The sequence below is a fragment of the Sciurus vulgaris genome (assembly GCF_902686455.1).
Source record: "Sciurus vulgaris genome assembly, chromosome: 8".
Taxonomy (NCBI): Eukaryota; Metazoa; Chordata; class Mammalia; order Rodentia; family Sciuridae; genus Sciurus; species Sciurus vulgaris.
The window spans coordinates 6,928,335-7,067,545 of NC_136468.1; the positions used below are offsets into that span (position 1 = coordinate 6,928,335).

The following is a 139,211-nucleotide window of genomic DNA, read 5'->3' on the forward strand; positions in this document are numbered from 1 at the left end:
GAGCAGCCACCTTCTGCAAGGTGCACTCCGTGTCAGAGGGGTCTGTGTTAACAAGGAAGAAGAGTGGGACTGACACAAGTGAAGGGGAGCAGGAGGCAGACAGTGAGGGACTCTGGGTTCCAAGTGGCCTTGCAGTCTCCAGCTCCCAAGTCAGCTACATCCCCACCTTGGAGAGCTCCATTTCTGCCCATGAGCTGTTCTTGTATCTTTATTTAAAAAGTCTCCTTTTGGGATCACAACATTTGGGAATAAGGCAGTTGAGACGGCTAGGGTAGATAAATAATTCAACAAAAATTTCCATGAAAGTTTTCCATCTTTTCAAAAAAGTAGGGCAATATCTAGAGGGAAATGTGGGGTTAAAACAGGAAGTCTAAGATGTGAGACAAGATCACGTCCTGTGTTGACAGGAAGAAACTAGATGATTTAACAAAGATGGGATGATGCCAGGACCTGAGGAAGAAGAAAAGGGCTGGGGACAGAGCACACAGGGTCCTCTCTAGGCTGGGGATGTAATCAAATTCGGGTTCTTGGGTCCAACATTGTAGAAATGCGCACTGGACACAGCAAGAACCTCAGCACAGGAAGGTTTTATTTAGGAAATTCTGCTTGAGCCACAGGAAGTAACAGCACTGACAGTGAGTGTCAGCCTAGCTCAAGCAAAGAATGAGGTGGAGTAGCTTTTACAGCATCCCTGGGTGGGCAGGAATGGGTATTTGGAAGTCATCACACGTAGAGGAGAGACTTCAGTTGCGCCTGTGCTCTGCCTCATCATGTGTCTTCCTGTGTGTTAAGTGTGCATTCTATTATGCTAATAAGGCAAAGGTAGCTGTGGGTGGCTTCAGTGACAATGTGCACATGCACACCTGGAATTACCCTAATCATCTGGGAAAGTCTCCAATTTTATTATTTTCCAAATAGTGCAGACTCGACTTTGTCTGGCTTCCACTGACCACATAATCTTAGCAGAGCTGATTTCCCAGCCTCCCATCTCCTCCCACAACCTGGAAGATGGGCTCACCTTTTAACTCTTGATTTACTGGTATGACTGTTAACCCTCTAAAACTGAGAGCCTTAGAGCCTTAGACAGACAAATTGGCTGACTTCTTTCCCCTAAAGGTATTCATCCCTGAGTGCTAAAGGGTCCTGTTTTTCATGAGGGTCCCTGACTGGGTCAGGAACACTTGTAGATTATGTGAGAGGGAAGAAGGAGAAGATGGAGTAAATGTAGCTATGCTTGTAGATTCCTTGAGAAAATTCTCAGCTGATGACATCTCTTTGAGACAAGGTCATCTCATGAAAATGGAGCAAGGGAAGAAGAGAGGTATCACAGTCATCTTGGAGACTTGGAAATAGAGCTTAGTGGGGAAATATAGTAGGATGGCCAAGTTCCATTACAGGCCGAGTTGAGATTTATAGTCACAAATTTAAGATAGAAACAACCTAGCTGCAAAATTCTGTTTTGCAGCAGAAACAGGGGCAGATGTTTGAGTTCATCCTGGATTGGAATATTGCAGGGGGTTGTAAATGAGGGGAGAGAAAAGCAAGGGAATTAATGTTATTTGCATCAGTTTGATGATAATGATAGAAAAGTGGTTCTCAACTGCAGCTGCACATTTGAAGCACTCAAAATCCTCATTTAATAGGTCTAAGATGGGTTCCAGGCCATTGGTATTTTTTAAACTCCTCAAGTACTTCTAGTGTTGAGAATCACTATGTAGACCACGAATCCAAGCTGAGTCATGAGAGAAGAGAGGAAGAAACAAATGAAAAGTAAACATTACAGAGTCAATGAATTTGAAATAACAAAAAACTGCAAAAATTATAGCAGTAAGCCACTAGAGCAAGTAAACCGGAATGATAGGAAGTCATGATTGCTAAGTAAATACCTGGAAGTTTTTGAAGATGAGGTCTAGGTGTGGGAGTGGATTCCCAGAGTGGAGCCAAGGAGAAGGACATTGTCGGTGAGGAGGCAAAGAGTATAAGGTCAGGTGTTTTTGTTTTTGTTTTTTGAGACAGGTTCTCTCCAAGTTGCCCAGGTGACCTCAGGCTTGCAGTACTTTGACCTGAGCCTCCCGAGTAACTGGAATTCCAGGCAAGCACCACTCTTCCCAGCGAGATCAGAATTTTGAAGGGATTATCCGCGTGTTCACCCAAACACTGTGCACAGACGGAAGGGACCACTGATCCATGAGCCGAATCCTTCTATGGATGGTACAGAGTGCCCAGAGAGACAGCGGGGAGCAGTGGAGAGTGCTGTAGCCACAGAGTGACACAGGCAACACAGGAAGAAGGCTCTTTGCCGGAAGAAGAGAGGGAACTGGCCCAGCCCAGCAAACATGAACATCACAGAAGTCAAGTGTCTCTCTTCCTGGCTCTGAGGTGGGATGTGGGAGAAATATCAGTGTCCGGGTGAGGTGGGGACCTCAAGGAATAGGATCCTAATGTGAGTCATGAAAGGGTGGTGGAAGAAATTTCCAGAGAGGTTGACAATGGGGCAGCATCTGCCAGAGACTAGCCTGGAGTGCCAGAGGGCACAGTGGGGTCTGGGAGGGAGGGTGCGGGGACACTGGTTCAGCAAGCGGGTCGTGAGCTGCAATGTTGCTAGACAAGCAGGGAAAGCCGTCAATGGGGACATGGAACATGGTGGATCTGATCTCTTGGAGCATTGATTGTGGTCCCCAATGTTTCTCGGTAGAGTGGGCTTCCGACCAGCTGCTTTCTTTGGGTCTATAGAGTGGGGTGGGACTTTGGGGTGGATAAAACAAGGGGAGCAGTTGGGTGGAGTGGTGGGGCGGTGAGGAATGCAGTCTGGGGCATGATGATCTTGGTGCCTAAGTGATAACCAGGTGGATGATCCAGTGGAGAGTCCGATACATGAATACACATTTAGCGTCACCTGTCCATGAGGACAGATGTCATATGGATAATTGAAGTATAAAAGCTGCTCAACTCAGGGATGTCAGTTCTCTGGCACATTTTCTTCCCACATTTCCTGATGGTCCTTCCCATAGAAAGTTTTAATGTGATCAAGAATCAGTAATTATCGTTGGTTAGCTATTGCCACCAGGTGGGAAGTAGGGCCTTTGAGGCCAAACTGGGACTGTTGACTGCTATGCAAAACTGCTGTAGCAGAAGACCTTCTCAAATGGCTCTCAAAGAACCCCACCTGATCTCCAGGACCTGGATCTGATGAGATCATGCCCATGCTTGTTAGATGGCAATTGACCTTAGAATGGGGGATAATTCTGGGTTATGTAGGTGGACCTACTGCAATCATAAGAACCCCCATGAAAGTAGATTTTTCTCCATTTGGGAGAAAAAAGGGAGTCAGAGAGATCTGAGGCCTGAGGGAGATGCAAGGTGCTCTTGCTGGCTTCCAGACGGGGAGACCACATGGAGGGAATACTGGGAGATGGCAGCCAGTGGGGAGTGGCACCCTCAGTCCCACGGCTGCCAGGAACTGAATTCAACAACCTGAGTGAGTTTGGAAATAGCCTTTTCCCCAGAGTCTTCAAAAGAGCCTAGTGTGCTCCAAAATTTGATTTTGGGCTTGTGAGTCTTAAGCAGAGAATCTGGCTCAGCTATGTGGGACTCCTGTTCTACAAACCTATGAGATAATTAATGGGACTATTTTACATTTGTGGGGACTTGTTACACAGCAACAGTTAACTGGAACAACCACAGAAACAGTGCTTTTGTGGGGATACCCATGCACATTGCTTTCTTATGTTCAGGATCTGTCACCATTTCTGCCATAGTTGATTCTGGGGCACCCAGATATGTGGGAGGATCACCACTGGCTTTGCTATGGCTGACTGGAGGTGGATGATGCCAGTTCACTGCATTAACCGGTTATCGGAGAGACACTGGAGCTATAGGAGAGATATTGGCTGAGGCCTTGGATTTTCTAGGGATTGTGAGAAGGATATAAGCTATGAAGGAATTGAAGATGGTCATCCATGCTGGTCAAGAAAGAAAGAGGAACCAGGCACGGAGGTGCATGCCTATAATCCCAGTGGCTCAGGAGGCTGAGGCAGAAGAATTGCAAGTTCAGAGCCAGCTTTAGAAACTTAGTGAAGCACTAAGCAACTCAGTGAGACCCTGTCGCAAAATAAATACAAAAGAAGAACTGGGGATGTGGCTCAGTGGTTAAGTGTCCCTGAGTAGAATCCCTGGTACAAAAAAAAAAAAAAAATGCAGGCAAGAAAGCAGGGACTGATAGATTTAGGAAAATGATAGGACCCAGATGCTGGAGGACCATGATGGACGATAAACATGAAGGGTGTAGGTGGCCAGGTAGGAGCTGAATGTGTAGGGAAAAAATCAGAGGGAAAAAGGATTTGCAGGAATTAATGATTTTTAGGAAATACATGGAAATGGAATATGCCTAGCGGTAGCCCCTTTCAGGAATCCCACTGACTCGCATGACAGATCTCCAGGTAGGGCCTTGCCTACAATGCAAGTCCCAGTGCTAACTCACCCAAGAGTCTCCCTTCTGTGTCCCACTACTATTAACTAGAGACACTCTTACTTTCCATCTCTTGTAGGTCCTCTCTCCTTTGCCAATAGCTTTAACTGGATGGGACTTTGGCCTATAGGGTGTCTGAGGAATATGATTCAGAGGGACTAACATGTAGCATCACCAAGTACCACAGCAGAAGTGACTGACCTGGCTCCTGCCTCTTCCATCCTAAAAGTGGAGCCTGAGACAAGAATTGGGTCCTGGAAGGGGATCCACCTGGCAGGGCTGTGGACTTGGGAGAGGAAGCAGGGAAAAGGAAGAACTGAGACAAAGGTGCATTTTAGAGATTACTGCTGTGATGTCTGAGAGTGTGATTCAGAGGCAGAGCGCTTACCGAGCATGTGCAAGTGTGTGGGTTCAATCCCCAGTACCAACCCTGCCGAGAGAGAGAGAGAGAGAGAGAGAGAGAGAGAGAGAGAGAGAGAGAGAGAGAGAGATAGAGATCAGTGGTACAAGCATTGGGGGCTTGATTGCACCTCTCAGAATCCCACCAGATGCTCCCCATGCCTCTCTGTCTGAGGAATGGGAGGGGGTGCATTTATCCCAGCACTCATCTTAAGTGGTTGAGGGTTGACCCAGAGACATGAACTACATCTCATCCCTGCACTCGTACTTCCTTCCTGGCTACTCTTGTGCAAGCCATATGTCAGAAAAGTCCAGGGCAGAAAGAAAAAGGTTGAAAAGAGGATATGCCAAGGAAAACTCATGGGAAAAAAAGAAAAGCTCAACATCCTCAGTCATTTAGGGAATGTGAATCAAAACCTCAGTGTGCACTGGCATGGTGGTGCATGCCTCTAATCCCAGGACTCTGAGGCTGAGGCAGGGAAATCAAAAGTTCAAAGCTAGCCTCAGCAACTTAGTGAGGCCCTAAGTGATTTAGTAAGATCCTGTCTCAAAATAAAAAATAAAAAGGGCTGGGAATGTGGCTCTGTTGTTAAGCACCCCTGGGTTCAATCCCTGTTATCAAACAAAGAACAAAACAAACAAACAAAAATGAGAGAGAGAGAGAGAGAGAGAGGAAAAGGAAGAGGAGAAGCAGACTCCAGCCAGAGCTTCCATGGAATTCTCTAATGTGCTGCAGCTGAAGTCACACTGGGTGGAAGGATAAGACCTGACACTCAAGACTTCTAAAAGGAGAGGTCTTCCGACTCTGTATTCAGCCCTGTCCTGCTATAGACACCAAGGCCCAGTTATGGAAAGTGTCTTGCCCAGGTTCACCAGTCACCACGAATGCCATGGTGAATCGATGACAGATCCACAGAGGTCCTCAGAAGACCAAGTGTTTGTGTAGGGCTGGGCAGGGCTCAGACACACCCTTCCTCCCCTTTCCCACCAGTCCCTAGATGGAGACTCTACACATGGACTTGCTGCCAGTATGATTTTATTTGGGTCCTCCACTAGGGGTGGGCGGATGGTCATGGGAGGAGATGATCAGTGCCTCTGAGCCCAGATGTCACAAGAGGGACAGCAGTGGACGCATCCGGCGCAGCCTGTCAGTGCTTAGAGAAATCACCTCCTGGGGGATAAGAGAAGGAGAGATGAGCTAGCAAGAGAGGGAAGGGTGGAAAGCAGGGCAGCAGAAGAGTAAGAGCAAAGGCCAGCTCCTCCATGGTGTGCAACCCCTTCCATCCGCGTCTCATCCGCCACACTACGACCTCAGTCGTACACCAGATACTTCACAGGCATGCTCTCATCAAGTCGGTTTGAAAGATGAGGTCGTTGGGGCTCAACAGAGACAGATGAGCTGGGATTTGAACCAGGTATGATTTACTCCAAACACCCAGCTTATGTACAACTGGAGGAATAAACAGGATCCTGAGCAGGGGACGGGAACGCACTGTAAGAACTTAAGGAAGATGAAGTGGAGAGGAGATTAAGTGTCCCGGGCCGCCTCTCAGGGACCCCAACCGCAACTGGCCCCGCCCCCGAGTCCCGCCCCGCCCAGTCCCCACCCCTCCCCGCAGCCTGGCGGGTCGGGTGCCCGCCCATACACACCCTGGCAGGCGCTGCACTGGCAGCTGTGGATGACCGGCAGCAACCACTGCTCCGCGCGGCCATCTGGACAGCGCAGGTTCAGGATCCTTACAGGGCTGTCGGGGTCCAGGCGGTAACTACAGCAGTCGCACTGGCTCTGCAGGTAGGGCTCCTGGGCGAGACAAGTGGCTGAATTGGGGAGGGCCCAGACTGCTCCCTGGTCTTTCCCATGCGCGGTGGGAGGGCCAGATCCCAGTCCTCTTGGACAAGCAGGGTAGCTGGGCCGCGGGAGGGAAGTGTCACCAGCAAGTCTCACTTCCCCAAAAGCCGGTCTTTTTCAGTCCAGCCCCTGCCGGTCTGGACGTTCGACAACCCGCAGGTTAAATGAACGCAGCAGGGGAAAGACACAGCTTCCACCGCAAGGGACTTTCAGTCTGGTTGGATAGGCGGGCTAATGGTATTTGATAGTGGAAATGATTAAATGCTAACTGCAACTCCGATTCAGTGTAACGTGAGCTCTCTTTCCAGAACAGGCCTCTTCTTGCCCTTCAATTTTATAGGGATCCTCTTACAAGTCACACTGAGCACTTGATTTAATTTGATTTACAATCATTGTTATAATTCCACTTTTTGTGTGTGTATGTGTGTTGTTCTGGGGCTCAAACCCAGGGCCTTGCACATGCTAGACCAGTGTTCTACCACTGTGTTATATTCCCAGCCTTATACTTCTACTCTGAGACAGGTAATTCATTTACATAATACCATGTTACAAAACTACAAATATTATTTGGTTATATCTCCTAATTACTTAATTCATCATGTTTTTAAAATTCCAAAAGAGATTTGGGAAAGCATCTCTAGGAGGGGCAGAAGTGGTTGAGGGTTGAGGGGCAGCATCTTTGGGGACCAGGTAGGAAAGTGCCTTTGTCTTTCAGGTGGGCAGAGGCATGAGGGTCCCAGAGTAAAAGTGACATGAGTTGGGGCTGTGGTTTGGGAGGGGGGCTCCACAGCTCTCCCGACTCAGGCCTTGGGGAGATAGGAGGTTGGGCACAGGACCTGAGAAGATTCTAACAAGGAGTAGGGCTTGTATCCTGGGTCCACAGAGCACAAACTTGGAAAGTAGGCCTCTGGCCTGCTCAGGTGTACACCTTGCAGGGAAATGTCAGAGGGCCTGTTTATAAAAGCACATCTCAGGTGCCATCTTGCTCTCTGTGTAGTGGGCCCTGGCTTCAGAGTTGGCATCCCTCCTGTATTCCTTTCTTTGTTGGTGTCCTGGCTCATTTGTCCACAGTGGTGAGGGGCATGCTGGGGAAATGTGCAGAGCCACCTTGGTAAAAGGCTCTGACCATCCATAGCCTCAACTCAACTGTTAGCTCAGGAGAATGGACTGTATCCCTTGTCCTCTGGACTTTGCCCAGGTCCCAGGCTGGTGACAGGACCTCAGGGGCACACTGTCTGGCCTGACTCCTGGCTTGTAAGCACCCTCTGGCTCACCTCAAGCATGACGTTGGTGCTGGACAGGCAGTGCCCACTGCAGTAGCTCACTTCTACCTGGTCCAGGTGGCAGGGACCCTTGGTGAGGTTGCGAAGCTCGGTGAGGAGCTGGCAGGAGGCTGACTGCACCTCTGTGTGGGAGGGTCAGGTAAGAGTGGCAAGAGGTGGGAACAGGCAGAGGGGAAGGCTGTGACTAAGGGAACCCTGGGGAGAGGGCCTGAGGGGGACAGAGCCTGGGTTGGGTGTGGCGAGCTGCTATGATGCGTCTCTGGGGGTCTTCACCCCTCTAATCCCTATGTGGGCAGACCTGGGGGAGAGGGGCACATGCCAGGCTGAAAATGCTGGGTGTGGGAGCAGTGGGGAGAAAGTTCCAGGCCAGGGACAGGCAGTGGGGACCCAGGTCCCTACGTACCCAGGGAATCTCTGCGGCAAGTGGGACAACAGCTTCCTGGCTCCTGCACAATCACCTCGCCCTGCAGATGGAGTGGCCCTTGATGGACTCAGATAGATGGTCCCATCACCTGCACCCCATACTGCCTGTGCAGAACCCTAAGACCAGTCACAGAGGAGGACCCCCGAAGAGCCCAGGAGCCACCTGAAGAGTCGCAAGGCCCCGGGGGCGGGGGTACCTGAGCACAGTTGAGGAGGGGGCAGTGCTGGCTGCAGACGCGCCTCCCGCGGAGGCACTGGCAGCTCTCACAGTCCTCCCGCCATTCGGATCCGAGCTGGGGGTGGGGGTGGGGAAAAGTCACCTCTCGGTCTCTCCCAGTTTTCCACAGTAACATCCTGGTCCTGAACCCAGCCTGGGAGCACCTAGCCAGGACAATGGTCTGGGACTGGAGTCAGGCGATGAGCCTCAGGAAGGTGGCAAAGCCTAGGAGCCAGAGCAGGGGTCCCACACAGAGTCCATCCCTTGAGAGGACCAAGCCCTGCTCACTGCTGTAGGGCCTGGGAGTAAGGCCAGGGAAGTTGCAGGTACTCAGCAGGTGGGGAAGCTTGGGCTCTGGACGGGGCTACGTGGCTGTAGAGGGTCGCAGTCTTACCAGGTGGAGGTGCCCGTGGTGCCAGCACTCACACTGGTCTGCGGGGACGCAGGGGCCCGCGTGGCTACGGAAGTACCCTTGCTGGCACATGCATCCTGGGGTCTGGACAGCACTGCAGTTGCCCTGAGCCTCTGTGGCATCGGTCTCCTGGCACGTCCACTCACAGGGACCCCGCTCTTCAGGGCCCACGTGCTGCCACGTTTCCCCAGGGGGGCACTCTGTAGAGAAGACCATCACCCACTCTCTGGTCAGCCCTGGGTTCGGCCTCAATGCCCTGCCTGGATGGCAGCCCTCAGACCCTCTTCTTCCCGGCTTCTCAGCTCCAGCCACCTGCGGCCACCCTTCACTCTTACCCACCCATCCAAATAGCTGTGCCCAGGCTCGGTCTCATCCCCTGGCCATCCTGTCTACCTTGACCTCTGTATTCTGGCACCAATGTCACATGCTGTGGACATTGCTTGCTTGACAGTGCCCCAGAGGCAACCTCCTGTCTCTTCCTGTTCTGGTGGTGGCCCACTCCTGCCAGCCAGAGTGCCGGGGGGCTGGCCATGTCTTCCGACTGAATTCGCAGAGATCTGCCAGGCCAGCTTGTTTCACTTACCTCCCTGGGCCTCAGTTTCCTCATCGGCAGGAGAGAAACTTCCACAGAGAGTCTGGCCTCACCTGTGCCCTGGCTCAGTGTGCACATAGTGCACTTGGTGAACACCCCACAGATGGAGCCGTGGGCCAGTGCCTGGGAGTCCCGGGTGGGGAGGCTGGGCCTCAGGGCAGGGAGAGGGCAGTGTGGACAGAGAGGGAAGGGCTTCCTGAAGGAGGGAGCTTAGCCTCGCTTGTGGGCAGGGCCCTCCTCCCCTGCTCAGGCCAGCCAGCCCTTGCCATGGAGGGGCATAGGCAGCCACATCTCACCCTGACAGTCGGCGAGGGAGCAGCTGAAGGCTCCATCTTGGCAGGTACTGGAAAGACAAGTACTGCTCAGAGCCCTCTGCCCTCTCCTTCCCTCTGCCCTTCCCAGCAGCCCATCCTCCCAGGCTCCCCACTCCCAGTCCCTGGGCTCACCAGCGGGTGCAGTTTCTGGTGAGCACAGTCCCTGGGGGCAGTTCCTGGACCTGCTCTTCAAGGGTCAGGGCGGGGCCCCAGGGCAGAGAGAGCTGAGTGCAGGGGCAGGCAGCAGGGGGCACGCACGTGCCGTTGTGCAGCAGCTGAGGAGGGCAGGCTCACTTGAGTGTGGACACTGCCTCTTACCTGCCCATGGGCCCACTTCCCCAGGCAAGAGTCAGGACCCAGCCACTGTACCCACCTGTCCCCGGGGGCAGCCACAGCCGGGTTGGCAGGGTTCCTGCATACAGATGGTGCCAGGCTGCAGGTGTGAGCAGAGGCTCGGGCATGATGCAGCACAGGCACTGAACACCTGGCCAGAGGAGCACTCTGTGGGGAGCGCACAGCGGGTGAAGAGGGAAGAGGCCGACTCGATTCCCCAGCCTCCGCCTCCACACAGCTGGGTCAGGGCCTGGATCCAGGGACAGAGGGACGGGCAGTTCCCTGGGCCCAGGGTGCTCACCAGGGCAGGGCTGCAGGTTACACTCCTGCTGTTGCTCCATGTCCTGGGCCTGGCATAGTGCCCCCCCCAGCATGCTCCTTGCAGCTCCGATGGCGGCCCATGGTGCCCCCCCCACAGGCAACTGAGCACTTGCTCCAGGCTGACCAAGGTCCCAAGGTTGGACACTCAAGGCGTGGGCACACTAGGGAACCATTGGTGCAGGTGCTGTGGACAAGGGACAAGACAGGGAACCAAAGCTCACTCCCTGGCAAGGCCCACAGCCTGACCTGCCCCACAGCCCCCACTCCCTGGCCTCAGCTCAGCTCACGGCAGCTCAGCTCACCAGTTGTGGCAGTCCAGTTGCACCACCTGGGCTGGGGCCAGCTCCCATGAGGCATTGGCACTAGGGAGGCCACAGCGGCAAGAGGAGATGGGCACACAGTGTCCATCCTGCACCAGCTGGCCAGGAGGACAGCGGCAGCCTAAGAGTAGAGGTGGGAGGACGGACAAGATGGGGTGCTCAGGCAAGGTTGCAGGGTGGGTCCTCCAGCAGCCTCGCCTGGTGCAAAGGCGGGTCTTCACAGTCTCTCCCAATGCTGTGTAGAGACACACTCCCACCTGCCCTGTGTGGTCACCACCCTGTAACCCTCACAGCACCCACGAGCATCCTCCTGAACAGCAGGGTTTGACAAGCCTTGCTTTATGCAGGACTCAGCTGATTATTGCAAGGAAGGACCCACTTCTGTACTCCATGATGATCTGGCAGTCGGATCCTACCCCCACCTCAGCCCACCCCAGCCCTGTGCCAGGGCTCACACTTTCTGGAAGTGAAAAGGAACCAGGGATCCCCAGAATCCTCGGGCCAGGCTGGGTATGGCTGGCTACCTGGACTACAGGGTCCCTGCAGACACTGTACGCGGTCCCAGAGGTCCATGCAGCTTCGAGGGCATTGATTGGCACAGTCAAGGGTGGGCACGGTGTCCTCAGCCTTGCAGCTCTCTCCTGGGGCCCAGACAGTAGGAGTCTGTGTTGGGCACACTTGGCATCCAGGGCAGTGCACCTCCTCCACTGTGCAACTCCAAGACAGAGGCACCAACTCCCTGCAGATGCCATTGCTGACGTCCAGTCCTGGCAACCCTCTGGATGCTGGGATGGCACTTACCTGGGCAGGATCCCATGTTACAGCTCTGGGTCTGAGCCCATGGCCCAAGGCAGACTCCTCCAGGGAGGCTGCCTGCTTCTCTCCAGCGTATCTGGAAGCCTCCACTGCAGGGCACCTGGCAGGGGCTCCAGGGTCCCCAGGGATTCCACTGGCATGAGTCTGGGAAAGATAAAGTGTCGGTCAGTGTGCAGGCCCCACCTCCCTCCCTGCCTGAGATGGTGGACCTGAACCCTGTGAACATGTCCTGAGACCCCACTAGGCTCCCTTCTTTCCAGCTGCCACTTGGACCTTATCCCAGTTTCAAATCCAGCAGGCCCCAGAGGCAAGCAGAAGGGCTAGCAGGTTGGCTAACTCCTGTCCACCGGAATGAACTTGTGGCCCAGCCCACCCGGCCTTCTGCCGTTCTAGGCCTGCTCCTTCCTGTTGATTTTCGCCCCTCCTCACTACCTTGACAGGCCCCAGGGTCAGGGCAGAGGCGTTGTTGGCTAAGGGGCGCTGTGCAGAGCTGAGGGTCTCCAGCCCAGGGCCTCCCTGTCTCAGGGTCCAAACAGAGGCGGTGGCGGTGCTGCTGGGAAACCAGCAGGGACGTGGAGGGTGGCCGGAGGCCCGTTGTGTTCGGGGACCAGAGCTCCTCCAGGGTAGTCCTGGAGGCGGGCGTCAGGGCACTTCGGGGCAGGCAGGGCCCACAGGGTGACCACTCGGACCAGCTGCTCAGAGGCAGAAGACCTAGAAGGGCAGGGTGTTTGTGCACCTCCCAGGGACCTCTTAACCCAGAGACCCCAGGGGGCAGGGAGGGGGCTCAGGGTTATGATCCAGAGGGACAGGAAATAGGAAGGACTGAGGGAGCTTGGGGCAGGGAGGTCCCCTTTGTGTGGGATTGTCCCAGTTTTAGCACAGAGAGTTCCATGTTCTGGAAACCCCCACCCTGGGCAAATGGGGACGGCATCTCCCCAGGCCCGGTTACCTTTGCAGCCCCAGCTGGTGCACTGCAGCTCTCCGTGCCAGCATTCACTGTGGGAAGGGTGTCAGGGTGGGCTCTGGCAGGCAGGACCCAGCCCAGAACTGTGTGTGTTGGGGGCTCATCTTGGGGCAGTCTGAGCTCTGGGTGCATTTGGGGCAAGAGGAGGGAGCTGTAAGGTCTGCATCTTGTGGCCACCTGCCCACAGGCTGGGTTGGACCTGAGGGGCTTAGCTCGGCCTTCTCTGCTAGGTCAGGATGCCTCTTGGGGGGACCCCATGCTACTCCCTGGCCTCAGCCTTCTGCCTGTCCTCACCCCACTCACCATTCCTTGCACCCCAGTTGTAGGTGGTCCCCAGGGGCCAGTGTCACCTCAGCTCCCTCTTCTGAGATGTGCCAGCAGTTACATTGCTCGGGGGGAATGCAGGCCCCAGCCTGCTCCAGCAGCCCCTGTGCGGAAGGAGAGACATGCTGGGCTAGGTGGTGACCACTGTGTCGCCCAAATGCCCAGCACCATGCTGGCCTGCAGCAGGTGCACATGCATGTTGCACATGCATGTTGAGCAAATGGACATAGGAAAGAACACCAGCTGGGGAGAGGTTTTTAGGGTTTTGAAGAGGTAGGGGTCACCAAGGGCATCAGGAAGAGAGGACACTCTTCTTCTTGGAGTGTCCCCAGCTCCCAGCCCTCACCTTGGGGCAGTAGCAGCCAGGCTGGCAGGGCGGCAGGTCTTGGCAGAGCTGTTGGCTCAGGTGTGTGGCACAGAGCCTGGCGCAGGGGGAGCCACAGGCCTGGAACTCAAAGGGAGGTGTGCAGCTGTCCTCTGGGAGGGAGGGAGGCTGGTGGGTAGTAGCTCAGAGACAGCCCACTGCCCACAGCACATGCTGCCCGATCCCAGAGAGGCTCCTGTGGCCACCGGGTGGGAGTGTAAGACTGCCCCCTTGGTGTGTCCCCCCACCTGGTCCAGGGAAGGATCAGTATGGTTTGGGTCTCAGTCAGGGAACTGTACAGAGGAGGGAGCTGAGGAGTTAGGGGCCTGGCTGGTGCTCCAGGGATCAGCAAGGGGTGAGATGGAGGGCAGCCTCAATGGAAGCGGAAAGACACATTGTCACTGGCACAGCTACATGGGGCAAAGCCACACAAGGCCAGCAGCTACGAAGTGGAAAAATCTTGGTGTGTGACTGTGGGGAAAGGGTAGCTGGCAGGGACAGTAAACAGGCACTGGGGCAGGGGTCAGTGCAGGCACAGAAAACTGTCCTGGGGCCCAGGGAGCCCTGGGTCTGTGACATGAGCTGCTGCTGCTCTTGCTCAACAACCTGGCTTCCCCCTCCTGGGCCTCACCTGTGCAGCTGCCAGTGGGGCATGGCCGGAAGTGGCCATCCAGGCGTGTGCAGGGGGCACCCTCTGCAGTGCGGCCGGGCGCTGGGCCCTGGTGCCGATAACGCTGCTGCACCAGCACCTGGCACGAGCAGCGTGTCCAGCTGCTCCAGCCACTCCACACGCACTCCTCTAGGGACGGGCGGAGACATTGGCAGGCACCTCTCTGGCTCCCCCAGCCTCTGCCCTGCACCCTCCCCTCTCATCCCTGCCCTGGCTGGGACCCTGCAGAGGACACGGGCAAAAGGGAACCAGGGGTTCAGAAAGGCCCCACTGCCTGGACTCCATCTCCCTGGGGAGGAGGTCAGGTGGCAAAGGGTTTGAAGGGAAGAGGAAAGAAACCAGTAGAATGTTGGGGGGATGGACACAGGTATACAGCAGGGATGCTCTGGGGGTGGGGCCAACACTATTCCCTGAATTTCCGCAGGTGGCAGAAGTGAGGACGGGGCTCCACTTCCTTGCCATACTCACCCAGGCAGGGCCCTGCATAGCAGGCCTGGGTGTCTTGGTGTGGGAAAGTGCCATTGCACATGGGGTCTGCCTCGGCCAGCAGGCAGGGGCAGGACCCAGTGCGGGAGGCCAGGCCTGAGCCACAGCTGCGGGAACAGGGTCCCCACGGGCCCCAGGAGCAGGTCTCCAGCAGCTGCTGACAGGGCTGCTGCCCACAGGGCTGGGTCTGGGTGCCAGGGCCCTGGCAGAGTGGTTCCCCGCGGTGAGGGGCTGGCATCGTGCAGGCCCGCGTGCGAACCTGGCTTCCACCTCCACAAGAGACAGGGCAGTCGGACCAGTGGGACCACAGTGTCCAGCTGCCGGTTGCTGTGGGAGGGCACAGGTGGTTAGAGGGGTGGGATGGGAGCAAAGACCAGAGGGTGGTCAGACCTTCATGGCACCAGGGGTAACAGCTGGGGGGCGGTGGCGGGGAATACAGGACACGGAGACATGAGGCCAGCAGGAAGGGCTGGGGTGGGGGTCGGATGAAGCCCAGACCTGTGCACTCGGTGTCTTCACAGATAATGCCCTCTGGGGTACAGGAGCTGGGGAAGGAGCCCAGACTTAGGGTGCTGCTCCTCAGCAGGACAGTAGGGTCACCCTTCCCTGCCTTGAACTTACCACTGCTGACACTCTCCCTGTAGCCAGCTATCCCCCAGGATGTGGGGACGGTCCCCATGCAGGCACAGGGGTGGGCACGGAGGCTGAGGGCAGGGTTGGCTCTGAGACTGCTCTTCTCGGCACTCGGGAGCCCAGGAGCCGGATGTGGACGATCTGGTGGGGCCCAGGGTGGAGGAGATGAGAAACGGCTCTGGCCCTTCATTTCCCCTCTGGGTCTTGGGGCAATGCCCCAGGGGAAACTTCAGGGTGGGTATGAGGGAAGCTAAAGAAAGGACTGGGCAACCAGGACGGAGTTGGACCAGGACATGGGTTGGGAACAGGACCCAGAAATGCTCTGCTAGAGAGGGGCCCAGGCAGAGGGAGACCCGAGCGGGAGAGGAACCTCTAGTTTCGCCTGGCCCTATACCGAAAGCGGCTCTGCAGTCCTCTTGGCCCACATGAGTGGCTGCAGGGACTCCAGGCTGACCAGCGGCTCCAGGCACAGTGGGCGGGAGGTGGGCAGGGCTCAGCTGTGCAGGAGAGCTGCCCGGCCTGGCAGGAACAGTTGTTGCAGGCATCCTGGTGGTGGCTTCCTGGGGCCCAGCTGTGGCCCTGGGCATCAGTACACTCACAGTGCCCAACTGGCACACAGCTGCTGTCCTGTTCTAGGAACCCTGTGGGGAGACTGTCCTTGAGGGCTGGTGCTGGTCCCCTGGGGCCCCACCTGCCTCCCCTGAGCCACCTTGATGTACCCTCAGCACAGCGGCAGCCCCACTGACAGGCCTGCTCCTCCTGGCACCGGATTCCCTCCTGCAGGTCTGAGCAGCGGCGGGGACAGCGGTTGGCACAGCTGACCAGCTCCATGCCTGCTGGGCAGCCCTCCTCTGAGTGGAGGGGGAGGCCCAGTGTCAAGAGGACCCTGAGGATCAGGGCTCAGAATCCCTTCCCTTGCCCTGTCCAGGACCCCTCTGTCTCCAGAGGCCCAGGGCCCATCCTTTCTTTGATGTTGGTGTCCATAGAAACGTGGGGAACTTGGGAAAGTGAGCCCCCCTTACCTACGGGGCTCTTAGCACCTAGCTGGGCAGGTGATATTCACTGAGGGCGACTGAGTTTATGCATCTCAGAGCTAGCTCCAGGCTCTGCTGGGCTTGTTCCCAGGGGCCTGGTGTGTGCAGGGTGGGCTGGGGGTTTCCTAATAGAGGAGGAAGGACCAAAGTAGCCAAGGCCTATTGGGGTGATGAGCTGGGGAGGAACAATGAAAGGAAGAACGGGTTGGGGCAGGTTGTGGGACAGGGTCTATAGCCACTGGCTCCATCTACACCCCAGGAGGACCAAGCATGCTTCCTACTGGGTCACCCTCAAATCCTCTGAAAATCTTGACTGGGCTTGGGGGTACCCCAGGAGCAGGAGGGTGGGGAAAGCTGGGAGTGAGTTCTACCCCAGGGTGGGTGGGGTGGTCAGGGTGTGTCCTGGTGGCTCCATGTGGGCATGCTGTACCCAGGCACACACAGGGAGTTCCTGCCCCGTGCGCAGATCCGGCCACCCAGTCTCTCTGGGAGTTTTAGTTTTCTTAACTGGCCAGTGAGGTAACAGCCTGCCCCCTCTATCCCAAGGATCTTGTGGGTGTTGTGGGGATGACATTAGGAGTGGGCGTGGAGCATGCTCTGCAGACTGATGCCCAGTAGGGATGAGAAGTAACTGTCACCACTGCCATACCACAGGGCATGGGGTTGCAGAGCCGGGCCTGGTGCTTCTCCCCCACACAGGGGGCACCCCCATTCTTGGGTGGGGGGCTTGAGCAGCTGCGGCTCCTCAGGGATCGGCCCCCACCGCAGCTCCGGTCACACCAGGACCAGGGGCTCCAGCGTGACCAGCCCCCAGGCACTGTGTGGGAAAGAGCTCCATCAGAGGTTGGCTCAGGCAGGGTCCCCACACATTCCATGAGCCCAAGCTTGCGTCAGGCATGGAGATGGGTGTGGCGCACTCGGGCAAGCTGGGTGCCTAGGAGGGAGCAAGATGGCAGGCCTCCCGCGGGCAGGTCTGGGGAGGGGTGTGGGGCCGGTGTGCTCTGGTCCTGTCGAGCTAGCTCACCCGGGCAAGCACGCAGGTTGCAGAAGCGACGCTCCTGGTAAGCAGTAAGGATGTCTGGGCACCAGTGTCCGCCCGGCCCCGGGGGACGGTATGCTCGTAGGCGGCGCTGTTGGCCCACCCCACAGCTGCGCGAGCATGGTTCCCATGGGGCCCAGGAGGTCCAGGTACAGTTCCCCGGCTCACAGCCAGGGCTGGAGCACAGGGGCGGCGACTCTGCAGAGCAAAGTAAAGCTGGAGCCAGCAGAGCCTGCGCCCTCCTCTCCTCCCTGGCCCCAGCTCAAGTGTGGACTTCCTCCAGTGGAGCCATCTGGGACCTCATCCAGATCACTGGGCTTCTGTTCTGGATCTGGTACTCATGGTCGTGTGGCTTCAGCAACCGAGCCGTGGTGACCCTTTTCTCATAGGGACAGTAATCCCCCACTCACAGGGCAGCTGAGGGCTTGGGGCATGGTCTTGTGGAGAGTGCTCAGCATGTACATGTGTGAGCACCCGGAGGACAGTGGGGCTCCGGGAGAGGACCAGTGGCCCTGATTCAGGTGCCAATGCGGCATCAGACATCAGTGTCAGGAGCTGGTGTTGCCTGAGTGGTATCAGATATTGGGGATCGGGGGATGGATTCTGGCTGTGGTTAGGAGTGGGCAGCTTAGGGTCTGAGGCTGAGGCTGAGCCTGGAAGGCGTACCTGCGCATGAGGGCAGGTTGCAGGGACGCTCCTGGGAGGGGCCCCCCACAGTGCAGTTAGTCAAGCAGAGGCGGGTCCGACTGCGCCATGCAGGGTGGGTGGGGTCCGTGCAGCTTCGGGAACATGGGGACCATGGGGACCAGGGGCCCCAGCCACCTGTGGGGAGATAACCTCCTGCTAAGTCAGTCCTGGGCTCCGCCTTTCCAGAAGTAGGGTTGGGGAGGGAGGAGGCCCTGGCAGGCCCAAAGGGAGGCCACGAGGGAGAGCACAGGGAGTCTGGGGTACCTGGAAGGCCTGTCACTGGCTCTGCCGTGGACCCTTCAGCTCCTGTTTCAAAGAAGATCCTGCTCAGAAATGTTTCCGAGCCTGAATGTACCAGGCCCGAGCCGGAGGATGGTGCTCAGCGCCCGAGGCCTGGTTCAGCTTTCCCTTGTCGTGATTGATGTCCTGTGGATACTCCAGCTCCTGAGCTCAGCGCTTTCTCCTGGACTCAAGGCCTTTGTTCAAGCCGCTCTTCTACCTGAAATTCCTTCTCTTCCAATGCTCATCAGAATACTTTTTATCCCTCAAAACTCTTCAGATGTGGTCCCCTCCCGAGGCCCTCCTGGGCTGTTCCTTTAGGAGAATTTCCTCCCTCCCAGCGCCCAGCGCCTTCCTGCTTCCCTTACCGGGGCAGTCTGGGCTGAGGCAGTACTCGAGGTCCTGGAGGGGTCCTCGGCAGCCCTGGCCACCAGTAGCAGTTGTGGGGCGCACACACTGGCGGCTGCGTGTGCGGGTGCCCAGTCCGCCACAGGAGCGGGAGCAGGGGCCCCACAGGCTCCATGGGCTGAAGCTGTGGGCCTCAGAGCAGGCCTCCAAGGAGCAAGACAGCTTCCCATGCGCACAGGAGCTGGGGAAAGGGAAGCCACGTAAGGGACAGGGCCGGGTGGACTGGGAGAAGCGTGGGTCAGTCTTGAAGACACAGCCAGGTGGGGGCAACAGGCAGACAGGCTCTCCGGTCCTCTCATCCTTCTTTGACCCCAAATTTCCCCACACACCCGGCACAGTCCCCACCCCCAGCATCCCCCTCACCAGTTGCTGCAGCCCAGTTGAAACGTCCGGCCTGGGCTCAGCTCATCTCCAGGCCTGAGGGGCTGACCCTCCTCTCCCAGAGGGGCTGGGTGCCTCCCAGGATCAGTGCTGGTGGCTCCCAGCTCTTGAATCAGCAAGACTGTCAGCGTGCAGGGGCACTCCTGGGTGGGCGGGACAGAGGGGAGCAAAATCACCCAGGACATTGCCCACTGGGCGCCTTAAGGGAAACTTCTTAAGGGAGGAGGAGGAATAGAGGTGGGCACGTCAGGACCTGGAGGGCTCTGGGCCCCAGGAGGACACTCCTGGATGCGAGAGGGACAGGGACCTGTGTCAGGGGCATAAACACACCAATAGAAGCACACAGGCCATGGGTTTGGCCTGAGGGGTCGGCCACCTTCTGCATAGGGTACTTAGCAGGACACAAGCAGGCCCTTCAAGGACAGGGCATGGCGTGGGCAGAAGGAGCCTTAGACAGGAAGCGGAGGGATCAGGGTGACTGGGTGAGTGCATGACCTTTGAGTGACCTTTGTGTGTCCCTTTCCCTCTCTGGGCTCAGTGACCTCATCTTTGTCAATGAGATGGGATGAGGCAACTGTCCAGTCCCTTCTGGCCATGGTATCCTGGAGCTGACTGTAGGAGGCCACTGAGATTAGGAAAGGGACCTCTGTGGCCCTGGTGGGCTCGGCAGAGCGGTGGGGAGGCCTCCGGGGCAGGGAGCAAAGGGGAGGGGTGCTTCCGCCCAAGGGTGTGCCAGTGAAGCAGGGGCAGTGAGACCTAGGTCCCCCGTGGTGGAAGACACGGGGGATGAGACTGGGCAGCAGGTGTGGATGGATGGTGTGGGGAAGCCACGGGGCCCTTTGGTGCCAGGAGGGCTGGGTGTCGCAGCTAAAGGGACACATTGCAACACCTGACTGTGTGGCATTAGAGTCCTGTGGGTGGCTGAGCCGGAGCTAGGGGATGGGAGAAGTGCTGGTGAGGAGCACAGGCCCAGGCACTGTCCATGGGCCCCAGGTGGTCCCTGGAACAAGAGATACCCTGGACACTGCATAGGCTCCACCAGCAAAGGCCCCAGAAGCCCTATAGTCTAGTGTGCTGCTTGGGGCCAGATGAAGAAGGGGTCCTCTGTCCAGAGGCCACAGAGTCTGCTGAGGTGGTGAGCGGCCAGGTGCGGGGGAGGGGAGGGCAGCCAGTGCTCCTGCCAGCTGAGTTCTGACCTGGACACAGGCCGCACCGTGCTGGAAGGTACCCTCAGGACAGTGGCATCCCTCCTCACAGCCATCAGAGAAGCAGGCCACCTGCCCTGTGATGTGGGCGCAGGAGAAAGGGCATCCTTCCCTGGGCAGGCATTCGCGGTACAGACGTCCGGCCGGGCATCCTGCCTCTGAGGAAAGCTCCTGTCAGTGGGCAGCTCTGCCTCCTGCTCTGGCTGCTTCCCTCTGCACCACACTTCCTGTGGCCTGCTTTACACCCGGGACCCCCATCCCCACAGGACCCCCTCCCCTAGGCTCCCCCACGGCCTCACTGCCTCCTCCTCCTCCTCCACTTGCCCATCAATGGCCAGGGAAGAGACAGGTGGAGCCATAGGGAGCGAGGGGTCAAAGGCACCCATGAGTCAGGGTCAAGGGCCACGATGGAACTCAAAGCTCAGTGGGAGCATCCAGGGCGGAGACCAGCTGGGGCTCACCTCTGCAGACCTGGGTGTGGCAGGTGCGGCTCTGGCGGGCCAGGCCGGGGCAGGGAGGTCGGGCACAGTGTCGGGAGCGCAGCTGCTCCCCTCCTCCACAGGAAACACTGCAGTCTTCCCAGGGGCCCCAGGGGCCCCACACACCAACCCCCGGGCAGCTGGGCACCTCTGAGCACTGCAGGATGCCTGCCACACAGGTGCTGGGGATAAGGGAAAGGGCTTCAGGGACGGGCCTTGTCCACTCCCCTGTGGGCATTGCTGCTTTGGGCCACAGCCCCTCTGCTTACCAGTTGTCACATGGCCCCGTTACCACCTCTCCAGGTTCCAGACTCTCCCAGGAGCTGAGGCCAGAGCCTGCTGACCGGCTATGATTCTCAGGGATTCCTGAGGGCACAAGAGTGAGTGTGGGGCCTCCAGGCCACTCAGTGCTCCCCATCAATCCCCAACCACACCCCTACCTTCCAGTACCCCACCCCACAGTGCCCACATCTTGCAGCAAGGAGACAGTACAGCCTGGGATGTGGGACTTTCCCCTTCCCATCCTGCAGCCTCTGGTGGGCCCCATTGGCAGAGGCCCAGGCACCAGGCAGGGGACACTGCTCAATGGGCTGCCTGGTGGGGAAGGGAGGCACTGACCTAAGGCTCCAGGCTGGTACTGGCAACGACAGTGGACTGGGAGCACACAGAGCCCATCCTGGGAGAGCTGGCCTGGGGGACATCCGCAGCTGGGCTGGCAGCCTGCTGGGCCCGGCTGGCACACACTGCCAGGGGACAGGTCCTGGCAGGAGCGGGGGCAGGGCTGCCCACAGGGCAGCAGACTCTGGCCACCCCCACAGTCTAGGACAGGAGGGAAGCAGAGAGGGTGGGTGCTGAGGGACCATTCTGGGTGACAAGAGCCCTCCTGCCATGTGCATGCTCGAACTGGCCACACTGGCCAGGACCATGGGCTAGTGCCTGGAGGCCCTCCCTCCTAGAGCGCTGTGTGGGGAGTCGGGATCTGTGTGTGATAGGGCTGCCCCAGCCCACTGGAGCCCTCACCTGTGCATTGCCTGGAAGTGTCCCCACAGGGGCGGCTCTGCTCGTGCATGCCAGGACAGGGTCTGCCTCCCTCAGAGGTGGGGGGCTGGCTGCACTCCCTGTTCCGACGGGATTGTCCTAGGCATGTGTCACAGGGAGACCATGGTCCCCATGAGCTCCAGGCTCCATCCACTGTACCAGAAAGAAACAATTGCCTGGCTTAGGAGGCCCAGGAGGCCCCAGGTTATCTAGGTGGTGGGGCCTCCGGGGGGGAGACACAGGCCACATGGGGCATCACACCTGGGCACGTGGTGGGTCTGGGACAGGTCTCCCTCTGATGCTGGGCTCCTGTCTCTCCAGGGCACGGGGCGCCCCCATGCTGAGGAGCAGGGCAGGCACAGGACCTGGAGCGGGTCCTTGTTCGGTCCCAGCAGGGCTGGAAGCACGCTGTCCACTCTGACCATGGGCACCAGCCTCCAGGCACTGGGAGGAGAAGGGTAGGCACTGGGTGTAGTTGATCCTTCCCCAGCCCCAGGCCCCTCTGTGACTCTGGGGCCACCGTCACCTCCCTCCAGGTGGGGTACATACCTGGGCAGGGCCATTCTGTGCAGTTGAGCCTCCCCTCCAAGCAGGTGCTGGGCAGGGGTGCAGACACGGGGGGTGGGCGAGAGGCAGCAGCTTAGTGCCACCCCAGGCCCTCGTTTAGCCTCCCGGGCTTCCTCCCTGCTATGCCCCCTCCCCCTATTCCTCCTGTTTATGTCCCATCTCCCCACTCTCTAGTATCCCCAGAGCCTTCTCCCTGTGCCACTCAGGTGGCCTCCTGGGGATGTCACAACTGATGTGTTCTCCTGGGGAGTGGCTGCTGGTTACAGATTATGGGCTGCAGATGGAGCCAGAGAGCAGAACAAATGAGCAGTACCCTCCTCCCTGGGAGCTGGCCCAGCCACACGCACAGAGCTGGCGACCTCACTTTCCCCACCTATCAGAGGGGGGCCATGGTGCTCGCCGTTTCTCAGGGACAGTGGGGGTCTAATGTGCCCATTGGCTGAGATTCTGGAGCTCAGGTGTTCAGACACCAGGTGGGCGCTCCTGCAGGCATCCCTGCCTCCTGCCGCCGAGGTGCAGCTGCTCACCAGTGGTTGCAGCCATCGGGCCTGGCCAGCCGAGCACCTGGACCGTGCCGCTCCCCAGTCAGCAGGTCCAGGCAGCTGCAGTGTCTGGGCTGCACGCAGATGGTCCCATCAGCACTCAGAACCTGGCCCGGGGGACAGTAGCATCCAGGCTGGCAGTGCCACACACAGTGCTGGGGGGACAGCAAGGGAGGACTTTGGCCAGCAGAAAACGGGGCCTGAGGGGTGGGGGGAATCAGTGGCGGGGCCACAGGCAGGAGGCAGGAGGGAGAGGAGGGTGACCGTGGCTGAGAGGGTCCTGTTGCTAACAGTGGGTGCCCTGAAGCTCTGTTAAGAACGGCAGGAAGGGGAGTGAGCCAGCCTTTGAGCTTCAGTCCCTGAGAAAGGATGAGGAGAACCTGGCGGCTTCCCAGGGGATGGGCCTGGAACCTGGTGCCCTACCAACGACAAAGCCCATGTCTCGGGATGGTGGGTTCAGTGGTGACCTGGATCAATGACCTGGGAACCAAGGCATCCTCAGACCTCCCTAGAACTTAGGGAGCAGGGACCCTAGAAAGCTGGATGAGCCAGGGAGGCTACTTGGGGGATAGCCGTATCCTCTGGGGAGGCTGTAGCCAGCCCTGCCGGCTGCAGCGACAATGTTCTCTGTAAGTGCCCATCCCTCACTACATCTGGAACCTGCCCGGCCTCCCCCACAGCTCCCCAAGTCAGGCCTCAAAGACCATCCTAATGGTCGGAGCGTTTATCATGGGGTCAAGTCTTGAGTGTGTCTCTCTTCTTCCTATTCCCAGAATGTGGGGTCATGCGGACAGGGACCCCATGGATGTTGGCCTCCATCCATGTCCATGGTGCCTGCTGGGTGCTCAGTAAGTATTCACACAAGAGATGAGGTCTGTGCACCAGAATGCTTGTGGCATCTAAGACGATACATGGGGGATTCCCCTCCCCATGTGTCTGTGCTTTGTTGTGATACAAGCTTTACTTTGGGGAACATTTGTACTGCAGCCAAGGGCTTCTGGGTACAGCTGGCACAAGGGGAGCCAGCCTGGCGTGCTTGTCAACCCAGGACCTCACCCGTCTCTGTCAGAGCTGGCTGCACAGCACCAAGCAAGAAGAGGCCATAAGCCCAAGGCAACACTCTGCCTCTCCACCTCTCCTGAGGTGACCCTCAGGTCAGAGGTCAGCTGGGAGTTGAGGGAGTTCAAACTCACCACTAGGTCGTCACAGGAGCGGGGGCAGGGAGGGCCGCAAGGGCTGTACTGGGCCCCCTCAATGGCAGCGCAGTCAGTCACTGGGAGGGAGATAGAATGGCTGAGACTGTGTGTGGGCCTCCCACCCACCGGGTAGTGCTGCGTCCTCCGGCTTCTCCTCTTTTGCTCCCCGATACCACCCATCCCTGGCTGGTACCTGGGCATGGCTGAGCCTGGCAGGCTTCTCCCTGGGCCTGAGGCCCCTCACAGAAATCCCCCAGGCCTTGAGGTGGCGGTTGGTCACAGGCTCGGGTCCGGCTCCGCAGGCCTCCCCCACAGCTCCGGCTACAGCTGGACCAGGGCCCCCAAGGCCCCCAGCCTCCTGCCCCTAAGGGAACGTCAGAGGAAGGAATCTGGAAGGGCTTGGTGGAACCAAGAGCAGAACCAGAGCAGTTGGTGCACGGTGCGTGGGAAGTGTCCCCAGGGATGCGGCACCCTGGGCTGCAGGAGAGGGGTCAGCTACAGGGCCAGGCAGGCACTCACGGTCACACCCTGGCAGGAGGCATGGCTCCTCCTCAGCCTCCGGGCCTGGGCAGAGGGGTGTGGGTGTGGTTGGTGAGGGTCCCAGAGGCAGGGAGGATGGCGCCATGCTAGAGGGCCTGTCACAGAAGCGGTGCCGGTGGCGTCGGGCAGGCCCACAGGAGGCTGAGCACACACTCCAGGGGGTCCAGGGTGACCATGTGGGCTGGCCTTGGGGAACACAGGAGGGGGCGGGAGAAGGTGAGCAGTGCATGCTGGGGGAGCAGGGTGATAGGATGGATGTGCGGCACCCGCTCCCGAGGGCCCCACAGCCCCTGCTGACTCAGACCAGGCCTCTGCTGCCCAGGGAGGGGTGAGGACCCTTTCTCACCCTCCTCACAAGGCCAGGAGGTGCAGTTGGTGATGAGCCCAGAGATACAGGAGCTGCCAGGGAACAGCAGAGGGTCAGCGGCCTGTGAGCTGCCTGCTGTTCCCCCATCCCATGTTCAAGCCCAGCCCGCAGCACCTGTGAATGTGGACTTGCTTGGGGACGGGCTTTTTCCAGAGGTGACCAAGTAAAAGTGAGGTCCCTGATTCAATGTGACTCACATCCTTATAGAAGCGGAGATTTGGACACAGACATGCACAGAGAGAAGAGACACAGGCAGAGGACAGCCATCTGCAAGCTGAGAAAAGCCAGATTGCCAGCAGACTACCAGAAGAGAGCAGGAACAGACTGGCTCACCGCATAAGAAGGCGCCATGCCACGGACGCTCCAGCACTGTGAGACCACCAGTGTTGTTCCCTATCTGTGTGTGTGTGTGTGTGAGTGTGTGTGTGTGCATGCTTATTCGTGTGCTACTTTGTTACAGTGACCACAGAATCTAACACATGGGACGAGAGAAGACAGGTGGGGTGGGTTCAGGCAGGTTCAGCCCCAGAGGGCTGGAGGCTGTGCTAGTGTAGTGGGAGAGTGTCTCTGGCCCACGGAGCCAACCTCCCCAGCTGCCAAGGAGGGACAGCTGTACAGCTGGGTGCTTAGGTGACAGAAAGCCACTGCAGGACTGGGGCCTCACCAGTTCTCACATGGACGAAGCACGGCACCGCCCGGGGGATGGAGGCGTCCCTCGTGGGCACAGGGACAGTCCTGGGCAGGCACACACACGCTGTTCTGGAATGGAACGCCCTCTGTCATCTCTGGTTCCAGCCTGCCCCTCCTGAGTCAAAGCCAGCACCCAACTCCTCAGCCCCCCTCGAATGCCACCCACGCTCCTGCAAAGAGCCCGCCCCATCCCCTCCTGTCCGGCAGATGCAGACCCTCAGGGGCTGCCGGGGATGGGGGCAAGAACCCCTTTCCCAACTCCTGGAAGAAAAGGACTGTCACAGGGCATGACCAAACTGTCAAGCGCCCTTCAAATTGGCAATGAAAATATAAAATGTGTGATATGTACGGCAATGGTGTGAAAAAAACCCAGATTTTATCAACAAAATAAAAACAGAAAAATAATGGATACAGAGAGTTTGGACAGAAGTGGCTCAAATTTAACAGAAACATGCATCGGGTATGCAGGATTCCAAGCCCAGTGTGGGGCGTGCACGGGCCTGGCCCTCCGCCGTGCTGACTCTGGTCACTAGGAATATCTTTGCCCCAAATTTACCAAGGAGGACGCTGAGGCCTGAGAATACTCTGCTTGTGTGCACAGAGCTGCTGGCAGAAGAAGCCGATTCCAACCCAGAGCCAGACGGATCCTGTCCCTCACCCTGCCCCACAGTTCAGCAGCGACGGGGAACCCTTGGGTCAAACCCTCCATACCCAGTGGCACTTTCCAGCTCTGGTTCCCTGCCCTCTGGTCTGACTGGATGGTGCCTTCTGCTCTCCATCCTCCAATCTTGGACCTCCCCCAGGATCCCTCCTCCAGGAAGCCCTCCACGACTGACCCACTGACTCTATAACATTTGAAGCTCATTTCCTTTTCTCTGATGCTTCTGTCTTCACTCGGGGGCTCCAGGCCTGGTTTCTCCTGACTGGAAGCTTCTTAAAGTCAGAGCCGATGTTCCCCCATGGTATAGCCCAGCCCGTGACTGAGCATACATATAATAAACAGTCGGTGGTAACATAGGAAGACAGAGCACTTGAGTGGGGACATTCATAAAGCCTTTCCAGACCTATCAACCACTTTGCAAATGAGAACAGAGGCCCAGGGAGAGGGGAATGACACTCACCCAGGGCCACCTGCTGATTCCCACCAGAGCTAAGTCATGGACTCGGTGGTCTTTCCTCATCTCTCAATTTCCCTTTCTCCAGTCCCAGACCCTTGGCCCTGCCTCTGCCTGGGTTGTGACTGTCCCTTGTTTGCCACCCCAGAGTCCCAGGCCCTGAGGTGGTCCCAGCTGTGACAGGCAGAGGGGGACACCCACCAGCAGGTACATCCCATATGGGCAGTAGCAGCCAGGGTGGCAGGTCTGGTTGGTCTCTCTCGGAGCACTGAGTTCTGCACAGGAGGCAGGGCCCTGGGCACAATCCAGCCACTGCTGACCCCTGCGACACACACCAGGCACTGGCCCTGGAGACACAGAAATCAACAGCTCAGCCCCAAGCACTCGACTCTCCCCTGGGCTCCCAACTTGGAGAGGCACTGGCTCTTGGTATGGCTGGGTTGTCATGGAGGCTGCACAGGACCAAGGGACAGGGCTGCAGTCGGGGGTCGGGGGGATTGACAGCGACAAGAATTGGAGGGTCCCCAGGGCAGCCCCTCACCTGCACAGGGCTGCAGGCTGCAGGTGGAGAACTCCATGAGACCGCGTGGGCCACTTCCTCGGGTGCGATTTCTGTAGCCACCGCCACAGGGCACAGAGCACGAAGACCAGGGACCCCACTCCCTGCCAGGACCTGGGGGTGACACCCAGGTCACCGCAGGCCCTGCCTCCCATGCATAGCGCACCTTCTCCTCCCACCCAAGGTCGCCCCTCCCTCCTCAACCCTGCAGCACTTCACCAGACTCAGAAAGCCCATGCCTTCTGGGGACGGAGTGGCTAAGTCCAGGGAGGGTCTCTCCTTAATGGCGTCCCTTGGGGAAATCGCCTGCATCTCGCAGGAGGCCTTCCTTTCCGGAAGTTTATTTAAGGAGGTCTCAGGACCTCCTTAAGTTTCTGTTCTTACTTGGACACAGCCGCAGGCTGCAGAATTCAGCTTCCATGTTGGGGCCCTCGCACTCAACACCCCCAAAGGCAGCTGGGGGTGCAGTGCCCGCCCGGAAGCGCCGTCGTATGCCCACATCGCAGCTGCGGCTGCAGACACTCCACGGGGTCCAAGGGCTCCAGCCACAAGCCACTGTCAGGGTGAGGGAGGGTGTATGTGTGAAACCAGGCCAAGTCATCCTGTGCCCGAACATCCCGAGGCACCACCAATTCTCCTAGGAGTTTATCCCCGGAGGGACCCAAATACCCAGTGACCCCTGAGTACCCATCATTGCACGGGGGTACCTGGGCAGAGCTCTGAGGTGCATGCCATCTCTCCAGAGATACAGGTGCTGCAGAGAGAGGGGCCACTGAGACCCAGCCTTACCTGTTCTGGCCATAATCAGCCCCTGCCCTTGGAGCACTGTGCACCTGCCCCAGGAGGCAGCTGGGCCACCATGTCCCCCATGAGAAGTACGTGACATGACTCCAGGTTCTCATGCAGGGGTCCCCCATTCAAATCCAGCCTCAGTGGACTCTAGGATGCCCCAGGCACTGTGCTGTCCCTTTGTCACATCATTTCATCAGAAGACATTTTTTGTACTTTTTATTCCATTTACATTACTAAATACCATTTGGAAATGATCTCGAGTGATGGGTGAGGTAGGACCAACTTAGAAAGAGTTAGAGTTCTCCTAGAATGGAGAACTGGGTAGTTTTCTTCACTGCTAGTTTTCTCTAAAGCATTTTTTTTTTTTTTTTCCCAAATTAGGTACTGGGTATCGAACCCAGGTGTGCTTTACCATACCACTGAGCTGTATCCCCAAACTTTTTTATATTTTTATTTTGAGACAGGGTCTCACTAAATTGTCGAGGCTATCCTCAAACTCGTGATCCTCTGCCTCAGTCTCCCTGGTTACTGGGATTATAGGTGCGTGTCACTACGTCTGACTCAAAAGCTTGATTTAGTCTATTTGTCAAATACTGGAAATTCCAGAAAAATAATCTAAAAAAGAAAGAGAGAAGGTAGTGAGAAAGGGGAACAACAAAGGAAGGAATTGAAAGAGGGGCCAGGGGATAGAAGGGGAAAAGGGAGGAGAAAATGAAGAATGGAGAAAATGAAATGAGAAAGGAAAAGCAGTGGGAAGGGAAATGGGTCAGAGCGCCATCTGCTGGCAGAATCTGGTTTAGTTTTGAGTGCTGGGCACCTCAACATTCTGAGCAGAAATCCAGCGGATCCCAGAAAGGGAATGTCTTCAGCTGCATCCTACATGCTGCACCTGAGATCCAGTCTTCCCAGATGTCGAATGGGGAAGACCACTCCCGGCAGATGCAGTGCATCGCTAGGCAGTATCTCAACACTGTAGTCTTCAGAGGGCCTGTGCCAGGTGCCTGCGGTTGTGACGTTTGGGAACTGGAGGCATGATGAACTCGTGTGTGCGTGTGTGTGTGCACGCGTGCAAGTGTGTGTATGTGTGAGAATCCATTCCCACCTATCTCCCTGCTGCACCTCAGTACCCCCATCCCTCCCCCATCCCGACTGCACCCCCACCCCCGAGGCCCACCAGGTGTTGCAGGAGTCCAGGCGAGCCACTGCTCCTGGCGCATAGAGCTGGCCGTGCAGCTGGCAGGGGCACTGGCTGCGGGGCAGGCAGCTAGCGTTGTGCAGGAAGAGGCCAGGGGGGCAGGTGCAACTGGGGGTGCAGAAGCCCGTGCACTCTACCCCAGAGTCCTGTGCCAGGCACAGCCGAGGACATGGACCCCCATCCTGGTGACACTGCTCTGCTGAGCGGAACACCATGTCCCCTGGGCACTGGGCTGTACAAAAAGACAGAGCAGGTCTGGGCAGAGGCACGAGGGAAGGCCAGGGAAACCAATGGAGAGGGGAACCCACAGGCAGTGACTGGCAGCTGGTAGGCAGGACTGAGCTGGGGAACCCCTTCCTCCCCTGCCCTCACTGGCTTGCTCCAGTGCCTGGAATGTCACCAGCACAGTCACGGCTTTGCTCCACTTTATACAAATATTCTTGAGAGTAGAACATGAGGACAATGGTGTCAGGAAGAGGGCTCAAAGGACCAGGGAGAGTGAGGAAGTGGGTCTGGGAGTCCAGGGGCTAGCCTTGCTCCCTGCAATCTGCCCCAGAGAGGCACAGGTCTCACGTCCTGGAGGAGCCCACCCTCCTAGGCCACTTCCAGGGAAGGAGCCCTGTCCCTAGCAGGGAGGAGCAAGGAGCCTGCAGCCAGGAACCTGGACCCCAGCAGTGGGGGTTGGGGGAACAGTGGACATCCTGTAGTTTCCCTGGCTCAAGGCATCCCCATTCCGGAGCCCGAGGTCAGTGAAATGCGAAGGTGAGGGTGGGAAGAAGCTCTGAACCCCCAGGAGTGCGGCCAGCTGGAGGATGGGGAGGGAATCTACCTGTGCAGGGCTGTGTGTTGCAGTCCCTGGTCTGGCTGTGGGGTCCCTGACATGTGTGGCTTCCAGGAGCCGAGCTAGAGCAGCTGCGCCCACGAATCTGAATGCCTCCATTGCAGGGGGCTGAGCAGGCAGACCAGGAAGCCCATGCACCCCAGCCACTTGGCACTGTCCAGGGCCGAGTCCACAGTCACAGACGTGGCAAAGACGGGGGTAGGGGAGGGGTTGAGAGAGGTCAGTGTGCTGGGGCATGCAGCCCCCTCTTGTAGGACAGTCCCAAACGCTGTTAATTACATGCTGCCCCATGGGGGTAGGGATGGGGCAGGGAGAACAACAGCCAGGGTTGCTCCATACCCTCTGCTCCCCCCTCTCCCTAAGGTTTGGAACCTGCTCAAAGGGTAATTACTTCCTGATCCTCATCCACCCCAGTGGCTGGGGCAGTGGGGCTGTACCTGGGCATACAGGGGGGCTGCAAGGCTCCTCCTGGGTGGCCCCTCCTGGGCAGGATGCATCCTTGTGGCTGGGGCAGAGTCGGGAGCGATGTCGCTGACCAGGGGCTCCTCCAGGGACAAGGCAGCTCTGGGAGCAGGAGGACCAGGAGGTCCAGGGTGTCCAACCCAGCACCTCTACAGAGGGACACAGGACAGGCCTATTACACAGAGGACCTGGTTGGGCTGGAAGAGTTAATGAGCCCAGGTCTGAGAGGCCAGAAGGCCAGGGCAGTGTCCGTGAGCATGAGGAATTCTGCTCTGGGCTCAGGGCATGGCCTCGGCCCCCTCCCAGCTGGCTCGGACCTCCATTCTGAGCCCCACGTCTCACACTTGGGAGCCAGGAGCAAAGCCCCCCACTGAACCTGGCCTCAGCTCCATGCCCACCCCTACATACCCAGAGTCCACCAGCCTTGGACATGACATCGCTCATGCTCATAGTTCTCCTAGATCAATTCCTCCAGACTTTTCTATGTGGGAAAACTGAGTCTCTGAACGCCTACCTCTCTTCCTCCTTCTGCAAGACTGTGGCCCAGAACCCCTGGCCCATGCTTCAGCCGCCCTAGAACCCCTGGCCCATGCTTCAGCCGCCCTCTCCTCCTCCCCTTCAGTTGCTGCTCCCCTTCCTCCTCGGGCTGCCTGGCTCTGCTTCTCCCATGTGCTCCTTCTCCCCTTTCCAGCTGGATACCAGTGAGGGCCAGCCTGCTCTCTAGAGGTCTCACTAGCGCTGGCACAGTCCAGGGCACCTCATCTGTGGAAAGTGGGAACAGTTTGCCCCTCTCTGTCTCCTAGTGCTCCCGCGTACCACCTCCAGCCAGTCTCCAGAGCCTCCCTCCTCCCGGCTCTGTTGACGTGTGCTCCACCCGGCCAGCTTCTGCTTGGGAGCCCTTGACTCTCCCCCTCCAAAGCCCACCCACCAAGGCCAGTTCAGCAACAGCCTCTTGCACTGGGGAGGCTTCGCCGATCCCATCTAGTGTCAGGGCGTCCCATCCTCTGGGTTCACAAGGAGGAGGAAGGTGGACTCCTGTCGAACCTGTCCCACAATCCGCGTGGCACACCTGCAGTTCCTGCCTGTCACCTTCACAGGGGGCACCTCCAAAAGCCGCAGGAGGGTTGGAGGGAGACCTGGGAGAGAGGGAGCCCTGAGTGCCTGCCTCCCACCCCTGCCTTCCTGTCCTTCCTCCCACCACCCTCCCTACCCAGGCTGGCCTGGCTCTGAACCTTCCTCCCCTCCCTTCCCCATTTCCTTCCCCATCACGCACCTGAACCTGGCCCTCACTCCAGAGCCACAGGAGCGGTCGCAGGGAGTCCAGGAGGACCAGGCTGACCAGCCGCAGGACTGGGGGCAGGCCCCTGGTTGGCACACCAGTGCCCCCTTCTCACACATGCTGCAGGGTGGGAGAGGCGAGGCGGTGGTCGGCACTGGAGGCCCTGCACGGGGCCCTCCCTCGGCCCGGCACCCTCACCATTGGCTGCAGTTGCCCAGGAGGAAGGACAACCCTGGCTGCTTCAGCTCTTCACCCACGAGGCAGGGGCACTCGGAGAGGGGCAGGCAGAGAGAGTCATGGAGGAGGAGTCCGGGGGGGGCAGCGGCATCCTGGAGGTGAGGAAGAGGAGGACTCTCAGCTCCATGGGGACAGCAGGGAGGGAGACTGAAGGCTGGTGGGCCTGGGGGGTACCCCTCGGCGCCTGCAGGCTGGGTCGACCTTACCCTCCACACACAGCTCGTCGCAGCTTCTGTTGGTCTCAGGATCCAGGCAGGAAGGTGGGCATGGGGGCACCAGCCCCTTCTGGCACAGCGTGGCATTCACATGCACACGGCCCAGCCCGCAATCTGGGGGATGTGAGCCTCAGGTAGGGTGAGCAGAGAGGCCCAGAGACCTGCCCATGGGCTCCATTGCAGGACACCCCTCCCAGACCAGGTCCCCCTTACCCGTGTCACCAGTGCAGGGCTGCAAGCCACAGGGTGCCCTCTCCTGGGAGGCCCCAGGACAGGGTGCACCGCCGTTCTTCGGTGGTGGGTCTGTGCAGTTCCTCTGGCGACTCTGATGGCCACCTCCACAGGAGACACTGCAAGGTCCCCAGGTCTCCCACTCTGCCCATGCCCCAGCCACTGTGGGGAAGGAAGAATGGAGAGTCCCAAGGAGACAAAGACTGTATCAGAGAGAGGGGCAGGCAGGGCCTGGGAGCCCGCCCTCCAGCTTGGTGGTGCTCTGGGAGGTCTGCAGCTTCCTCTTCCGCCCCAGGAACAGCCCCCTTGATGAGCGAACTAGGCTCCTCCCAGAATAATAGTTGGGGTCCCTGAGAAGGCCCGGATGGCTAGAATCCTGGAGTGGGGCACTGCCTCGTGGCAGCAGGAAGCCAACCAAAGCAAAGGTTGGGAGTCAGGGGTAGGGCTTAGGAGACCCCTATGTGGGAATCCCTCCTCTGGAGTAAGTATAAGAGCCGGGGCAGGGGCTCAGATCCCTCAGATCCCTGGAATGAAACACGACCTTCCATGGGGGGGTCCAGGGGTGAGCGGCATAGCCAGCTGAGAGCTGAGGTCCAGGCCAAACCCTGCCACACTGGCCTCTCTGTCCCCACAGTACCTCCTGAGGCAGGAAGGCTTCGGGTGAAGGGACTCACTTGGGCCACTCGGAGGGCAAGTGGGGGAAGGGCCAGGAAGCAGGTTTCCTGGCAAGCCCTTTGGGGGTTAAAGGCTATGACATCAGAGGGACATCACCCTCTTAGAGTCCCAAATATGGGGGGCTGGACGCTAGGGTCCCAAGGAGAGCAGGGGCATGTCCCTGGTAAGGGTCTCAGGTGGGAACCAACTCAGGCTTCTACCTCACCGGGTCCTGGGGCCAATCCCCACATCCCCCTCTGCTCCTGCCTACCTGGGCAGGCCTGCACAAAGCAGGGCTGACTGCGGAGCTGGTCCAGTGGGCAGCTGCCCCCAGGCAGGGGAGGCCGCAGTAGCTCCCGGCGCTGGAAGGCGAGGCCCAGGCCACAGCTGCGGCTGCAGCCACCCCAGCCAGACCATGGTGCCAGCACACAGTCCACTGCAGGGGACAGAGGCCTAGGGGTCAGAGGGGGCTCCCGCAGGAGTGGGCCTCAGGGTTGTGCCTTGTCCAGCTCGCTCCTACCACAGCCGTCCTCGTCCGAGCCGTCCTGGCAGTCGGGCCGCAGGTCGCAGCGCCGCTCAGCGGACAGGCACTCCCCGCTGCCACAGCTCAGCTGGCTCTGGGAGCAGAGAGTCCTGGAGGCTGGCAGTCCAGGCAGGGCCGAGGTGGGCACCGTGAAGGGCACAGGACTCACTGCCCATGAAGCACAGGGAGAGGAGAAGAGAGCCACATAAGTGGTTCTAGGCCAGATAAACTGAGCCGCTTCAGCCTCAAGAGCAGGATAGAACTTGCTGGCCAGGGCCCTGGCCTCCCTTTCCCCTGGGGCGGCTTCCTTCTACCACGTGTGGGCGAGGTCTACACGGGGCCTTTGGTCTACACAGGCCTCACCTACTTTACTTTTCAAGGGCTCTTGTAGTGTCCAGAAAGAGGTCACTCCCTCTTATATTGTCCCTAAAGGCTCATGTGTTGAAGGCTTGGTCAGAGGTAGAGCCTTTGGAAGGTGATTGGATCATGAGGGTTCTGACCTCCTCAGTGGATTAATCCATTGGTGGGGTCATGACTGATGGCACTAGTGGGAGGTGGGAGGTGGTGGAAAATTAAGGAGGTGGGCCCCAGCAGGGGGACTGGCCATTAGGGGTGTGCCCTGGAAAGGTACACTTTGTCTCCAGCCTCTCCCCTCCTCTCTCTGCTTCATGGCTGCCATGATGTTTCTGCCTTGGACTGAAATCCCTGAAACCTTGAGCCAAAAGAAATCTCTCCTCCTTTGTTTTTTTTTTTTGAACAGCTGACTAACAGGTACCTATTCCAGAATGGTGACTCCCAGGGGTGGCCCTTCCTGTGATCGATTAGCACTTGATTTTTCCTCTCCCGATTGGAAGAGCAGGCGTTGATCACAGTGATTATTTTGATGGCTGGCTGGGGGTGGGAGGGTGATGGATGGGTGGGTGCACAGATGGAAGGATATGTGGATGGATGGGGAGATGGGTCTCCTTAAAGGTCTGACAGGTTTCATAGAACAGGGTCGACTGGAGCTCTATCCTATTTCCTCTCTGCCATTTCTAAAGACATCCACCTTCTTGGTTTTTCAGTTCCTCCCCATTCCATGCTGCCCCATCCTTCCCACAGGAGCTGGAAACCGGTGCAGCGTCTCCTCTGGCTCAAAACCCCCTTGCCATCCCCTGCATATGACATAGGCCCTTGGCTCACCGCAGGGCTGCTCGTCAGAGCCGTCCAGACAGTCCTCCTTCCCGTCACACAGCTGCTCCTGTTCCACGCAGCCCAGCACGGCACAGGGCTGCTGCCCAGGGAGGCATCGCACGGGTGGGAAAGGGCTGGGGGCAACTCTCTGACCTGCGGGTGCCACCACAGCTGTCTGAGTGAGGGATCTGGTGGCACTGTCCTTCCTCCCTGGCTGCCTCTTGGCAGTCCTCAACCTCCCTCCTCTTGGCATCTGGGGTGCCCCACTTTCCGCCTCTCTTGGCGTAACAGAAAGGGAGTGAGCTGGGTCAGGAAACTTGGGTTGTAGGCCTGATTCTACCAAAATGACCATGAGTCATGTGACTTTGAGCAAAGCCACCGACCTCTGAGGGCTTCCGTCCCTTCTTGGAGAAGTCAGGCTCACACAGGCTTTGCAGACAGGTAGGAGGGCTCCGAGGCTTACCAGCGGGGGTCACTGGAGTGGTCCGATGTGTGGGGAGCATCGTCATGGCTGCCATTTCTGGGTGCAGGCTCTGAGACCCAGCATGGAATGTGGGAGGGGTGCTCCCCATCTGCACAGATTCCCCAGAGCTCGGGTGAGGAGCCTCGGAGTCTGGGGCAGGGCTCACTGGCCTCTTCTCTGTGGGTGGAGGAGAGAAGGAGTGAGGGATGCCCAATTTCCCTTCCTGTGAGAGGAAGTGATATGGACCCAGGAGGGTGTCAGGCTTCTGGGTGCTGCAGGGTAGTCATAGGGCCACAAACCACACCCACCTTCAAAGGGGCCTCGGATTAAAAGAAAAAGAAAGAAAAGTGGCACTTGGTAGTCCAAAGAGCATGAGAAGCGTTTTAAGTGAAAACAGAAGAAAACTTAATTTTGATCTGAGGTTTGTACTCTAGTCACAGAAGACACTTATGGTGCCAGGTGAGGTGGCATGTGCCTGTAATCCCAGTGGTTGGGAGGCTGAGGCAGGAGGATGTTGAGTTCAAAGCCAGCCTCAGCAACTTAGCAAGGCCCTGAGCAACTCAGTGAGACCCTGTCTCTAAATAAAATACAAAAAAGGGCTGGGGGTGTGACTCAGCAGTCAAGTGCCCCTGGGTTCAATCTTTGATCCAAAAAAAAAAGACACTAATGGCAACTTTCAAGTTCAAACTCATTATAAAATAAGACATTTAGGGGAAAGAACTGAGGTTATTCAAACACAGCAGCAGAACAGGAGAATACTAGCAAGACTCAAGATGAGCCCATTCCTACTGCTGGACAGAAGCCAAACACACCAACAAACTGGTTTTGACTTTGAGGCAGCTACAGCGAAAAGAGTGTTGAGAGATTCATTTTCTTGGCAAGAGATTCATCTTCAAAGACGGCCTTTTTTCTGGAATCAGACTTAGAATGGGACTAGAATTCTTCCCACGGGTACATGTGGATCTGAGGGGTGGTGTAAGTTACTTCATCTGCTTTTAACAAAAGACAGCAACATGGGCCAGCTGGCCTGCTGAGCGACTGTCAGCAAAACGCCCTGCGAGGGTCTCTGGGGTTGTCCATAAGACCTGCCAGTCTGACAGGTGAGGAAGCCGAGGTTCAGGCAGGCAGTATGGTGTGTCCAAGGTCTGCCGGGAGCAGGAGAGAGCCAGGATATGCTTGCTGCTCTGGTGGCCGAGCCATCCCCTCCTCCCTACAGAGAAGGCCCTTGGGATCTCAGTGCTGGTGAGCGATTAGTAGCCTTGGGGAGGTTGGAACATGACCAGGCGGGGAGCCCCCTCCTTGTCTGTTTAGGAACATGCTAACCTGGTGACCCTGCCCACTCAGGAAGATCTGCTGTCAACAAACACTTTAGAGAAGTGCCTGGCTATACAAGTGGGTGGGTAGAGGCTGTCCAGGCCAGGCCAGGTGGCATCCTACCCCCACAGGGGAGACCTGTCTTGGCCAGGAGTCTGAGGGAGGTGGCCCCACTACAGGCCAGAACCTCCCCTGGAATCCAGGAGAGTGAGCAGGTCAGGAGCTGGCTATGACCAACGTGCCCAGTGTCTCCCTGGACCAAACCTGCAGCTCTCTCAGTTTGGGGGAAGTTGGGGGTCAGGACGCTTGCACCTCTGAGACATCACTGCCCCTAGCTCTGGAAGGGCAGGTGCAGCTGGTGACAGGGCGTGGGAGGAGAATGGAGTTGGTGGGGGAACATACCTGTGAGGGACATGGACGAACCCTGCTTGAGATGCCAGCCATCAGTCTCTGCCAGATCCTAAGAAGGAGAGGGCTCAGTCCAGGCCCCGAGGCGGCTCCATGACCTGCTCAGGTTCAGCCCCTCATTCCCACTGAGGATGCAACTCCATCCCATGGTCCCGCTGCCATTCTCGGATTCCATCTGCCTTCCCCACCGGCCGCCCCGGGGGCACTGTCCTCATTGACCTACCAGGGCACCCCACAGCTCTTGTCCCCGAACCCCCACCTCCCCACAGTGCACAGTGCCCTGGGGTCCTGACAGGCTGTTCCCCAGCGGGAAAGGGCCCTCTTTTCGAGCCATCTCCCTTGCTTCAAGCCTTGTCCGGGACGCCTTTGGGGACTGCTTGGCACAGTGCTCCTCCAGACTCCCAGAGAAGATGATCTGGCACTGTCCCTGAGCACAGGGACAAACTCCTCCAGGCCAGAGCCCTGCCCTTTCCCTGTCGCTCTGGTCCCCAGCTCCCCACCTAGCCCTGCCCCTAGAATGCTCCTGGCTGAAAGCCTGACAGAGTAGCACCAAGGAAGACAAGCAGAGGAAATGCTGAACCAAAGGAGAGAGAGGCAGAGGCAGGTGCAGGAGCAGGGCAGGTGAGGCAGAGAGGCCGGAGACCCAGCCCCTGCCCCCCATCTGCTGAGTCTGTAGTTTCCCACTCACCTCATGAGGCTGGGGAGGCACCTGTCCTGGCTGGGTGGAGAAGGTTGGGGTCCTGGAGGTGGAAAGGACTCTGAGAAGAAAAATCACCAAGGGGGCTCCTCCCCCAGCCTGAGCGCCCCCCATATCCAGGAGGAGTCAGGGGTCTCTGGGCTAGGTTTGGGCATTCAGGAAGGACGCTGTCTGCTGAGACTAGACAAAGGCAGGTTCTACGCCATGGCTCTCAGCTTGCTGTGTGTCTGGGTCAGCAGGAGGACCTGTAAAGCACACGTTGCTGGGTCCACCCCTGAGAATCCGCCTGTCCAACAAGTTCCAGGTGCGGCCGGCCCAAGGGCCATATTTTGAGAACCACTGAGCACCAGACCAGGAGAGGCACAGGATCTGAGAGACCCGTGGGGGAAGGGCCCCAGGGCGCCCAGATGCGGCGCCTGGCACGCAGGGTCCGTGGGCCTCTGGGGGCAAAGGCAGCGCAGGGCCGGCCCCCTAAGCCAGGCCAAACGGCATCCTACCTGCCGGCGCCCGCAGGCAGGGGCCCACAGCCCTCCTCATCAGAGCCGTCCTCACAGTCGCCACTGGCACAGCGGTGCCTGGCCTCCGGGCATGGGCGCACTGGTGGGGGCGCTGTGGGCGGGGGCATGGTGAGGGCTCTGCCATCGCCTGCTCAGCTGGGGCCTCCTGCTCCCCGCCCGGCCTGTACCTGGCTCGCAGCCCAGGAGCTCCACCCACAGGAAGGTGCTGGGCTGCACAGCGCTGTGGTGGACACCATGTGGCCACACTCTGATGTACCTCGCCTGCACCATCTGGCTGAAGGTCCATGCCCTGCGGGCCACATCATCCCAGTCCCTGGGGAAAGACTGAAGCAGAAGGTGCCTGCTGCCCGAGTCCTGCCTCTTACTCAGGCAGGACCCTGCTGGGTGCCCCTCCTCTCTGCTCAGTCTTCACAAGAATCCTGCCTCTGCCAGAGCCCATGTCCTCCTGGCTGTAGCCACTTAGTCCCTCAAGGCTGCAGGGGGTCTGGTCCTGGCCTGAGTTCCTCCCCCTGAGGTGGCAGTTCTCCTACGGCAGGGGCCAGGTCCTACTCAGAGCAGGTGCTCCTTAAATAGGTAAGACAAACACCTGTGCGGACTAACGCTGCTCACGGGCCTGTCTCCACGGGCGGAGCACACCCACGCAGAGGGCGCTCAGGCCGCTCCACCCGGACACGGGGGTCTGGGTCTCCAAGGCCCTCTGTGAATTTGATGTCTCCCACCCCCTCTCCTTCCCAGGCAGCTATAGAGCTTTGCAGACCTGGACATATACTTGACAGTGATACTCAGCCCCTCTGCTCCACAGAATAGTCCCTGTTACTTACCAATTATTCCACAGGCACGTAATGCAGGGACTGTCCCTTGGGGAGACTGAAAGACCCTTGGGTAGAGGGGCTGTGGAATCCACAAAGGGGCATGCTGGCCTCAGAGACCTGGGGCATTTAGTACCTTGGGTGGGGACAAGATGCCAGGCAGGATGTCACGGTAGTCCTGCCAGTGTAGACCATCACTGCCAAACTGGAGTGAGAAGCTGGTGACATACGGGTCGGAGGAGCTGGCTCCCTGCAGGATGATGCCTAGGAGGAGCCAGGGCCCGGGCAGGAGGAGTTGGTGTGAAGGCACCACCTTCCGCCCCCCCACATCACCATCCCTCCTCCTCCTCACTGACCAGTGAGGTTCCGGGGCTGGAGCAGGTCCAGCTGCAGGTAGGGTGGCCCCGTGTGCCACTCAGCATCGGCAGGCCCTTTGGTGGGAGCCCCCAGGAGGGCAGCCCAGGTGGGATGCTCCAGCCGCCTTGATGATGTCCACAAATCTCCCTCCGTCAGTCGAGCCAGGCCCAGGGGAGAATAGCAGGCATCTGGGTGCAGGAGGAGAGGATGGAATTGGGCAAGAAGGGGTGGCAGGGGCACGGTTAGAAAGCCACAAGGGATCTGGGGAGTGAAAGGGGCCCACGCCGCTGACCCTGACCCAGGACAGGGGGCAGGGAGGGCAGGGTTGGAGATGGGATGACTTCCAAGCCTCGGGACAACTTCCTCCGGCAGTCCCGATGATCTGCTTCCCGCCCAGGGCACCAAGACCCTCTCAGCTGTGTCCTTACCTCCTGGGAGAGGCAGAACATAGGTGACCAGAGGGGGACTGGTCTGGGGACTGGGCGCTGGAGCAGGAGCAGGAGTGGCCGTTGGAGGCACTGTCTGATTCTCTCCTGTGTAGAGGGACCCAAGGATTGGGAGGAAGAGACCCAGAGGCCCATGCCAGCCCCTCCCTCAGCACTCAGGTCCTCCTCTCTTCTTGGAATACTTTCTCTCCCTTGACTTCCCAGAAATCCCAGGAGTACACCCTCCCCACCAGCTGGGAAGGGCACCTCTTTCCCCTTGTATGACTTAAAGGTTTTATATTTCCACTGAACGTTCAGAGCACACAGAATAAACTGCCAGTGTAGTTTAGGACTAGGACAAGCAGGTGCAGTTCCTCACCCAGGGCTGCTGCCTCTGGATGGAAGCAGCCCTGCGGGCTGGAGTTCAGTTCCCACTACCAGCAAAACTTGTACAGTGAACAACCTGTACACCTGTGTGTGCTGGCTCAGTCCCACCCTCATCAGCCTTTAGGTACACTTTTAGGATAAGGAAGCTGGACCACCCCCAGCTCCCTCCTAGGTCCTGGCCAGATCCTCCTCCCCTTGGCCTCTTCTGTTAGTACCCAGACCCACTTACCAGGCAGGGCACAGTGGCAACACGATTCTCCCACTCCCTCCACCAGGACCCAACCCTGTGGGCATAGAAATTAGGCCACTTGCCCACCTCTAACCCACTCCACCCTGGCTCGTACCACCCCTCCATGCTCCCAGGCACCTCACCTGGGGGCAGCTGCCCAGTGGGCAGTAGGAGGAACAGTGCACCATGCCTGGGTGCAGACACTGGCACACCCTGCAGGGACCCCCACGCCAGCGCTCCCCAACCTGGTGCATGTGGCCCTGCTGCTCACAGCCCTCACAAGGCTGCGTCTGGCACCTGGGGAGGAAGGTGGCCTCAGCCCGGAGAGTGCTCACCTCTGTGGTCAACCCTCCTGGTTTGCCTGGATGGAGGGCATTTCGGGACTGGTGACTTCAAGGGATAAGACTGGGAAAATCCTGGGTTAATGTCTGGTCATCCCCTTCAACCCCATCCTGCCCCTGAATCTGAGGAATTGCAGTGGGCCCAAAATTGGGGGAGCAATTTATGTCGGCACCACCATCCAGCAGAGCTGGTCCCAGGGTGTGCAGGCATAAATGGCTGTGTTCCCCCAAAGTTTCACCCCACACACCTCCAGAGGCACAGGGCACCCATTCCTGCTCGGGGATTTATGGAGCTGCATGCGTGGGCTGTGTGCCCTGCTCTTTATCGAGAAGGCACAGTACTGAAGGAGAAGGCCGAGGACTCCAGGGGACCCCAGCATTTAGACTGGGAGGCACAGAGCGGTTTTGTAATTTGGGCTCTGTGGTGGAAACGAGGCAGGAAGATGGCGAAGGTGTGGGCAAGGCCCGGCTGGTACCTGCGAGCCTTGCGGTGGATGCCACGGCACTGGCGTCCTCTGCCAGAGAGGCGGGGATTGTTGGGGCTCCGGAAGGACCACTGGACACTCTGGCTCCCACAGGGGCCCAGGCAGTTGGCCCAGGGGGACCAGGAGGACCAGCCACAGTTTACTGAGAGAGAGCAAGAGTTAAGGCCAGGAGGCAGAGGTGGGTGCCCAGCTGGGTGGCCTGGGGAGGGGACAAGGGACCCTGAGAGAAGGGCCACAGGAAGTGGGGTCCTCACCGGCACAGTCTGGGTTGGGCCGGCAGCGCCGGGGCCGCCCATCTTGGCAGACACAGAGCTGGCAGTTGTCTTTGATACGCTGCCCAGGCCAGTAGCGGGCACCATCCACCAGGCAGGGGCACTGCCGGGGCCACATGCACTGCCCCTCACTGCCCAGCACCTGCCCTTCTGGGCACCAACAGCCTAGGGAAGGTGCAGGGTGAGGTCTCCAGGAAGACAATGCCTCCACAGACCCTGAGCCCAGAGCCCCCTCACCTGGGCTGCTGCAGGGCCTGTCAGGTGGGCACACAGCCTGGCCAGAGATGTCATTGCAGGTCAGAGGGCAGGGGGCACAGGGCCGGAACACCAGCTCCCCAGAGCAGGTGGCATTGGGGCAGCCATCCTGAGGGCAGGGCGCTGAGGGTGGGGTCAGAGAGGAGGAAGGAGGAACAGCAACAGGGACAAGTGTCCCACCAGCAGCTCCCAGCCTGCACCTGGGCCCTCCCCCTTCCAACTCACCAGTCTGACGGGTGCTGTGAGGACCCCCGGGCAGAAGGGCACAGGCTCGGCCCCCATTCTGGGGTGGGTGGCACTGACGTTGCCTTGTCATGGTGCCCCCACAAGGCTCAGAGCACAGGGACCAGGGGGACCAGGAGCTCCATCCACCATCCACTGTGAGGGCAGGGACCAGGCGGGTAGGGGTGGGAGTGTGAGGCAGAGCTGAGGGTACGGTGGCCTTTCCTTTCTCCTCCTCTCTCCAGGGTCCACTGTCCCACAGCCCCTCCCTGGTGTCCCCAGTCCCTTACCTGGGCAGGCCATGGTGAAGCAGGCCTGGGACTGATGGGCAGGGCCTGGGCAGTGCTGCAGCACCAAGAGCCTGGATGGGGAGCAGCGGCGGCGCTGGCTCTGCTCCCCAGGCCCACAGGTCTGGCTGCACGGCCCCCATGGGCTCCAGGGGCCCCAGGCCCCACAGCCCTGTTCTTCAGGGGCGGGTCCTGCCTCCCCCACCAGCTCACAGTCGGGCTGCCCATCACACACCTGGGGAAGCCACGGGCTCAGGGCTTCTGCAGCGGGGGCTTGGCTCTGCCTCTGCACCTCCCTTCCCCACCCTCACCTGCTGGAAAGCAATGCAGGTGCCACTGGGGCATGAGTACTCTGGGCAGGGAAATCCTGTCCTGATGGGACTTCCTGGCACTGGCAGTCCCTCTGGGGAGCAAGAGAGAAAACCAGTTAGCAGGGAGTTGCAGCCACCTCCTGGCAAGCGTCAGCTGCAGCCCCATGAGAAGTGTCCACACCACAGCCCAGCTCATCCTTGCCCTGGGGACAGTTGGGGATGCCATCATAGTGCTGCTCAGGGTTCAGGCACAGCCAGGGAGCCAAACCACAGGGCAAGAGATCATGGCACAGGGTGGCTAGGTGGAACCTGTGAGCACAGTAGGAAGGATCCTGCTGTGCTCCTGTTCCCTCCTATGACCTCTCTGCAGAAGGGCTGGCAAGGGAGGGTCCCCAGGCTCTGGAGGAGGAAGGCTCATAGGACACAGGGTCAGCCTGAGGCTCGCCATGGTCACAGAAACCCTTGGGAGGAGTCCAGGAGAGGCAGATTCTGGGGAGGAGTTGGCCCCTGTGGGCAGCCCTCCTCACGGGAAGTGGCCAGGACCAGAAGGACCAACGTGCCAGGGCTCACAAGGGTTCACCCAGGTGGGACAGGGAGAAAACGGGGGCAGGGGAGCCCTACAAACAGACCCACTCCCTAGGCCCGGAGAGCCAACGCCCACCCTCTTGTCCTTTCTTGCCCACAACCAAAAGCCCCTTCCCCTCTCCCCTGGGCAGGGGAAGGAGGGCAAAGCCAGATTCATTCAGAAGATCAAAGGCCGGTCACGGTGCACGCCTGTAATGCCAGCAGCTTAGAAGGCTGAGGCTGGAGGATTTTGAGTTCAAAAGCCAGGCTCAGTGACTTAGGAGACCCTAAGCAACTCAGTGAGACCCTGTCTCTACATAAAATACAAAAAAGGGCTGGGGATGGGGCTCAGTGGTTAAGTGCCCTGGGTTCAGTCCCTGGTTTAAATAAAATAAATAAATAAATAATAAATAAATAAATAAATAAATAAATAATAAATAAATAAATAAATAAATAAATAAATAAATAAATAAATAAATAAATAAATAAATAAATAAATAAATAAATAAATAAATAAATAAATAAAGGAACGTAAAAGTTTCACAGACTGATGTCTCCAGACCTAAGTCACTACCTAGCTGTGCGCCCACCCAAGGCGGGGGAAGGCGCAGGGTGCCTGGGGAGAGCAGACAGCCTCGCGAACCGGGCGACTCTCACCGCAGGCGTCTGGGCCCTCGTCAGAGCCGTCGGGACACTGCGTCACGCCGTCGCACAGTTGCGCAGGGGACACGCAGTGCGCGCCGCGGGCGCAGGGCGTGTGGTTCAGGGCACAGGGCCCACCGCAGCCCAGCTCGTCGCTGCCATCGGCGCAGTCCTCCTCCTGGTCGCAGCGCCAGCCCCGCGGGGTGCACTCGCCGCTGCCGCATGGAAACTCCAAGGGGCCGCAGGGCAGGGCTGCGGGGGCGTCGGTGCTGGACCGGCTTCCGCAGGCGGGTCCCCTCCCACCGCGGCTGCGGGCTCACCTCCTGGCTCCGGGTTCCAGCCGTCCTGCCTCTTACCTGAGCCGGCCTCCCCAACCCACCCGCTGTACCCTGTGGCCCTACTGGTTTCCCCACAGTTCTTCCTGGTCCAGGAACTTCCATTTGATTCCCCTAGCCCAGAGAAGGCCCTGGGTGCCAGGAAATGAGGTTGGACCTCAGTTCCCCTCAAATGCCCTCCACCCCTTTCTATTCTCTGCCGCCCCAAAGCGCCACCTGAATCCTTCCTCTGAGATGTTGTCCCAGCCCCATCCTCTGGGGGGCGTTAGGGCCCCCTTTCTCCCCCCATTTCCTCCAGGAGACTCACCAGGGCTGGCACTGCCCAAAGGACTTGATTCACCTTCCGGGGAGTCAGTGGAGGGGCCAGGCATTGTGACAGAGGGCGGCATGGGCAGAGAGGGCAGTGGGCAGTAACCAGGCCCCTCATCAGCTCCATCTGGGCAGTCCCAAACTCCATCGCACAGCTGAATGACCCCCACACAGCTGCCATTGACGCAGGACACTTCCCCAGGAGTGCAGTTCCCCTGCCCTGCAGTCAGAGGGAGGAGCTGGTCTCGGAACACTGCCCCCTAGTCTCACTCTTTCTGGTGCCCCCACTCACTTGCAGGTGCCCACTTCACAAGCTAGAACCTGGCAAAGGAGGGGGCAGGCGAGGTTGGGGTGGCCAGGAGCTGGGCCTGGTAGGACAGCCTGCCTAGTGGGCCCGAGTCCAGAGCAGAAACAACTAACCCAAACAGGACTCCTCATCAGCGGCGTCTGGACAGTCGGGATGCCCGTCACACAGCAGGGTGAGGGGCAGGCAGCGCCCATCAGCACAGGCCAGAGAGTCATAGGGACATGGGCAGCCCTGTTCATCTGTGCCATCTCCACAATCATCCTGTCCATCACAGAGCAGGGACAGGGACAGGCAGTGGCCAGAGCGGCATGACATCTGTCCCTCCCCACAGCCTGGGGTGGCACAACCTGGCATGGGGTAAGCAGAGAGGCTTAGGACACCGGAGTCACAGAAACCCATAACCCCAGAAGGAAATGAACACCATACCTGTCCCTCATTCCCCACAAATCATAACTCCACCCTGGGGATCCCTGCTGCAGACCCAGTGGACTCGGTCACTGTCCCTGTCGCACAGGTGACAGCGCTCACCCTCTTCATCTGAGCCATCACCACAGTCATCCTGGTTGTCACAAAGCCACTCATGTGGTACACAGTGCCCGCTTTCCTGGCATGGAGACTCTCCTTCGGCACAGTCAGGCACCAGCTCCTCACAGGGGGCACTGTCACCCCCACAATGCCATTGGCTTTCCTGGCATGTGCTGCACACAGTATCCTGGGGTCAGCCAAGGCTGGGTTTGGCCAGTCCAGGGCACAGGCTCCACCCAGCTACTCCCCACTCACCAGTTTCCACAGTCTTTCTGCAGCACAGTCCCTGGTGGGAAGAAGCTGCCACCCCACTCACAGGGACAGGCAGATGGCTTCATGCACGTTCCTCCTGAGATCACAGAGCCCAGGACTCAGAATAAAGTGGGTACTGTGCCCCTGGCCCAGCCCACCACCATGGTCTGTGGCCCTTTCCCAGCCTTAGTGCCCCTCTCCTCTGCCTTTCTGACTACACACCGTGCAGCAGAGTCCCTTTGGGACAAAAGCAGCCCTCCACGCAGGCAATGACCCGGCAGTGCCATTCAGGCTCAGCATGGCAAGTGGGAGGGCAAGTGGGGCCACAGGCTTCGTACACTTGTCCCCCTTCACACTGCAGGGCTGTGTGCAGAGGAGAGAGGCTTCACTCACACAGGTACAAGGTTACCAGGTGAGTCAGCCCAAGGGGACACCCATGGAAGGCACAGGGTGCATGTTTAGGTCTTTGCTGAGACCCTCCCGAAGTGATCTGGGATGCACGGTCCCTGGGGGACAGCCATTCTTGCACGTTTGGGTCATCTAGAAAAGTGTCTGGCACACAGTAAGCATGCAGTTCACGTTTGAACTTGTGACTACATGGCTGGCTGGCAGGGCAGGAGAAGCATCCTTCATGGGCCACGCAGGTGGCAAGTCTGAGGGTTGGGCACACTCACGGCAGAGCTCCTGGCTGCGCCAGCGCACGTGGTGCCCATGCCGGGCACACTCATCTGCGTAGGTGGCAATGGCAGAGCAGAGACACTCACAGTCGCCTCCTGAATCACAGCTGTGGGAGGGAGCAGTCAGCTCAGCAGCCCTGGTGCCACCTTGGCACAGCCACTGCCCCCGCCCGCGGGCCAGCCTTCCTCACCCGCAGGTGTCGTACACACACCACTCGTAGTGCTGCTGTGGGGGCACCGCTGCATGGCACGGGGCGAAGAGCTGCTGGAGCATCACTCCACAGCGGGCCCGGGCCCAGCCTGCACGGTGTGCGTTCACCTGCAGCACAGGGTACCATCTCCAGCACCCGGGCCGACTAGACACCCGCCCCGGCCCTCAGCTCTGCAGGCCCACCGTCCTTCCCTCTGTCTGTCCGAGCTCACAGTGCAGGGGTGCGGCAGGTCTCCCGGCTCCGGGCAAAGTGGACTGAGGCGCCAGGAGTGGGCAGCCAGCTCAGCCGTGGGCTCCAGGACTCCTTGGCGACTCCGCAGGTCATTACTGGCGTCACCGTCGAAGTTTCCACATAACCCAACCACACGACCACGGAAGTGTGGGGACAGCTGTATTAGGACCCGGGTACCTGGTGGCATCATTGTCAAATATGACCCTGTTACCCTTCAGCAGGGCTGGGGTCAGGAGAAGACCCAGGGACATAAAACTGCCCAGCACGGGTACCCCCACCCTACAGAGTGTTGGTTCCCTCCTTTTTGAGGGTGGTTTGATTGGTGGTGATAAATGAAGAGACAGACATTAGAGGGGAAGGACAAGAAGTAGGAGTCTGGTGCATAAATAAAATTAGGTTGGTGCCTGTAACCCAGAGACTGGGGAGGCTGAGCAGGAAGGTTGTAAGTTCAAGGCCAGCCTGGGCAACTTAGTGAGAACTCATTTCAAGACAAAATAAAAAGTGCTGGGGATGTGGTTTAATAGTGGAGCACCCCTGGGTTCAATCTCTAGTACCACAAGGGGGAAAAAACTGTTTGGGGCAGGGAAATTCCCCATCAGGCTGGATTCTGGATGGGAAACCAGGATGGGCGAAGGCTTTCCTGAGCAAGTCCTCAGTGGCTGGAGGCCTGGAGGCAGCCTGGTCTTACCTCCCGAGTCCCTACAGGGTTATTTTGCTTCCCTCAATTTCTCACTGAGAATTCTGTTTCTAAAACGCCAACTGCTTGTGTTTGGGTGGTGGGATGTTAGATCTATTTTCATTTCTTCTTCCCCAAACTTGGTATTTTCTAAATGTTTCTTGGGTGAGGCAGCATTGCTTTCATAATGAAGGAAAACAGAAGGATGAAAACATAATTTGGAAACTCTGACCACTTGTTTGGGCTGTGAGGTGGGGGTGGTGCTAGGGTTGGGGTGCCCAATGGAGGCCAGCAGGGCCCAGCAGGCCAGAGAGCCTGGTCTGACTGTCACACTGGATGTCTGCCTGGGGCAGGGGCTTGTTGGGGGCTCAACCCTGACCTCAGAGCTGGGAAGGCTTCAGGAGGGAGGATGCCTCCTGGACACTATGGAGTCCAGCCCCATAGTGTTAAGGCTGGGTTTGGGTCAGGGGCATGAGGGTGGGGGCCTAACCTCCGTCCCAGAGCAGGGTGAGGCCCAGGCGTGTCGTCAGCAGCAGGAAGAGGCCTGCATGGTGCAGACTCAGCCCTGGGCCCGTGTAGACCTTGGGGGGTGTTACACTCACCCCATTCACCGTCACTGCCCGGCCTGGGAGGAGGAAATGTGTTCAGGGCCGGCCTGGAGTGAAGAGCCTCCCTCGTCCCATGAGGCCCTCCTGGCTTCCCTTCAAACCTTCTTTTACCTCTCTACCTCTGGGCTGGGGATATAGCTCAGTTGGTAGAGTGCTTGCCTCGTAAGCACAAGGCCCTGGGTTCGATCCCCAGCACCACAAAAAAAAAAAAAAAAAAAAGAAAAAAAAAAAGTTCCTAATCACCTCTCTACCTCTGTGACCTTAGGAAAGTCATTAGACTTCTCTGGACCTTGATTTATTGAGTAATTATGATACCAACCAGAAGGAGAGCCACCCGTCCCACCACACTGAGGACAATTAAGCCCAGTGAGGACTTGACTTGAAGACCCTGGACCCTGACCACCCTGGTGTGTGGCCGTGAGACTACGTAGGAGTGCCCCCCCCCCCATCAAGGTCATCCTTTCAATGTCACAGCCACCTCTGAGCATGTGCACAATAGTGCTCTCCAGACGCACAGCCAGCGCCTTGGTGCAGGTGAGGCCACTGGCCCCGCAGGGCAGGTTCTGGGCAGAGATGCTGAAGCGGCCGCTGGCCTCTCGAACAAGCAGGTACTCGCAGGCTCCAGGGAAGGTGAGTGCCAGCCCATCGAATGTCACATAGTGGGGGGCACCTGATGCCTGGCACCATCCACTGCACAGCTGGCCTGTGCAGTGCCACTGCTGGCCCTGGCACACACTGTGGGCAAGGGGCAGGGACAGAGTCACTGAGGAAGGGACCTGGGAGCTATATGCAGGGCAGGCAGCTGGTCCAGATTCCTGCAACCCCAGATCGGGCCTCAGTGTGGAAGATCCTCCAGGGTCCCCAGTGCCCAGACCACCTACCACCCCAACCCATTCCAGTGGAGGGAAGCATGGTGGAGAGCCAGGGGTCCCGAGGCCAGAGGGTTGTAGGTCATGGGGGTTGGGCATACCAAATGTTGCAGTCCTCCTGGATGGTGGCATTAGGGGGGTACCACTGCCCACTGTGACGGCAGGGACAGAGATCAGGAGGCACACAGCGCTCATCCTGGGCAGAGGGTGGGGGACACTGTTTTGGGCAGCTAGGTGAGCAGCACAGTGCCCTGGGGCTGGGAAGGCCACCCTCCTGGCCCGTCCTACACCCTCCCAGCCTCACCAGCAGCACGGTGCCTGGGGGACAGACACAGCCATCAGTGCTGCCCGTGGGGCAGGAGCGGTTGGTGCTGGGGCTGTCACAGGTGAGGAGGCAGGCTCCAGGAGCATAGATGAGCTCCCCCAGGCAGAAGGCCCGCTGCGGGGGGCAGTGGTGAGCCGTGCAATTCCAGAGGCCCCTCTCCTGGCAGATGCTGCGGGAGGGCGGGCGGGAGTAAGAGCCAGGCCTGGTGATTGTCTCAGGACCCAGACACTGGGGACCCAGGCACACTGAGCGGAAACCGGCTCTGAAGCTGGAGACCTGAGCGGCTCACCTCCCAGCACCCCGCCAGCTGCAGAGAAATTGGGGCTGTTCCAGCTGACTGTGTACCTGGGAGAGACACCGCACCCTTCCTGCCCCCCTCCGGGGGGACCACTGTCGGGGCCCAGGCGCAGGGCAGAGGTATTGAACAACCCACCCCCAGCCCAGGTAGGAGAGGGATTTTACTGAGGCCCTGTCCTCACCCACCAAAACCTGGATCCTGGCCCTGCCTCCTCAGGTCCAGAACCTGCCTTTTCTCCTTCATAACAAGCTGTCCAGCCTAGCTGAGCCTCGGTTTCCTTATCTGCAAAGTGGGAACAAATCTTCCACTTCCGACTTCACTCGTTATTGTTGGAAAGTAAAACCCAATGTGGGTGAGTCCCGGGAAGTGCTGCAGGGACGCGAGGTGCTCCAGAGCCTCCTGCCCCGCACCATGGCCAGCCCATCCTCGTGCCCTCCCTCTTCAGCCCACTTTCTTCCCCTGCCCCCAGAGCCACCACCCTCACCAGCGGTTGCAGTCCTTCATGGTGACACTGCCAGGGGTGTAGCGATGGGCTCCGAGCTGGCAGGGGCACAAACTGGGGGGCACACACTGGCCCTCAGGGTCCCACAGCAGCCCAGGGGGGCAGTTACAACCAGCCACGCAGCTGCTCAGCTCCTCACAATCCTCTGGCTCCCCGCAATGGTGACCACACACTGGGGCACACTCCTGGTACTCCTGGCCACCAGGACACAGGACAGCTGCACCCAGGGACACACGCAAATCAGGGGCGTAGCCAACCGTCTGGACCACATGCCCCCTGTGCTTCCCCAGGAGGAAAAGCCCACAACCCACTCAGGTCAGAGCTGCCCCCCTCCAGCTTCTCCTAGAAGGGGCCAGAAGAGGGAGGTGGGAAGGAACCTGAGGTAGGGCTGGCTGGGCACGGGACTCACGGCAGAGAGTCTGGTTCCTCCAGGACAGCAGGGCGCCCTCCTGGGCACAGCGGTGTGCGTAGGCAGATAACACTGCACACAGGCAGTCCCTGCCGGGGGCACAGCCACACACGGCTGCCAAGCAGCGCAGCTGGAAGGGCTCCCTGTCCACCAGCCTGTGGCAGTCCTTGGGAAGACAGGAAATAGGTCACTCTTCCTCCCTGGGTTCCTCTTGGGTTCCCATTGCTGCCTCCCTGGGACTGGTTGGCCCCCTGGCTACCTGGAAGGGTGGGCCATGCAGGATGGCACAGACTGCTTCTGCAAAAGCAAGGTGCTGGGAGTGGACGCTGCAGGGGAAAAGCGGGACATTGTCCCCAGAGGAGCACTCTCCATTGCCTGCCACCTGGAACCTGCTAGCAAAGTCAGCAGTGCTGGCCTCCACATCCCCAGCTGGTGTCAGGAAGTCATCCTGCTGGTTCCAAGTGAAGGTGCCACACAGACCTTGCACCTGGGCCAAGGAGACCATGTGGGATGGGCCACATCCAGCTTCAGCAGAACCTCGCCCAGTCCTTCACCCGCCTCCTGGCACACCTGGTGGGCATGGTGGGGGGCCAGGGTGATGTAGGCTGCAGCGTCGGCCACTCCCCAGAGGACACGGCCCCAGGCAGCGTAGCAGCAGGAAGGTGGAGGAGGCTCTGGAGACAACTGAGGCCCGCAGTGCCAGTCCAGGGCAGTCGTGCGTCCTGCCCATCCACCAGCACCGCTCCTGGAAGAGAAGCCTGGTGATGGGGTGGCGGGGAGCAGGTGGGTGGATGGGGCTGCAAGAATGGAAGGACTTGGGGGGGGGGGCTGAAGGGCCCCTAGGAAGTCACCGGTCCCACTTGAGCTCCCCCTGTGCTAAGTCTGGGAAATGACCCATCTTTACTGGGGGGAAGGCTGGGATGGGCAGATGGTCCCTGTTTCCTCTGGGGTTGTCTTGTGTGAAGTGGCCTGTCCTGTTCCATCTGTGAAAGAGGATCATGAGGATAAATTTCTTTGGTGACCCTGAGGTGGCCAGGACAGCAGGACCTTCACCAGAGCAAAGGAGGACTCCTGTCAGTTCCCCCGTCCCTAGCACCTGTTTTTTTTGGTACTGGGAGTTGAACCCAGGGGCACTTAACCCAGAGCCACATCCCGAGCCATTTTTATATTTTATTTTGAGACAGGGTCTCACTGAGTTGCTTAAGGCCTCACTAAGTTGCTGAGGCTGGCTTTGAACTCAAGATCCTCCTGCCTCAGCCTCCTGAGCCTCTGGGATTACAGGCGTGCAACACTGTGCCTACTTCAGTGCCCATTTTTGCATGCCTTTTTCCTTTTGTGGTCAGCACAAAGAGCTGGGCAAAGAGCCAGGAACAGACCTGGGCATGGGGGCATTTGAAGGACAGTGGCTGAGAGGGGCCTGCCTGGTCTGGTCTTTCAGATTTTCATAACTGCAGGACTTGTGTTTTCCCCATAGACGGGCCTTGGGAAATGTCCTCAGGACAGTGTGTCTTCCTCAGAGATAAGAGGTGGGCAGTGGAGGCCGTGAACTCGGTTGCAGGATCTGGGGGAGAGTTGTGGGGCTCCCAGGTGTCAGGCAGTGTGGAGGGCAGGGGCTGGATGGTACCCGAGACTTCTGGGTGAGAAGAGAGGACAGCAGGTGAGGCAGTCACCCTGAGGAGGTAGAGTTGAGGCTACCTGAGTCCCTGAGCTGGACGTGGGTGCTCCCCAGGGAGACGGACAGGGCATGGAGGCAGCTCCCAGAGTCGCAGGTGCCATGCTCCAGCACGATCAGCAGCTGCCCTTTCACATAGTCCTGGGAGGGCAGGAGCACAGGGATGGGCAGACCCTCAGTTCCCCCAGGAAGGCCTCTGGGGACCTTCAGCTCCTCCAAGGCTGCTCCTACCCATGTGGGAGCCCTCCAGGCAGACAGACACTGCGAGGGACAGGGCTTGACCCTTGCCAAGGTTAGCACCCACGAAGGCCTGTGTGACTGTGTGCAGGGGGTTGCTTGAGAATGGGTGTGCGTAGGTGTGTGTGAGTACACATTTGTGTGTGCATATGGGTGCATGTCTGCATGGGGAGGGATGATTCCCGTCTTTCCTCCCTGTGGGTAAGCATGTTACTCTCTAAGTGACGTACACCTGCTAAATCTATGTGCACATGCCTGAATGTGGCATGTGCCTGCCTGCTTGTGTCTGTGTGTGTGCAAGTGTGTGTGCCTGTGTGCACACCCACCTGTCCTGTGTGCCTTGGAGAGATGGCTGCTTGGACCATGTCTCAGCTAGTCTCTACACTCCCCTGACTTCCTCACCCCATCACTGCTCATGAAAGGAGAGAGCAAATAAAGGAACACAAATGGTCAACTACTTGGATGGGGACCCTGGACACGTGGAAAAGAACGAGGTCAGCGCTGAACCTGGGAAATGACCCATCTTTATTGAGGGGAGGACTGGGTTGGGCAAAGGATTCCCGTTTCCCCTGGGATTGTGACTATGACAAGCCTGTCCTGTCCCATCTGTGAAAGAGAACTGTGAGGATGGATTTCTTTGGTGGCCCTGAGGTGGCCATGACAGCAGGACTTTCACTGGAGCCAAAGGAAGAGGTGGAAACCCATGGGAGGCTCCAGGGTCTGGGGAGCCAGTCTGCCTCCAGCATTGTTCTTTCTTGGCTCTTCCTGCAGGGCTGTAGGTTTTGCTCTGTGTGTGTGTGTGTGTGTGTGTGTGTGTGTGTGTGTGTGTGTGTGTGCACGTGCGCACGCTTTCCCACCACCCCAGGACACGTTGGGGAGGGACCCTTCTTTGGCAAGGTCCCTTTCCCAGAGTTGGTCCTCTACCCACCTGCACCAGGCTATAGCGGCAGCCTGGGCTGCCCCGGAAGGAGAAGCTCCGCCCATCAAAGGTGAGGTAATGCCCATCGCCACCTACTGCACACTCAGCAGGACACAAGGCCTGGGCACAGTGCCAGTGGCCATCCTTGCACACACTGTGGGCACATGGGGTAGGACAGGGCAGTATGACATCCATCCCACCCTGGGGTGGGGAAGCCAAGTTGGAGACAGTCCCCCCATACCTTGCTCTCTTCCCTCCCTGGCATCCTCGCCACCCCTGGAAAGGGTAGAGGTCAGCTGGCCAGGGCTTTAAGATAGGCCATCAGTCATGCCAGGAGCGATCACAGGTCACCGTGATCATGGCAGGAGAGAGCAAAGCCAGAATAGGCTGGCTATTTGGGGGAGGCAGTTTTCAGAGAAAGCATAAAGGGAGGGATAAGAGGCAGCTGCCACCCCCAGAAAGGTCTGAGGACCCACCATGGGTTACACAGCTGATGCACAGTGTCACCGGGAGCATAGCGCTGGCGCCGGTGGTAGCAGGGGCAGCTGGCGGCAGGCACGCAGAGGGCGCCGTCCCAGAAGAGGCCAGGTGGGCACTCGCAGCCACTCACACACTCTTCCCTACAGGCCCCTTCCTCTTCCTGGCCCACCGCCGAGCAGCTGGGGGGGCAGGATGAGACGCAGTCGGAGTAGAGCTGACCCCCAGGGCACAGACGCTCTGTGGGCATAGGAGTTGCCTGTGAGGGGCTGCGGTGTGCCACCAGACCCCTCTGGCTCTGAAGAGCCAGGAAGCCATGGGAGCGCGCTGGGAGGGTGCCCAGGGGTGGCAGTGCCCTCAGGAAATAGGGGCCCTTGAGGACCCTCAGTCAATTCCATGGGGCAAGCAGGTCAAGTAGTACCACAGAAGCCAGGCTTCCTCCAGAGCACGTGGATGCGCCGCCTGGCACAGTCCTGGGCGTAGTTGGCAAAGGTGGCACACACAGCCTCCTGTCGCCCCTCTCGGCCACTGTCCACAGCAGCCCCTGCACAGTAGGCAAAGAGGCAGGCCTCGTGGTACTCATCGGGGGGAACCTGCCGAGCAAGACAGACTATCAGCTGGCAAGCGCCTTCACCTTACCAGCACCCGACCTTTTGCTTCCATCTGTGAACTCTGGAAGGGACCTCAGGGAACACAGGAGCTAGCTGGATAAAACCAGAGATGAAACCCAGGACAGGAAGGGGATGTCTTGACCAATGGCCCAACAGGTCACCAGACTGGGACCTTGCAGCACCCTCCCCACCCTGCCTCTCCGGAGGGTTCCCTTCTGAAGCTGGTCACCACTCCCCACCCCCACCCATACCTGGGCATGGCACTGCCAGAATGGGTCCTCCAGCAGCTGATGGCACATGTCCTGGGCTTCAGCTCGCAGCTGGACAGGGTCCATACCCATCTCTGTGCCTTTCAGGGCTCCCTCACAGCCCTGAGCCACTTCCACAGCATCCAGACACCCAGGCTGGGGACAAATGGAGCCAGGCCAGGTAGCAGTGATGAGAGACATTAACTAGGAAAGTGACCACTGCCCTCATAGTTGCTTCAAGGTCACATTGTTCCCACCATGATGTGGGCTGTGGGGAGCAGCAGTGACAAGCCTGGGAGGGGAGGCAGAGGACCCAGGGTCACGGTCAACCGCAAGCAGGAGATGAGATGATGAACTAATGACCAAAGGTGGTGAGTGACCAGGTCAGCGAGGGTGTCCTTTGATGGTCCGGTCATAGCAGGCAGCCAGACTGTAGGCAGGACCCGACACTGAGCTTCCTGTGGGATCCGAGGCCTGCCTGTTCTCCCCCTGAGGGTCTCCCCGTGGGGGTCTGTCTGTCCCCTTCAGCCAGGAGTGAGCAGGCAGGAGGAGCCCAGGATGGCAGTCTTACCTCAGAGCTAGGGAGCCTCCAGGAATTCCCAAAGGTGGCAGCAAGTACAGCCAGGCCCCCACCTGGCTCCAAAAAGTCATCTGAGGAAGGTGAAGCAGCAGTGCTGGACGCTGGATTTGGGGTCCTGTCTCTCCTTCCTCCCTGCACCAGCTACCAAGCCACAACCTACGTACCCTCGGGCCGGCCATTGTAGAGCCCACAGAGGCCCTGCGTCTGCCCCAAGAGCTCAGGGTCCACGGAGATGGAGACCGAACTAAACCTGTCCAGTCGCACAATGACCCCCAGGCCCCCGGAGAGCACCAGCCAGTCCCCCTGCCACTGCAGGCTCAGCCCTGGGAAGGAGAAGGGGGCCATTCAGCCTCCTGTGGCCAGAGTCCCATGCTCACCACCCCAGCAGGACTAAACTGCCCAGGGAAGCAGAGGGGAGGGAAGGAATTCTGACCATTTAGAGAGCTCTGCACTTTTCCCATTGTGGACACTCTTAAGATTACACTACAGCTACACACTAAACCACACACACACATCATACACTACGCACACACTTCATACCCCCCCGTGTACACAACACACGTGTATACACAATACATAAACACAAAACCCCACATACACTCACCACATACACATATAGCACACAAATGCATACCATATACACACAATACACCACCATGCACACACTTCACACATCACACGATACAATATACACACACATTACACATGTACATGCACCCACATACACATATACTGATGCACATCCACACTTCACACCCCTCATGCTGTCCCATTCAGAATGACACTCTTTATGAGGCAGGTGGGGAAACTGAGGCTCAGGGAGGTTAAACTGAGGGACTTGGCCGGGGTCATGCTCAGAGTGGGTACGGAGTGGGGAGGCCCTAGCCCCCCATCCTCCAGGCTCTTTGTTTCCAAAGCCTCTAGACAGCAGTGTGGGACAGGCAGCAGCTTCATCCCCCACCGACCCTCTGTAGCAGATCCACAGGGTCCTTACCATGCAGCAGCCAAGACTCCCCCTCAGGTACAAGCTGCCCCTTCACAGAAACATTTCTACCTTGGATCTGCACCTCCTCTGAGCCCATCATCACCCGGACCTGAGGAGATGCACAGTGAAACAGGGTCAGCAACTTCCCCAGGCCCCATGTCCAGCCCTCTCCCTGGGGCCACCCCCATTACCCTCCTCACCAGCTGACAGTGCCCAGGTTGTGGGCAGTGGCCCCCAGGCCTGAGGTGGACGGCCCAGGTGGAATCAGCAACTCCTGCCAGCAGGTAGGTGCAGTGGCCCAGGAAGTGATAGTGGCGCCCGTCAAAAGTGCGGTAGTGGAAGCCTGACCAGGTGGCACAGGTGGCTGAGGGACGCTGGCGCTGGCTCCAGAGCTGACCCACAGCCCCTGGCAGGGGCTGCAAGAGGACTGCAGCGGAAGCATTGCCTGGACACGACACATCACACGTGAGGCTCCAAGTGCAGGGGGCAGAGGGCGGACGTGGCCCCACAGAGCAGGAAACATGAGGGGAGGGCATGGCTACTCTGGTGGGTAGGGAGTGACAGGGTCCCAGAGCTCAAGGCCTGGCATGGGGATGATGGTCAGGATGTGCCTGTCTGTAGGCTGGGGTCTGCAGACCCACCTGGAAGGTGTTGGCTGGAACAGCTGAGGCAGAGCTGAGAGGCATTGTCCCACCAGCTGTGTCCCCAAGGACTGGCACAGCACTCCTCCAGGTTTCCCATTGGAGCATTAGCTGAGCCTCCCAGAGGCTGGCACTGCCATGTGGCAAAGCACTGGCCGCCAGGGCTGGCTTCAGTGAGGGCTGTAGTGGGTGGAGGAGAGAATGGGGCACACCTGGACGGTCAGCAGAGGGCCTGGAGCTTCATCCTGGTCAATTCCTCTCCCCAGGGAGCCTGTCTCCACCCCCCCCCCCCCCCCCCGAAGATATGAGCTAACCTCCCCTGCCCAGGACCTCAGAAGGTGCAGCTCACCCGCACTGGCTTAGGAGCTTACCGTCAGCACACTGGGCGCCCCCCCAACCTGGGCAGCAAGCCCTCGCTGTCCGGTTCCATGTGGCAGGACGAGTTTCTGGGGGTCTGCACCCACCAAGCAGGGGGAAGCAGGGAGAGATGTTATTGTTCAGCCCAGCCCCATCATGGGGAAAGGCCTGGGACATCGGGACCAGTTAACGACTCTCTGAGAGGTCTTATCACATAATTTTTCTCCTCCTGGCCTTAATTTCTTCATATGCAAAGTGAGAATATTGTGGGGAGAAGACTGGGGGCAGATGGAGGGAGCAAGCATTGCAACTCTCCATCCTCCACACACCGAGGTGCCTCTCTTCCACATGCCCCAATCTTGCACTTTCTGCCGCCCTTCCCTAAGCCCACCCAGGACCCACTTCCCAAATGCCTGCTTGCGCCAGGTCCTCCCTGTCCTCTCCCACTCTCAGGATTTCCGCCAGTCACTCCTTTCCTGCCTGGCAGACAGCCCAGGCTCTGACCCTCACTCACTTGTATATGGGACAGAGCCCAGGTGCTGGAGGCCCCGAGAGCCCCTGGTGGCCGCTCCTGGGCAGGTCCAGCCGCCAGCCTAGGCGGGTATAATGGTAGAGGCTGGCACAGGGCACCAGATCCTCCCTACGGGGGGCCACTTCCTCTTCCACATGGATGGTCTCTGTCTGCTCACACCACCGCCTGTCCATAGATATGGAACTACAGCTGCTGCCACCATCCCCTTTGTCACCAGGAAGCCCTGTCCTGCGACCCCACTCCTGTAAAGAGTTAGCTTCCAGGGGAGGTCCCTGAAGTAAGGAAGGGGCTAAGGTTTTAGAGAGGAGCACTAGGGAGGTGATTCTGGTGCCCAGAGTGTCCCTGGGCTTGGGGAGGCAGATCTTAGCCAGAGGGGTCCCAGTGGACTGCTTACCCATCAGCCAATGTCCATAGCATCCCAGAGAGGAGGGCAGGGAGGAGCATGGTGCCTCACCCGTCACTGTTAGGGTGTTGTGAGGCCTGGGCTTGGGCAATGCTGCTGCAGGGGAGTAGAGAGGCCAGTGCTGGACCCCTTACCCCACACTGCTGTCTACTGTGACCTGGAGGCCAGTCTGTTCAAGGCCACAGAGAGAGCGAGGCCCTAGGCTCTTTGGACTGGGGAGGCTTTATCCCAGGCTTGTGCCCCCAGGCACCAGCTGCCCAGAACCTGGTTGGATCTGCCCCCTCCCCTCCCACAACAATCCTCTCAGTGCCAGCTCCTCCTGGAAACAGCCCCCTCCCTGCCAGTGTGCATGACGGGGATCAAGGCCAGTCACTCAAGCTTCTGCTATTCTCACATTTTCAGACGCTACCACAAATGAACATGGGCTCTGGGCAAGCTACCCTCCTTTTCTGGGCCTGTTTTCTTACCAGTGAAAACTTCAGGGACTTCCCAGGGACACACAGATGGGACTCACAGACTCTGAATCCTTTGAAACTGTATGTGTGCACAATCTTCCGAGGACAGTTTCATAATGTGTATTAGATGCTCAAGGGGCCGTGGCTCCACCGGAAGATCAAGAGTTACTGGGCTCAAGGACTTGATCATGGTGCTCCTCTTTTCCCATCTCCTCTGTCCCCTTTCCTGCCAGGCACTCGGGATTGGAGGGCCAGGGAAACTGCATGACGCACGTGCTTTCCTCTGTTGGGTCTGACTTCTTACTGAGACGATTGTGTGTGGTTGATTTGGCCATCCGGTCTCTTCTGTGAGGGTCTCCTAGGGTCCCTGGGGTTCTAGATACTAGGGTGCCTGGGCTGAGGACTGAGGGGAGCCAGGAAGGAGAGTCTGGGTGGGAAGTGGGGGTGGGGCTGTGAGCCAGCTCCCTCTGCCAGGGGCAGGGCTGAGCCGGATGGAATAATCTCAGTGTCCGGTTGGGAGAGGGCAGCAACAGGCTCCTCAGGGGAATCCTGGTTACATCCTGGTTACCAGCAGAACTCTGAGACACCCAGTCTGGAATGTGGCCTGGACCAAAGACTGGTACACCAGCTCCTAAGCCTGATGTCCCACTGAGCATCCTGAATAGTCATCCCACCTGGTGTGAACAAGAGCCAGGGTCAGCTTCCTTCTGGACATGGGACTTGTTGAGTTCATCCCAGGACTCACAGAAAGGTAGGGTTGGCATGCGAGCCTCAGTAGTCCTGGAGAAGAGCCAGGGTCTGTGGGGATTACACTGTTCTTCCAGCCTTTCTCAATGCTCACACATGATTATTCCCCCTTTTGTGACCAACACATGTGGACACTCTTGCTCCAGCCCAGCACAGGCAGAGGTTCACATCCTGCTCCAGGGTGATCTGCAGTTTAGTGAGCATCCAGCATACGCAAGAGCCTTTCTCAGTTGAATGGGAGGGACCACTTTCTCTTTCAGGTCCTGATGCCCCTGGACCTCACTCTCACTGTCCACAGACAATGTGAACACCCCTGCTGTGTGCAGTGCTACTGTGTCCTGCAAGGTCAGCCTTGGGTCACTGCCTGATTCCATGGTGTCTCCACCCTCGTGATTGGGTGCCATAGCAGGTGCGCTCGTTCAGTCCACAAGGACCATTCACCCGCCTCTCCTCAGTTCTGGATTCTAAGTGTCACGAATAGGGCATCGTTGGGACTGGGAAGAAACACAAGTCCCAGTCGCCCTTTCCCCTACAAGGGACAGTAGGGAGGAAGCCGGAACCCGGGGGAGCATGTAGAAAGATCGTAGGAAGGAGGTCGGGAATGACCAGCCCGCGTTTTAGCTCGAGGAGCCACAGCATGACCGCGGCGGGGTCCGCGGGGAGGCCCAGAGTCTCCGGATCCGTGGGCTGAGGACAGCCCTCTACACCTAACTCCAGTAGGTTCCCCGGCGGACAGGGCCCACCGTGTCCAGAGAGCCCTCCCCTTTCCGCCACCCTCTCGGCCCCGCCCACGCAGTCACCGCCCAGCCTCACCCCCTGCAGCTTCGGCGCCCGCCGCCCTCGTCCCGGGGGACCTAGCTAAAAGCCTCCTCCCCAATTTCTACTTGGAGGGGCCGGCCCTCTCTCCTTCGGCCTTTTTCCACGGCTCCCGCAGCGGGTCTCAGCTCGAGTTCTAGGGCGTCTGGGCTGGAGGGGATGGGTCTAGGTGGATCCGGGTGGAAGCCGGGTGGAGAGCGGGACCCGGCGGGAGTTTCCCAGACCCACCCCGCGACCCACAGTCGGTCAGATTGTCTCTCGCAGGATCGCGGCGCTGCCGCACACCCGACTGGTACTCGCGATTTAAAGACAGCAGCGCACACAGTCCCAGGCTCCCCTCTCCGAACACGCCCCCTCCTCTTCCCGGCAACTCCGCACCCCCTCCCGCGCTCCACCTTTCCCCGGCTCCTCCCTCCAGGCGGCGAGCACCCTCCCTCGCAGCCCGAGTGCCCTACCTCCCCTGGCTCCTCTCCCTCCTCCCTTCCCTCCTCCCTTCCCTCCCCCACCCCTCCCCCGTCCGGAGCTCCCACTTTCCATCTTCTCCTCCGGGCGTCGGGCGTCTGGACCCTCACCTGCACACCTAACCCGCGGTGCACCCTCCCTCGACCCCACTCCCTAAGACCCCCGTCCCCAACCTCCCTAGTCTGGTGCCTCGGGGCTCCGCTCCCGCTTCCTCGGTCCCTTCCCCCTTGAGGGCGCCGCTGCCCCGCTCCCGCTCCCTCTCCCTTGGCGTTTTTCCTTCCCCTCCCCGCGAAGTTTCGGGGCTGTCAGTCTGTCAGTCTTTCGGGCAGTCGGCACCCGGGCTGCAGGCAGCGGGCGCCATTGTGAGCAGAGCCGGCTAGGGCTGGAGGCCCGGGCGCCTGGGTCCCCGCAGCTGGCTGCAGCGCGGAGACCCGCCGGCCCGCCAGGTAAGGGCCGGGGAGGCTCCGGCAGCGGGCGGCTCCGCCCGCCTCCCCTTCAGCGCACTCTCGCAGGCTCTGCCCGCTGCGTGCAGGTGACAGCCCCCGGGGAAGGGGCGCCGAGAGCGGGTCGGGGTGGGGGAGGGGCGCGGGTCGGAGGCGAGAAGGATGGGACCGGCAGGGAGGGCGAGGCTCGCGGGGCGGCGGCGAGGGTCGCGGAGTGCGGGAGCGGGGCCAGGAACTGGAGAGAAGGGCGGGGGCCGGGTGGGAATCCGGTGCGAAGGGGCGGGAGGGTCCCGAGGGGGGGATAGCGAGTCTGCGGAGGGGAGAGGGAGTGTGGGAGTGGGCCGAGGGGGCGCGGAGGAAAACCAGGGCGCCGGACCCGCTCTCTGGGAGGGGCGGAGAGAAGGGCGCTGACAGGTGAGCCCCGGAGCGGGGCAGCGGCCGGGACCTGGAGTGACTCTGGAGGACAAACGGAGGAGGGGAGGTGGAGTGGGGTCTGGTCGGGAGGAAAACTTGGGGGGGTGAGAAGTCAGTGGGGAGCAGAAATAGGGACAGGACCATTGAGAGGGAGGTGCTGGGGAGAAAGGGGCTCGGAGGGGAGGCGGGGTGGGGAGGGGCAGGGCCGGTGAGCAGGTCGGGAGTGAGCTGGGTCAGTCCGGCAGCCCCAGGCTTGGGGAGCCCGGGGACGAGCGAGCGGGGGAGCGGACTGGAAGGGGGAGGGGAAGAGCGGTTCTGGGGACCGGGAGGGGAGGGAAGCGAAGCTGGAGCCTGCTGGGGAGGCAGAGGGGGAAGGGAGGCGGGGGCCGCGGAGGGGAAGGAGAGCTGCAGGAGGGAGGGAGGGAGAGAGGGAGGGCGGGCGGCGTGGGGGAGAGGGGAGGAGGGTGGGGAGGGTGGAGGGAGGGAACGAGGTGAAGAGAGGAAAGGAGAAGGAAGAGAAACCCGAGTGGGGGAGGAGAGGGGAAGGGAGGGGCCAGCAGGGTAGGGGAGACCAGCTGAGAGCTGGAGGGCGGGTGTTGGGGAGGAAGGAAAAGAGGAGGGGGAAGGAAGGGAGAGAGTGCAGCCGAGGAGGGGGATGGAGCGGGGGGGAGTCGGGCGGGCAGAGGAGGCGGCCCGGAGCCGGGCAGGGGGAGGGGCACGGAGCTGCCGAGGCTGCCCGGAGCGGAGGGTCAGGGAGGCGGCGGCTGCGTAGGGCCGACCCCGAGGGGGCCGTGAGGGGTTGGCCCCGCCGGTGCGGGCAGGGGCGGAGCCGGGGGCGGGGCAGGGGAGGAGCTCCAGGAGGCTACCCGATTTGGTGGGGAGAGAGGGCGGAAGGCAGAGGGAGCGGGGAGAGGGGAGGGACAGGGAAGGCTGCGCGAGGGAGGGGGAGGAGCCCGCAGGGGAGGGGGCGCCAGGAAGGGTGTCCTGGCCTGGGGGGTGTCCCAGCCCAGGGACGCCCCATGCGAAGGGGGATGGTTTTGAAGTAGGGGCTTTTGGAGAAGCCAAGACCATTTCCTACCTTCAACAAGGACCCTTCTCTGAGGGGGAGCCCCCACTAGTCCTAAAGTGACACCCCTCCCCCGCTGGCTGGCTCCTGTTTCACCAGCTCCTGCAGTGACAGCTGGAGGACCCAGGAAATGAAGTTTCCCACTCCCCACCCTGGTTTCCCACCCTCCACCCTCTCTCTAGAGAATCAGTGGTTCCTGCCAGTCCCCAGGCAAGGACATTGGGGTGTGCTTGGGGTGGGGCTGCCAATGAGCTGGGGCTGGCTGGAGAGATCTGCCAGGCAAGGGTGGGTAGGTGGGTGAACTGATTTCCAGTGCCAACCGGAGCTTGAGAAATGGCTTCAAGCCTTTCTTCTTGGGCCCCCATCTTCAAAAGTCTCTGCTCTTAACATCATACTCACCTGTACTTGGGGACATCACCTTTGGAGCTCCTGAGAAGAGCTTACAGGGAGAGGTTGGACAGAGCCAAGGCCCAGGTGGAAACTGGCAGGAGGAACCTGACAAGGCCCTCTTTTCTCCTTAGGGTCTGTGGCCTGATCCCCAGGAGGGGCTACTCCCTGTTGCCATGAGAGAGACTTTGGAGGCTCTCAGCTCTCTGGGTGAGAGAACTGAGGGCACTTGGGGGTGGGGAGAGGTTAGGGGGCATCTAGGAGGCACAGAGCAGAGTTCCTCCAGAGGCCACACCCCTGAGCCAGAGGCCCTGGGGTGCCGTAGGGCAGTATATCCTTTCAGGTCGCAGGGCAGGTGTGTTTGAATGTCCAGCAGGGAGGCTGTGCTGAGCTGGATGCGTATGTGGGACTTGCAGCACTAAAACTGAAGTTTATTCTCTGAATCTATTCTGTTTCTTCCTCCCATCTTTGATTCATCTCAAAGGTGCTGAGGCTGATATCTGGCCAGGTTGCTGGTGAGCCTTGGGCTATTGTCCCTTCTCACTGTTGTTGGAAAGCCCTATTCTTGAGCAGGCTGGGAAGGGGAGGGCCCCACTTTTGATCACCAGTTCTGTACTGGATGGTTTACTTGGACTCATTCTTCTGCTTGGAATAGGATTCTCTGTGGGACAGCCAGAGATGACCCCACAAAGTGAACCCAAGGACAGGTCTCATAATGCCCAGGGGCAGATGTCCTCCTCCAGTGAAGAGAGAGCACTGGGTACATGCTCAGGTAGGTAAGTGGGAACCATGTAGGATGTCTTAAGAAGGAGTTTTCCTTCCTTCCACGACATATTTATTAAGCACCTACTATCTGCTGGCCACTATTCTAGGCATTTTGGAATACCATCAGGACCAGTGATCCCTACTTTCAAGGAGCTTAATCCTAGAGTGTGCAGAATTAACCAACAATAACTGTCAAAGCAAGAGAAATGTTAAACTACCTTAGAAGATAAATGCTGTGTAGGAGAGATAAAGCATAGTGACGAGCACCTTCAGTGAAGGGCTACAGTTGGGGGTGAGGCCCTTCACTGAAGGGTGAAGAATAGGTCTCACTGGGAAGGAAAGATTGGAGCAAGATTTTGAAGAGGTGAGGGAGATGACTGAGGGGATAGCCACCCCTGGTGGTAGCAGCTAGGATGGAGTGCTAAGGTAGGAACATTCCTGTCTCGGGCATCCTGGTCCTTACCAATGATTTGCCTTGGACCTGGAGTCCCTCTGTGGTCTGGGAGGTGCAGTTCTGCTGCTCGGAACCTCAGGTAAGCCTCAGGTCAGGGACCCTTCCTTGCTCTCACTACCTCACATATACGTAGTCCAGAAATTCCTCACTTATGGCTCCTGCAACCTGCCCACCCTTAGCGGCTGCCCTGCTTGAAGGAGCCTGAGTTTTTCTTGGGGCAGCTGGGAATTCAACCTGCAGGTATGATGGGGGACAGGGTCCTGTGGGTGGGGCTGGGCTGGGGTTTCAGATGCCCAGCTTCCTAGCCGCAGTGGGGACCTTTATCCATCTGTGATGCTTCTGGAGTCCTTGAGGTTTCCTCTTCTCTCCCAGGGCACGAAGCCCCTGGCCCAGAGGAATGTGCCCAGACCGAACAAGCTGAGGCTCCCAACAGAGGAGGACGAGCATGTACCCCACAGAAGGCTGAGCCTGTGGGCTCCTGTTCTGGTGAGTCTTCCTGTTGCTCCATCCACCAAGGGCTCAGGCAAGGGCTTAGCAAGCCAGTCACGGGAGACAGTCACTTCAGCCCTAAAGGCCCTGGACCCTTTCGGCTGTACAACTCCAGCACACAAAAGGAATTTCTCTCTGTAGACAGTGGAACTGATGAGGCTGGTCACCAAAAAGAAACATACCTTGTCTCAAACCCTGCTCGAAGTCCTAGTTTCCCCTCTTCCTGTCCTGGTTGAATCCTATGCGGTTGATCACTTGAATTACATTTGTCATGAAGATAAAGGGTGTCAGTCAACTTTTCCAGTCTCTCTTCTGCATTCTCCACTGATCTCGTTGGTACCAAGTGCTCCAAGTCTGTTATCATAAACTCATCTCTCCCATACCCAGTCTACCCATCGTTTCCTCCTTCTACCACTACCTCATCACCTCTTGCCTGGGTGATTGTTTTAGTAAACTATTTTGCTGCTGTGACTAAAAGATCTGACCAGAACAATCCTAGAGAAGGAAAAGTTTATTTGGGGGCTCATGGTTTCAGAGGTCTCAATCCATAGACAGCAGGCTCCATTCCTCGGGGCTCAAGGTGAGGCAGAACATTATGGTGAAAGAGTGTAGCAGAGGGAAGTAACTCATATGATGATCAGAAAGCAGAAAGAGACTCCACTCTCCAGATACAAAATATATACCCATAGTCCCACCCGCAATGAACCACTTCCTCCAGCTACACCCCATCTGCCTCCAGTTACCACTCAGTTAATCCCATCAGGGATCAATTCAGTGATTATGTTAAGGATATAACCCAATCATTTCTCCAGATCTTCTTGCATTGTCTCACACGTGAGCTTTTAGGGGACACCACATCTAACATCCAACAAGGTGACATTTGTCCAACAAGGATTTTTCTAGTGACTGCTGTGCACTGACTGTGCTGGGTGTAGTAGGAAGAGATGGGCCCTAGAGTTACAGACCTGGTATCCATTCTTGCTCCATACTTGCCCACTGAGCACTCTTGGATGGGCTATCTCCTCTCCAGGACCTTGTGATCTGTTCATCAGTAAACAGGGATAACAATAACTTCTTGGTTGTTGTGAGGCTTGTGATGGTGTATGACTAGTGCCTCATCTATAGTTGGCCCTCCGTAAGTGGTGGCAATGCTCATTTTCATTAGACACATTAGTTATTAGACTTAAAATTAGAACACAACATATCTATCCTCCAGAAATTAAAATGTAATTCAGATGACATCAGTGTGAACCAAGATGAAGATCAATATAAGAGTCACAAATAAGTGTTAAGTGCTATAAAAGTTTAGGGTGAGAGATCTTTATTTTGACTGGATATATTGAAAATGTATCTTTGTGATGCATCTTGAGAGAGGCATCTTGAGTTTCAGCTCTGAAACTTCAGCTCTGTTTGGGATGCGGGAACGACAGTCTAGGTTGAGAAAGGACTTTGAAGCAGAGATGGTGATGTGTGTTGAAGGACAGCAGTGTGGTGGAAGTGAAGCATTCATATAGGAAAGAAGAAAGTTGGAGTAGATTTGGGCAAGCCTCAGATGGACCTAGAAACTGCTGATTCCTGGAAAAAATAAGTAGCTGTTGATGGTTCTTTAATAGAGGAGTGACACAATGAGAAGGAGAGGCATTTCACAGTATGATAAATAGACAGTTGTTTGGAACCAGTAGATTAATGGAAGAAACTGGGAGTAGATGTACTTGTAGCAATCCAGGTACAATGTAACCCAGGCTCAGGGTATGAAGGACTTAAAGGGCCAGAGAGGAACCCAGGTCATTTGGTCCAGTGGTTCTCCAGCAGGACTTACTCTGGGATCTTAAAAGAGAGATAACAGATTATGGGCCCTGCCCCTGCAGACGCATTTATGAATGTTCCCTAGGAACTCAATCCTGCCTTTTGGCTGAGACTCCCCCCAGGGCCCTCCGTGCTTCTCCAGAGGCTGACAACATTCCCCCTTCTCCAGGTCCTATAAACCCCAGCCTCCTTCACTTCAACTCAGATTCCCTGCCTTGGGGCTAAAGGGAGCAGTAGTGGGAACATTTGAGACAAAGGGACTTTTAGGGTGCCCTGGTGTTCTGTGGCCTGAGGGGAAGGTAGAGAGCAGGAGAAGCAGTAAAGGGGAGTGTCAAGGCCCAGAGGACTCCTTTTAATGTTAGTCAACCAGGGGTAGGTGTGGGAAGGTCAGGTGTTTGGTGACAAACCTGCAGAGCTGCAGCCGGTTTTCCTGCTACTCAACTGGAGATGAGACTCGGGTTCCAGAAAGGGGCTTACTGAACAGGAAGCCACCCAGAGCCTGGGAGAAAAGCCACGGGAGGGGACAGGTGTTCTTCAGTGTGGCAGGCTGCAGAGAGCAGGAAGAGAGTGAGAAGAGTTTTGGATTTGGTCATCCCAGGAACTTTCTGGGTAGAGTGAGGAGAACAGAACCTGATTGCCGGGCTCCCGGAAGGTAGTACTACTGGCGCTTGAGCTTACTAACAATTCTTGTTTTGACTATTCAGGGGACGAGTGGATGATTCGGAAGGTGAAGGTGGAGGATGAGGATCAAGAGGCAGGAGAGGTCGAATGGCCCCAGCATCTGTCGTTACTTCCCAACCCTTTCCCTGCGCCTGAACTGGGGCATCTGGCTGCTGCGTACAAACTGGAGCCAGGGGCCACGGGAACATTAGGCGGGATCGCGCTGTCCGGGTGGGCCCCGATCCCGGAGAAGCCTTATGGCTGCGGGGAGTGCGAGCGGCGCTTCCGGGACCAGCTGACGTTGCGGCTGCACCAAAGGCTGCACCGGGGTGAGGGCCCCTGCGCCTGCCCGGACTGCGGCCGCAGCTTCACTCAGCGCGCTCACATGCTGCTGCACCAGCGCAGCCACCGCGGAGAGCGGCCTTTTCCGTGTTCCGAGTGTGACAAGCGCTTCAGCAAGAAGGCCCACCTGACCCGCCACCTGCGCACGCACACGGGCGAGCGGCCCTACCCATGCGCGGAGTGCGGCAAGCGCTTCAGCCAAAAGATACACTTGGGTTCCCACCAGAAGACCCACACAGGCGAGCGGCCCTTCCCCTGCACCGAGTGCGAGAAGCGCTTTCGCAAGAAGACGCACTTGATCCGGCACCAGCGCATCCACACCGGCGAGAGGCCCTATCAGTGCACGCAGTGCGCACGCAGCTTCACGCACAAGCAGCACTTGGTGCGACACCAAAGGGTGCACGAAGCTGCTAGTCGAGCCCAGCCCTCTCCAGACACGCCCGCCTCGCCGCATTCCCCAGCCGCGTCCCCCACCCCGTCCCCTCCGGGGCCGAAACCATTCTCCTGCTCCGATTGCGGCCTGAGCTTCGGCTGGAAAAAGAACCTCGCCTTACATCAGCGCCTGCACCGCAGCGAAGGTCGCTCCTTTGGGTGCGACGATTGCGCACTGGGAGCTACCGTGGACCCTGCCGCCCCCGAACCCTTGGCCTGTGCGCCGCGTGGGCCAAGCTGCGGCCCTGAGTCCGGCACGGCGATGCCCCAGCGCACCCCCTCGGGCGAGCGGTCCTTTTTCTGTCCCGATTGCGGGCGCGGCTTCGCTCACGGACAACACCTGGCGCGACACCGGCGCGTGCACACCGGCGAAAGGCCCTTCGCCTGCGCGCAGTGTGGCCGCCGCTTCGGCTCGCGGCCCAACCTGGTCGCCCACTCCAGGGCCCACAGCGGCGCCAGGCCTTTCGCCTGTGCTCAGTGTGGTCGCCGCTTCAGCCGCAAGTCGCACCTGGGCCGTCACCAGGCGGTGCACACGGGCAGTCGCCCCCACGCCTGCGCCATCTGTGCCCGCAGCTTCAGCTCCAAAACCAACCTGGTCCGCCACCAAGCGATCCACACCGGCTCCCGCCCGTTCTCCTGCCCTCAGTGCGGCAAGAGCTTCAGCCGAAAGACCCACCTGGTGCGGCACCAGCGCATCCATGGCGAAACGGTGCACCAGGCCTCAGAGGCCGACCTCTCGGCCTCAGCCTGGCCGGCTCCCACAGAGATGGCACCGCCTCCGCTCTTCTTCTGAGCCGCGTTCTCACTAGGATCCTTCCTTTGCTCGCAGATTCCAGAGACCTGTGCGCCAGAAGACCTGGGCTGCAGCTGAAGGCCTGAGCTCCTTTGGCCACTATCCTATCTTCAGCGTCTGGGGAGACATCCGCCAAGCATACCCAGCTCTGGCGTTATGACAAAGAAAGTGCAGAGAGAACCCTTGCCAAGCACCATGGGAAAGCAGTCATTTCCTGGGCCGGGAATGGCCAAGGGCCGACTGGGTGGGGAACCTGTACCCAGAGTGAAAGAATCTGTGTACTTCAAGTAGCATTAAAGTTCGAATCTGAAGTTCTGGGGCTTTTACCGGAGCTGGGGGAGGCAAGCCGGAGCCTTCCGACCGCATTCCCACCTCCGTTCACAGGAAAAGCCCCTTCCCTTTTTGTCAAAGGATGGTTGAATTTAGCCTGCTGCTGTTAGTTGGTTTTTCCAAATCAAAATGTTATATGCTACCCTGGTTCCTGCTTCTAGTTCAGATATTTGACAAGAATGAGATCTTCCTGCACATTCCATTACCCTCCTGCCAGGAGCTGAAGACTAGGCCTGAAGGGAAGACAGAGAGGGGTGGGCTGCACTTTGGCCATCCCCTAGACTTGGAGCTCTGTGCTCCTCCTTGTTTGCAGCTCTCAGAGACCAACGGGCTTCCAACAGCAGCCTCGCCTGTCACCTGCCTGGGCAGTGGGGAAGGAGGAAAGGTCAACGGTGAAGGAAGTTTGCTTTCACATCACATCACACGCTCCACCAAGTGCTCTCCTGGTGAGGGATGCTTGCTCAAGAGCCTCCACAATGGCACTTGCCCAGCCCAGGCAGCAGTGTGAGCTGGGGCTGGCTGGCAGTGAGGGGAAGGGCAGGGGAACGGGAGCTAGCTGGACTTGGAGTGGCAGTCCTGGGTTTGACCCCTCCTCTGCGTCACCGGGAACTTGGCTTTCTCATTAAAATGAGAATTGATATTGACAAGGGCTGAGACCCTTCCTGGTTCAACATCACTAGTGCCAAAAAATAACCCTAGCTCACTGTGTGCCCAGCATGGCAGTAGGCACTGGGAACAATAAGCAGCCAGAGAACAAGGACCCTGCCTCACAGAGCTCACAGTCATTGTAAGTGCGGTCACGGGGTACACACCAAGGCTCTGGAGTGCAGAGGAAGGACATCCAAAGTCTCGAAGTCCAGGGAGGTCAGAAGGAGGAGGACTCTGCTGAAGCAAGGTGTGAAGAGGCATAGGAGGCATCAGGTGGGCAAGGCACAGGTGGGGGGGGAGAGTGCATGAGAAGTCCAAGGCCCAGCTGGCCAGAGGGCACGAGATGCCAGAGAGGTGCCTGAGCTGGAAAGGCGTTTAGCACACACGCAGGAGATTAGACCATGTCCTAGGGAGAGGGTTTAGGCAGGGCGGGGACATGGCCATGTTTACATTCACGCATTTTAGAAAGATGCTGGGCTGAAGGGAGTGAGTCTGGAGGTCTGCACTTCAGTTGTCCACGTGCCAAGTTGTGGTGATCTTGGACCGTGGTTGCATCAGAGGGGATGGAGAAGTGATGGTTTCAGGAGACACTTAACAGGCAGATGGTATAAGACTCTTTGAGAAGGAATGGGGACATCGGTGGGGTTGGCCTGATTTCTGCTTAGGAACTGACTGGATGACATGACTTTCTCTCAAGAAGTGTTACCCAGGAGGAGAAGACTAGGGTACCAGTCTTGCACCTGCTGAGCTGATATGACCCACTAGAAGTAGACCATACAGGTGCTGAGGGTAGGAGAGAGCTGGAATGGAGACAGGTGGGCCTGAGAACCATCCATGTGTTTTGAAAGTTGTGGGGTATGGGTGGGCTCCTCAAAGAACTGCACGTGAAGTGAGAAAAGAGGAGGCCTGGATCAGAACCTGTTGGAACATCAGGATTAGGGGATGACATTGAGAGAAGTCTGAAAAGATTGGGCATTGGAGAATGGAAAGGAAGACCTGAGAGGGGACAAAGAAGGAGCCAAGGAAAGAGCTTCAGGATAAAGGAAGCAGGATGGCTGTGGACCAGTCACAGGAGTCAGGACATCCAATTCCTGGGATTCTGCATCGAGGCGATCATTGGCAGAGGTGAGAGCAGCCTCAGTGGTTGGGGCAAACTCAGAATGCAGTGGCCAAAGTCCAAGAGCAGGTGGAGGAAGATGAGGCCTGGATGCAGGCTAGGTGCTAGGTAGGAAGCCTCTTTCACTGTAAGGCAGGGGGTCACGGATGCAGCTGATTTCCTAAGTTTCATGAGTAGGCGACTCCTGGGTAATGCAGGTGTGACCATTAAAAGCACTCCCTGGGTATTTTAAGTATCTGGAAATTTCACATAAAAATCTGAACTTACAGCTCCTCTTGTGAAAAATTGGAAGATTTGGCAACTAGTAGAGAAAGCTGAGTAGGAGCGGGCCTCCCTGGACTGAGGGATGGGAGTCTTGCCACTCCTAATGCCTGGCCTGGCTTCTCTCTCTGAAGCTGCCTACCTGGCCTCTTAGGCAGTGACTTGTGCTTCAGCTGAAAAGTAATCTCACGGACTTTCCGATTCAAACACATGAAAGCAACGTTCGCATTGGTTATACTACTGCCTTCGCTTCTCTACACATTCTGAAATTCTCGTGTTAAGAACAGCTTTTAGATCCTGCATGTTTGGTGAGACCTACCACATGCCAGATATTTCCAGGATTTTGTCCCCTCACAAAGATTCTCTACAAGGCATATCTTTGTCCTTTGAACTTGTTTACAAATAGTCCAGATGCTTAGTGTCAAGTCTGGTGGGACCCATACAGAAGACATGTGCTCAAAAAATGTATCACATCTGCAGTGAAGGGCTGAGGTTCCTGAAGGCTTTTCATAGGAGTTCTGGACTCACTCAATGATGGCCTCACTGGAATCAGCAAGTACCCCGTGCCACCCCAGTTATGAGCCATCTCAGGTCAGACTATCTTGGCACAGCATCAAACTATTTACTTGGGAATCACATATCAGTAAGTCACAACGCTTTGAGAAGCAAAGCACAAATTTGCTATTTCTATATAGAAAAGAAATATTTTATTAATTAGCTGAAGTTTATTTACTTTTACCCAATTTTGTTTAAAAAATAAAGGTAGCTAATGAGTATAGCGTGGCCACTGTGCCCAGTATGTACTAGTCCAGCTATAGACCACAGACACCTGTCTGTAAGGAACTTTCCTCCTGGTGGAGATGAGATGTCTATGTCCATGAAGCCAAACATAAGAGCTGACTGCATTCCGAGAACTCTGAAGACCTAAGGGAGCAGGGAACCCTTGAGGAGGAGATGGGCAAACAGCATAGGTTGCGTTTGGATTGGTGCACAGTGAAGGAATGGAGAGAGCAAGCTCCACCTTCCCCTACACGTGGCTCTTCAATCCACCTCTTCTTTTTATTCTTCTTCTCTCTTTTTTATTAGTACCAGGGATTGAACCCAGGGGTGCTTAACCACTGAGCAACATCCATAGTCCTTTCTATCTTTTATTTAGAGACAAGGTCTTACTAAGTTGCTGAGGCTGGTTTTGAACTTGTGATCCTCCTGCCTCAGCTCCCTGAGGCCAGGTTGAACTCTTCATTTGTCTCCTAGCCAGCTGCTCCTCCTCCTTTCCTGATCTCCTGGAACCCATGCTTTCTGATCTTTTCTTAAAAATGTTTTATTCTGATAAAATATACATAGCATTAAATTAACCATTTTAACCATTTTTTGAGTGTATAACCAGGTGGTATTAAGTACATTCAGTGATGTGTAACTATCACCCCCATGTATTTCCAGAACTTTCTCATCTCTAAAATGGAAATTCTTTTTCCCAGTCTTTTTATGTGACAGCTTACTTAGATAAGGATTAGGATCATTGAGGAGGCAGCTCAAGTACTGTAGCAACAGCTTTGGGGATGCTGCAGAACCTGCCTGGTGGTCCTGATAGCTGATAGTGATCTCCACATTCCTGTCTCTCCCAACAGGTTAGAAAACTTTGTTCCATCACTTGAGTGTGAGGGAGATTGCCAGATTCACTCACTACTAATGTAGATATCCCACAAGTTCCCCTACATTATAATAGCTACTAGAGTTAAGAAGCATTGAGGGGAGCTGACTCCACTAGACTTCAACCTAGTGATGCCTAAGTCTTTCTCCATGACTTAGTTTTTATTAGAGCCTCATTTCTTGGTATCCCACAGACACAAATGCATGTAGTCCATTTCCTATTGTTACAATACAATACCTGAGACTGGGCAATTTTAGAGAAATTACCCAGGAAAGAGGGATTTTTTGGCTCCCGGAAGCCCTAGATCAGATGGCCACACTTGTGAAATCCTCATGCTGCTTCATAACATGGTGGGAGCCAGAAGGGCAAGTGGACATATGTGAAAAGCTCCAAATGCAAGAGGCAACCTTGTTGTGTAATGGCTGTTCATCTTGTCCTACAAGATGGAGGACTCATTACTGAGAGGAGCATTAACCCAATTTGTAGGAAAGAAGACCTCATCGCCCCCTAAAGGTACCGCCTCCAATACCACAGTGGCAATCACATTTGTCCCTGAGTTTGGGAGGAGACAAACCATATTCACATCATAGCACACACTTCCTCCCCATTTTGAAGGAATGAGCCGGGGATCAGCTAGCTCATTGCTGTCAGTGTCCAGAATTTCCATGGTCATAGACTCAGGTGCTCTTTACATATGAGAGCTAGGGACTCACTAGTGTCTAGTGGACACTTCATCTCTTCTGCATCCTTCCTCTGGGTCCCTCCCTTCTCTCTCCACTGCCAACCTCCCTGGTGTTCTAACCTCCTTCTGACTTAGATATGCAAGACCTGGGGAATCTGAAATGCAGCTCAGCCCACAGCCATTCTTCTGGCTGTCTTCATGGGCAGAGGTGGGAAATGACAAAAGACAGTCTGGTCCTCCGATGTGAGAGGTTAGGAGTCCAGAGTTCTAGTTAATAGAGAGTTCTAGTTAATAGTGTCTCTTGCCTGTTTTGGACTTTTAGCTCATCCCAAGCTTATCAGGCTCCTTAGCACATGGACACCCATTAAGAGGCACCCAATGCATCCATAAGCTTAACTCTCCCAGTTGCTGTGCCTTTTCAATTTGAGGAGGAGGGGAAGTGGTCAGTGAACAAGCCAGCCTGGTGTGTTTTTAATAAACCACACGGCCCATGATTGCATTGTGTTGGAAAGATGCCCAGAATGCTGCTTCCCATCTACGTGACACCATGTCTGGGGAACTAATCGGTAATTGAGAGGGTGTTTGGCAGGGGTGGAGAGGGTGTTTGGCAGGGGTATAGGTGGAGCAAAGTGAAGTGAGAAGACTTTAGCAATACTTCATCAGGCTCTAGTGAAATCTGCCTGTCACATGATTCACAGCATGCAAGAATCTTCCTGGATGACCCAACCTCCCACATCTCCTCTCTCTTTGTCTGCAGGGTTGGACATCAAGAGGAGACATCTGCAATTCTCAAGTCAGAAAGATTCCAGGTGTGTCCAACTTGACTGACTCAGGCAGGCAGGAGACTCCGGCATTTTAATCTGCCACTCATAAAGATTGACTGAGCTTTCAGCTCTGCCCAGCCTTATGCAGACGTTGCAGGGAACAGAACAAAAGCTCTTGCCCCCTGGAGTTGATTGTTCAGATGTAGGACAAACTTGTGGCTCACTTATGGGCCCTACATGCTGGGTGCTCTGGGAGACCGAAGGAGTAAGAGCCGTAGTCTCTGACTGGTAAACCCAAGCTACTGCTGGAAAAGGCTGGACTTCATGATCCACCTAGACCACCATGTGTAGTGGGCTGGGCCCATGTACTGCTTCCTGTTTTTCAGGATTAAAGTGCACAGAAAGAGTAGGGTGTGGGCTGGAGTGACCAGGGGTAGTTTTTGGAAGGAGGAGGGTCCTGGGGGAATCTTGAAGGGTATTAGGACTGGAAAAGACAAGGAGGTGGCACAGGAACCCTGAATCAACCCAAGACCACTGTGCAATGGGCTCAGGCCACAAGAGGTCAGCTGTTTGTAACTCTAGGTTGGGGAGGAGAAGCGGGTATCTTGCCTAGTGTCAGTGCAGAGAGAACCCACCTCTGAAGGACTGATAAATGTTGGAGGTAATGGGTGTGATAATTACTCAGACTTGATCTTCACACATTGTGTATATGTACTAAAACAACACACTGCACCCCATAAATGTGTTCAGTTATTAGTGTCAGTTAAAAAAAAATCACAAAACTCTGTACCTATTAAATAATAGCTCCCTATTCTCCCCTTCCTGCTGCCTTTGGCAAGCAGCAGTCTACTTCCTGTCCCTATGAATTTGACCAGTCTACATGCCTCATGTATGTGGGATCACATAATACTTGTCTGACTTTTTTCACTTAGGATAGTCTTCCAGTTCCATCCATGTTGTAGCATGTATCAGAATTCCTTCTTTTATTTAACTTTTTTTTAGTGCTGGTGATTGAATCTAATTTCCTTTCTCTTTTGAGGCTGAGAAATATTCAATTGTGAATCTGTAATACTGTTTGTTTACTCATTTGTCTGTCAATGGACATGGGTTGTTCCACCTGAAGGCTGCTGCGGTGAACAGGAGTTCCTGTTTCCAGCTCTTTTGAGCACACATCCAGAAATGGAACTACTAAATCATATGGCAATGCCATTTTTAAGTTTTTGAGGGGCTGCCATACTGTTTTCCACAGTGGCTATTCCACATTACCTTCCCACAAGCAGTGTTCAAGTGTTCCAGTTATGTAGTTCTCCATCTCATTGTCTATGGCTTCACTTTCTGTGGTTTCAGTTATCTGAAGTTTCAGCTACCTGTGATCAACCACAGACTAAAAATAGTAAATGAAAAATTCCAGAAATAAAGAGTTAATAAATTTTAAACTGTGTAGTATTCTTTGTATGTGACTAAATTCCCCACCATCCCTTCCCACCTGACCCATGATATGAATCACTCCTTTGTCCAGCGTATCCACCATGTATATGCTACCCACTCGTTAGCCACTTGGTAGCAGTCTCAATTATTGGATCAACCATGGTGGTATCACAGTATTTGTATTGAAGTGAGCCTTATTTAATAATGGCCATGAAGTATAATACAAGTGATCCTGGCAATTCAGATATGCCCCAAAGAGGCTATAAAGTGTTTCCTTTTAATATTATCACAAGAAGGGTCAATATGATATGGTAAGATAATTTAAAGGAGAGACCACTTTCATATAATTTTTATGACAATCTATTATTTTAATCCTATTTTATTGCTTGTTATTGTTGTTAATCTCTTACTGAGACAAATTTACAAGTTGAACTTTACCATATATATGTATATATAGAGAGAAACACAGTATACATAAGGTTCAGCCCTTCCTTGGCTTCAGACACCCACTGGCAGTCTTACAACATAACTCTGAGGATAGGGGGACTCTGAGGATAGCCAACACTTGCTCTCTTCTGGCTTTATAGTTGTCATCCTATGGATGCGAGGTGGCATCCCGTGGAGGTTTTGATTGGCATTTCCCTAGAGCCTGGACTTTGAAACACCAGATTCCTCTGTCCCCTTGTAGAGAGGAGCCTCACAGAGCACTCATAGATGCATGGGTGCATCTAGCGGGTCAAAGTGTAAGAGAACAAAGGGTCATGGGACAAAGAGTAAAAAGTAAGTAATGATGCCTTGGAGGGCCAGGCAGTGTCTCTGAGGAGATGAGTTAACTTGCCAGAAGGGCAGGCTCCTTGGGACTGGGCACTCCGCCAGCCAGGCAACCTGGTCTCCCTAACCTGCAGCATGCAGGTGTCTGTCTCCTGGGAGAGGAGAGAGGGTTTCTTCCCCAACACCAGGACCACAAGGAGCCATGGGGGTGGGGTGGAAGAGACCTGAGAAAAGGCCTGGAGCAACTGCAGGTGGCTTGTGCTACTCCCTCTCCAGGAGCAGAGATACCTGAGGCACAGGCTTAGTCTGTGTCAAGGCTTGGCTGTCAGCCAGCTTCCAACATTGAGGAATTGCCAGGCAGGAGGAAACTCGGCTTTTGTGGGAAACTTATGCTGTGACATCCTGAACAGAGGCACCGGGCAAAATTGACTGGTGTCCTGGCAGATGATGTGCCGGGGACACCAGGCAGGACAGACCTGCCGGGCTAAGAGGAGCCAGGAGGGCACAGAGAGAGGAAGGTGGGGAGTCTCAGATTGTGTTTGTGGAATGTGTGGGTGGAGACCTGGGGAGAGACCCCATCTGTTCTGGACAGGGGACATGACCCAACCTGGGCAGAACACCAAGCTTCAGTGTCTGAAGACTTCTGGAAGTCGTCCTGCCCCTCTGTCCTCTGCTTGTCTGCCCCGTGCACGAACAGGGCTACTGTGCCTTCAGGCACTGTGTGCACCTCCTGAGGCCCCTTACCAATGCACCACAAGCTGGGTGCTCAAAGTGACAGAAGTCTGTCTTCTCACAGGACAGGAGGCCAGGTCTATAATCCAGGTGGGCGGGCCCTGGGGATCTGTTCCTCTCCTTTGCTTACCTCTCCTCCCCATCAGGCACCTCACTGCCTGTCTGTTCTTCGCCCCACATCTGTGTGTGTCTCTTTTCCTCTTATCAGGACACTGGTCACATTGGATTAGGGCCACCCTAACAACCGCATCTGAACTTGATCACCTCTGCAAAGGCCCTCTTTCCAAATAGGGTCCCATTCTCAGGTGGGGGTAGAGTTAGGAATTCAACTTGTCTCTTTGGGGGATGCACTTCAACCCATATCAGGGACCTTGAGTGAGATCTGGAGCTTGAGTGGAAGCTGGGCGACGGGGACTGAAATGAAGGCTCCCTGTGTGGGGAGGGCGGGGGCTGGGCCAGCTCAGCAGGGATCAAGTGAACCTGCAGGAGCTCTGGCACCTGCACTGTGAGGTGCTGAAACATGGGCTTTGAAGATGCCTGGTGCCATGAAAGAAGCTAAAGGAGGACAGAGTTGTGCTGCTTTATTCTACAAGTGATTTTAAAATTTACATATTCTTCTATAACAGTAAGATAGCTTGGACCCGACAGTGACCACTGGACTTTTAGGAGACCTGGTGAGTAACTGAAAACTGTGCATGTGCCAGGGTCTCTGATGAGACGTGGAGGGAGGAGGGCCACAGTCGAATGGGGTGGCACTGCCTCAGGTGAGGGAGCTGGGGTTCGGAGGACGGCTGGCCTGTGGGCTCTGCCCAGTGTCTGGAGGGAGAGTGAGGGGCCTGCAGATGTGGGCTGGGGTGGGGGCGGGTGCTCAGAAGTCCTGTTGCCTCTAACGGGGAAAGTTTTTTTCTGCCCAAGGACTGAGGATTCTTCCCTGAAGTTCTGATGAATCGCAAGGCCTCAGGCAGACCCTCCCTCTGCGCCTTCAGGAAAACTGAAACCCTCCTCACACATCGATCCGTGAAATTTCTGTAATCAGAGATAATTGTTCCATTTCAGTCAGGGGAATAAAAAGTCCCGGGGGAGGATGGATGCCCACGACTCACCCTCTGCTGAGCTCTTTGGAACAGGGGACCTGGAGAGGCTGCGTGAGTGTCTGGCCAGGGCTAACCGGGGAGAGAAGCCGTCCGGAGCAGGGAGAACCGGGAGCCTAAGGAATGGGGTGCTGGGCTCCCAGAGGGTTGTCAGAGGCTGCGGGTCACAGATTTATACAACTACCCTGACAAGGGACAGAGCCTCAGGCATGAGATTAGGTCAGCCTCGGGCAGGGGACATTCTTGTCAATGGAGGGACGTTGATTTATGTAATGGGCTTATGTAATGTCATTATGTAACATCATTAGGGGCATCGCAAATTGGATTCTATTTCTGGCTCTGCAGAAACCAGAAGGGGGCTCTCCTCCAGCCCCGCAGAACAGAACTCCCTGGTGCTCAGAGCCCCTTCCTCCTGCAGGAATTTTTTCCCTGGAGGTCTCACTGGAGGGCTTTCAGGAGGTCTCACTGGAGGGCTTTCAGGAGGTCCTCCAGGTGTCATCCTTATGGCCCTCAGGGTCTCCCCGCAGGGGCTGGATTCGGGGTGAATGAGGATCTCTCCAGAGGGGGCTGTGTCCTCCCTAGGTTCTCTCCAGAACAATGGGCCTCACTTCCCACCCTGTCTGGCCTTTTAGATGCTGCTCCCTTCCTGCACTGTGTCCTCCCGGAACTGCCACCCAAGACAGGCTCTGTGGTGGACAGGCCTGGGATTTTTTCTTTCTTTTTTTTTTTTTTGGTCCCAGGAACTAACTCAGAGGTGCTTTACCACTGAGCTACATCGCCAGCCCTTTTTACCTTTCATTTTGAGACAGAGTCTCACTAAGTTGCTTAGATTGGCCTGGAACTTGAGATCCTCCTGCCTCAGCCTCCCAAATTGCTGGGATTATAGGTGTGGGCCACTGTGCCCATGAATCCTGGGAATTTTCTAGATTAGCAGTTTCTAACCTTTCATGGACTGTTGAGCACTTTTAAAATTATTAACATGTGTTATTATACATATTAGTGGGGTTCAGTGTGACATTTCCACACAAGCATACAGCATGTACTGGTCAAATCCACCCTCCCTTTATTCTCCAACCCACACCCTTCCCAACCTTTATCAATCAAATTAACTTTTTCAGCTTCCATATATGAGAAAGAACATGCAGGACTTGCCTTTCTGTGTCTAGCTTACTTCACTTAACATAATATCCTCCAGTTCTATCCATTTTGCTTGCAAATGACACGATTTTATTCTTCCTTGTGGCCAAATAATATTCCACTGTATTTATATACTACCTTTCTTTATCCACTTCTCTGTTGACAGGCACCTAGGCTTTTTCCATATCTTGGCTATTGTGAATAGTGCTCCAACAAACCTGGATGCTCCATTAAGAGTAATGTGCACTGAAATCACAGTTTGCACGTCATTTGGAGAGTACAGGGCTCACCCTTACACCCATGCATGGGACCTGATAGTCCCTATAGCTGGATAGAGAACCCCTGCTCTCATCCTACACAGGAGACACCTGAAGCCTGGAGGAGAGAGGATGGCCTGGGGCTGTAGGAGGGGAGGGGAGAGCAACTCTGTGTTGTTCCAGGACAGGACTTGCTTTCTGTTTTTCTTGTGACTGTGCCTGGGCTCAGCCTAGGCCGGAAACACCTCCAGACCTGCATCCCTCTCCTGTCCAGTAGGCAGGGGAGATTGGAGTCTAACACCCATGGCTGGGTTGGCCCAAGGCCTGAGACCAGATCAAGACTTGCAATGACCCAAAGCAGCTTTCCACCATTGCCCCCAACCCAGATCCAGTCAACCCACCTGTCTGGGTTGGGATGGTGCGGGTAGGACTGCCCCACCCTGGGTTGGAGGCAGCAGCTCTGCTCTCTCACTCTGCTGGCCTGCTCTGGAGCTGGGTCAGTCTGTGAACTGTCCTTTCCATCTGGCAGTTGCGTGGCAGAGCTGCAAGGCCCCAGCCTCCCCCTGCTGCGTGTGGCGTCATCTCAGGAAGGAAGCAACGCAGAGGCAGTGCGCCCTCACCCGGCTTCACTGCCAGTCAAGGTCATGGCTTCTCCTCAGCCCTGAGTGGCAGCAGTCTCCTGGGGGCCATGCTAGCTGCCACCAGAAGTACAGAAGGATTCCCAGAGCTCTGTGAGTAATGTCCGAAGGGGGAAGCTGCTGAGAGGGGCAGAGAGAGTTAAGGAAGCTGAATTGCCTATTTTAAATCAAGTAGGCACGTAGGTACTTGACAATACCTGGTGGGAAAATCCAGAACCTACCTAGTACCACTGCGGGAATCCCTTACCTGGTGCTAGTGTAACTGGTTAATTGATTAATAGGCTTACTCGCCCGAGCAGGAGGCAACTTTGTTTTTTTTCCTCCTCGTCACTTTAAAACTCATTTTGTCTCCCACCACATCAGTTTTCCATGGTGCCACCATTACTCCTAATCTGAGTGACTTAAACAACGACTTTCTTTGGTTCCTGGGTTTGCAATTGAGGCCAGACTCAACTGATAGCCTTTTTGCCTGGGGTCCTTCATGCAGTTGCAATCTTCTTTAGCTTTTGTGGCTTGACTAGACCGGGGTGGCCAAGATGGCCCCACTCTCATGCCTGGTGCCTGGAGCTGGCTCTCAGCTGAGCCTCTTTCTCTTCCTCCAGGAGGCCGGCTTGGGCTTCCCAACATGGCAGCTTTCTATTCCAAGAGGACTGGAGAGTCCTTGGCTCCAGATCTCACACACTGACGTTTCTGCCATATTCTATCCATCCGGTCAAATCCTGGGCCCCACCCAGGTTCAACAGGTGGGAAGAGAGTCTCGGATGGTCAAGAAGTGGGCATCCAGGGAGGCGGGGTCTTGGTCCTCTTCATCAGCGATTTCCTGCACCACTCTTGGACTGCGTGTTCCATGGACCCTAATGAATCTTTGGTGCTCGAACAGCCTCCTTTTCAGTAATCACACCGTCCAGCCTGATATAAACCAAAACTTCAATACCTCACCTGCTTGGAAGTTTCTCCCCAGTCCCACTGGGGCTGATCTGTGCTTGGGTTGACTGATGGGAAAAGAGGTCCCGGTGTCTACCTTGTTCTTCGGCCTCTCCTCCTCACTCCTGGGCCCCCGTGAGTTCCTCCAGGGGAATGATGGGGTGGAGGGGAAGGAGAAGAAAACCTCGTTTGACCAGTGTTATCATCTGGCACAGGGATCCTCTGTGTGGCGGGATGCTGTTGGGACTTGACTTTTTCTCTCACGAGGTCCTCTGCTGAGTTCTAAGTCTTGCTTTCCCTGTGTGGAGCCACATGAGGCTTTGCTGTTCCCTCATGAGGGCAACACTCGGTCCCGATGACCACCCTTCAGCCACGCAGTGGGAGCACCCCAAGCAACTGCTTTATTTTGTCTCAGGATACCTGAGACTGGGTCATTTACCATAAGCAGAAATGTATTTGCTTACGGTTCTGGAGGCTGGGAATCCAAGACTGAGGAGTTGCATTCAGTGAGGGTTTTCATGTTGTGCCATCCCATGTCCACCGAGGGCAGGAGGAGAGCAGCAGAGGGAGACAAGGCCAGGGGCCCAACTTGCTTTTTCAATAAACCTAAGCTTGCCATAACAGTCCAATCCACGGAAATGCCCTTAGTCCATCCGTAAGGGCAGATCTGGGCTGATCGCCTCCCACAGATCACACCCTGCACTGGAGACTGAGTTTCTAACTTGTCCCGCTTGGACGGCATATAGGAACCACAGCACAGGTCCCCCACCGGCTGTCGGCTTTCCGACACAGATTCTCATGGCACATCTGTTGGTTCCTCCTCTATGGCGGGCTCTCCTTGGTCTTCATCCTCACAGCACGGTGACAGTGGCTTCTCGCAGCGTCCACACTCACTGGGCACTAGTGTAGTCTTCCTGCAACGGGCTGATCTCCTCAATTCCAAATTCCCAGAAGAGAGAATCTGATTGGCTAAATAAGGTCAAGTTTGTCCCTAGTTTTCTCAGCTGTGCTCAGGGGATGGGATCACATGGCTTTACCATGGATGTCGTCTCCCCACTCCACCCCTATTTATGGGAGAAATGGGAGTTTCCAGGGAAAGAGGTGGTCATTGTCCCTCAGGCGGGACAGACAAGCTCAAATATCTCCTCCAGTGCCGTATAACTAGAACCAGTCTTGTATTAACAACTCTCATATTGAACATCCTAGGGGCCAATCAGATTCGTGAGTTATGAAATAACTGGTTGTTGGGAGAAATCCTAGTTCTTGGATGGCAGCAGTGAACGTCTCAAGTGTGTGAGGAAAACTTGAGGGGAGGAGCGTTCCGCTTCGGCCACGTAGGAAAACACACAACTCCCCCAAATTGACTCAATGTTACCAAGGGAACCCGTATGGGAACCTGGTGGTCTGATCCCCATGGCACATTGTGATTGGGCAAGAAACCTATAAAAATGTATAGCCATTCCCATAATAAATGAGTTTGCAAGCTGCTCGCCACAAGTCTGCTTCCACCCAACTCCCGGAGTCTGGGTCTTGACTCCGCGCTGCTTACCCCGCGTATGAGCTAATCCGGCACAAGAGAAGCCACGACTGGTGGTCCTTTAGAAAGTCGCTCCAGCAGAGGGGTGGGGGCAAAGGTCACATTGCACGTGTTTGAAGGTAAATTGAGGTGAGGGAGAGTGGAGGCAAGATGTGTAGACTCTTTGGAGTAGAAAACTACTTTTTAAAATTATTATTCTGGGAAAAGGGCCCCTTTATCCCTCCTGCTTCACCAGTGTGGCTACCCCAGAGCTGCCATGCTCCCGTGTGGTTGCATCCCTGGCATCTGCTGAATGGTCACGCAGGGGAACCCAAACCTAGCTGGGTCCACTAGACCCTTCCCCAGGAGTTGGAACGTTTAAAAAAATTTTTTTTTAAGTTGTAGATGAACAATAGCTTTATTTTATTTATTTCTGTGGTGCTGAGGATGGAACCGAGTGCCTCAAACGTGTACCAGACAAGTGCTCTACCACTGAGCCACAACCCCAGCCCAATTTGGAACTTTGGGCCAGAGAATATATGAGTCTTGGGTAGCAGAAAACATAAAAATAAATCATGGAGGCTTTCAGAGGCCATATTTCTATGTCCATGAGGTTGGTTTTTAGTGAGGGAGGATGAAGCTGGCCTCAGAGAAAAGCAGGATAAGAGATGGAGGAGATCTTGGTGTCAGACGGATCATAGGTCCTTGAAATTCCCATGGCCAAATTGCATCTCCACCTTTCTTTGGCAACCATGGAAATGCCCCTTTGGTTTCCCCTCCAAACCCAAGCCATTTGGCTGTGAGGAAAACAGCGAGCCAATGATTTTCAGTCCTCTCTGCCCTCGGATTCACCTCAGTTCATCATCCCAGCCCATGGTCCTTCTGGGGAGTCCCCAGGCAATGATCGAGCATGACAGGGTGCTAGGTTGGCCACTTCTACCTAGAGCAGGGCTTGCCTGACAGGCTGTCTCTGCTCCAGGGCTCCTGGTTGGGCTGTTGAGACTGTATGTTGAGGTTTGAGCCTCCACCTGCATGGTCCTGCTCACCTGTCCCAGCTTTCCCATCAGAAGGGTCCCAGGCCCATCGCGACTGAGACAGCTCTCCCCACTTAAAAAAATCTCTCGCAGGAACTCTTTATAAAACTCTTACCCCCTAATTCTGCCCTGCTTCCTAATGTAAGCCTTCCCATGAATCCATTAAGTTAATACCCTTTCATTTTTGTCCTGGCTACTTGAGTAAACTTCCGTGATGGTTGATCTTATATGTTAACTTGATGGCCTCAGCGATGCTCAGGTAGCTGGCAAATGCTACTTCTGGGTGTGAGGGGGTTTCTAGAGGAGACTGGCGTTTCAATCAGTAGACTGAGTAGAGGTCTGACCTCACCAATGTGGGTGGGCATCATCCAATCCACTGAGGGCCTGAAGAGAATATAGGGCAGAGCACAGGGGAATTGCTCTTTGTTCTTGAGGTGGGACATCATCTTCTCCTATCCTCAGACCTCAGGGCTGTTGGCTTTCAGGGTTAGACTCTGGGATTTATGCCAGAGCTGCCCACCACTCCCTGCTGTTCTCAGTTAATTGATCTCAGACAGGACCATCAGTTTTGTTGGCCTTTCAGACTCACACTGAATCTCAACACCAGCTTTCCTGGGTCTGCAGTTTGTAGATGGCAGACCTGAGACTTCTTGGCCTCCCCATAGTTATTGATCAATCAATAAATAATTCAATCAATAAATCAATCTATTTATCAATCATCTATCATCTATCTCTCATCTATCTCTCATCTATCAATCATCTATCATCTATATATCATCCATCTTTCTATCTTTCTATCCATCCATCCTGCTGGTTCTCTTTCCCCTGGGACCTGTCTAACACAGCTCTTTAGGTATCCTGACATTCCGTTCTCTACCACATAGGGTATTAGAAACATGAATTAAACCTCAGCTCTTTACTCAGAGTTCCTTCAACTCTTGGGACACTAGTCCTCTCCTACCTCCAGAGGATCCAACTGGCTTGGTTTCCCACTGAACAAGTCACTCTTAGACCCTGGCTTGTCCCTGTGGGTCAGAGGTGGCTAGAGTTCAGAGCTCTACCCATCTGTGGTGGCTGTAAATGTGACCTGAGACTCCATTTTAAAGGTTATCAGTGGAGGAAAAAGCACAGATTTATGATGAAAACCAGTCCCTCTTGGCCACTGATGTTGCCCTTTCTTTGTTCGGGTTGTTCCAGGTGAGACAGCACCAGTGATGTATAAGCACCCTGGCTCAACAGGCTTCTGGTGAGGTGCAGGCCTCCAAGGCACAGTCTTGCCCTGTTAAGTTGCCAGCTGCCGTGAAGGTTACTAACCATGCCACCTTGCCAACACCAAGGTGGTGGTCATGGTTTTTTTTTTTTTTTTTTTGGTACCTGGGATTAAACCCAGGGACGCTTAACCACTGAGCCACAACCCCAGCCCCCACTTCTTTTTGTAGTTTATTTAGAGACAGGGTCTCACTGAGTTGCTTAGGGCCTCACTAAGTTGCTGAGGCTGGCTTTGAACTCAAGATTCTCCTGTCTCAGCCTCCTGAGACACTGGGATTGCAGGCATGAGCCACTGGCCGGTGGTCATTTTTGATGCTGCCCATATGTTGAGCATCATCTCATTCCTAACCACTAGAAGACAAAAAAATTGACAGCTGCAGGCCCTACAAATTTATCCTCCAAATTCACCCTTCATAATAAATGTTCCACACCAAGCCAATAACAATGCCACAGAGGAAGAAGTGCAACTGAGACCCCGGGGCAAAAGGCTGCAGGGGGAGGCTGCTCTTCCTAGACCACTGGAGACATCTCTATGCAAACAGGGGAGAGTCCTGCTGGAGGCAGACAGGCTTCCCTGGGGACTTGGAAAGGTGAGTGCTGGTGGGCTGGGCTCCAACAGCATCAAGCAAGAAGTGGGGGAGAAGGGCAGCCTCCCTGGGGCCCGTTTAAGGCGATGCACCCCTGCAGGACTGTGTCCAGGAGGGCTCTCCCTCCTGCATGGCTGCGGCTCAAGTTCCCTTCAGGATCTCTCCCTGGTCGAAGGTGTCTTCACAGTGTGCACACTGGCAGGGAGGCCTCAGGGCTGACGCAACTTTTATGTCCCCCTCCATGGCTCCCCAGGATTCTGTCAGCTTTCCTGCTGAAGAAATGCCCAGGAGGGTCAAGAGTTGAGTCTGGGTGAGGAGTGGGAGGCGGATTCATCTGAAGCTGAGAATGTAGGTTCTTTGGTGTCCCGTTAGGTGTCCCTCATTCATGCTGGGGTGATTAACAGTGACAGAGACTTGAAGAGACTGAAAATGTCCCGAATCTGCCCTTCAGCTGGCCCCCAGCTCTGTAAAGAGTCACCCGAGGTACCAGCTGACCACCTGGGCTCCTGAACTAGCCCAGGAGCTTCACTATTCTCTGCTTAATAAAACCCAGAACACGGTGCTGAGAAACAACACGACACACAAACGTTCTCCTGGTGGAAAGTTGCTGGGTCAAGAATGTACCACCCTCTAGGCTCCAGGTCTGTTTATTCTTACACAAAGTTGCAAACTGTGCCAACTCATACTGTCTGAGACTAAACTGCAAACAATCAGGTCTTGTAACTAGACTCTGGCTCTATGGATAAGAGTGGATGCTCAGGGTGAGGCACCTATCATTCCTCCTTCTTCGTAGCTGACCAGTTGATGTACCTATCTCACCTTCAATTTCCTCCTCTGCCAAATAAGGAGAAAATAGCACTTCACTGGTTGGTGCTAGGATGAAGTGAAATGATGCACAATAATGAAATAATATGGCTTAGGGTCTGGCACTTGCTGGGCATAGATATTAGCTCAACTCAATTGAAAAAAAAAAAAGCCATTAAATCTTGTTTTACTGTGGCATATATACACAATGGAATGTTACTCAGCCATAAAGAAGAGTGGATGGAAATGGAAACTATCATGCTAAATGAAATAGGCTAATCCCAAAAACCCAAGTCTGAATGTTTTCTCTCATATGCAGATGCTGACTCACAATAAGAGGGGGGCAGAATAGAAGTTCATTGGATTAGACAAAGGGGAATGAAGGGAAGGGAGGGGTGGGGATAGGAAAGATAGAATGGATCAGACATCACTTTCCTATGTTCATATCTGAATACATGACCAATGTAGCTCCACATCATGTACAACCACAGGAATGGGAAGTTACACTCCATGTATGTATGATATCAAAATACACTGTACTGTCACAGAAAACTAAGAAAAACAAAAAATAAAGAAAAAAATCTTATTTTACTAAACCAGTCAAGGGTATTCTAAACTTTTCCAATGTAGTTCCTCATTAAACATGCCTACCATGCTTGGCACATGCTAGGTGCTCAGTCAGTGTGAGCTAATGTTGTCCTTATCAATGACAAGTCATGCTACAGCGAGTTGAGTAAGGGACCACTCACTGCAGGAGAAAGGAAAATGACATGGCAGAGTAAAACCAAGGCAAAGAAATGTTACTGCAAAATGCATGGAGTTTGCTTCGAGAGTCTTGAACAGAATGTGGATTTGGCTCAGTCATTCTTTCTAAACAGTGACTTAGAAAGTCCACCTAGTAAATAGTGCCAAAGCTGGGTACTTTCATTGACTTTCTGAGACAATGTTAAAATGTAATCATGATTATATTTTATTTTTCCAAACTTCAGTAACGTTGTTTCAAGTCTTAAAATCCCCTGGAGTTTGCTGCCAAAATTGTGTCTGAAAGTGCCTCAAAGGTAAAAAAGGAGACAAGGACCTCTGATACAGTGGCTTGCAGCTCTGGCTGTCCGTTCAGGTGGATGTTGGTTCACATCCTGGGTCCACCCCTTCCCTGAGTCGTGTGATCCGGACAGGACTCCTGCCCTCGCCAGGTGTATAGCACCTAGCGCACAGGGAGCTGGGAGGGTTGGGTGGTATCATGGTCAGTTTTAATTTTCTTCTTTACGTGTTCCTCTTTTCCGTATTTTCTATAATGACGCATTTATTTTACTATCAGAAGGAAGACAGACATTGAAAGAAGATGAGGCTGGTGCACACAGGCAGTTTCTGTGGCTCGGGCGTACAGGCATGGCTTAGTGGGGCCCTCTGCCAGGGTCCCCAAGGCTGCCACCATTCCTAAATATTGAACGGAGATCCCCTGGAGCTGGGCCTGTGTTTCAGGAGTCCTGCGAGCGAGAGGGAAGCTGGTGCAGGGGGAGGAGCTTGGACAGGCTCAGCTCAGGGGGGCCTCCCTGCCTGCCGCTCCCCGCACTGGCACTCCTGTAGCCCCAGGGCAATGAAGATGCTGCCCTGGAGACAGAGCCACAAGACCTGAGCGTGTGTGTGAACATGTGGTGCGAGTGTGTGTGTGTATGAGTATGTAAGTGTGCATGTGCATGAGTGTGTGGGTGTGAGGCGTGTGAGAGTGGGTTTGTGTCACTGAGTGTGTGCATGTATGAATGTGTGGGTGCGTGTGTGTGGGTGAGTGGGGGGTAAGTGGATAGGGCAGGTGTCCACAGCCAGCTCGGCTGGGAAGGTGGACGTCCTAACCGGCCGAGTCCCTGCACACGCATTTTGGTGTCAGATCTATTTGTTGCTCTCAACCATAGCTTATGGGCATCTCCCTCAACATATTAAACAGAGCAGAGGAAGAGCTTCCTCCGGGAGCGTTCCAGAACATTCTCTTCTCCTTACTGGGATCATGGTATAAACAGAGGTCACAGCAAAGGCAGAAGGTCCAAAGAGAGGGACCATGGTCCTGAGATATGAGGAAGAGGAATGAAGAGGCCTGGAGGCTCTGCGGGGAGCTGCCTATCAGAGACATGCAGGCTCTGGGGACGTGGCTCCTGAAGCTTGTGAAGGCCGGTCCCACAGCAGGGTTGGCTCACAAGACCTCTAAGTAGCACAGACACTGTGATGTGACTCTCATCAGGCCCGTGTCCCTGCTCACAGAGCAGTGATGACAGCCTACCTCCCAAAGGGGACCTAATTTTAATTAAGTTGCCTCAAGTGTAATCAAGTTGGGGAACTTTCAGTCAAGTACTTGCAGCACCTGGGAGGCCCAGGCCAGAGAGGGAGGTTGGCTTTCTGGGAGGACAGGCCTGGGGTGGGCTGGTGAGATGCCCAAACAGAGATCAGCTTTGATGGGAAAGTGCTGCTGAGAGGAAGCCAGGCTACCAAGATAAAATTCTATAGATGGGGTGGCTTAATGATAGAAATTAATTTTCTCACAGTTCTGGAGACTTGAAGTCCAAGGTCAAGGTGATGGGCAATTTGATTCCTGGTAAGAATCTGCTTCTTGGCTTACAGATGGGCCACCTTCTTGCTGTGCCTAATGTGTGTGTGTGTGTGCATGTGTGTGCATGTGCGCATGTGCACGTGCGTGTGTATGAGAGAGAGAGAGAGAGAGAGAGCTGGCACTGTGGTGTCTGATAAGGGCACTAACCCCTTCAGGAGGGCCCACCTCATGGCCACATCTGACTCAAATCACTTCCTCACTCCAGTACAGTCGCCCTGGGAGTTAGGGTTCCATGTGACTTGTATGAATTGGGGCACAAGCAGGCGACAGCAGGCCTTTTCAAACTTCCCTAAGCAGAAGAATCTGAGACAACCTCTCCCTCTGAACCTGGTTCCTCTCCTCCCTAAGGGAGTGGGACCATCGTCCTCCCTACAAGCCATGAATAAATACTGGATGATCCAACCTGAATTTAGGAGTGTTCGGAGGTGGTTCTTGAGACTCCCTTCTTATCCCCTGACCACCAGCTCCCACAGCTGGCTTTAGGTGAAATGGCTGGAACACACCCTACTGAGGAAGGCAGTCGGGGCACAGTGTGTCTCCTAAGTGGCACCAAACAGCAAAAGCCAGAGTTGGTCCAACAAGGGCAGGAGACAGGCCACAGCTGGCCTGGACTGTGGCCACTTCTCACCTGTGGTGGGAGCCCCTCCTCTTTCCCTGGGCCTTGGCTGAAGGCTCCTCGCTGGCCTTTGCGTGGCTTTCCCATGCCCTTCCCCAGGGTCAGGGAGGATGTGACGTGTTGTTTTTATGGCTTCTCTGCCAGGTGTCCACTCGGCAAGCCAGGAATTGTAGTTCTTGGCGGATTCTCCCCTTCTCTATCTTTCCTCACCTGGAGGCCCAAGGTGTCATGACGTAGCTGAGGTGTGCTGGTTCAGCAGAGACCCCGTGAGATAGTGAAGGAAGGGACAAACATCAACTCTCACCTGGAGGAACAGGAGCAGAGGGTGGGACAGGCGTGTCAGGAGGGGTCTCTGTCTCTCCTCCAGATACTCACGTGTACTGCACAGAACTGTAACACTGGTTTAGCTGGCTCGCCCTTTTTATCTAGATTCCTTCCATCTATTCAAAATGTTTATTAGGCACCTGCTATGTGGTGCACTGCTGTGGCAGCTGAGGCAGCAGTAATGGACAAAGGGACGCCGTATCCCTGTTCTCAACAGAAAGAACAATGGAAAAAGGAAGAAAACAGAATCTTATTAGCTAGCGCTGTTGGGAAAGGTAAAGTGGAGGTGGGGGACATGGAGCGTTGTAGTGCCCCGTTGTGATTTTAATAGGGAGGACAGGGATGGTCTTACTGAAAAGGTGACATTTAAGTTCAGGGTGACATACGTTTCAACGGCACCATTGAGTAAAAGCTTTCGAAACATGGGTTTCCCTACCTTTCACCTCAGATTTTAAACATGTCCATTGTCCTTAGCAAAGAATAACGTCAAAGAATGGCTTTATTAAAAGGATCTTATGGATAATAAGGGTTGCACCCTTGGAACTTGGCATGGCCATTTGGGACCCAATAAATAAAATCAATAACTCTAAGAGTTCAGGCAGCAAAAGAGAATAGCCTGAGACAGATCAGTATCTGTCTCCTTAGCCATAAGGATGCAGTAGCCGAGTTGGCACTGCCAATGCTTCATTGGGTTTCTCAATAGCATTTTTACTGGAACAATTCCTTGAAGGAAGTGGTCTTTTCTCAGTCTGAGGCAGGGAAAGCACAAGGAAACCCGGTTTCTTTTTGTGCCAAAAAAAATTTTTTTTTTTCAAAGAGAGGTAGTAGGATGCACATGGCAGCTTGGCATATGACTGGCCGAATTTTGGATAATTTGAGCCTCACAAAAAAACACAATAAAAAAGAAGCCATGAGTTCATGGTGTACTAAAGGAGTGGCACTGGCTAGCAAGTCCTTTTTCACAGAAGATAAAGTCTAACAAACACAGAAGGAACGTCCTGAGTAGCCTTCCTCTGCCACGCCTTGCCACTATGACCTTCTGCCTCACCTTGGGCCCAGAGCAAAGGAACCCGCCAATCGAGGACTGATACCTCCAAAATCGGGAACCAAAATAAACCTTTCTTCCTCCAAGTTGTTTGTGTCAGGTATTTTGGTCACAGTGACGAAAAGCTGACTAACACACATTGCAATTGAGCAACCACATTTATCATCATCTATAATGGACTAAGTAGAAAAAAGTATATATATAAACACTTCCTGACATAAAACAGTAGGAAGTAGTCAACAAGCACCTGTGAAGTATACTTGCTAAAAATGTTTTACCTGAATCTGACCACTAAGAAACAATGAGATGAATCCAGATAATGGGACATTGTACAAAACAAAACTGCTCTGATCTATTAAGAAATGTAACATTGGTTTAGCTGGCTCGCCCTTTTTATCTAGATTCCTTCCAACTATTCAAAATGTTTATTAGGCACCTGCTATGTGGTGCACATCATGAAAGGAAAAGGGGGAGGGAATAGTTCTAGATTAAAAATGGGAGAGATATGCCAATCAAATGCAGTGCATGATCCTTGGTTGGAACTTGGACAAAAAGAAATGATAAAATCATTATTGGCACAACTGGGGAAATCTGAATATAGACTATACATTATGCAATAATATTATTGCATAGTCTCTTGGAGGTAGTATTATGTAGTAGTATTATGATTATATAGAAGATTGTTCTTGGGATATATGTGATAAAGAATTTGAAATTGTCATGATGTCTGCAGTTTACCTATAGATGATTCAGCAAATAAGAAAAGATCCTCCCTATATATAGGGGTAGGGGAGGGAGAGGGGGAGAGAGAGAGAATATGAATGGAACCGTGGCCAAATATGAAGAAGCAATGAATTATAGGTTAAGTATATGTGATATTTATGGTACTATCCTCTCACATTTTCTGTAGATTTTTAAAGAAAAAAATGATCAATTCCACTATATGATGTAATTTGTAAAATTAATACAGATATATTCTGCTAATGAAAAATCTGGATCCCTAAGTTGCATATACTTGGTGATCCTATTTCTGGGGATTTCAGAACAGGAAAAAAGCCTTGGACAGAGAGGCGTTCGCCACAAGTCAACTGTCGAATAGTAAAAAGATGATAAACAAACAGTGCGGGTTTGGGTAGTTAGAATGGTAAATGTACAAGTGACATGGAACACTTGGGCTAAACTAACTGAAGGGGGCAGTAGTGGGGAGCAGTGAGCAGGGCACTTGGAGTTCTACCTGGATTTTCACCTGCGCAGCACCTCATAGCTGAGTGATTTGAGACAAGCTACGGAACTGCTCAGACTCTTGGGTTCTGAACTTGTGAAATGGGAATAACAAACTTCATAATATCGCTGTGAGGATTCGATGCCTTTAAAGTCCTTACCACCATTCCTGGATGTAGTAAGTGCTTAAGAAACAGTAGACACCATTGTTATCACAGTTATTAGTTCTGACTGTGGGGTGGAGGCAGGAACTGAGTTGGGCTTTGATAAATACAACTGGGAATTCGAGGGAGGGTATTTCTGGCACGGAGAAAAGTAAGGAAGAATGTGTGGGCTTAGATGTGCATAAGAAACAGGGAGCAGGCCAGGATGGCTGAAGTTCAGGTTTTGTGGGAGAAGGCAGCAGGGCACAAGGTTGCTGGACTCAGCTGAGGCAGCTCCTGGGAGGTCTAGCTTGACTCTGTGGCCAGTGGCGAGTATGTGCAGGATGCCCTCCTGCTGGATCAGGTTAGCGATAGGGTTAGGGTTAGGGTTAGGGTTAGGGTTAGGGTCTACCTGTGCTCTGGGAAGGCAGATCCAGCAACAGGAAGGCATCCTGTGTTCATCCCCTGTCCAGTGATGTGCGTGACTTCACAGACACAAGGGTAGGAGCTTTAGGGACAAGACGGGTGGACGGGTGGACGTTGTGGCTTCTCGGTTTTCCCTTCGGCCTCTTTTGCACTGCTAGCTTGATCTGCAATTGCTTCCCCTTCCCTGCAGATGGCTCTGAGGCACTAGAACTGAAGCCCCTTTTCTTCCACCAGCATTCTCCTCTGAAGCAGGAATCCCAGAAGCACTGCTCCTGCTGCTCTGCCCTAGATCTGACACAGAAAGCGTCTCTGTGTGGGCTGATGGACAAGCAAAGACGTCTCAGACCAAGAATAGCCTCCTTTTCTGTTCACAGCAGCCCGAGAGTCCATTGAAAGTCTCTGGTAAAATGCAAATATTTCCTGGGGCATGTGGCTGGGGAGGCAATAGAATGGATTCATTTAATCAGCTCTCTAGTTGAGAATTTCCAAGTGGCTGGGATCCAGAGAGATAGGTTCCATTGTTGGGTTGGTGGAGGGAGGGGAAAGCCAGTGGGAGGCTTCTCAGCTGGGGGCACTGACCCCAGAACCTGGGGGTCCCCACGCCACACACATGCCCCACCCCTGCAGCTGCCTCCGGCCTCTCAGGGCTCTGTGGTCCCTCTCCTCAGCCCACCTACCATCATGGCAAACTTCTGCCTCCAGAGGAAGCGCCGTAAGCCTGCCTGGAAGAACTGAGAAGCTCCCTGTGGCAAGCAGGGAGAAGGGCTGGAAGGAAGCCGAGAGGAACTTTGACCACAGACCATGATTATTTTACGTTTTGCCAACAAGACTGGCTCTCAGCCCCTGCTGCACGTTAGAACCTGGAAACCTGGAAACATGTCAGAGGATGTGCACCTTTCTTCTCTGTATGATTTCAGCAAGAGTTTACATGTGCACACATCCACAGGCATGGCTAGGTGGGTCCTGACCCACTTACACGGCGGGCTTCGGCCTTTCCCAGGTGAGCCCAACAAGCACCCGGCAATGAGAACCTGGCTCTAGGAGCTTGTTCTTCACCATCTTGAAGATTCAAGCCCAGTGTACCTCCAACCCAGGATCACTAAAAAGTTTCCCAGGTGTGGTGACACATACCTATAAATCCAGTGGCTCGTGAGACTGAGGCAGGAGGATCACAAGTTCAAAGCCAGCCTCAGTAAGTTAGCTAGACCCTGTCTCAAGAAAATTAAAAAGGCTGGGGCTGAGGCTCAGTGGTTATGCCCCCAGAACTCACCCCCCAAAAAAATTAAAGTGGAGGATGGAGGAATATGTGCCAGGGTGGACAGAGATGCTCCAGGCTGAGGAAATAGTACAGGTTCATCTTTGGTAACGACCATGTGACCAGCCTGCTCACACAGGGAGCAGCAGCCGGAGCCATAGCTGTTGATGGCAGCAGCTTGGTTTGTTGGAATCAGAGGTTCTGTATGGAAATCAGTACGGACTGTCCATCAGAGACAAGGCATGTGATCAGCTGTCCCACTCCTTGGTGTTTATCCTGAAGAATTGAAGCCATTTTGCTACAGTGACACATGCACACCCGTGTGTACGGCAGCACCGTTCACAATAGCCAAACTACTGTGTCCGTCCTTGGTGTCCGGCGATAGATGAATGGATGAAGAAAACATGGCATATGTACACAATGGAGTTCTATTCAGTCATAAGGAAGAAAGAAATAATGTCATTTTCAGGAAAATGAATGGAACTTGAGAGCGTTATGAGAAATAGACCAAACTCAGAAAGTCAACAGTTGTATGTGTTTTGTATGTGGAAGCTTGAGAAAAAAGGGGAAAGAACAGGGTAGGAGATCTCATGAGAAAGAAGGCAGCCCTGCAGAGTAGAGGAAAGGGAGGAGGGGATGGAAAGGGAAGACACTAGGCAATGACACTGGCCAAATTCTATTTTATGTTGTGTGCATTTATATTTATGTAACAATGGATTCCACTAATGTGTAATTTAAATGCACCAATAAAAATAAAATTTAAAGAATTCAAAGGTTCGACCAATACTTGGAAAAAATTTTTAAACTTAGTCCAACATCTTTACAAAATCTCTGTTTTCTTAAATCCAAATAAAAGTGTTTTTCAGATACTTGGTATAAAAGTCCCAACCCACCCCAATCTGTGGATTCAGTTACCTGTGGTCCAAAAATATTAAGTGGTAAATTCCAGAAGTAAACAACTGGTAAGTTTTAAATTGCGCACCTTCCTGAGCAGCATGATGAAGTCTTGTGCAATCATTCCCGGGACTGAATGGTCCCTTTGTCCAGTGTGTCCATGATGTATATATGCCACCTGCCCATTAGTTGCTCAGCAACCACCTTGATCATCAGATCAGCTGTCATGGAATCCCAGCGCTGGTGTTCAGGTGACCCTTATTTTACTTAATAAGTTCCAGGGTCATAATGCTGGCAATTCGGATATGTCAAAGAGAAGCCAATCTTGACTTAAGAAAAATGACCCCATGCTGAGGTTGCTAAGAAGAAGCCTCTATCTGTGAAGCAGGAAAAAGGAACTTGTCTGGTTTTGCTATTGCACTTCAACCTCCCCAGGTTAAGCCGGGGTGCAGAACGGGTGCAGAACAGGTGCTCAGTTCAGGTGGCAAAGGCTTTGAGATGTAAGGTGTGATACTATTGGCAGTTTCAGGCATCCGTGGGGGTCTTGGAATGTATCCCCTGCAGATATCGGGGGAGACCTGTATCTATTTATTGACCCTCCAGCAAACCATGGTGTGTGCCAGAGATAATAGATGTTATCTGCTGTCCTTGCAATCAGGGGAGGGGGAGCAGACATTCAAAAAAGTAACACACAAAGATGTTGCAGGTTAATAATTTTTAAAATAATCGATTTTCTTCCTCCTTGCATTATCTCAGACTCCACCAAGTCTAGTTTGAAGTTCTGGTTTTCATCATGACCCTTGCTCTGCATGTTTTAGGGTCTTACTTTGCTCTGAGGCTAGACAAGCAGAGCTCAAAGCACACCTTGATGACCCTCCTGCTGTGTGACTAGAAGCTCTGTGCTTCAGCTTCCTCATGTGTAAACTGAGGACACCTGAGTTGTTATGAGGGCCAGGGAATGAAGGAAATCCCAGAGAGTATCATGTTTTCTCCACGTGAATCTTTAGTGGGTTTATTCATAGATTCTTGATTTTTTCCCCCTGCTACAGACAAAAAATTTTAAATTAATTTTGATTTCATAACTGCTAAGTTATGTTTGGTGTGGCTTTTTATCAGTTGCCTTACAAACTCATTAATTTTATTGATTCCACCAGCATGACTGACTCCGTGCGCCACCATTCCACCTGTGAGTGGGCTTCCTCGTTGCTTGTTTTCTAATCCTTGCACCTTTGTTTGCTTCCTGCCTTACCTGGCTAGAACAGTATAAGACTGATAATAGTGTCTGAGTGGTCTCCTCTCTGTTAAGTATTAAGCTTTTTTAAAATTGTAGATGGACACCTCTATTTTTATTTATGTATTTTTAAGCAGTGTTGAGGGTGGAACCCACTGCCTCTCACACACTATGCGAGCATTCTACTGCTGAGCCATAACTCTGACCCTGCAGGGTTTCTTTTTTCTTTTTTCCCAAAGGATTTCCTTTCTCATTCTAACTTATATAGAATATGTATGGGTGTGGGCTTTGATCACATGGTCTTTCTGCAGCTCTTGAGATGATCGCATGATTTTCTTCCTTCAACAATGGTGCCAGTTGCTACTGGTGGTTTTCAAATGTTAAAATCATTCTTGAAGCCAGGTGTGGTGGTCCATGCCTGTAATCCCAGTGGCTGGGGAGGCTGAGACAGAAGGATCGAGAGTTCAAAGCCAGCCTCAGCAACAGTGAGGAGCTAAGTAACTCAGTGAGATCCTGTCTCTAAATAAATAAAATAGGGCTGGGAATGTGGTTCAGTGATGGAGGGTCTCTGAGTTCAATACCTGGTACAAAAAAAAATTATTCTTGAATTTCAAAGGCACATCAAACATGGCCATGATGTTTTTTCCTTCTCCTTCCCTTTTTCTTGGTACTGGGGATTTGAACCCAGGGATGCACTATCACTGAGCTCCACCCACAGCCCTTTTTATTTTTATTTTTAATTAATTAATTTATTTTTATTATTGTAAACAAATGGGATACATGTTGTTTCTCTATTTGTACATAGAGTCAAGGCATACCATTTGTGTAATCATAACTTTACATAGGGCAATGTTGTTTGACTCATTCTGTTAATTTTTCCCTTCCCCCTCACCCCTCCCACCCCTCTTTTCCCTCTATACAGTCCTTCCTTCCTCCATTCTTACCGCCCTCCTTATCCCTAACCCTAAACCTAACCCTAACCCTAACGCTAACCCCTCCCATCCCCCATTATATGTCCTCATCCGCTTATCAGCGAGATCATTCGTCCTTTAGTTTTTTGAGATTGGCTTATCTCACTTAGCAAGATATTCTCCAATTTCATCCATTTGCCTGCAAATGCCATAATTTTATCATTCTTCATGGCGGAGTAATATTCCATTGTATATATATAAGCCACAGTTTCTTTATCCATTCATCAACTGAAGGGCATCTAGGTTGGTTCCACAATCTGGCTATGGTGAATTGAGCAGCTATGAACATTGATGTGGCTATATCTCTGTAATATGCTGATTTTAAGTCCTTTGGGTATAGGCCAAGAAGTGGATAGCTGGGTCAAATGGTGGATCCATTCCAAGCTTTCTGAGGAATCTCCACACTGGTTTCCAGAGTGGCTGCACCAATTTGCAACCCCACCAGCAATGTATGAGTGTACCTTTTTCCCCACATCCTCGCCAACACCTATTGTTGCTTGTGTTCTTGATAATCGCCATTCTAATTGGGGTGAGATGAAATCTTAGGGTAGTTTTGATTTGCATTTCTCTTATTACTAGAGATGTTGAACATTTTTTCATATATCTGTTGATTGCTTGTAGGTCTTCGTCTGTGAAGTGTCTGTTCATTTCCTTAGCCCATTTGTTGACTGAATTATTTGTATTCTTGGTGTAGAGTTTTTTGAGGTCTTTATAGTTTCTGGAAATTAGCGCTCTATCTGAAGTATGAGTGGCAAAGGTTTTCTCCCACTCTGTAGGCTCTCTCTTCACATTACAGATAATTTCCTTTGCTGAAAGAAAGCTTTTTAGTTTGAATCTATCCCAGTTGTTGATTCTTGCTTTTATTTCTTGTGCTATGGGAGTCCTGGTAAGGAAGTCTGATCCTAAGCCAACAAGTTGAAGGTTTGGACCTACTTTTTCTTCTATAAGATGCAGGGTCTCTGGTCTGATTCCGAGGTCCTTGATCCATTTTGAGTTGAGTTTTGTGCAGGGTGAGAGATAGGGGTTTAATTTCATTCTGTTGTATATGGTTTTCCAGTTTTCCCAGCACCATTTGTTGAAGAGGCTATCTTTTCTCCATTGCATATTTTTGGCACCTTTGTCTAGTATGAGAAAATTGTATTTGAGTTTGTGTCCGTGTCCTCTATTCTGTACCATTGATCTACCTGTCTATTTTGGTACCAATACCATGCTGTTTTTGTTACTATTGCTTTGTAATAGAGTTGAAGATCTGGTATTGCGATACCCCCTGCTTCGCTCTTTCTACTGAGGATTGTTTTAGCTATTCTGGGTTTCTTAGTCTTCCAGATGAATTTCATAATTGCTTGCTCTATTTCTGTAAGGTACATCATTGGGATTTTAATTGGAATTGCATTGAATCTATATAGCACTTTTGGTAGTATGGCCATTTTGACAATATTAATTCTTCCTATCCATGAACATGGGAGATCTTTCCATCTTCTAAGGTTTTCTTTAATTTCTTTCTTTAGTGTTCTGTAGTTCTCATTGTAGAGGTCTTTCACCTCTTTTGTGAGATTGATTCCCAAGTATTCTTTTTTTTTTTGATGCTATTGTGAATGGGGTAGTTTTCCTAATTTCTCTTACTGAAGATTCATCACTTATGTATAAAAATGCATTGGATTTATGAGCATTGATCTTGTAACCTGCTACTTTACTGAATTCACTTATGAGTTCTAAGAGTTTTCTGGTGGAATTTCCAGGTTCCTCTAAATATATAATCATGTCATCAGCGAACAGGGATAGTTTGAGTTCCTCTTTTCCAATTCATATCCCTTTAATTTCTTTGGTTTGTCTAATTGCTCTGACTAGAGTCTCAAGAACGATGTTGAATAGAAGTGGTGAAAGAGGGCATCCCTGCCTTGTTCCAGTTTTTAGGGGGAATGCATTCAGTTGTTCACCATTTAGAATGATATTGGCCATGGGCTTAGCATAGATGGCCTTCACAATGTTAAGGAATGATCCCACTACCCCAATTTTCTCTAGTGTTTTGAGCATGAAGGGATGCTGTATTTTATCAAATGCTTTTTCTGCATCTATTGAAATAATCATGTGATTCTTAATTTTTAGTCTGTTGATATGGTGAATGACATTTATTGATTTCCAGATGTTGAACCAACCTTGCATCCCTCAGATAAAACCCACTTGATCATGGTGCACTATCTTTTTAATATATTTTTGTATGTGATTTGCTAAAATTTTGTTGAGAATTTTTGCGTCGATGTTCATTAAGGATATTGGTCTGAAATTTTCTTTCCTTTATGTGTCTCTGTCTGGTTTAGGTATCAGGGTGATATTGGCTTCATAGAATGAGTTTGGGAGGGTTCCCTCCTCTTCTATTTTATGGAATACTTTGAGAAGTATTGAAATGAGCTCTTCTTTAAAGGTTTTGTAGAACTCACCTGAGAACCCATCTGGTCCCGGACTTTTCTTTGTTGGTAGGCTTTTGATGACCTCTTCTCCTTCATTGCTTGAAATTGATTTATTTAAGTTGTGTATGTCCTCCTCGTTCAGTTTAGGTAATTCATATGTCTCTAGAAACTTGTTGATGTCTTCGAGGTTTTCTGTTTTGTTGGAGTATAGTTTTTCAAAATAGCTTCTAATTATGTTTTGTATTTCACTCGTGTCTGTTGTGATATTTCCTTGTTCATTCCGAATTTTAGTAATTTGAGTTTTCTCCCTCTTTCTCTTTGTTAGTGTGGCTAAGGGTTTATCAATTTTGTTTATTTTTTCAAAGAACCAACTATTTCTTTTGTTAATTTTTCCGATTGTTTCTTTTGTTTCAATTTCGTTGATTTCAGCTCTGATTTTAACTATTTCCTGTCTTCTACTACTTTTGGTGTTGGTCTGCTCTTCTTTTTCTAGGGCTTTGAGCTGTAATGTTAAGTTGTTTATTTGTTGATTTCTACTTCTTTTGTTGAATGCGCCCATGAAATAAATCTTCCTCTAAGTACTGCTTTCATAGTGTCCCAGAGATTTTGATGTGTCTTTGTTCTCATTTACTTCTAAGAATTTTTAAATTTTCCTCCTGATGTCTTCTGTTATCCATTCATCATAGAATAGTGTATTATTTAATCTCCAAGTATTGGAGAAGTTTCTGTTTTTTATTCTGTCATTTATTTCTAATTTCAGTCCATTATGATCTGATAGAGTACAAGGTAGTATCTCTATCTTCTTGTATTTGCTAACAGTAGCTTTGTGGCATAAAACATGGTCTATTTTAGAAAAGGATCCATGTGCTGCTGAGAAGAAAGTGTATTCGTTCTTTGTTGGATCGTATATTCTATATAAGTCGGTTAAGTCTAAATTGTTGATTGTGTTATTGCGATCTATGGTTTCTTTATTCAATTTTTGTTTAGATGATATATCCAGCGGTGAGAGAGGTGGGTTAAAATCACCTACTATTATTGTATTGTGGTCTATTTGATTTCTGGAATTGAGAAGGAATTGGAATTTGTTTGACGTACATGGATGAGCCAATGTTCGGGGCATAGATATTTATGATAGTTATGTCTTGCTGATTTATGCTTCCCTTGAGCAGTATGTAATGTCCTTCTTTATCCCTTCTGACTAGTTTTGGCTTGAAGTCCACATTATCTGAAATGAGGATGGATACTCCAGCTTTTTTGCTGTGTCCGTGTGCATGGTATGTTTTTTCCCATCCTTTCACCTTTAGTCTATGGGTATCTCTTTCTATGAGATGAGTCTTTTGCAGGCAGCATATTGTTGGATTTTTCTTTTTAATCCAGTCTGCCAGTCTATGTCTTTTGATTGATGAGTTCAGGCCATTAACATTCAGTGTTATTATTGTGATATGATTTGTATTCCTAGTCATTGGACTTATTTTTGTTTTTTGACATGATTTGGTTTCTCCTTTATTTGGCTATTCCTTTAGACTAGTTCCTCCCGTTGCTGATTTACATCATTGTTTTTCATCTCTTCCTCATGGAATATTTTGCTGAGAATGTTCTGCAATGCTGGCTTTCTTTTTGTAAATTCCTTTAGCTTCTGTTTCTCATGGAAGGATATCTCATCGTCAAATGTGAAAGTAAGTTTTGCTGGGTATAAAATTCTTGGTTGGCATCCATTTTCTTTCAGAGCTTGGTAAATGTTGTTCCAGCCCCTTCTAGCTTTTAGGGTCTGGATTGAAAAATCTGCTGATATTCTTATTGGTTTCCCCCTGAATGTAATCTGATTCTTTTCTCTCGCGGCCTTTATTTTGTATGTTAGTTATTTTCATAGTAATGTGCCTTGGTGTGGGTGTGTTGTAATTTTGTATATTTGGAGTCCTATAAGCCTCTTGTACTTGGTTTTCCATTTCATTCTTCAGATTTGGGAAAATTTCTGATATTATTTCATTGAATAGATTGTTCATTCCTTTGGTTTGTTTCTCTAAGCCTTCCTTAATCCCAATAATTCTTAAATTTGGCCTTTTCATGATATCCCATAATTCTTGTAGATTCTGTTCATGATTTCTTACCATCTTCTCTGTTTGGTCAACTTTGTTTTCAAGATTAAATATTTTGTCTTCAATGTCTGAGGTTCTGTCTTCCAGGTGTTCTCTCCTGTTGGTTATGCTTTCTATGGAGTTTTTAACTTGGTTTATTGTTTCCTTCATTTCAAGGTTCCTGTTTTTTTTCAGTATCTCTAATTCTTTATTGAAATACTCTCTTGCTTCCCGTATTTGCTCTTTTAACTGCTGATTGGTGTGATCATTTAATGCCTGCATTGGCTCTTTCATCTCCTTGTTTGCTTCCCTGATTGTTTTAATTATGTATATTCTGAACTCCCTTTCTGACATTTCTTCTGCTGTGCTGTCATGGGGTTTTATTGATATAGTATCTAGGTTTGTTTCGGACATTTTCTTCCCTTGTTTTCTCATATTGGTCAGATGTCAGTGGGACTCTGAGATATTGCAGATTTCCTCTATTGGCTTCTAGTGTCCCTGTAGATTTCCAGTGTAGATCACCTCCTAGCCTTCAGTAGCCTGAAGTCTTGGAGTAACTTGATAATGTAGTGTGTCTGAAGAATGCTGCCCCTAGCCCGCTACTGGTTCCAGGGCTTGGAGCTGGCTCTGTGTGGAAAGGCTCTCACTGGGGACCCTGTCCGAGAAGCTGGCCATGTGGGAGTAGCCCACCGCCGGAGTGAGCAGGGCTACCTGGGGAAGACTCTAGCTGCCCTCCCTGCTCTGATAAGCCGCACCTATCTGGGCCTTCCGCCTAGCCCGAGCTTCACCCGGTGGGGGAGACTCACCCCGTGGCTCTATTTTAGTCCGAGTCTCTCAATGCCTCTCCTTCTTGAATCCTGGGTTCTGGAGTGACTAGAGATGCAGTCACCCTCTAGTCCACCGTCTTGGATAGCCCCATGGAAAGAGCCTGTGGCTGAAGGGGGCAGGGCCGCCTGGAGAGGTCTTTGGCTGCCCTGCCCTGGTCCCAGAGGCTGCTTGCGGGTCGGAGCTCTCCACTGGCTCGGGGACTTGTGGCTGGCTCTGTGTAGAAAGGCTCTCACTGGGTGGTCTGCTCTGAGAAGCTAGCCTTGAAAGGCACCTCCTGCTGGAGGGAGCCGGTCTGCTTGGGGAAGTCCCTGGCTGCCCTGTCCTGGTCCCTGAAGCTGTCTGTGGGCCGGAGCTTGCCACGCTGGCTCAGGGACTTAGAGCTGGTTCTGTGCAAAAACGCTCTCACTTGGGGGCCTGCTCCGAGAAGCTGGAGAAGCTGGCCGTGTGGGAGGAGCCCACTGCCGGAGTGCGCAGGGCTGCCTGTGGAAGACTCTCGCTGCCCTGCCCTACTCTGATAAGCCGCCCCTATCCGGGCCTGCTGCCCAGGCTGAGCTTCACCCGGTGGGGGAAACTCACCCCGTGGCTCTATTTTCGTCCGAGTCTCTCAATGCCTCCCCTTCTTGAATCTTGGGTTCTGGAGCGACTGGAGATGCAGTCACCCTCTAGTCCGTCATCTTGGATCCTTTATTTTTATTTTGAGACAGGGTTAACAAGTTGCCCAGCTGGCCTGAATCTGCAATCCTCCTGCCTCAGTCTTCCGAGTAGCTGGGATTCTATAGGGGTGTGCCACCGTGTCTGGCCATGATGTTTTATTTTCCTTATACATGGATGGGTGGTTTGGGTATATTTTACTTCGGACTTCTGCCTCTGTGTACATGCTCTGATACTGGCCAGTGATTTTCTTCTCTGGACAGTGCTTCTGAAGTTTGTTTCAAGGTTATGCTTGTCTCATGAAACCAGCCAAAAGCCCATGATTCTCTGTTCCTCTGGAAAGGATCGTATCTCATCGAGGTGATTTCCTCTCTAAATGGGAAGTGGAACTTCCCCATGCCACCTTCAGGCCTGTGGCTCCTTTTAAGGAAAGATGTTTCATAAGGGATGCAATTTTTTCATTGGTATAGGACGGTCGGGTTTTTTCCTGTTGGTTCAGTTTAAAGGTGTAATCTTGTGGGAGCTTAATGTTCTAACTGAATTTTTAGATTTTTGGCAAAAAGTCGCTTGTGGGCCGGGGAGATAGCTCAGTCGGTAGAGTGCTTGCCTCGCAAGCACAAGGCCCTGAGTTCAATCCCCAGCACCACAAAAAAACAAAAAACAAAACAAAACAAAAAAGTCTCTTGTGTCGTCTGACCTTCCTCTTGTCTGTGGCATCTGTAGTCACGTCCCCTTTTCATTCCCAGACGATTTGTGTTTTCTTTCTAAGTTGCTGAGGCTGAATTCAGCTTTCCACCTTCCTGTCTCAGCCTCCTGAGTTGTGGGGTTACAGACGTGCACGGTGTAGCCTGGTGGTGCTGGTCATCCACGAATTTCACCACAGCCCAGTCAGTCATCAGCTGTGGTAATGACATTTTTGGCTGTGCGGATTCTGTTATGTGCACAACATTTCACTCTCGTGTGGATTTCCTCTGCTTCTGTTGGCAGCTCCTGAGTTCCCAGCCTTCACGAGCTCACTTGTGCCCACGTACTCACTTAACTTTATGCTTCTAGTTTTGACACGTGGTATTTGCTTACGGTTCAAAATACTTCTAGCTTCCATTATGTCTTCATTGACACATACGTTGCTTTAGTAGTATAATTCTGACTTTTTGAATAAATAGAACTTTTGGTTACATTTTGTTGCTTGATTTTAGCTTAAAAGATAAGGCATTGTCAGAGAACATGCTCATAGAATTTCAATACTTTTACATTTGTTTGAACTGCTTGGTCAGTTTTTTTTTTTTTAATGTCTGTTGCCTGCTTGAAAAGCACATGTATTCAATAATCCTGTGATGTAGTGTTCTATGTGTCCCCAGATCAACCAGATCATTAATTGGCTTGTTCAGATCTTCTATTTCCTTCCTGATCTGTTCTATCAACTTTTGAGGAAAGCATGGTAAAATATCCCAGACGATTGTCAATTTGGAACTTTCCACTATTAGTCCTTTAGGGTGGTACGGGGAAAAGGGAATGAATGAGAAACATTGTCAATCCAAATTTGGCAGAAAAGAGGAAAAGAATAAGAAAACCCCAAACAACCGCATCAAATCCTTGAACGTGGGATAAACATAAAGCACACACTACGATGCTACGTTCAAACCTAAGCATCACCTGTAATTGTTACATTTACGTGGGTTAAGGGGTCCCAGAATAAAATTTAAGATGGATTATGAGATAAAATCAGAGGAACCACATTTAAAATATGAAGATGTGAGGTCAAGACCCATTCTTGCGACCAGTTCATCAAGTTCCTCCTGTAGGAGGGAGCAGTGAACTGCACGGCGTTGACAGGCAGCAAACTGCAGTCCCTGTACTCTCCCTCCATTCAACTGGACACTTTGGGGAAGGCTTAGGGACAATGGGGACATGAGGAACCTATTTACCTCTGAGCAGGACCTTCCCACTTTCTTGCCTCATGAAGGCCTTGGGCTGGCACAGGGCAAATGGATGGGCACAGGATCCCTCATGTGAGCTGGGTGGGGAGTGAGGGAGGACCTGAATCTTGGCCAGCTGGGGGCTGCTTCCTAGGAAGGTGGCTTGCAGACCTGTAGCCTTCTTTGTCCCTACCTCCAGGCCTCTCAGAAAGGCCCTCAGTTTCCCTCAAAGTGGCCACATTTCCTCTCCAAAACAGCCCCCTGCACAGGAGCTGGACACAGCACCAAATACCCAAACTGCAAGTAGCTTTCCCATCAGACCGGGCCCGAGGCTGATGGAGGCTGCCTGGAGAGGTCTTTGGCTGCCCTGCCCTGGTCCCAGAGGCTGCTTGCGGGTCGGGTCGGAGCTCTCTGCTGGCTCGGGGATTTGTGGCTGGCTCTGTGTAGAAAGGCTCTCACTGGGTGGTCTGCTCTGAGAAGCTAGCCTTGAAAGGCACCTCCTGCTGGAGGGAGCCGGTCTGCTTGGGGAAGTCCCTGGCTGCCCTGTCCTGGTCCCTGAAGCTGTCTGCAGGCTGGAGCTCGCCGTGCTGGCTCAGAGACTTGGAGCTGGTTCTGTGCAGAAAGGCTCTCACTGGGGGGCCTGCTCCGAGATGCCTGTCAGCTAGCCGCTGTAGCACCACCTGGAGTCCTGCTTCCGGCAAAACGCACTCAGCTGCACATTGTGGCACCTTCTGACCACTTCACATCCCATGGTCTTAAACTTCCTTGACCGTACTGCAGCCTGGTTAGACCTGGACCACTGGGCCGGGTCCGTCCTGACTCTCCTGCCCGCCGGAAGCAGGCATGGGCAGGAGGTGGTGCACCTGGAGGATGAGGGGCCAAGTGCTGGGCAGCAATGAGGAGGCAAGCTCTCCTCCCGGCTCTGCCAACTAGCGCTGTGGCGGTGAGCACGTACTTCCTGTGCCAAATTCATCAGTCCATCTGCACTGCTGCACAGGGCTCACGTGCTGCCTGTTTGTAGAACCCAGGGGACAAAACCACCTTGATGTACCATTCCAAGGTCTGTGGTGGACCCCTTCCCACTGCCCCTGCTTAGAAGGGAGAGAAGAGAGGAGAGGGGGTGGGTCAGCAGATGGACAGAATTCCCCACCTCCACACGGACACCTCTCCTCACTGCCTACCAGTCTGTGTCCTGTCCCTGCCTGTTGGTGCTGAAGAGTGCCCAGCACTACTCTGAATAGAAGCTGAGAGCCGAGACCTTTCTGTCCTGTCAGAATAGTTGAGCACAGAGGCCACCTCTTCCGACCAACATCCCGCTTACACAATCTGGTGGATGTTGACTCCATGTGATCATCATGGGATTTGCTCTGGTCCTGAAAGCACTTTAACTCCCCCTTTGTGGCAGGGTCTGCCTGGGGTTATTCTGCTGAGTCACTACTGGGCAGCCAGGAGCAAGGAGGGCTTGAGCCCTAAGCAGGGACAGGAGAGGCATCAGGTCACAGCTATCTCCAGAGGCCTGGCCTTAGGGACGCACTGGAGCAGCAACTTGTGTGGTCATTGTGGATAGAGGTCCCATGTGGCCTTGGGCTTCAGTGGGGGCACTGGGGGTCCCCAGAGCCCTGTGTGCATCAGCACAGTTCCTGAAGGTTCTTCAGATTAAACGAGGATGCAGGTTGAGCCCTGGCTCTGGAGAGGAGGCAGGCAGCACTGGAGACTGCCCAGCATTCACTGATGTGGCTGTGGGCTGGTCAGTTCCACCCAGGGCAGGAGCTGGCATAGTGACTGTGTCCGAGACAAACCCAAGACTGACTCCAATCCCTTGTGTGTTATGAGTTGGTGTCCCAGCCCATGCTGAGGACCTCAGAATGTGGCCTTACTTAAAAGAGAGGGTCATCAAGTTGAAGTTGAGTCCCTGGGGTGGGCCTACCCAACACACTTGGCATCCTGACACACAGCAGTTACCTGGAGACAGAGATGCATAGAACACAGTGCAGACATGAAGATGGCACCCACAGGTGAAGAGCCTGGCACAGACCCCCCCATGGCCTGCGGACAGTCCTGAGTTTAGACTTCTGGTGTGTGATGCCCAGTCTGTGCACTGGGTTCAGCAGCTCTGGGCTGGCCCCACGGAAAGAGCCCTTCCAAGAAGGTGCCTTGGTGCCCAGGCCACTGGCACACTGTCTCTAGAGGTGCGGGGGGGTGGGGGGGGCTGATCTGCCTCGTTCCCACTGTACTGGGGGCCTAGTCCAGCCAACCATGCCCCAGAGTGGGTCCCCACCGAGTGCCTTCCTAGAGGAGCCAAGGGCCCTTCCTCAGCAGCTAATGCCCTTCAGAATCCACACAGGTAGGTAAATCCAGCTTAGACCACAGGGCAGACTTCTCTCAAAATGACATGTGCCAATATTTACTCCAGGAAAGCAAAGGCCTGGCCCTTTGCAGGGCTAGGAGATCAGGAGGTCGAAGGTTAGGAAAAGGGCCTCATGGTCACAATACACGGCTCTGTGCGTGTGCGCACGCCACCACCTGAGTGAGGGTGGTCCTGGTGAGGACAGGAAGGAGCAGCATCTGACTGAACCTGAGCCAAGAACAGCAGAGGCACGGTGAGGAGCACACCCCACAGTGGCCTCCTGAGCAGACGCCACTGAGCTGGCACAACCAGGACAAAGGGCAGGTGTCCGGCAAGGGGAATGCCAACGGAGCAAGAGAGGAAGGCCAACCCTGCAGAGGGCAGCAGGGGCCGGCAACAGGGCACCCAGGCTGCTCCTGCGCCCTCAGCCAGCTGAGCTGCTGATGGCCCCACGGGGCTGCGTTCATCACCGTGTTCTCCTGAGGGCTCCCCCAGTAGCTGCTCAGCTCCTCGCTTGCTCTGGAACCCTGACTGGTGCTGCCCTGCGGGCAGTGGCTCCATGTCTACACTGGTTGCAGGAGTCATCAGGGGGGTAAGGCCGCAGGCACAAAAGTGGGGAGAGGGCCCTGGTGGCACCCAGGATGTCCGAGGAAGGGGTGTCCAGTCAGTACAGTGTGGCAGTTGGGTGCCAAGGAGGGGGGTTGCTGGGATGGGCTGGGTCTGGGTCTGGAAGGTTCTGCTGGGGGAGCATCAGGGGGCACCAGGTGGACCCTCCCTCTGGAGAGTCCCAGGGAGTCACCAGTCCTGCAGCCTTCCGCTTGGACCCGCAGGATCTTTGGTTTAGGTCTGGTGGGGCCCTTCTGCCTCCAGTAGGGTGTGTGTCTGTGACCCAGTCCATTGGCCCAGCGAGGTCCCCGTGGGAGTGACCAGGGCCAGGAAGCCTGGCGCTTTGGCCCAGGACCCTGGGGGCGCTTCCCCAGCCGATCCACCTGGGTCCTCATAGTGGCCACTTCCTGAGCCAGTCCTGCCAGGGCCGTGGCCAGTCGGTCCAGCTTCTCCGTGAGAGCAGCACCAAGGCTGTGCAGCTCCTGTTGCAGGGGCCTCCCACAGGAGCATGGCGGCTGTAGGGAGGTGGCTGGCCACAACGGTGAGACAGCTGCTGGAGGGGGAGACTCGCTGGGTGGCTCAGGTGGGTCTCTGGGGAGCTGCTTCCTTTGGGTCCTGGCTAAAACCAGAGTGAGGACAAAGTTAGATTTCTTGTGCTGTAAGGAGTTCTTGTACCCCCAGATCCCTTGCACTAGTGTTCAGTGTCCTGCCTGCTCTAAGCGTGGCTTCTAGAGGGAAGGAAGGTGACTCAAACTGGAGAACAAGGATGCTATGCCTCGTTCGTTACATCAAAATCGCTGTCTCCTGCCATGCCACACACTGATGATAGGAACAACCAGATGGGGTTCCATGGTGACCAAGCTTTCCCAGGACAGTGGTCTCTCAACTTCTGGGAAAAAAATTGGAGGGTTCCTCTACAACCACTAGGGCCAAATGTCCCACCTATTCCTGCCCTAGGGTCAGTGAGAAGAGCCCAGAGAAGGCACTCATGGCAGAAGGCTGAGGGTGAGGGCAAGCACCCAGGAGATGGGCCAGAAGTCCAGGTGAGACCCACCAGGATATTTCCAGTGGGGCCACTCAGTAAGTACCCAGAGCCCTTGGATACAAACTGCCCCTTCTGTCTTCTTTCTCCTCACTCACAAGTTATAGATTAAGAGGATTTGAAGTCTTAAATTACTTTCCAAAAAATCATCTAGCCAGGCGCAGTGGTGTATGCCAGTAATGCCAGCAGCTCAGGTGGCTGAGGCAGGAGGATCTCGAGTTCAAAGCTGGCCTCGGCAACTCAGCCAGGCTAACCCTACCCTAAATAAAATAGGAAAAAGGCCTGAATCCCCTGGTGATCTCCCCCCAGATCATCTAATCCTTCACCCCACCTCCCCTGGAGCTGGGCTCCCCCAGGTAAGCCTTACAGGCAGCCCTCAGCCAGACCCCACCATTCTCCAGGCTCTCTGCCAAGTGGGCGGAGGGATCTGCTCCCCCTGCCCGAGCTTCAGCCGAGGCTCTGCCCTTCTCTTTCCAGCAGGTGCAGCGGTGACGAGGGCTCTAGTGGCCCATGGCCCCAGGCCTTGCCCGGTCTAGGTCTTCAGCTGAAGCCAGGATGGGGCCCTGTGCTTCCACCTGAGGGAGGGCAGGGGCCGGCCCAAAGTGCACCCCAAGAGCAACCAAAGCTGTGAGCCGGAGGGAGGTCCCACACTGCAGGCCACACCCCAAGTCCCTGGTGTCCTCAGAGCTACTGTGACTTGGAGCCAATGCATTCAGGATGACCTTGGCCAGGCCACTCAAAAGTGCTGGTCACTGTTTCTTCATCTATTCTCTGAAGTCCCCTCAAACCCTAAATATTGATTTAGAACCACTTCTCCGTTTCTGCCTCCAACAGGCGTGTGAGTCGTGGAAACGCAGCGGTTCCTGCACTGGAACACTGAAGCGGAAGAGGCAGCCTGAGTGGCTGGGGTGAGACTTCCTGCCCACGAGCAGAGTGGTAAACTGGGGAGAGTGTCTTCTTCTTGGAGCTGGGGGCTGGGGTCCTGGCCAGCCCAGAGGGGACAGGGAAGCCACCAGCTCACCTGCAACACTGTGCCTTCCACATCCCGGCTCCAGGCTTCTGAGTTCTTCACCACCCCTGGGCCTTTCATCCAGCCGAGGGGCAGGCCAGGGATGCCCTGCTGCCTCTGTGGAAAGAGCACAGAGCACCTGGGACAGGGGCACATCATTTTGCCAGAGCCACCCTGACATGAGGATGTTCCAATGTGGGGGAAAAAATCAAGTTTTCCATTTTTAAACAAGGATTAAATGAGATGCAAGATGGACACTGGGTCTGTCAGGGAGCCTGACTCTGGTGGAACGGGCACACGAGTGAGGACTCTGGTGTGCAGATCTGCCCTGTCCCTAGCACGAGGGCTGCGCCAGAGCGTGAGAGTTCACTGCAGCTCCAGCCTTATGCTCAGGGGTCCATCAGGCAGGTCCTGCCCGCAGCAAGACACCTCAAGGATGTGCTGGGGGCATCCCTGGTCTACAGCCAGCCACTCTGACATTTTCTGCTGGGCATGGGGCAGTGAGTAATGTGGCGTGGCGAGGGGCTGGCACATGGCACAGGCCATGGCCTGGGATGGAGGAGCCCCCCAGCCCCCAACCATTTCCTGGGCCCTACCTCTGCCTCTTGCGGTATTGCTGAGAGAGCTGGGTGGGCGGGCACTCTCTGCAGTCTCTTCTCTCCTGGGTGACTGGGACTTGTCTCCTATCCCCTCTCCGGCTTTTCCTATTGGGAGCAAACACTGGGTCATGAAGCCTGGGTGGAGTAGAGAGGTGGCAGGGGTAGCAGGTGGCATTTCTAACCCTGAAGGACAACCCCCACGAATTCTCACTTTGGATGCTTCCTTTGTTGACCGCCAAGTTTTTAAAAAGTTACAGGACGGTAATGTTATCACTTTCTGTACACAGACACGTATCTACACATGCACACGTATCACCAAGTACACAATATGCAATGCCACCCGGTGGCTTGCCAAGGTTCCTCCACAGACACTCACAAGCATCGCTCCGGGCACCCTGCTCAAGGGCCCCACCTTCTGACTCAGCTCCCCTTAAGGGGACAAATGTAGAGGGCTTTCTGGCCCCAGCAGGCAGAGTAATGGGGGATTAGAGACCTCAGTGTGGACCTCAGTGTGGATGTCTGCGGGGAGACCCAGGCTCACCTGCACCAAGGTCACTGTGGGCCTCAAGCTCTCTTCTCTCGGACCCTTCACCAGGGCTGCTGCTGCTGTTGCCACTGGGGGACCTGCCAGGGCCAGGGGACAGAGGGACTGGGTGCTTGCAGCTGCGAAGGTGCTCCATCTCTGTGTCACAAGCAAAGCTGGCATCAGAGTACTGACCAGAGTCCTGCAGGGCAGCTCATGGTCACCCCTGCCCATGCCCCAGCAGGCTTACCCTGGAGGGGAGGCCGCCAGAGCTCAGGCTCCATCCGTGCATCTTCATCAGAGCTGCTGAGGCTCGAGCTGGAGCCTGGGCTGGGGCTGGGACCAGGGCCGGGGCCGGGGCCAACCAAGCAGGCAAAGCGCAAGGGCCTCACAGGCAAGATCCCTCTCAGAGAGGTCTCCAGGCAGTGCAGCGGGGAGGGCCTGCTGGCTGCCCCTGTGCAAACGACAAGAGAGCCAGCTGGCTTTCACCTGATGGCAGCCAGGACTTTGCCTTAATGACCATTCACAGACCCATTCCCTTACAGTTCAGCCCCAAGCCCACATGGGCTCTGAACAACTCACTCTTTGGCCATGGGACATGGAGAGATCAGAGCCTGGTCAAGTCCCTGGCTGCTCTACAAAGTCAGTTGGGGAACTTTCTACAAGTCCCAAGTCCCTAGAAGCCAGCATGGTCAGGTTCCGGCCAAGACCTGGGTCTGTGAGCCGCGCAGTCCCACGGCAGGCTGCATCCCTCTACCCCACACCACACAGACCAGTAGCTGGGTAGGGCAGGTGGTGCCTGGCAGGAGGGTAAGGAAAGCCAGAGGATCTGCCGAGTCATCTTCTGCCCCAGAAACAAACCTAGAGCAAGCTGCTGGCACAAGCTACCTGGACATGGTGGGTGGAGGGGGGCTTGACCCCAGAGTCTCCACTGGAGAAACCCAAGGACAGAACAATGCTTCTCCCACCCCATCCTCCCTAGCACTGGGTCATTCTATCTTTTTCCTTTGCCAATTTCAGCTTTGGCCTGGCTCTTGCCTCCATCATGAGGGAATGGGATGAGAGAGGGAAGGAGGAGAACCTGTCAGTAACACCAGAGGCAGCTCACCATCTTGCAGCCACTTCCACGGCTCTGGTCCGATGGTCCCCTGTTCTTTGAACCCTTGATGGCAGGTGGGGATGCAGCTGGAAGTGGATGCCTGTGGGCTGGCCAGGTGCAGGCTTCTGGTGGGCACTTCTCTACCCTGTCTGAGACAGGATGACTCAGAGGCCTCGTCCCTCAGTCCTGTTTAAGGAGAAGCCAAGAAGGCTGTCAGCCTGTGCAGCTTGTGCCACCAAAGAGGAGTGGACGGAGAACTTCTGCCCACTGTGGGGCTCTCGGGCACACAAGTTTCAGGAATCACCTACTCGGCCTGTCTCAGATGGGGTGGGGAAGTAGTGCCCCCAGAGCCTCCATCTGACCAGCCCACAGGAGCCTGCTCAGAGCCTCCAGTATCTCTTTATTCCTGGACTCAGCTCTGAGGTTTCCTGGGAGCCCCACAGCTCAGTGACTAGTGCCCAGATACCAAGGCACATGAGGCTCACTTGCCAGGATGAAGACGCTCAGTGGATGAGGGTCCTGCTGAGGCCTGTGTGGTGCAGCAGAAGACCATGGTCAGGGTGTACACGTCCTGGACTCTGCCCACACTCATTCACCAGTGAGTCTGCATGTGTGCTGAACAGACCATCTGGTTTTCTGGCCTCAAAACAAGCCTCTGCCCTGGCTGTTTCCAGAGTATCTTCTTGGCTCAGGTGGATCTGGTCCAGGACAGCTGGGGGCAGCAATGTGCAGGCCAATGGTACAGAAGCTGCCCAGTCCCACTCCCAGGTACCAGAGTCACCACTGAGTTACCTTCCTTGTATGCCATCCAGTTCTTAGGCTCCGCTCTCCTGGGCTCCTTGTTTGCTGCTGAGGAGCAGGACCAGGCAGGCCGCTGCCCGGGTACAGGCAGCTCTTTGAGACAATTCTCTAGACCCTGGAGTGGGGAGCTTCCCGGCAAGCATCCTGTAAAGATCCAACATTGGCCCTCTTGGGTGAATGAAGCCGGGGCTCTGTATACCCCAGGGGCCTTGCCTCTTCAGGGCAAAGGGGCCATCGGAGGAGGCACAGAGCACTGGGCATTGTGGTAGCTCAGGACTCTAGGTGGAGACCTGGCCCCAAACATCTGTCAGCCCTGGCTTGGGTGGACCTGCCCAGGCTGCTGTCTCCTCTGCCACCTACACAGAAGCCTGCCCAGGGTGGGGGAAGGTTGTAATGGGGGAGCCTGGCCATAGATGTGGGTCTAGGCTCCCTCAGTGCACCCAGCTGCCACCATGGTGAGGGATGACAGCACACCAGGGGCCCTAAGGACTGTGCTTAAGGTTTCCTTTACTACTCAAAGGTGGTTAGCTCTGCAGGTTTCTGTCCTCTGAGTATGACAGGCCATGGCAGGTCAACTTACATGTTTTCAACTGTGAAAAAACCAAATACATTGTAAAAATTATGTTCCTAGTGATGGAGTTGTGCCAGCAACAAGAAGGAGTTGAGGAATTCTAGAGGGAAGACCCTTTTCCCGGCAAGTGGACAGCACTGTCCATATGCCTCTGCTGGTAACTGCTGGTAACTCTAGCTACATGGATCTGGAGGGGGAGAGCATAAGCTACCATAGGATGTTTGCTGGTTCTGGGGCAGGGGAGGGTGCTGCAGGCTGGGCTGGGAGCTCCTGAGGGGCAGCGGGAAGGCCCCTGCATTTGGGTTACTTAGGACATGCAAAAGAAGTACACCCCAGGACACTGCCCTGACAAAAGAATGAAGTGGTGTTGGTGGCCAAGGGCTAGCAGGACAGAATGCAGAAACACACCAAGGGCAAGTGTTTAGATAAAAGCAAGGTGGGGACCTTCCTGGAATGCCACTGTCCACGTGAGGAGACAGGGCTTGTCACGGAAGGTGTCTCTGGAGGGTGGTTGTCAGTGGTTGTTGTGGAGACACAATGGGGGCTGAGGGGCAGGGAAAGGGAGACTTCGCTTTTCCCATATAACCTTTTGTAGCCTTTGAACAAAATCATTTGATTATATTACCTATTAGAAACTAAAAATTAAGACAAGCCATTTGCATTTTAGGGGAAAAGTCCCACACCCAAGAGGCTCCCCAGGGCACTCCGATACTGAGAAGGCCTGCATGGCCCAGCTGGCTTCAGCTCTAGGCCTTACCATTAACACGAGGTGTGGTAAGGACACAGATGCAAGCAGGTATGGTGCGCACCCAGGGGACAAGAACAGACCGAGAGTACTTGGATTACGCAGGTGGGGAAGAAGTTAAAGGGATGCTCAGGAGCACTGCAAGGCACCAATGTCCCCAAGTCCCCAGGAATGACTCTTCCCAGGAAGGCACAGGTCACCAAGCACACTTCTGAAGCTGGTTTATTCAAAGCATAATCCCCTAACCTGAAGGCCAATCGGGCACATCTTTGTGGCTGGGAGAATGAAGAGTTTAATGCAACAGGAAATTATTAAAGAGATCTCAGTCACTGCCCTGTCTTTCTAGGCCAAGTCACTAAAATAGGCCCCCACCCCACCCTACTCGAGACAAGTTTGTTGCTGCCTCAGTGTCCCCAGCTCTGCTTCTGGCACAGGGCATGGAGACCTGATTGGGCCAGAGGCCATGATGGGCAGGGGCTGTGCATGACATCTTGTCCCAGAGGGACTCCAGCCTCAGGTCGGTAGCTCACCTTTTCCAAGCCGCTGTCCCTGGCTCCCACTGGGACTCCCAAAATCCAGGTCCCCATCTGAGCTGCAGGCTGAGGAAAAGCTGGTGGGGGTGCCTCGGGGGCCTGGGGGTTGAGCCAGACCCTCTCTTACGCAGCCCTGCAGGCCCAGAGGCAAAGGTGGCTCCTTGGTGGCCTCTGCAGGAAACAGCACATTTCAGGTCACGCAGAGCTGCTGGAGAAGAGGCCCCTGGGCCATGGAGTAGAAGGCACCAGAGACCCTGCCCCAGGGAATCTCTCTCCAAGGTTTCCCACGGCACTGACGGAAATCCCAAAACTCCACATTTCATCTCATAACTAAGAGAAGTCTCAGAAAAGGAGAGGGCGAGAACCTCACACTGCTGTCAGCAATCTGGAGAGCTGCCTGGGGACAGGCTGAGAGAGGGCGGTGGAAGAAGGCACGTGCTTCAGGAAGCCTGGGGAAGACAACTAACAGTCCTCAGCACCGCCCTCCTCTGTGCGCATGGCGACAAGGCTACCCCAGGCCCACCGCCACATTTACCTTCACTGTGCGATCCTTGAGACCGCAGCTCTGACCTCTGGGACCCAGAGGTGGCCAGTATCCTGGGTGGTGATGACCCACCTGGGGGAATGCCTTTCAGACAGGCCTCCAGAGCCGCCAGTGGTGAGCTAGAGGCCCTGCTGGCTGGGAGAGGAGAGAACACTCTGTTACCCTCTCTTACAGGTCCCTGCCCTCCTGTCAGGCCTTGGCTTGGCTTCTGGCTGGCTGCCCCGGCCTGCCTTTTGCTGGGCTGATGAGTCTTGCACCAGATTCCAAGAACCTGCCAAGCAGCAGACCCTCCTGGGGGGCTTTGATCTTCTCTGCTCCTCTGGAGGAAATGAAGGTGTCCCTGGCCTTGAGGACAGGGATCGGGAAAACCACTCGTCTGCAGTGGCCAGCTTCCTTAGACAGGACCTCAGTGCACAAAGAAGGTCCTGACTAAGCCAGAGTTGCTGGGCAAGCCTGGATTGAGGATGTGGACTGAGGTTGCTGCTTGGGAAGGAAGCCCAGGGACACGTTCCCTGCCTAAGGGATAGGCAGGTCTTCCTGGGCTGTAGAAGCTTCTCTGAGGAGAGTCCCACTAGGACATAAGGAAAAATGACCTAGGCCTTACCTTGAGCTGTGGGGCCCCAGCAGGGTGTTCGGATCCCTTTGGTGTCTCCAGTAGCAGAGAGGCCACGGCCCTGCCTACTGAGCGGGCAGGATGTAGGCCCCAGGGCGCTCTGGGGCCAGCTGTCCTCCACCTTCACCACAGCGAATGTGCTGCCAGTTCCAGGACCAGGGTGGGTAGGAGGGGTCTGGAGGTACCTGGGCCCTGTGTGGAGGAGGTCACCACTCACCCCAGGCCCTGTGAGGTCTTTATAGGTGAGGGGGCTTCCAATGCCCCTCTGCCTCCATGGCAGTCACTGTGCCTGGGTACAGTCACTTCTCAATCACCAGCACAAACCCAAATCACATTCCTACTTCCATCAACATCCCTTCAGGTTGCTCTGGAGCTTTCTGAAGAGACATTAAGTCAGCTCTGCCCCTTTAGCAACATCCCCTCAGATTTTTCTCCCTGCCTAGGCAAACCACCCAGTGTAAACAGACTTGATGGGTAACCCAAATCCAAGTCCTGCCACCAGACCAGAAAATCTGAGGCTAGCCCAAATCCCAGTCACACCACCCAGCCTGAACACACCTGACAGGAACCCCTGATCACAAGTGTAGCAAGAGGGTCTACTGGGCTCCAACTCCATCTTTGATGTTTTGGTCTTCCTCCCCACCATCCCTTCCTTCTGAACTTTTACTTCCTTCTATGAAAGTCAGTCTGGACAAGGATCGCGTACTGACCAAGCACCTCCTCCATGCCTCGCTCCACTTGCAGAGTGACGGTGCCCAGCATCTGGCCCTTCTGACTGGGGCCTGCCTGCATGCTTTGTTGCAGAGGGTCACCCACAGCCCTGCTTGTGGCAGCTCCCCTCCCCTCCCCTCAGCTCAGCAGGTGGCTTTTACCTCCAGAATTCCTCTTCAAGGCCCCTGGATCCTCCTGTAGCTGCAGGTCCCCTGCTCCTGAGGGGCTGGGGCGTCTGTCCTGGGCTTCTGGGATCTCTTTCAGACAGTTCAGCAGACCCTGGAGGGGAGGATCCCCTGAAGGTGACTCAGTCTTCACTAAGGGAAAAAGGCACACATGTCCACCAGCGCCCAGAGTCCAGTCCTAGCACCAGACGGGGACCGTCCAGCGTGCAGTTAGAAGGGTGCTGGGAGCATCGGTGAGCTGTGTGTAGCCTGAGCAATGCTTGATCCATTAGGCAGGGAAGCTGCTCCTTTGGGAACTGCTGGGAGGAATCCCCCAGTTCAAGAATGCCCGAGTCACACTGGCACCCTGACCTAGCTCACAGCTCCAAGTTCAAACAGCCTGAGATGAGAACCAACGCCAAATGACCTGTTTACACCAAGACCCCTGCCACACAGAGAAGCAAGCAGCGTAACAAGACTTCTCCCACACTGAAACCTTGTACCAACTGATCCCATTTGATCTGTACCGCTATAAATAAAGCGGGGGGACTTTTCTTTGTTAGAAGTCACACATGTGCTTTGAAAATATAGAATTCTTGCCTTTTTGCTTTTATCTCTTGATACATTACTTTCATAGCTTCTATTCCATGGCCAGCCTATCCTTCTGCCGGGTACTCACTCCCTCGGCCATGCAGGATGTGAGTGAGAGGCTACTGGACCAGGAATCTGCAGATGTGGGCTGGGTCTTCCCATGTCTCATTTGGTCCTGTTTAAGCCAGTGTCATTTTGGTGCCCAGTTTACAAATGCCTAACCCTAACCCTCCAGAATGGGACGGATGAGTGGGGAGGCACTCAGAGCGGAGTGAAGAAAGCGGGCACTGGACAGTGCCCTGGTCCTGAGTACAGCTTACCTTTGAGGAGGCTGTGACACATACAGCGTCCACAAGAGGCAGGCACACTTGGACTTGACCCCACCCCACCTTGCCCTCTGGAGGGAATGACTATCTCCTTGAGATGCTGCAACCAAGGATCAGCGGCTTTTAAAATGGATTCTACCATTATGTATAACTAAAGAGAACCAATACAATTAAAAAAGAAAAAGAAAACTTGAGAAAAAATAAAATAAAATAAAATAAAGCAGGCAGTATTTAAAGAGAAAAGATTTAAAAAATAAAAATAATAATAAAGTGTCACTCCAGGTCAGAGCTCCTGCCCCACTGGCTGTCTAGACCAGGGGCGCTCTAAGCACCCTGCTGAGTATTAACAGAAGTAACACCTGAGTGCTGTGGCTCTTCTCCTGAGTCCCAGGTTAGGAAGAGTAAAGAACGAAAAGCAAGCCAGGGCAGTGTGCTTTTTCTATCCAAATGCTATCCTTAAAAGAGTCGCCTGGCTTCAGTCACATGACACTGGGGATACAGGAGCAGCCAGGTTGGTAATGATCCTTAAGGGAGACAGTGTGGAATAGAGAAACACCTACAGAATGGCTTTCTAGGGGCTTTGGAGACCTCGGCCTGAGGGTGTCAGGTGCCCAAGGACTCACCTGGCCAGGGTGGGCTTGCTGGCACCAGCTCCACTGTGGCTGGCCTTGAGGCGCCCAGGAGAGGGACAGCAGGCAGTAAGTTTGGGGCTGCCTCAGGGTTCTGGGGCCCAGGCACAAGGATTTCTTTCAGACAGTTGATGAGGCCTTGCAAGGGGCTGTTCCCAGGAGAGATTCCTGCACACAGACAAGGTCAGTGAGGTGAGTGAAGTCACTGTAGTCCAGATGGGGCAGCATGGGACCTTGTAGTCAGTGGGATCTCTGGGCAGCTGAGAACCGGCCATGTGAACAGACAAGGCCTGACCAGTCAGGTTGCTATGAGATGGGAGAGACAAGACCACCTCATATAAACTGAACGCCCCCACTGCAGACCAACCACTCAGTTCCAGGACGGGCCAATCCCATCTCCAGGAAAGCCAGACTCTCACCAGTCCCTGTGGTTCCTTTCTCCTGCGTTTGGTGGCTCTTCCTCTGGCCAGGGCTGCAGGTGGGAGGGCTCAGCTCCTCACCTGTTGTTCCTGGGCCTCCTCTTCCTGTTGGCCATGGTTTGTCATCAGTTTCTGTTACAGAAGACAAGGAAGGCCTTTCTAGCCTCCACTTTGGAATCACCCAGGTCCGGTCCTCACGAGGAGAGACCTCTCTAGTTCCCCAACTTCCTGGGGCAGACAAGTCCCAGGAGCTAGCTTTGGAGGACTTGTTCCAAGAGGGCTGGGGGCCTTTCCCTGTTTCCTTCCAGTTGAACTGCAAATACCAAGACCATTCACTCTGAACATGCCTGGACACTTCCTCCCGACCTCGGCCTCTGAATTTGGCTCAGCAATTGATACCTGCAACCTCAATATACCAGCCACAATCTCACACTCGTGCTTTTCAAGTCAGGGCATGTAGGTGGATGACACCTGAAATCAGAGGCTAAGTAGGCTGGTTTTTTGCCCTTTTTTTTTTTTTTTTTTAAATTGTAGATGGACACAATACCTTTATTTTATTTATTTATTTACTTATTTATTTTTTATGTGGTTCTGAGAATCAAACCCAGTGCCTCATGCATACTAGGTGAGCGTTCTACCACTGAGCCATAACCCCAGCTGCAGGAGGCTGGTTTTTTTGGGAATACCAATCTTATTCCATATTACTTCAAAATATTTTAATAAAAAGATATTTAGAGAAATGCAAATTTGCAAGAATTTTTAAAGATAAAATGAGACCCCAGAGAAATCCTAGAGGCTACTGTGGCCTCCTCTGCAGTTAGGCTCTGATAAGAAGGTCTGAGAATCAGAAGGGGTGCACACAGGTACGTTACCTGCTGGGTCCTGGTGTTAGAAACTGCCTGGGGATCCCCATGTGTGCACATGGTTCTCAGCAGTAAGGGGTGGGTGAGAGGCCTCCTGAGGACCAGGCATCACACCTCCTCCCCTTTGGTCTCCACAGCAGAGGCCAAGTGTACAGTTCTGCTTCCCATGACCTTCACCCCCACTTAGCAGCAGAGGAAACTGAGTCCCAGAGAAAATGAAGAGGGTGATGTTCCAAGTTCCCTGACTCCAGGGTCAAGGACCTGGAAATGCTGATGGTCCCCATCATCACTCAGTCAGACTCACTGATGAGGAGGGGCCTTCCCAGTCCCCTGTCCCCAGGTGGACTACTGGAGGATGAACTGCTGGCAGGTGTCGTAGCCAGGCTGGGCCGGCACACAGGGCTGTCCGGAAGGCAGCTGAGCAGACCTTGGGGAGGGCAAACCTCCACTGCCACGATTGCTGTTGAGGGGGAGAAGACAAGAATGCTGCCATGCTCCTGTCACTGTCACCTGGGTCCTTCCTTGCCACATTCTACTAACAATGGCCAGGACAGCAGGGACCTAGGTACTGCCACCACTGAGCTGATACCAGGTTGACAGCCCTGGTTGTGTACTGAGAATTGCCAAGCAGCTCTAAACCTGCATTCCACCAGCCTTTCTGGGTTCCATTTTCATATGCCACCAACTGAGTGGAGCTGGAGGAACGGATTCCAGGGGAGGTGGGACCTGAAGTGAGTGAGCAGGGACCAGGGGAAGGATAGATGCCTGGTATGGTGGAAAGAGCACAGGGCTGGGAACTGACCTGGATCTCACTGGCCACTTGGAAAGGCTCAGTTTCTCTCCCTCCCTCATCTGCACATCAATAAACATTGCTCACCTACCACGCAGGGCCCAAGGCGACAGGGTGGGGCCACCAGGGGGTGGCTGGATCCACAAAGAAGAAACCACCATGAGAAAGCCCAAGAGAAGAAACCACCAAGAGAAAGCTACTCTGCACCCACTGTGACCCAGGAGCTCAAAGGCCAGACATACAGCCAGGGGCCAGGAATGGAGAGGAGCTTGGCAGGCACCCTGTACCCAGTGTGAGGACTTGAACTTCACCTTGTGGAAAGGCTGTGAGCACCACAAAGGCCGCGCTGGCTGTCTGACTTACCCTCAGGGCTCACTCTCTCCTGGTCCAGGCTGGTTCCCCTGCTCTCAGGGACGTCCTCAGTGTCCTTGACTTCCCCGAACAAGAACTCTGGGATCCCCTTCACCAACTGCACCAGAGCGTTGAGGTGCAGGCTGTGCCGGGGCTGTCCTCCTGTGGAGGGCCACAGTGAGCCCTGTGCCCTGTCTGCTCAGCACCATGCTTCTGCACGAGCTGTGACACCTGGCTCTCAGGCAGCACTCCTGAACACAGGAGGAGCAGCCCAGGAGAGCCTGATGTCCCTCCCATGAGCCCCGGGGACTCAGATCAAGCGGTGATCTAAGGATCAGTCAGGATGGGGCAGGAGCAGGGTGTGTGGGGGAGCAGGGGTCTTCTACCCCTGTCTCCTTTTTTAAGGAAGGGAATGTCGAGCAGGGCTGTCTTCGCCATCTGGCCCTCTGCCTTTCCTGGCACCCCTAAACTCCCAGCCTTGCCCGGTCTGGGCCTGTGGAGCTGGTCTACCATCAGTGGAGCTGCAGGCTGGCTCTGCAGGGGCGGCAGGGAGAAGGGGTCCAGTGCAGGCAGGAAGGGGCCTCTGGTGGGTGTGTTCTCCAGGGTGGCCCTGGTTTCTTCTGAGCCCTGCTCTATGAAATGGACAATATGTAACAGGCTCCTAGCCCAGAGTGGTGACAGGTCAAAGCCAGGGTCGCTGGGGTAAGGAGGGCTAGATTAAGCAGGTTGAGGTCAGAGTGTCACCTGAGGACCATGAGTGGGAGGGGGAGCCCCGGGACTTACCCTGGGGGCTTCCCCTTGTAGGAGGCTCCTGCCCCTCATCACTGTGACTCCCTCCTTCCATGGCCCCTGCAGGCTCCGTAGGTGACAGGAAAGCAGAAAGGGGAAGCAGCTCATCTGTCCCTGGGGAGAAAAGCAAGGACAGTCACCGTGGAAACAGAATGATTTCTCCCTCCCAGAATCCAGTTGTGGCCCTGGCACATGCACACCTGCGTATGTCTCTGCACGTTGGTGAGGTCACCCACACTCAGAACCAGAGCAGTAGGACCCAGGGTCACCACACACCTCACCAAACGGTACCCAGGTGAACAGGAGGCCCGGCCCAGCGCTCAGGAGGCCCCTAAACCCGTTCCTTTCGTAGATGAGAAGACTAAGGCTGGGTGGGGACGGGGGTCCTGCAGTCTCAGGGCGCCCTGGACTCCAGCCTTCCCCTTCCACTCCTAGTCGCGCTTGCTGCTTGCACCCCAGGGAGGCCGGTGGCGCCGTACCCACAGAGACCAGCGTCTCGTAGTTTTCCCGCATCACGTCTCGGTAGAACTCCCGCTGTCGCTCCTCCAGCAGCCGCCACTCCTCCTCGGAGAACCGCACCTCCAAGTCCTTGAAGCTGATGGGCACCTGTGGGCAGTCTCGGGAATATTGGCTGTCCCTGCCAGCAGGGCCCAGCCCAGCTGACCCTCAGCTCAGGGACCTGCACGTGTCTCTGGGTAGACACCAGGGGCAGGAGCAGTGGATGGGTGGGACCTAATACCAGAAGCAACAAGAATTGCTAGAGACAGTGCTGGTGGTCAGCTGGGTCCCCAGGAGGACTTGTTGAAACTCTAACCTCCAGCATCTGTTAATGTGACCTCACTCGGAAATAGAGTCACTGCAGTTGTAACTAGTTAGAGAAGTCACACAAGTACTGTAGTCCTTAAACCAGGTAACTTGTGTCCATTTAAAGAGAAGAGACACAGAGACAGATGCAGAGGGGAGGAAGTCATGTGAAGATGGAGGGAGATATTGGAGTGACAGCCACAAGCCAAGGAAAGCATGGGGCCCCTGGAAGCTGGAAGAGGCAGGGAAGGAGCCTGCCCTCAAGCTTCCAGAGGGAGTATGGCCCTACCAACACCTCATTTCTAGGCTTCCAGACTTGGAGAGAATGAAACTCTGTTGCTTGAAGGCCTGGGTTTGTGGCTCTGTTACAGCAGCCCAGGGAAAAACAACAGCCTCATGTCCCCCAGCCTCTAGGCCCCAGCAAAAGTCAACCCTGGATGGCAACCCTGGCCAGCCTGGAATTCACCTTGTTAGATTATTTGAGTTAGTAAGCATACTTCCCTGAGAATGTGCAAGACCTGAGATCCTAGTACCGAGGATTAAAATAAAAGAGAGTTGACTAATAAAGCCAACTAAGGTTGAGGATCCCTTATCCCAACCGCTCAGGACCAGAAGTGTTTTAGATTTCCAGTTTGGGAATATTTGCTTCTACATAATGAGATATCTTGGGCACAGGACTCAAGTCTAAAAATGAAATTCATTTATGTTTCCTATGTATTTTATACATATAGCCTGAAGGTATTTTTAATGTGCCTGCATTCTGAACGTGAGCTCAGGTGTGGGATTCTCCACATGTAGCATGCTGCTCAAAAGTTTTGGATTTGGGAACACTTTAGATTTTAGCATTTTTTATTAGGGATAGAGACACACATCTATATAAGAAAAAAAAAACACAACTATTCTTTTTAGGAGGGATGCTACAACACTCAGGAATCAAGTGAAGTTTGAAGGTTGTTCCTCTCAGCACCATGGAGGTGGAAGAAGAGAGGGGGAGGGAGGAAAACAGAGGGCGAGAGAGAGAACCCACATAGCCTTGCAGGTCTAGAGACAGTCTGTCAGCCTGTGACCCCTCTGGCTTGTGTTTAAGGCCCTTGATCTTCAAGGTCCAATCTTTTGGCCACAGTTCTTATATAGACCCTCTGCTGCCAGACTGAGTCTAGGTTTCTAGCTGGGGGACTGGACCCCAGGCCTCTGGTGGGCAGAGTCTGTCTCACTTTTCAGGTCCTGCCTGCCCTTTGAGGACCGACCTGTTCACACAGTGCATCCCCACGGGGACCCTGCAGCATACAGGCATTAAGCTCAATGAGGTGAAGCCCACAAAGCCCTTCTGTACAGGTAGACTCTCTGGGAGAAAGATAAAGGGCCCCTTAACTAGATGGAGGTCCAGGTCTCTGAGCAGGACCAGCCAAGCTCGTCTCTTTAGTCAGTGAAAAAACCTCCAGTGCATTTGCACCAGGTCAACCAGAACAAAAACACCCATTTAAACACCACCAGATTCAAAGACCCGCACGATGAGCCTGCGCTGATTTATGGCTAGACTGCTTAACCAAGAAGAAACATTCTGAAACTTAAATATCAAAAGACTGACGTGGTATTTGATTTTCAAAGAAGTTTGCCTGGGAAACTGCACTTCTTTTCCCAGGAAAATCCTGAGTCGGAGAGCTCAACCCTGGTGAGTCACTGTCTTGAGGGGAGGGCATCCACACCTTTCCCTGTGCCTGGCTTTTGACATGTCCTGTTCTTTTTAGCAGCATACTGAAGAACCTGCTGGGGCTGAGTTAAGGTCCCACTGTCCCCTTGGAGGAACCTCCTTGGACCCCTGTCCAATGACACTCCAGGATGCAGTCCAGCTGTCCCCACCTTGCCATGCTCCTTACCCCAGACCCCTCTCTGGCCTTGCCCCCCTCTTCCTTAGGGATGGGAGTGTGTTACATGCTGTGCCTTTCTTGGAGAAGTACCCAGAAGAAATCTGGGAACCCTGGATAGCTCTGGAGATGGTCTTCTTCCTCTACATGTTAAACTCGCATAGCTTCTATCCCTCCCACGCTCATCTTCTGCTACCCTGTGGTTTTTTTAAGATAAAAGCAACCCTTTTGTCTTAGTTTCTTTAAAAACTGTCATTCAGTGGATTTTAAAACAACCATGACACCCTGGAAAATGACCAGCATCTGACAGGTATGAATTTAAAGTTAAGGCAAAAATGAACTTTAAATAAATCAAGCAAAACTTAAATTTTGAGACGTGTCTTTCTGGTTCAGAAACAAAGGCAAACTATGGTTTGTAAGAAATTATTAAAGAAAATGAAGATACTGATAAAGCAAAGAAAACTCCTGGCTTGTTTCATCTACTCAAGTCAGTGATTTAAAAACTGTCACTGCTTCTAACTGGCAGCCTTGTCACTCACTCACTGTACACCCCTGCCTGTCACCCTGACAGCCGACAGGAGCATCATGCAGTCTACCCACTGCATCCACCTACCCAGCCAGAGACAGCTTCTCCAGCGACTGTCTAGATGCACAACTTCTCACACGGTTCAGCACAGCTCCGTGCAAGAGTTAAGTGCATCCGGTGTTAGGGGTACCTGGAGGAGACCCCTGGGAAGCTGCCCACCCATTTCCAGTGACCTCACTCCCTGTGTCTCTGCCACCTGCTGTGTTTACTGTGTGTCCTCCCACTGTAATGAATCACGGCTGTGGGTCTGATGACCTACTTCTCTTCCTAGGGATTCCTGAGTCCTGGATGCTCCTGGGGACTCCAGCACAGGGCTCCATTATACTGGGCCACCTTATGTCCAACTGTGTTTGTTCCATCACTCCTCAGTCCTCCCCTCCAACAGCTGGGCCTCTCTGCTCTCCTGCTGCACCCTCTTCCTTCTTCCCTTGAGTCCTCCCCAATCAGGGCTTGGGAATCATGGGGGTTTGCAGAGTGCAACAGGGCCAAGGTCATCAAAGTCAGTCAGTTGGTCAGTCCACCTGAAGGCTGCAGACCCCTGGAAGCTTCAGACTTGTCACAACAGACCCAGGGACCAAATGGACACAAGTGCCACCTATGGACTGAGCAGGCACATTTTACTTGTACTCCTTGATTATTGAGTTTAAACATGTACAGGTGCTGTGAAGGCCAACACGCATGTCCTTTAAAAGTAATAAGAATTTACTTTAAAATATGTGAAAAAACTACGTGATGCACTGAGCATAACACTGTGGGGGACTGGGGAAGGTAAGAAGGGGGGTCACAGAGTCAAAAATGTTGGAAGCCCCTATTTGTAGTCCAACTGTCTCACTGCTGTAGTTGAGGCAAGTGGGAATGATTAGCCACTGGAAGGTGTGACCAGAGCCATGGCCCAGCCATGTGCCACCCAACAGTGCCTCGAGTGTACAGGTGTTGCCTGTGGACCTCTCCAGGGCCTGGAGGAGCATAAAAGATGGAGATGGGTCAACAGCACTACATGCTACCTGGAGAGGGTGTGCCAGCAGAGTGGCAGTGTGTCACAAACCACCTGGTCTGAGTGTCCCTGGCCTCCACCAGGCAGCTAGCATGCTCTACCTGCATTGTGGAGCTTTCCTGAAAGCAGTGGAAGCTTCGGCCACTCTCTGGAGCAAACCTGCATGCTCCCCAGGCAGCTCTGGGTCAGCATCTGGCTTCCCATGCAGATTCCACTGCAGGTGGTGCTATGGTGTCAATGTGACCCCAGAGTCCATGTGTTGGAAACTTCATCCCTAATGCCAGTGTTGAGAGGTGGGAATTGTGTGATGTAATCAGGCCATGAATGGACTGGTGGCATGAGAGCAGGTTAGACATCTTGGGATGCTTTCCTGATAAAAGGCTGGGTTCAGCCCCTTGCTCTTCCTCTCTCTTGCCCTCTCCCTTTCCACATGGGCCAGATCCTGGTCCCTTGATCTTAGACTTGTGACCTTCCAAAACTGTGAGACATAAATCTCTGTTCTTTACAAATTTCCCTGTCTTAGGTGTTCTGGTATAGCAGCACAAAACAAACAAGACAGTGGCCAAAGACTTAATTGGCCACCATGTATTTCCAGTTTGGCTGTCAGTTCTATTTTCCTTGTAAGCAATTGGCTTAATCTGTGTCTTAGTCCATTTTCTGTTTCTGTAACAGAATACACGAGTGTTGGGAGAAATCTTAGTCCTTGGCTCACAGCAGTTAATGTCTCAAGTGTGTAAATCTGCAGGGAGGAGCATTCCGCTTCTCCTACTTAGGAAAGTAAACAACTGCCCCAAATTGACCTAGTGTTACCAAGGGAACCTGTATAGGAACCTGGTGGTCTGACCCCCGTGGCACATTGTGATTGGGCAAGAAACTTATAAAATGTATACCTGTTCCTGCAATCAACGAGTCTGCAGGCTGCTCGCCATAAGCCTGCTTCCACCCAACTCCCAGAGTTTGTGGGTGTTGACTCTGCGGCCCTTACCTGCACCTGAGCTAGCCTGACACCTCTACACCTGAGAATGAGTGATTTATAAAGAACAGACATTTATTTCTTACAGTTTTAGAGGCTGGGACGTCCATGGTTGAGGGCATTCGCCAAGGCCTTCTTGCTGCATCATGACCTAACGCAGGGCATAATATGGTGAGGTGATTCTCTCTTTCTCTCTCCCTTTTATACAAGGCCACTCCCTGGATAACTATTAATCCATGAATGGAGTAATGCATTCATGAGGACAGAGCCCTCAGACCCAAACACCTCCCAAAAGGCATTCACATCTGACTTTAGGAATTAAGTTTCCTACACATGAAATTTGGGGGGACACCCTCAAAGCACAGCATTCTGATTTATCTGTCTTCTGTGAGTTTGGTTAGTATAAGCTGATTCTCCTGGGATCCATAATCCAGGGGTGCAATGAACACCACCAGATTAGTTATGGGACTTTAGCCAAAATACTAAACTCATTTGCACCAAAGCAAACTCATCTATAACATCAGGATAACATTCTATCTCATAAGGAAGATGTGGAGATAAAAATCAATTGATATAGGAAAAATGCCTGGAAAAAATGCTGACTGGTCTGCAGCCAGGTCTGCCTGCTAACGTCCACCAGCAGGGCACAGCCTGCCACCTCCAGCTCTTCCACACACTATTCCTGACCTCCTGGGAACCTTTTATCTCCAGGCTAAATATATCTGGCTTTTTTAGACATCTGTGAGCGATGCTTTCCAGAGCTCTCACCACCCTGGTCTCAAGATGGACTCCTGGGCGATGGAGTTATAAAGAAATACAGGAACTTACTGTGGCCTGGGTAGGTGCTCCTATCAGAGGCTTCTCAGTGTTCAGGAAAGTGGAGGAAGAGTGAGCTGTGTGTGTGTGTGTGTGTGTGTGTGTGTGAATAAGTAAGTGTGCAAAAGTTCATCTTCAGAGGAAGAAAGCCAACTTTGCTCCCCTCCCACAACCAACAGAGGAAAGTTTTGGGGGCTGATCCAGGCCTACTGTAGCCGCCTCTTAAAACACCCCTTCTCCTGCATGACTAGCCCCATACAAAACTGCAGTGCCCACAGGACCTGTCCACTTCTCACGGTCCTTGCCAGCCTAGACGAATTCTCCCAGTGTGTCTCGGACTACCAGATCAGACCCTGTACACACTGCCCTCACTGTGCTCACAAGGTCCTGGGCTCCTGGGAGTCACACTGGACATGAAGACTGGGCACCACCTGCCAGCCTCTGTCTCACTGTGACCTTGCACTCCCCAAGGCCAATCCAGGCCAACTTCTCCATGAAGTCAAAGCATGAGAATGCATCCTTCCACTCACGTTAGATCTGAAACACCGTGTTCCAACACCCTGGTTTTGAAGAACAGAAAACTACTGTATGAGGATGCCCTAGGATGAGGATAGTGGGCATATCTGAGCAAGGCATGTCCTTGGACTGCCCTGTCAGCAGGAGCTACAAAGACTGCCCTTGCCCTGCACCATCTGGCTTCCTGGCTTCTCCCAAGATGCTTACTGGGTACTTGTGATGCCAAGGTCCTGGCATAGTCTCTGCCACTATTCCAACACGGTTGCCGAAAGCTAGTCGAAGTTCAGGGGCCACCACAATTGCACAGCTAGCTCCTGTCCATAAAACCCTGCAACTCCCCACTGGCATTTTCACTGACCACAAACTCAGCCCCAAATGTGCCCAGGCCATGACAGCAGATGGGGCTCTTCCTCCAGCTCTCGGATTCACCACTATGCTTCTTACCAAGATAAAACTTGGAATCTCTTTGATCTATTTCTCCCCACTCCCACCTCCCCACTCCCTGGGAGCCGGGATCTTAAGAAAAATAAAAGTATCAGACTTAGTGGTTCCCCCGAGGCCTTCATGCCCACCACTCTCAGGATAACTTGTTCAGAAAAGGAGACACGCAGGGGGAGGTCGATGCTTAAGCCCGAAGAACGAGTTTCCGGGGCGGCGGGGCTGAGACTCCAGGTCCCCGGGTCCCGGGAGGGGGCGGGGGCGGAGTTGAGCCGGACTTCAGGGCACGAAGTCCCCAGTACCGGGCTGGCCTGGCCGGATCCCGGCTGCTCCCGGCCCCGCCGCCCCGGGCCGCGCCGCGCAGAGCCGACCCGCCGCGGCGTCCGCCGGTCCGCGCGTCCGCCCCGGCTCGCCTTACCTGGCGCGCCATCCCAGGACGCAGCCGCGCGGCCGCCCCGCGGCCGGCCCGGCTTCCGGCGCCCACAGGCGGAGGCTGCGCAGCCACCGTCGGCCGCGGCGGCCCAGCTGCGCGCGACAGGAGGCGGGGCGGCGGGCGCGGGCCGCCGGGGAGCGGCGCGGAGGGCGCGCCCGGGCCCGCCCCGCGCCTGGCCGAGCCCGCCCCGCGCGCCGCGCATCCCGGAGGAGGCCGCTTCCGGCCGGCGCAGGCGCGGACTACACTTCCCAGCAGGCCGCGCGGCCCGGGCGCGCCTCCCCGCTGCTCGCGCGGGGCGCCTCCTGTTCATTCGGCAGGCGTGCGACTCCGAGGGCGTCCGGGGCGGGTCCCGGGTGGGGATGTCAGACAGTGACCGGCGTCTGCCGCCCGAGGCCGCGGTCACGGAAACCCGACCCCGAGTGCGGGGAGCCCGAGGGCCGCGGGCCGGGGTCGCGGGGCCGGCGGGGACCGTCCGAGCGCCGCCAGGCCCTGGCGCGAGCCCGGGATCTGCTCCCAGCTGCCCCGCGCACCGCCCGCGGACCCCTGCCTGCCATTGTGTTTCGCGTGACTTTTTGCTGGTCTGTTCTGCTGATACCGGAAAACGGGAGACCTTAAGTAAACGTGCAATGATGAGCAAAGCTTCGGCCTCACCATTCCCGCCTCCCGCTGTGTCCTCGGAATTGGGCCGCAGGGCCCTCCGCGGGAGGCCCCAGGCTGGGCACGCTGAGCCTCCTCGTCCTGTCTTCAGGGGAGACCGAGTTAGAAACTCAGAGAAGGTGGGCTGGGCGGGGTTTGGTAAACCTGCTCTCCCAGGCTGGCGCTTGGAGGGACAGCGGAAGCGGGTCCCGCGAAGGGAAGACGCTTCTCGGAGCCTGGAACCCAGTCCAGATGCCTGCCGCCCAGGGCCCTCATCGTAGGGAATACTCAGAGTACTCGAGGAGAGGGAGTTTGTTAGTCATTCCTTATTATTTGTTCTTTTTGGTTATACATGAAAATAGAATGTATTTTGACATACACACATGGAGTATAACTTCCCACTCTTGTGGTGTTACATGATGTGGAGTTACACTTGTCATGTATTCATATATGAACATATGGAAGTTACGTCCGATTCATTCTACTGGCTTTCCTAGTCCCAGCCCCCTCCCTCTCTTCATTCCCTTTTGTTTAATCCAGTGAACTTCTATTCTCCTCCCTCCCCCCTTATTGTGTGTAGCATCCGCATATCAGAGAGACCATTTGGCCAGGAATGGAAATTTTTATGCCAGCTGCCTGGGTGTGGTGTCTAGCAGCTCTGGCCTACCATAGGCCCCACGTTGTGACTGGTTACTTCCCAGAAGTTAGGGAAGCGGGATAAGATATTGACACCCCTTGGCTTGGCCACTCCCCCTCACTGCCCAGAGCACACCGGGCAGCACCCCTTTTTCATCCCCTGAAGCACCCTTGACACAGGTCCAGCGTTGTATAGCCTATGGAAGAGGATTTGAAGATATCACAAGGGTTTTGCCATACAGAAAAGGCAAACTTAAAACTCAATGTCTCCTCTCCAAATCCCAGAGGACCTGGCACCTCAGGTTAGGTCCTAGGCCTAAGGCCAGGGACCCCATCATTGGCCTGTAGATCCCTGAACTTTAAAATTCTTTCAACTTAAAAACTTTCAAAGAAGTATCTCCACCTAAGAAAGACATGGTTTTTTGTTTATTTTTTAAACAAGTACAGCGTTTTGGCACCTCTTTGATTTGACTCAAGCACCCCTCTTTGGACTGAGCTCTGTACCCCATTTGTAGACTCTGGGCCATCAGTACTAAAAGCAGTTTATCAGTATCAAATCTGTTAATGACCAAATTATGGAGAAACCTCCCCCATCCTCACCTCTAAAGTTTTGGTTGCACATTTGACTGTATGTGTATCTGTGCCAGTTCTTGTATCTGTATTGCAAAATGATTGCAAAAACCTTGCCTAAATGGGGTTTCTTTGGTGGCTTTTGGCAATCTACAGTGAATGGTATAGTGAATAGCTCTCCAAAGATTTTATGACAGGGAATTGCAATCCAAGATATACTTGTCATAGTGGAGGCAAAAGAAGACAAGTTTTCCTGAAGAGTAAAATAAGCAAAGTTCCATAGTTCTTCTGAAACAATCCTTGGTCACAAGGATGGTGCCAGGCCAGCTTTGAACCAGCTCTTGGAGGTTAGGCATCCTCACAGATGTGTTTTTTTTCTGCAAGGTTGCTGTGCCTTTTGCGCAGAGTTGTGGTTTTGTCAGTCTTTTGTGATGGTTCTTGTTATCAGGCAAATCTGTGTGAACCCTTCTTCCTCTCATGGTTTCTTGACTGTTCTTCTAGGGCTTGACACAGGTGGCTCCGGTCTGTTAGGGTTTGACCTGGGCAACTCCAGTTTGATTCTGACAACTTTCACACTCTGGACACAGGCAAGATCAGGAGTGGAGATGAAACACATTTTTTTGGAAAAATCTCAATAATTCAAATGGTTGTTCAGCAAGTTGATATTCAGTGGTTTAACCTTCAGCACATTTGGATTTTGGCTATCTGGTCATTCTACCCAGCTCTTTTCCCCAGATGAATCCGCGGGCTTCCTCTAGTAGCAGTAGTGCTGTCCTCTGTTCCACATGAAATGATTGCCTCATGGTTTAGGTATGAGGCATCCTCCAAAAGCTCACGTGAGACTAAGCAGAAAGTTTAGAGGTGAAACGATTGGATTATGAGACATTTGACCTAATCGGTACATTAAATGTGTATCTGTGCCAGTTCTTGTATCTTGCAAAATGATCGCAGAAACCTTGCCTAAATGGGGTTCTTTGATGGCTTTTGTCAATCTACATGTACCGATGTACATCCACTTGAATGGATTAACTGGGTAGTCACTACCGGTGGGATGTGGCTGGAGGAGGTAGGTTACTGGGGGGGCGTGCCCTGGGGTATATATTTTGTTCTTGTTGAGCAACGCTCCACACCCACTTCCTGGTACCAAGTTCTGAGCTGCTTTCCTCCTCCACATACTTCTGCCATGATGTTCTGCTTCATCTCAAGCTCTGAGGAATGGAATTGGCCATCTATGAAAGGAGACCTCTGAAACTGTGAGCCCCAAAGAAACTTTTCCTCCTTAACAATGGTTCTTGTCAGATCTTCACAAGAGTGAAAAAGCTGACCCAAACAGCTGCTCTTTGTGCTTTCTTATATGGTTTTTGTTTTTGTTTTGTTTTTTTTTTTCATTTTTTGGTGGTGGTGCTGGGGATCAAACCCAGGGCCTCATGCATGCCAGGCAAGCACTGTACCACTGAACCACATTCCCAGCCTCATCTTACCTTTTTTTTTGTTGGGGGGTGTGCTTTTTAAACCATTAGTTATTAAGAGAGATGTATTAAAACTTTATATCAAGATTATGCATTTGTCAATTTCTTCCTGAATTTGTGACAATTTTTGCTTTGTATTATTCAGAGGCCATGTGCATGCAAATTTAGAATTGTAGCATTTTCCTGTAGAGTTGTTAATTTTATTATTAGGAAGGAACTCTACCCCTAATAATATTAGGGTCTATTATCTGTTTTGTCTGACATTAATATACCTACATGTATTAGTCAATTTTTTATCACTTTGACCAAAACACCTGACAACAACAATTCCCTTAAAGAAGGAAAGTTTTGTTTTGGCTTACTGCTTCAGAGGCTTCCATACATGGTCAGCTTGTTCCACTCTTCTGGGCCTGAGGGAGGCATCATGGAGGAAGGGCATGCCAGAGGGATGCTGCTCAGCTCATGGCAGAGAGAGAGGGTGGGGTGGGGGTGTGTGTGTGTAGAGGTCAGGGACAAGATACAGGCCCCAAGGACAGGCCCTTAGTGATTTACTTCCTCCAACTATGCCCTACCTGCCTTTCTATCACCTCCTATTAATCCGTTCAAATGATTAGTCCAACACATGGATTAATATACTGATGGGGTTATAGTCCTCATGATATAATCACTTCCCCAAAGCCCCACCTCTGGACATTGCTGCATTGGGGACCCAAGTCTTCAGCACATGGGCTTTTAGGGAACATTCCAAATCTAAACCATGACACTACATTAAACTTTCTTTTGGCTAGTATTTGCTTGATATATCTTTTCCTATCCTTTTACTTTGAAACTTTCTGTAAATTTATGTTTTAAGTGTATGTCATACAAGAGCATGCAGCTAGATTTTGTTGTTAAATTCAGTATGACGATCTTTATTTTAATTGGCAATCTGCATTTATTGTGCTAATGTTTCATTCATTTCTACTATTCTTTATTTTGTGCTTCTATTTATTCTGATTTTTCCATGCTTTTTTTCCCTCCATTTTTCTCGATCTTGGATTGATCAATTTTCTTTATTCATTCTTCTCTTTCTACTTGTTGAAAGCAATATCTTACTTTTCTGTTCTTCAAAGGTTTAGTGTCTATAACTTCATACACATATTTGGTATGAAGTTCTTATTTCCACTCTCCTTGCAGATAACAGGCTTAGGTATACTAGTTTAATCAGGCCACGCCTGTCCATCTTGGGTGTGTCTTTTCTCATTACGTTTTAAGTCCCTCCCCTATTAAAGTCACTGTTTTTGCTTACACACTCTATGCTATTCAGACTTACCAATGTGCTCACCAGTATCTCTGCTCACTTTTTCTTCTCCTCGTTTCTTTTGTGTTCTTCTTCCTGAGGTGTAAGTTGCAAGTGCTTTCAACAAGGGTTTGTTAGAAGTAAGTGCTTTCTGTTTTATGCAAATGTCTTCCTTCTCTCTCCTCCCGAATGGTAGTTTAGCTGAGCAGAGAATTCTTGGTTGCAGTTCGTTTCAGTCTGACTTTTAATATTTTATTCTATTATCTTTTGACTTTCACTCTTGCTGTTGAAAAGCCTACCATAAGTCTAATTATCCCTTTGTTCATGATTTGTCTGTTCTCTGTGACTGGTTTTAAGATCCCTTTGTTATGGTATTTGAAATTTCACAAAAATGTGCCTGGATATGAATCCTTTATTTATCTTACTTAAAACTCATGAATCCTATATCTGAGATACTATTATTACATTCTTAGGCATTTTTAAAGATTTATATTCTGTGTCACTTCTAAATCTCTCTTCATCTTTGTCTGCTCTGTTTAATCTATTAATTAAATAATCAATTTTAGTAATTGTATTTTTCATTTGAGATGAATCTGCTTTTTTTTTTTAAATCACACATACCTTCATTTCCTTCCTCAATAATTTTAACCATTCTTACTATATAGTGTCTTGCAGTGTTATTATGTGACATTACTTTATTTGATAGCTTTCACTTATCCCAGACTGGCTCTGTTTAATTATAGACAACCTCTAAACCTACAGGGGATTGGTTTCAGCATCAGGTGGGAGATAGGGGTGGAGAAGGAATAGAAAAGATGGAAGGGAGAAGGTCGAGGGCCTCAGTCCCACCTAATACTCCCCCTGAAACTTCCCTGATGGGAAACTGGACCATCTTGTGGTTAAAAGAAGTAAGCTAGACAATCACTAGGGGAACTCAAGACCATGAAGGGAAAGTCCCAGATCTGGGGCATGTGGGCTAGTTCCAAAGATTGACCTTAAGTAAACCTGTTGCTAGCTAGCTTATCTTTAGCACTGCAGTTTGCTTCTTGTCTGTGCATTTGTGGATGTGAAACTGATGCAGATACAGTAGAAAAGAAATTATGTCAGGGTTGGCTGTTAATCAAGGTGTCCATCAACCCCAAATCCACCCAGGGAGAAGGGGAAGAACTGGTACAACCCAACAAAACTGAGTTCCACTGTGTCGACAGTGTCTTGAGCCATTCTCTCCTGCTCCGCCCACTCTACTTTTGGGGGTGTACTTTCAGTAAATTTTCAGTAAATCTATGCTATAGCTGCCTCTCTTGTGTGTCTTGCTCAAGTCTTTGAGACACCAAGAACCTGGACCTCAACTGGACCCTCTCCCAGCATCACCAGGACGACCTGAGGATACCAAAATCCAAGGATGCTCAAATCCTTATAGAAAATGTTTTAGTGTTTGCATAGAACCTACTCACATCCTCTTGTATACTTTAGTTGTTGACTTCTCATTCTTTTCTGGAATGTGCTCCATGCAATGAATTTTCCTCTTAGTACCACTTTCATAGTGTCCCAGAGATTTTGATATGTTGTATGGTCATTCTCATTGACCTCTAAGAATTTTTTTAATCTCCTCCCTGATGTTTTCTGTTATCCATGTTTCATTCAATAGCATATTATTTAGTCTCCAGGTGTTGGAGTAATTTCTGTTTTTTATTTTGTCATTGATTTCTATTCTCAGTCCATTATGATCTGATAGAACACAAGGCAGTATCTCTATTTTTTTGCATTTCCTAAGGGCTGCTTTGTGGCATAACATATGGTCTATTTTCAAGAAGGTTCCATGTGCTGCTGAGAAAAAAGTGAATCTGCTTGTTGATGGATGGAATATTCTATATATGTCTATTAAGTCTAGATTATTGATTGTGTTATTGAGTTCTATGGTTTCTTTGGTTGGTTTTTGTTTGGAAGATCTATCTAGTGGTGACAGCGGTGTGTTAAAGTCACCCAGAATTATTGTGTTGTGGTCTATGTGATTCCTGAAATTGAGAAGGATTTGTTTGATGTACAGGGATGCATCATTGTTTGGAGCATAAATATTTACTATCGTTATGTCTTCCTGATTTATGGTTCCCTTAAGCAATATGAAATGTCCTTCTTTATGCCTTCTGACCAACTTTGGATTGAAAATTTATCTGATATAATGATGGAAACGCCTGCTTTTTTACTGAGTCCATGTGCGTGGTAGGTTTTTTCCCATCCTTTCACCTTTAGTCTGTGGATGTCTTTTTCTATGAGATGAGTCTCTTGTAGGCAGCATATTGTTGGGTCTTTCTTTTTAATCCATTCTGCCAGTCTATGTCTTTTGATTGATGAGTTTAGGCCATTAACATTCAGGGTTATTATTGAGAAATGATTTGTATTCCCAGTCATTTGGCTTATTTTTGGTTTTTAGTTGGCTTGGTTTCTCCTTTGAGTGGTTTTTCTCAAAGGTAGTTCCTCCCTTTGCTGACATCCATTGTCGTTTTTCATTTCCTCCTCATGGAATATTTTGTTGAGAACATTCTGTAGCGCAGGCTTTCTATTTGTAATTTCTTTTAACTTTTGTCTATCATGGAAGGATTTTTATTTCATCTTCAAATCTGAAGGTTAGTTTTGCTGGGTATAGGATTCTTGGTTGGCAACCATGTTCTTTCAGAGCTTGAAATACGTTGGTCCAGGCCCTTCTAGCTTTTAGAGTCTGGGTTGAGAAGTCAGCTGATATCCATATTGGTCTCCCCTATATGTAATCTGATGCTTTTCTCTCATGGCCTTCAAAATCCTATCTTTATTTTGAATGTTAGGCATTTTCATTATAATGTGCCTTGGTGAGGATCTGTTGTGATTCTGTGCATTTGGTGTTCTGTAAGCCTCTTGTTTTTGATTTTCCACTTCATTCTTCAGGTTTGGGAAATTTTCTGATATTATTTCATTGAATAGTTTGTTCATTCCTTTGGTTTGTATCTCTGTGCCTTCCTCAATCCCAATAATTCTTAAATTTGGTCTTTTCATGATGTCCCATAGTTCTTGGAGATTCTGTTCATGATTTCTTACCATCTTCTCTGTTTGGGAAACTTTATTTTCAAGATTCAATATTTTGTCTTCATTGTCTGAGGTTCTGTCTTCCAAGTGGTCTAGTCTGTTGGTGATGCTTTCCATTGAGTTTTTTATTTGGTATATTGTCTCCTTCATTTCAAGGATTTCCGTTTGGTTTTTTTTGAGAATATCTATCTCTTTGTTGAAATGATCTTTTGCTTCCTGCAGGTGCTCTTTCAGCTTATTGGTATTATCATTCATTGCCTGCATTTGCTCTCTTATCTCATCCTTTGCTTCGCGAATCATCTGAATCATGTATAATCTGAAGTCCTTTTTTGACATTTCTTCTAACATACTGTCATTGGATTCTATTACTATAGAATCTAGATTTGTTTGGATCATTTTCTTCCCTTGTTTTTTCATGTTGTTCATGTGTCTTCCCCTCTAGCGCTGCAGATCTGGGGTATTGCAGATTTCCCCCTATAGGCTTATAGTGGCCCTATAGGTTTCCAAAACCCTTTCTTTCTGGGGAGATCAATATTAGCAGTGCCCAATTTAGACACTATGCAATCCTAGACCAAATAGACCCTATGAGGACAATAGCAATATTGTCATAATAAACAGAATGAGTTTAAATATTATCTTCAATAGAACAAACAGGTTTGCAATAAGGTCTGCAGTTTCTAATGGAGGACAAAGAGGATGCAGAGGGATGTAGAATGTGGCTGTTAATGGGATAAGAAAAGATTATACAGAAGTTCTAGATAATAGAAAGGGTGAGAGTGTAATGAAAAGAAATTGGATATTAGCATGCAACAAAGGGAGAAAGAGACTCTGAAGGAACAGGTAAACAAAAGGAAAAGACATCAAGAAAAGTAAAGAAATAAAAACTTAAAATTTTTTCAATAAGGAGAAAAAAGAAAATCTACAGTATAACAGTCATATAGTAATGAAACCTCCCAGTGTTCCGTAGCCTGATGCATGAGAGGTACCTGACAATGAGCTTCAAGCCTCCAGCAGACGTCTCAGGATGGGCTTTGCCCCACCTAAAGATTAGAGCTACGGCTTCCAGGATTAGCCAAAGCTGCTCTGGCTTTGAAATGTGTTGGCAAATGGGGAGCTGCAGCTCAGGGTGTGGATGTGGTCAGCTGGAGGTCCTGGAGACGGAATGCGGTTGGTCAGGCAGGGGTCCTGGAGGTTGGGTGTGTTTGGTGTAGTTGTGGGATACTGGTGGCTGGTTGCAATCAGTTGGTCTGGGGTCCCAGTGATAGGGTGCAGTCAGTTGGTCTGGGGGTCCTGGCGGCAGGAAGCAGTCAGTCGATGTGAGGGCCCCAGAGGCAGGGAGTGATCAGTCGGGCTGAGGGATCCTGGAGATGGGGCTCAGTCATTCTGACCAGGGGTCCTATGGGGCCTGGCTGTTGTCTCAAAATGGCAGTAGCCACGTGTAATCAAACCTGCAGGTACTGTAACAGTGAACTTCCTGGCAGCAGCAGGCAGCTGGTGCTCCACTGGCAGTCGGCGATCAGTTTGCTGATTGTTGTCGGACGATCAGGAGGTGAACCTTGTGCATTGGGTGATGGATAGGTGTAAGGCAGGCGATGGACAGGCGAGAGGCAGGCAAATAACCCTCTTGTATACTTTAAATCACCTCTAGATTACTCATGATCTCTAAAGCAATGTAAATTTTATGTAACTAGTTGTTGATAGCGTGTTGTTTAGGGAATAATGGCAAGGGGAAAAAGTCATGTTGAATGGCATGTTTATTGCAGACACATGTTGAGGGGAATATTTTCAGGTCACAGTTGGTTGAATCTGCACACATAGAACATGTGGATGTAAGGGACTGGCGTATTTTGAATTGTGAGCCCTTTTTACATCCAATTGATCGTGGAAATCCTGTGTGGTTGACTGGGGGCTGACCTTCAGAGTGTGTGTTTGCTTCTTGGGTATTCCAGTGTTACTGCAGCCTGACCACTTTTTATATTATCAGGTTGGGGAGCTTCTGAACCCAGGTAGTGTCAATTCAGAATTCTAATTTGTGTGACAGTAGATCTGTGGTTATGAATTCTCAGAGGAGTGCCCTTGGCTCCTAGGAAAAGAACCTCTTGACTTCTTATCATGGTGGATGGATTTCTGCCACCCTTTTACTAACGGTTTGGCCAAGAGTCTGTCTTTATATGTGAGAGGAGGGAGTTCCAAGTCTAAGGCCAAATCTCCTTTGCCCACATGGCTATGAAAACTCAAGCACTAGATTACCCCACCACAACTCCTGCTGTGCCCAGGGTTGTCTCCAACCCACGGCTCAGGGCTTTAGTTCATCCCTCATCCCCCACCCAGAGATTTCCTTTCCTGGTAGAGAGCTCAGCTAGGAATAGATACATGCATATCTACATTTCATTTTTGAATGTTTGGAGACAGGAGTTTTAGACTGTCTAGTCTAGCATATTGCTGGTAACAAAATCCTTTCATTTACAAATAGTGCCCTTTCCTCTTTCCTTCCGTTCTCCTTATCATCACTGGATCATTTCTTCAGTGATTTGTTTTGCTCACGCCTGTTGCCGTTCAGTTCTGTCTTCCCTGTGTCTGACACTGGATAGGTATCAAAT

At 53.7% G+C, this 139,211-nt stretch overlaps 3 protein-coding genes and 1 long non-coding RNA gene across 16 annotated transcripts in view; 2 read left to right on the forward strand and 2 right to left on the reverse strand.

Annotated features, from left to right (window-relative positions):
* Nucleotides 1-5,892: 5,892 nt before the first annotated feature.
* On the reverse strand, nt 5,893-58,195 carry LOC306668359 (SCO-spondin-like). Its single transcript, XM_079151635.1, is given in 106 exon segments — nt 5,893-6,038; nt 6,518-6,668; nt 7,991-8,121; nt 8,403-8,463; nt 8,620-8,715; nt 9,034-9,251; nt 9,940-9,986; nt 10,090-10,232; nt 10,331-10,458; nt 10,592-10,646; nt 10,648-10,795; nt 10,914-11,052; nt 11,456-11,572; nt 11,733-11,891; nt 12,180-12,458; nt 12,697-12,743; nt 13,015-13,139; nt 13,382-13,512; nt 14,031-14,198; nt 14,538-14,882; nt 15,054-15,100; nt 15,177-15,329; nt 15,583-15,829; nt 15,908-16,039; nt 16,872-17,039; nt 17,247-17,459; nt 17,928-18,083; nt 18,213-18,254; nt 18,596-18,816; nt 18,999-19,159; nt 20,213-20,379; nt 20,683-20,882; nt 20,970-21,066; nt 21,319-21,519; nt 21,721-21,891; nt 22,000-22,182; nt 22,288-22,334; nt 22,833-23,002; nt 24,041-24,120; nt 24,237-24,407; nt 24,563-24,769; nt 24,930-24,982; nt 25,615-25,709; nt 26,957-27,102; nt 27,297-27,428; nt 27,699-27,869; nt 28,022-28,068; nt 29,281-29,533; nt 30,131-30,295; nt 30,580-30,753; nt 31,649-31,740; nt 31,878-32,003; nt 32,082-32,200; nt 32,202-32,212; nt 32,327-32,449; nt 32,549-32,728; nt 33,492-33,656; nt 33,741-33,911; nt 34,926-35,069; nt 35,380-35,549; nt 37,092-37,153; nt 37,790-37,859; nt 38,296-38,407; nt 38,484-38,640; nt 39,262-39,389; nt 39,482-39,670; nt 39,911-40,015; nt 40,524-40,578; nt 40,667-40,820; nt 41,341-41,491; nt 41,604-41,786; nt 41,859-41,999; nt 42,102-42,254; nt 42,389-42,620; nt 42,697-42,788; nt 43,918-44,154; nt 44,545-44,766; nt 44,967-45,200; nt 45,382-45,551; nt 45,634-45,727; nt 45,853-45,993; nt 46,305-46,414; nt 46,499-46,626; nt 46,731-46,927; nt 47,917-48,051; nt 48,513-48,769; nt 49,005-49,099; nt 49,208-49,397; nt 50,011-50,245; nt 50,438-50,603; nt 50,697-50,924; nt 51,008-51,071; nt 51,073-51,119; nt 51,121-51,182; nt 52,133-52,250; nt 53,275-53,419; nt 53,742-53,982; nt 54,164-54,335; nt 54,605-54,757; nt 55,173-55,252; nt 55,346-55,504; nt 56,176-56,275; nt 56,367-56,611; nt 56,808-56,987; nt 57,179-57,261; nt 57,679-58,195. Coding segments are annotated over 106 exon segments (15,570 nt in total). The 5' UTR covers nt 58,095-58,195; the 3' UTR covers nt 5,893-6,015.
* Nucleotides 58,196-60,625: 2,430 nt separating this feature from the next.
* On the forward strand, nt 60,626-69,985 carry ZNF467 (zinc finger protein 467). Of its 12 annotated transcripts, none has more exons than XM_079151628.1 (5): nt 60,626-61,111; nt 63,024-63,099; nt 63,545-63,661; nt 64,481-64,594; nt 67,108-69,985. In XM_079151628.1, exons 2-5 carry the CDS (start codon nt 63,066-63,068, stop codon nt 68,628-68,630), a joined length of 1,788 nt encoding a protein of 595 aa, XP_079007754.1. In that variant the 5' UTR covers nt 60,626-61,111; nt 63,024-63,065; the 3' UTR covers nt 68,631-69,985. The 12 variants fall into 12 exon arrangements, with proteins under 12 accessions (XP_079007754.1, XP_079007749.1, XP_079007758.1 ...); XM_079151623.1 differs by having other exon boundaries at nt 60,626-61,025; XM_079151632.1 differs by lacking the exon at nt 63,024-63,099 and adding an exon at nt 64,142-64,187 and having other exon boundaries at nt 60,626-61,025.
* Nucleotides 69,986-107,104: 37,119 nt separating this feature from the next.
* KRBA1 (KRAB-A domain containing 1) lies at nt 107,105-129,122 on the reverse strand. The gene is given in 19 exon segments (XM_079149281.1): nt 107,105-107,808; nt 107,811-108,446; nt 109,891-109,995; nt 110,475-110,582; nt 111,019-111,159; nt 111,251-111,454; nt 112,109-112,285; nt 112,892-113,044; nt 114,747-114,920; nt 115,285-115,428; nt 115,898-116,098; nt 116,779-116,934; nt 118,322-118,495; nt 118,747-118,878; nt 119,914-120,069; nt 120,763-120,912; nt 121,534-121,653; nt 122,019-122,145; nt 128,950-129,122. Coding segments are annotated over 19 exon segments (3,540 nt in total). The 5' UTR covers nt 128,962-129,122; the 3' UTR covers nt 107,105-107,338.
* A 102-nt stretch (nt 129,123-129,224) lies between these two features.
* The window catches only part of LOC306667068, a 15,468-nt gene continuing 5,481 nt past the window's right edge, over nt 129,225-139,211 (forward strand). For both annotated transcript variants that reach the window (XR_013765438.1, XR_013765439.1), the window contains exon 1: nt 129,225-129,740. This is a non-coding gene — a long non-coding RNA (uncharacterized lncRNA). The remainder of the gene's footprint in view (nt 129,741-139,211) is intronic.

Bases quoted from the DNA above. Each gene is read 5' to 3' on its own strand.
- ZNF467 (XM_079151628.1), top strand. From the start codon at position 63,066: ATGAGAGAGACTTTGGAGGCTCTCAGCTCTCTGG. The intron at 63,100-63,544 runs GTGAGAGAACTG...TGCTTGGAATAG, and splicing joins GGAGGCTCTCAGCTCTCTGG to GATTCTCTGTGGGACAGCCA. The intron at 63,662-64,480 runs GTAGGTAAGTGG...CTTCTCTCCCAG, and splicing joins AGCACTGGGTACATGCTCAG to GGCACGAAGCCCCTGGCCCA.